At 44.9% G+C, this 139,074-nt stretch overlaps 1 protein-coding gene across 1 annotated transcript; it reads left to right on the top strand.

Annotated features, from left to right (window-relative positions):
- Positions 1–17,462: 17,462 nt before the first annotated feature.
- On the top strand, positions 17,463–134,282 carry LOC147670590 (serine protease 27-like; the record flags this gene model as incomplete). The annotated part of the gene is made up of 4 exons (XM_086948145.1): positions 17,463–17,709; positions 99,697–99,862; positions 123,387–123,658; positions 134,185–134,282. Coding segments are annotated over 4 exons (783 nt in total), but the record flags the coding sequence as incomplete, so codon positions are not given.
- Positions 134,283–139,074: the final 4,792 nt, after the last annotated feature.

Raw genomic sequence — 139,074 nt, 5'->3', positions numbered from 1 at the left:
TCTTTTGGTGTCTTGCAAGTCCCCAATGTCACAACTGCACACAATGCTCAACAACACACCCTAAACAACACACTGGAGAACTTACAATATACTGAACAGAGCTTTGCCCCATTCCACCAAGAGCCATTTGCTGGTGCATTGCATGTCGATGAAGATCACGTTTTTCAGCAGTTGCCGACTGCTGATAAATGTAATCATCATCAAAATGCAACTGCCTGTTGAAGCTGGAAGCAACGATGGAGTAAATTACTTCTACCATTTTTCCTCCAATTATGTGTTTTTCTTTTCCATTCAGGTGTATTTGTTTTCTTTGTGAGTCTGCTGCTTTCAGCACTGGGAGGATGCTATGCATATCGAAGGAACGAACATGGCAGAGCCAGCCACATAGACTGAAAGATTGAGAAAGGGAATGCACAGTATAAAGAAGCGGTGACTCCTATGTTATCACTTGTGAACAATATTGAAGTGTAGTTTCGGAAGGGGCCTAGCTACATAGCTAGGCAAATACATGATTTGATTTCCATACACAAAGGAACAAGAACAGTCTAATAATTCAAAACTCGGGTGTAGATAATCAGTTGAAACATTTTTATATACATACACGGGGAAATTGATAAACATTTCCTATCCTTCCAGTCCAAAATCTACGCTTGACAGAATGTGCACTCACGCACACTATGATGCAAGGGTGTCTGTGTTGTTGCTTGACAGCCAAAAGTACAACAATGCAGGGGGAGAGAGAAAGAGAGCCATACCCTTGGAGATAGAGCACTGTTAAAGTGTTTTATTCTTTCCCATTGCCAAAACCAGTAAATGTGCTCCACAGAATGTAATGCAGGTGGCGGAGTGTACTTCATCCAAACAAGAGCGTGAGATGACTGCCGTCCCAGCCAGAAGATATCACGAGTCTTTCAAGAATGACCTTTGTTGAGAAAATATGTCAACTTTATTGGACGGATCCACGGGTCTCATGAGGACAGATGCAGTCAGTCTGTAGTTGAGAATTAGTAGATGGAATTTACCGTAATAAAAAATAACCTAATTTAAGCGCAAAAAAAAAAAAAAATACATATATACACGTGATCAAGGGCTTACGGGCTTGAAACGCGTTGTGTTGGGTCACTTAAAATAAAATCACTGCCCACTTGAAATACCTCGGAGGTCTGTGTCTCTTTCCTCGCCTGCCTGCTGCTGCGGAGTATCAGGAAGTGGTTCAAGTGTTTCCAGATATATATATATATATATATATATATATATATATATATATATATATATATATATATATATATATATATATATATATATATATATATATATATATATATATATATATATATATATATATATATATATATATATATATATATATATATATATATATATATATATATATATATATATATATATTTAGATCAGAGACATTATACATATATTGTATTATTATTACATTTGCTGTTCAAGTGTCATAATGGCAAAAGTTACAAAGTTTACATTTTACAGAAATTTAAACATTCATATGTCATTGTTGTTTTACATCCGGATTATAGTTTCTTTGCGCTTGTACATATTTATCCTAATCCTTGCCTATCATTTCTTTCCATCCATGATAGCAGAGGTTCCCATATATTCATGCCTTTTCTCATAGTTTTAGACCTTTGCATTTATATAGAGAGATTTCCTGACATCCGATATATAATAACCCATATAACCATTGATAATACTTGGGAGGCTCAGTGCTCACTATCCTTCCACGCAGTAGCTACCATCAGGCGTGCTACTGCTAATGTTAAAAACACAAAGTCCCTCGTCACCAGATCTAACTTTACTCGATTGTCATAGCCTAATAGAATCACAGTTGGGGTGATTTTTATCTTTATGTTCAATAATTGAAACCAGAATTTTTCAATACCCTCTTTTACCAAACCCAACTTTTCACTAGAATAGAACATGTTTATGCTCTCTGCCGGACCCAGCTGGCATCTCGGGCGTTCATCCGTCTGTCTCTTCCCCACCCGAACAATTTTGCTGGCGTATAATGAAAGATTATATAGGGTTTTCTATTGTTGGGCTTTAATACTGGCTGACATAAAAACTTTAATCCCGATCTCCAATATCATGTCTATATCCACCTCCCCATCCCCAAGCTTATCAGCCCACTTTGCTTCTATTTTGACAATATCATCTGGTATCATCCTCAGTATCTCTTGATAGAAATCCTTAATTTTACTTTATGAGTTTTTCATAATCTTCGGTATAGGAATCCTCTCCATTCTAATAATACCTTTGGTAAGCCCTTTTATACAGTTCTGTATTTGAACATACTTAAAACATGTGTTCCCAGGTATATCAAACTCTTGAGCTAGTTCTATAAACACCTTTTTTTGTTCATTAGAATATAAACCTGCCAATGATACGATCCCCGCTTGCTCCCATTTCTTGGCCATAGCATCATAAAATACTGATATCAAAAAGTCAGAATGCCAAAGTGATGTATACTTATTGTATCTACTAATTTGACAACATTTGTGGGGTGGGGTAAAAGGACACAAAATGTTTCTCATCTCTGAGTTCTTAATCATCTCTATCATTGTTAAAAGATGGACGGCATGTAAATCTCGGACCTATATCACTGGCAGTAAGTTTGTAAGATTCTGCCTCAATAGATACACTAAATATGAGCGCAGTTAGGATACTCTCCTGGAATGTTAATGGCCTGCGCACCAAACCTAGATCTAATACAATACAACAATATCTTCGAGATTTTGATGCGCAGGTCATTATACTTCAGGAGACTCATTTGGTTGAGGCTGAGGTTCATGATTTGGTTAAGAAAAACAACTGTATAGATTTAGCCGTTACTACAACGCAGACACTTAACATCAGAGGGGTTACTATTCTTTTTAAAAAAACAATAAACACTAGACTTTTAGAGCAGAAAACAGATCCTGCAGGCAGGTGGGCTATTGCAACAGTAGTGATAGGAGGCTCACGCCTTACGATAGTGGGATACTATGGGCCTAATAGAGATGACCCATCTGCCCTAGAATCACTATTTTCTGAACTCCTACACTTTACAGAACCAGTTATAATAGCAGGAGATTTTAATATTGTACTCGATCCTTTACTAGATAAGACCAGTTCTAGTCGACGATATATTTTGTCGAAATCCAGAGACTTTTTACTTAAAACCATGTCACAATATGGCATTATAGACATATGGAGGGTCAGGTCTGGGCAGAAAAAAAGTTTTTCTTTTCGGAATTATAAATATCGTCATAGATCAAGGATAGACTTTTTCCTTATGATTAGAGAGCTACTAAACTCAACAAAGAATGTTAGCTACTTGCCATCTCATCTTTCGGATCACTCGGCGGTACTTTTAGATCTTGAAGTACTTACTCATCCTCCAACCAGGTTATGGTCTATTGATAAGTCTTTTCTTACATCACCTGAAGATCTAGAGTATATAAGGGCAGAATCAAAAGAATTCTTCGTAAGATATATAGGTTCTGCTAGCCCAAGTACTGTATGGGACACCTTTAAATGTTTCCTAAGGGGGATCATTAAAAATAAGACTACGTTCCGTAGGAGGCAATATACCAAGGAAGTAGCATCTATAGAGGCGAATTTATTAATGGCCCAAAATGAGCTAGATACTTCTGAATCGGAATCTGTAACATCAGTAAAACTAGAAGAAGTGTTGAAACTTAATGGGCAATTAGCCTCAACACTCAATCAACGTGTACTACAAAGGTGGGAAGCAAGTAAACTTGCCCACTTTGAATTTGGAGAAGGGGCAAGTAAATTGCTTGCGTGGAAGTCCAGGACCGACCGAACCCGTAATAATATAGGGGAGATAAAAACTAGTTCGGGTATTAAAACATCAGACGTAGAAATAAGGTCTGCCTTCAAAAACTTCTTTCAAAACATATATCAGGAAGATAATAATATCACTTCCGATAGTATAAAGGAGTGGCTGAGTAAGATCTCCTTGCCATCCTTCTCCTTAGAGCAAACGGCCTTTTTAGATCAGCCTATAACGGAAGAAGAAGTAGTGATGGCTATACATAACAGCAAAAATGGCAAGGCGGCCGGGCCAGATGGCTTGCCCGCAGAGATTTATAAACGTATTACGGAAGATATTTCTCCTTTCCTAACAATATTATTTAATCAAATTTTGTTGGAAGGAGATTTACCACCTATATCTTGGAATAATGCAACTATCACACTTATCCTGAAACCAGGCAAGCCCTCCACCGATTGCGGCTCTTATCGCCCCATTTCAATACTTAATACTGATTACAAGGTTTTTACTTCCCTCTTGGCTAAGAGGTTAGGTCAGGTTGCTCCTTCAGTTCTGCATTCAAATCAAAAAGGCTTTGTCAGGGGTCGCCAGCTCTATGAGCTGACATACGATTTGATTGGAGTAATAGATATGGCTTCTAGCTCTTCATTACCCCTGGCAGTTCTCACGTTGGACGCGACCAAGGCCTTCGACAGGGTCAACTGGTTGTACTTGTCGGAGGCCTTGGGAAAGTTTGGAGTGGGTCGGTCCTTTCGCAGAGCAGTAGAGCTGTTATACCATAGGCCATCAGCTTCTGTTATGGTAAATGGTGGTTTATCAGAACCTATTATAATAACTAGGGGAACTAGACAGGGTTGCCCCCTGTCACCCCTCCTTTTCGATCTCTACATTGAGCCGTTTGCTCAAAAAATTCGAGATGAGAGTAGCATTATACCATTTAAATATAGAGATTGGGAAAATAAGGTGTCCCTATATGCGGACGATATCATGATAATTACAAAAGACATCAGCTCTGCATTTCCATCTGCCATAAAACTAGCACTGGAATTTGGTAAGATCTCCGGGTATGAAGTAAATGCCTCCAAGACCGAGGTCATGGAATGGAACAGTATAACAACAGGGCTTCCAGTGCAACTCTGTAGCAGTATGAGGTACTTGGGTATAAGAATTGTTAAAGACATAAACCTAATTGCTTCTACAAATTTTAACTTAGTTGCCAAGGAATGTAGGAAGTTAATGGGCTCTTGGAGTCATCTCCCTTTAACGCTTTTGGGTCGCTCAAATCTAGTAAAATTGACTATTTTACCTAAGTTAACTTTTATTTTTAATAGTATCCCCCTATTTTTTGAAACCTCACTAATAGCGAAGATGCAATCTGATATATCTTCTTTTATATGGAAGAAGAAAAGTGTAAGAATAGCATGGAAGAAATTAAGGCGGCGCAGGGAGAAGGGGGGATTGGCAGGCCCGGACCTTCAGATCTATGCCTGGGCTTTTCAGATGTCGCATGCCCGAATGCTCTTAAACACTCTATCAGATCATGGCATAGGATTAATGTTTAAAGCATTACTACAGTACGAAGGGATAGGGCAGAAGGGGTTTCTTTTTAAGTTTGGAGACCCCAAATTTTTCAAAAAAATCAAATTGAAGGTGTTGTCAGGCCTAGCAAAAACCTGGTATAATCTCAGAGTTGCTACCAAAATAGGATATTACTTAAACCGTTCTCCCATATGGGACCTTCCTGCTTCTCTTGGTTGGGCTAACGATGTATTAACATATCCACTAAAAGATGCTAACATCTCAACCTGGGGTGACCTGTTTGTAGAAGGGGTTATGCTATCCTGGGAACATTTAGTAAGTAAAGTGGGCCCCGATCTTTCTAGACTGAAGTACTTACAAATTTCAAGCTGGGCACAAGCACTATCCTCTCGGACATCTCGCCGCGTCCATTTGCCCATAGGTGGCAGCAGTTATTTGGAATCTTCTCTGTTAGATAAGACATCAGGACCAAAGGAGGTTTCTTTCTTCTATAATTTAATCTTGGAGGAAATAGACGGTGAATTCCATCTCCCGGATCAACTTTGGGGTTCCCTGTTGCCATCTGTTAATTTACATGAACTATGGATAACATCTTGCAATGTTCTCTGGGACTTAGTGAAACCGGCTTGGCTTCGTAGAAATCATCTTTTCACTATGCATAGGGCATATTATTCCCCACAAAGATTGTCTAAATTTACAAGAGCGGAGCCGGTTGCGTGTGCTCGATGTGGCCTAGTGGGGGCTTCAGACACACATATGTTCTATGAATGCCCACAGTTAACATCATATTGGCAATCAATAGGTAACAAATTAACATCTCTTACAGGCTCCACCGTTGTAATAGATCTCCGGTTGGTAATATTTGGAGTTATGGAGCAGAAACGCAGCCCTAATAATAACCTATTGTTTTATTCCATGTTGTTGGCCCGACGAGAAATATGCAAGCGGTGGAAAGAGGCTTCTCCCCCGACTTTCTACGACTGGTGCTCCTCAATGTTGCAAACATCAAAGATGGACATGTCCAGGTCTGGAATAACAAATAAAAGAGCATTTTGGCAGATATTAGTCCTATGAGTTTGAGCTGGGGGTTTTTTTTTTTTTCCCCAGTTCCAATGATTACGAAGCCATGATACACTTCTTCTGCTAACACATCTTCGCTCTTTATTTAGCGATCAGGTGGCAAAAGCAATGGTGGTAACTGGCTATTGGTAAATATCTGTCTAACGCAAACATAATGGGGTTTTAAGGTGAATAGTTCAAATGACATTGCTGAGGGGTGCAGACGGAATTGCACATCGAACATGGCCCCTTCCAGCCTTTGGCTGAGGCAGCGTGTCAGTCATACTATGAGCCAGATTACCCTGTCCGAATATCTTGACAGATTAGTACCATGGTGGAGATGAGGAACAAAGAAAAAAAAAAAAAAAAAAAACATTTGTGGACCTTTTTCCAGATCTTCAGTGCACTCTCGAGACATTTATATGGAGGTTTTTTATAATATTTTGGAACGCTTTGTCATTGAAATAATCCCTCAGCAGCATTCCCAATAGCCAGCTGATAGATAGTAGGTATTCTCGGCCGTCCCACCTCTCCATTTTCACAAAAGTAAAAGATTCCAGATTGTTGTAGGGCAGTAGCCCAGTAATATAGCGATATATTGGGGGCTCCCCAACCACCCCGTTCCTTTGGTAGAGTCAGATATTTATAGACACGCCGTACCTTTCGGTAGCCCCATATGAGTCTAGAGAGCATACCCTTAATTTTATGTATTTTACTGACAGTTAATTCCAGCAGTATCGCTCGGAGTAGATATACAATTTTGGGAAATATCTTAATTTTAATTACATTGATTCTGCCAATTAGTGTAAGATGCAGATTGTCTTTACGTCTGAGCTCATTATTTATTATTTCCATCACTGGATCAATATTAGTCGCCCAAAGACTACTTATTTCTGCTGTTATTTTGACTCCTAAATACGTGGCTATCTCGGTTACCTAAGAGTCTTGTAGCTGACATTGGGAGAAGCATACAATTTGTGTTTTACCTTTATTTAAAAGATATCCGGATTCCTCCCCGAATTTTATTGCCATATTTTCTATCTCCTTGATGGCTTCTCGAGGTTCTGCAGTAACTATCGCAATATCGTCTATGTATGCGAGGTGGGTGGGGTGGTGGTGCTGGGTACCGGTATAGGCCAGGGTCTGAAGGGTGTTGTGGAGCGGGGAGGGTTTGGTGGGAGGGCAAGGTGAGGGGGGTAAAGGGTGGGAGATAAGCAAAAAAAAGGAAATCAGAGATGTACATCTATAACAGAAAACCCAGTAATGAGTTGCCAGATCAGCCATGGCCAGGCAAGAGGAAAATTGCTGGAAAATATATATAAATATAGGCTATGCTCATCTAACGTTGGCGGTCTAAATGATAAAAGAGAGAAAGGATATATGAGATACTTAGAACGCTGAACCCAGATGTGATATGTTTACAAGAAACACATATTCCATGGTGTAATAAAGCTTTTCTTGAGATTAGGGGTTACTGTTTAGTGGTATGCTCCTCTCAAACTACTACGATAAGAGGGGTGGCTCCCTCCCTATATATATATATAGGGAGGGAGCCTAGGGTACACAGGGCAATCAGGGCATACAAAGGTAGCCATGGTTTATGTGATGTTTGGGTAGAAAAACAACGATCAGATCCCAGATTCACATACTTTCCCATCTGCATGGGAAATGTTTGTGCGATTGGATTACTTTTTTGCATCCTGTCTACTGATGGTTAATCTGGATATTATTAAACTACCTCAATTATACTCAGATCATAACCCTCTGATTCTGGAACTACATGGGGTACTGGCTATTAACCAGAGGATTTCTTGGTCATTTGATAGAAAGCTATTGATTGATGAAAAATGTTGCATATATATCAAACAATGGGCTCAGGAATTCTTTGACACCAACAGATATAGTGCCTCTCGTGAGGTGGTTTGGAATACTTTTAAGGCTGCCTTGAGAGGCGAAATATTTGGGTTTGTAGCTCAATCTCGGAAGCATCGAAAGGCACAGGTTGACCAACTAATTAGTAAATTGTCTGAATTAGAGGCAGAACATACTGAAGTAATAAATAAAGGGGGGTCCAACAGCTTATTTAACGTGCAAGGGACCAAACTAGCGTTTAGTAAATCTGAAAGAAACCCGTATTTTCAAGAGAAAGTGGATCAAATGTCTCAAGCTTACCGGCAGAACTATATGAATATCGGGAGGCTACGGGGGGCTTTTGACTTTAACAACCAGGCAGAAAAATGTCAGGAATAACATTTTAAAAATTAAGGATAAAAATAACCGCTTAGTAACCGGCCCACAAAAAATTACAGAGGTATTTGAAGAATTTTATAGTAGGCTGTATCAACTGGATGAACCCCTGGGAGAACATGTAGAGCTAGAAGATGAGAGCCTTATGTTACCAAGGTTGGGCAATGAAACAGCCTTGGAACTAGAACAGGAAATAACCATAGAAGAAGTTCAGGAAGCACTAGGGTCTCTTTCTTCGGGGAAAGCTACAGGTCCGGATAAAATCCCGTTAGAACTTTATAAGATGCTATCATCTCAAATACTCCCTATTATGCAAGATTTATTCTTGGGCATACAATATAGAGGGATTCCTCCTGTGTCGTGGCAGGGTACGGATGTGGTTGTCTTTCTTAAGAAAGATAAACTGTCAGAAATGCCGTCTTCGTACCTGTAATGGCTGGATTTTCTGAGTAGGTGGGATCAGCCCCCAGGGGCCCCTCCAACCCAGCCAGAACGTACTCACCTTCCCTCCTCAGGACCACCTATCCAGGCACCTGGTACCTACCTGAGGATGGGGAACTCGCAATATACAAGCTCATATTATCAAAAACACCACTAAATCTATAGGGATACTAAGAATACTCACTGATTACTAGGGATATCCATACCCTACACCACACTTATTCACATCAGTTGGTCTCGCGGCCACCCTGACCCAGACCGTTCTACCCTAGGGCAGATATGACACACAATCCGGTGCGTCTACACACGGGCCTGCAGAACCCAATGCTCTCTTCTCCAAAGTGTTTGCAATCCTGCAAAACTACACACTAGTTCGACTACCTAGTGCTCTCATTTACTCAAGCCACAATCCAGTGGGTATACACACTGGTAATCCTCCCCAGTGCTCTCATTAACGCCGCATATCAACGACGACCACATTCCTATGAACACCTATACATATATATATATATATTGGGAAGTCTCTTCACTAAGGGTCTGCTACTACAATAATATTATGGGATGGTGTACTAACTTAGTCCCTTGGTTGCAAGTCTCCTCTCTCCCTCACTATTACTTACCTGATCAGGGGTAGCATCTGTTCAAACAGTAATACCTACCAGGAGTGATTACCCTCACTGTATGGGGATAAAGATATACACACTATGTGACTGAGTTATTTCTTGATTTAAGCGCTCCTACTCCCTTTTTTGATCCATCAGTGGCTCAACAGCAACTGGCGTGAAGCCAGGATAACTTTATCATAAAAGAACTCATGCACACTAATTCACTAATTAATGGGGTCATTTATTATTAGTACAATATAAACCTTTACACAGAACTGACAAAGACTATAGGTAGAACACACCGCTGAAAGAGAAGGATTAAACATAACAGGAACACTCCGCTGAAAGGGAAAAGATTAGACATAAAGTGTAAGTGTAACTAATTCAGACTACCTCACCTATTAGAAGGAAGATTTCTCTCTCTGCCTCTGGTGGGATTAGGGCTCTCTCTCTGCCTCTGGTGGGATTAGGGCTCTCTCTGTCTCTCCCTCCTTCACCACATCACCACGCCTCTGGTTCAGTTGCTCCAGCTGACAGCCTTCTTTGATGCTCTCTGCACTGCTTTCTCTCTCCTCATCTTCAGCAATCGTCTGCCTTCTTTCTCCATTCAAGAACTGCACTCTATTCTGCAGCTCCAGCAGACATCCTCTCTCTCTCTGCAAGCTGTTCTGAGCTCCAAGCTGTTCTGAGCTCCCAGCAGTTCTGTGCTCCAAGCTGTTCTGAGCACCACACTGAACTGCACACCACGCTGGACTGACCTCCAAACTGAACTGAACACTCCTCCTCTCCTGTAGCTCACTAATATGGAAGCTTGTCCTTTCATGGAAAGTTACGGCCAGTAACCTGCCGCCCACCAAATTCTTGTACCTCCCCGTACCAAGGACACGTTCCCAGCTGGCCAGCCTGAAGTTGTGTCTTCGGAGTGGAGAAAAATACATTCCTTCGATAAGGGCCAGCCTGAACTGGTTCTCTCCAAGCGAACAACAGCCTTAACTATAAACTTTGCCTTTGCCCTGAAAAGCCTCTCAGCTTCATCAAGATGGAGTCCCTCTAGCTCTAGGCCTGTAGGCCTGAAAGGGGTGAAATGCTCCTTAGCTCTGTCAGAATACCTACATAAACCATACCAATGTGTCTAATATGTCAAAGCCAATAGGCAATAGACAGGTGAAAGTCAAGAATAAAGGCATATTAAGCAGCTATCCTCTTCTAGATCTGGAAAAAAGGGCTTAAAAGGGCCAACACAGGCTATGAATACCTATACTAGATGCGAGAAAGATTAATGATCTATATCACTGCTAAATAAAGCCAAAAACTCTGCCATTACATTGCACCCCTAGATCCTTATCTTGCGAGCATCAGTAAACAACAACAACCATCTAAACAAACATCAACATAATCTATCCAACATAGGCTAAGAATACCTATCCTAGATGTGAGCAAGATTAAGATCTATATCACTGCTAAATATCTCTGCCATCCACCCTTAGATCCTTATCTTGCGAACATCTTATAAACAATAACATCTAGATAAACAAACATCAACACAATCTATCAATAAATCAAAACCTAAAAAACTCCCTAAAAACAATGACAACTCAAGGAAATTCCACCTGAAACTCAATTGTAGGGAATACAAACCTAAAAACAAATCAAAGCACCCTTGACTTGAATGCTGAAACATATCTGATAACAACAGAAACTAACCAAAGCATCCTCAAACTAAATGTGCCTCAACTTCTAATGATAACTGGTGAAATCTAGTGATATAGGGACTTATGTGTTGAATGAAAACAGCAAGGGGCCTAAATGGGGCCTACTTCGGACAACTTAAGGCTAAATGAGGCCTACCTACTATTGTCAACTTAAGAACTAAATGTGTTTCAACTCCTAATGAGAAAACAACAAAGGGCCTAAATGAGCCCTACGTACTATAGGCAACTTAAGCTAATGATGACTCATGAAACTATTGGTGTAGGGGCTTGTTTGTGGGATGAAAATACATTTGTCAATTTAAAGTGAAATCTGAGAAGTACTGTTTCAAGGTCTGGGCAAACATTAATACATAATCATAACAATCCAAAATTTAAGGTAACCACCCTTTGATCAATCAAGGTGAAAATGTAAGAACAGTAAAAAAAAAAACCAACCCCATTTCTACAAGATAGCTGGTGTAACATCAAGCTTTTAAATCACACTGTGGAACACATGTGGGCACCACCATTCAAAAAGAAAAGTCCTTCATTGGCAAAAACTGTTTTGAAGAAAACAGAAAAACTATAATAGGTGACATGTTTTTTGCTTTAAAAGTGGGGCCTGCTTGTCCAAGGGATTATGAAACGAAATCCATTTAGAATTCTGTCACAAATAAAACATGTTTGTGGGTTTTTTTTTTTTTTTTTTAAGGTGGGGCCTGCTCGTAGTGATGTCAACAAAAAAATGCAGGCCAAGGAATTATATAACCCAGTCCAAATTCTTCAGTGTAGGCCACCACCCTGCATCCTCGGTATCCGGACACTTCCTCCAATGCGGCCATCCATCACCCTTCCGGTCCGGTCTGGTCTGGTCTGGTCTGATCTGATTCCATCATCCAAAAATAATAAACTAAAATAAAAACATGAAAGTAAAAAGCTAAAACAAGAAAAGAAGTGGAAGGGGGAGGGACCCACGCGCAACCACAACTTCAGCAATCCTAGAAACAAGAGAACAAGTATCATTAATCTTGCAAAATAAAATTTTCCATTTAAAAAGCACCCCGGGTGCCTTTCATTATTGAAAAGAAAATATCCTAATTAATTAAAAACATTCAAAATTTAACTTTTAATAATAATTAGCAGGGCCTAACATACCCTAATCCTCACTAAGCCAGCCCCTCCCTTCAGAGCAGGAGCCACGCTACAGTATGAGGCTACTTGAAACACTGCCATATGATGAGCCTCTCTAAGCCAGCCCCTCCCTTAAATAAACAAGCCATCCGCGGAAGAAAATTGGATTGTAGCCAATCATAACGAACTGGGACGTGATCGAAACTTGCAGAGCAAAGGAAAAAAAAACTCGTCTGCACAAACCAGCTGGTCTGCCAAGGTCGACAAACAAATACCTTTGCCTGTTCTCATGCCTGATTTGTGCTAACCAACGAAAGCTAGCATTTTAAAAAAAAAACAATTCTGTTACTTTTGTCCAACTAATTCAGCTAAAGGCAAGACATTTAAAATATGGGCACTTATTTAGAAAGGGGCAACTAACTTATGCACACAAGATTATACATTCTGCATTTGGGGAAAAAAAAACGAATTAACATGGTCCATTGTCAGCTGCTGAAAAGAGAAATAATTTGTAAAACAACATAAAATGCAGATACATTTCAACATTGTATTTAATTTAAGGTTTTGCTGACACATTTATAAAAGCATACATTTTAATTTACATTTGGGAAAATAATAATGTTACATTTTAACATTTTTTCTTTCAAAGGCACATGGTTGCCTTCCACTAATTAAAAGCACATGTTACCATGCACTGTCGGGCAAGATTGATTATTCTGAACCTATGATCATTGCAACCAGCACATTCCTGTCTAGATGGAAACCCTCAAAGAAATAATTAATGAAAACAGCTCCGTAGCGTGCACTCTAACGGGCCATCTTTTTAACATTTCACTCATTTTTTAAAAAAAAACACAGCTCTCTCCGTAATCCGACTGGTTGATTTATAACCACATCAGTTCCAAGGCAAACCCACACAAATTCGTAGACGCATTTCAAAAAGAATGTGAAATGAACAAAACCCTTTGCAAAGCACAAGATGGTACCTTTCCGTCAAGAAACTGACAAAACACATAGGCAGACCAAGGAATCAAAAAAAAAGTCAAAATCAAACCATCAAATAATCCTTAAAATAATCCACTGACTTTTATAGTCAGGTCAGATAACCATGCATGTTGACAGCATGTAAAAAAAAAAGACTGCCATCTCAACTCAAGATATTAACCCTTTGGCAGCTCAAGCACAATCATTCCCCAATGTCCATGGATACATGGGAAAATCATGAGCACATTTCTTCACGTTTACAGATGACACGTACACATATTTTCAAAAACGTTATCCCCAAGCACCCGAGAGAGATCCAGCTCTCTTCTGCCAAACGTAATGATAACATGCCCTGTCCAAGCCATGACCACATGGCGCTATTCACAAGCCATATTTACAAGACAAGCTTTTCACAAACAACATTTCCAAGGCGCAATGCACAAGGAACACAGCAGATCAACATGAGAACATGCACCTCACAAGCCACATTAATACGGCGCTATTCACAAGTCATATTTACAAGGAGCTATATTCAAAGAACTCCACAAATCATATTACAATGAACACATTTCACATTGCACAGCATAAGCAAATGCAGCAAGCAATTGAATGGGCAATTTAAAAGCATTTTTTACACACATTTATACAATTGGACCATCACATAGATGTAACTGGCTTCCTCATGTAATGCCATCCTTCAACTCTGACAGTTTAAACACCAAGATGAAAACCATTCCTTCCACCCTGAATAAACCAAATGCCATGATGTAATGCAATCTCCTCACGCTACCCCATAGGTCTCACAGGCTACATAAACTGCAACATTACGCCAGATGGAACCAGCGTTCAGGGCACTCCCTCAGAACACATGGGAAACTCTCTAAGCACATGGCCAGATCACACAGGCTTCGTAAAATGACGACTACGCCAGATGTAATGTCTGGCGCTCAGGGCACTCCCTCACAACACATGGGAAACTATCCAAGCACATGGCCAGGTCACACAGGATTCGTAAGCAGCCGACTACGCCAGATGTAATGTCTGGATTTTCTGAGTAGGTGGGATCAGCCCCCAGGGGCCCCTCCAACCCAGCCAGAACGTACTCACCTTCCCTCCTCAGGACCACCTATCCAGGCACCTGGTACCTACCTGAGGATGGGGAACTCGCAATATACAAGCTCATATTATCAAAAACACCACTAAATCTATAGGGATACTAAGAATACTCACTGATTACTAGGGATATCCATACCCTACACCACACTTATTCACATCAGTTGGTCTCGCGGCCACCCTGACCCAGACCGTTCTACCCTAGGGCAGATATGACACACAATCCGGTGCGTCTACACACGGGCCTGCAGAACCCAATGCTCTCTTCTCCAAAGTGTTTGCAATCCTGCAAAACTACACACTAGTTCGACTACCTAGTGCTCTCATTTACTCAAGCCACAATCCAGTGGGTATACACACTGGTAATCCTCCCCAGTGCTCTCATTAACGCCGCATATCAACGACGACCACATTCCTATGAACACCTATACATATATATATATATATTGGGAAGTCTCTTCACTAAGGGTCTGCTACTACAATAATATTATGGGATGGTGTACTAACTTAGTCCCTTGGTTGCAAGTCTCCTCCCTCCCTCACTATTACTTACCTGATCAGGGGTAGCATCTGCTCAAACAGTAATACCTACCAGGAGTGATTACCCTCACTGTATGGGGATAAAGATATACACACTATGTGACTGAGTTATTTCTTGATTTAAGCGCTCCTACTCCCTTTTTTGATCCATCAGTGGCTCAACAGCAACTGGCGTGAAGCCAGGATAACTTTATCATAAAAGAACTCATGCACACTAATTCACTAATTAATGGGGTCATTTATTATTAGTACAATATAAACCTTTACACAGAACTGACAAAGACTATAGGTAGAACACACCGCTGAAAGAGAAGGATTAAACATAACAGGAACACTCCGCTGAAAGGGAAAAGATTAGACATAAAGTGTAAGTGTAACTAATTCAGACTACCTCACCTATTAGAAGGAAGATTTCTCTCTCTGCCTCTGGTGGGATTAGGGCTCTCTCTCTGCCTCTGGTGGGATTAGGGCTCTCTCTGTCTCTCCCTCCTTCACCACATCACCACGCCTCTGGTTCAGTTGCTCCAGCTGACAGCCTTCTTTGATGCTCTCTGCACTGCTTTCTCTCTCCTCATCTTCAGCAATCGTCTGCCTTCTTTCTCCATTCAAGAACTGCACTCTATTCTGCAGCTCCAGCAGACATCCTCTCTCTCTCTGCAAGCTGTTCTGAGCTCCAAGCTGTTCTGAGCTCCCAGCAGTTCTGTGCTCCAAGCTGTTCTGAGCACCACGCTGAACTGCACACCACGCTGGACTGACCTCCAAACTGAACTGAACACTCCTCCTCTCCTGTAGCTCACTAATATGGAAGCTTGTCCTTTCATGGAAAGTTACGGCCAGTAACCTGCCGCCCACCAAATTCTTGTACCTCCCCGTACCAAGGACACGTTCCCAGCTGGCCAGCCTGAAGTTGTGTCTTCGGAGTGGAGAAAAATACATTCCTTCGATAAGGGCCAGCCTGAACTGGTTCTCTCCAAGGGAACAACAGCCTTAACTATAAACTTTGCCTTTGCCCTGAAAAGCCTCTCAGCTTCATCAAGATGGAGTCCCTCTAGCTCTAGGCTTGTAGGCCTGAAAGGGGTGAAATGCTCCTTAGCTCTGTCAGAATACCTACATAAACCATACCAATGTGTCTAATATGTCAAAGCCAATAGGCAATAGACAGGTGAAAGTCAAGAATAAAGGCATATTAAGCAGCTATCCTCTTCTAGATCTGGAAAAAAGGGCTTAAAAGGGCCAACACAGGCTATGAATACCTATACTAGATGCGAGCAAGATTAATGATCTATATCACTGCTAAATAAAGCCAAAAACTCTGCCATTACAGTACCGCCCAATATCACTTATGAATGCGAATGCGAAAGTCTATTCTAAAATAATGGCCACTCGATTGCAAAAGACCATTGTTGCACTTATTTCACCTCGGCAACACGGCTTTGTTCCTGGCAAGGGGACCACAGACCATACTAGATGCGTTATTTCAATATTGGACATCTCAGAGGTGGAAGACAGGAAGGGGGCTGTGGTCCTCCTGGACACAGAAAAGGCTTTTTACCGGTTGCCCTGTCAATATCTATGGGGGAACTTGATAGAGAATTTCGTCCCGGAATACTGAGGGCTCTTCAGGCTATGTACTACAGACATTATGCACAGAAACAAATAATGGGACACACTTCCAGGAGGGTGGAGATCGCCAGAGGCACATGCCAGGGCTGTCCCTGCTCTCCCATTTTGTTCACATTTTATTTGGATCCCTTTATTACCCGAGTTCTGCATAACCAACTAATTAAACCAGTTGTAACACATGGCTATGAGACGAAAATACTCGCGTACTCAAAAAGATATTTCTAATGAAGCAGCCTTCTTACACTCCGAGTTTACAGGTCTCCTCATGAATCTCTGTTTTATTTTTATTTTTATGTATGTCTTCACCTCTGTCAATTAACTCTGACCTTCTCTCTTGTCCTACTTGTTTCCTCAACTCCATGGTCTCTGTTCAACTCTGTCTGCCTAATTCCTTTCTTTGTCTCCATGTCTGTTCACTGAGTTCCTTGAGGCGATTTTTTGAGCTGGATTTTTAATAGCGGACCTTACATTTCATCTGATATTTTAGGGAAAAGTGATGTTGTCCTGTCTGACCTTCAAGGAGGAATAGCTTTTCTGGAAAAGCAGGCTTTGAAACCTTGGATAATCTGTTTTCTGTTTCTCTGTAATCCTTAGAATAAAGGCATGTACTATATATGCGAGGAAATGCCACGTTCCATCCAGTTTTCTATTTTTACAAAATACTTTGTGTATTCTTTCATGTAGGGAGACTCCGGAGGACCCATGGTGTGTGCATCAGTTGGCGGCTCCTGGTTCCTGGCCGGCATCGTGAGCTGGGGAGAGGGATGTGCGAAGGCCAATCGCCCCGGAGTCTACACCCTGGTCACCGCCTACACCGAATGGATTCAGCGATATGTGACAACTGTGACATTCCATCAGGCATTTTTCAACTACGCTCCCACCACCAGCTACATCAGCACTACTGACCCCAACGTGAACACACATGAAAGAGGTACCAGCACTAGCATTGACTACGGCATTCTTGTAATAACAAAACAACTAATATACTTTAAAGGGAAAAAACGTCTCCCTTTCATAAAAATTTAAAAAATATGATGACGATAAGGAAAACTCTGTGGCCATATTATGATGGGCAATGCTGGCTCTGTGCGGAGCATAGGGTCGGGGTTTCTGCAGCTGCTGTGTGTTAGGTGAATTCATTTAACCCAATTTTCTTCTGAGTTACTACTTTATTTTAGACAGTACTGCTCTGTTGAGCTGTGTTGTTTAAAACTAATTCACTTTCCTTGCTGCAGGTGCATAAAAGCAGATACTCATCTCAATTGGCAAAGTCCATAATGGCATTGGCGAAGTGGGTTAAACTGGGCATCCTAATAAAGTTAATGAGATTGCCAAAATTCCTGCCATAAAAATAGATGCTTATAATAAAAAGCTTGTTTTTCTCATTTGACAGCCGAGCATGTTTAACAGAAACATAGGGCCTTGTTTGCTAATCTTTTGAGCCAAGGAAGAGTCACACTAAGGGACACAAATCAAAGGTATTTACTTTCAAGTACAAAAAGTGTTTTGCTTTTTTGTTTTAAACAATCTTTATTGCAGATTTTTGTTAACTATACATTTGGCCGAACCCCCCACCCACCGCCCCCAGGAGACCATGTGGTAATTATACAATCAAACATAAGTAGATACAAATTACAGCTCAATAATTTGTTGAGGATATATGTACAGATGTAGAAACAAAAAGAAAAAAGAAAAGAGAGGAGTACATAAACAGGAGAGGAGAGTAGAAAACAATTTTATATAATATCAACATATTCCGTTTCTAATGTCTCTGATTATTCCCCCTAATCATTCTCTTCTATCCAGTCAAGTAGGGGACCCCAAATCTTCATTCCTCTTCTACGAGTATTATACCCTTTGTTTCTATAGATAGCAACTTCAATGCTACATGTTGCCAGCAGTCTGGCCCTCCACTGTATATATGACGGTGGTATTGGATCAAGCCAGGCTGACGCAACACACAGACGAAGCACCCCCATCGCGACAAAAATTAAACCCTGAATCTGTTTTGGCCTTTCATTGTTTGACACCCCCAGCATGATTTCTGATGTTGTGATGTTTACCTCATAATGCGCTATCTCTGTGAGAAAGCTTGATATTTCAGCTATTAGATTAGTTGGCGAGTCACAGGAGGCAAACATGTGAATGGCATCTGCCGCTGGGAATGAGCAGCGTGGACAAGTTGTGCCTTTCCCAGTTCCCCACTTAGCTATTTTAGATGGGGTATAATACAATGAAAAATAGGTCTTATAATATTGTGCTTGAAGCCTTATAGACATAAGGCATGAAAGTGACATTTCATATGAATATGCCAAACTTTGGTTAGATAATTCAAGTTTGGTCTGCCATGCTATTATATGTTTGTTCATGTCATCTGGTAACAATATATTCATAGCCCCATAGATTTCACCAATTTTTGAGGATGTTTCCCTATATAAGTTACCTATGAAAGAATACAGTTGAAATTTGATCCGGCCACCCTCTTTCTTCAATAAAAAATCTCTCACTTGAAGAAATTTAAAAAAATCCCTATTAGGAATATTGAATTCTAACTTTAATTCGGCAAATGATTTAAATCCATTAGTCGAGAAAGAACAGCCAAGATGGGTAATCCCCAGATCATTCCATTTCTTTATATAATTGTCGTGGAAGATCTCAGGAAGATCTGAGTTCTGATTTACGGGAGTGTAATAGGAATAGCGACCTATTCCTAATAGTTTTTTAACATTCCCCCAGACTTTGCTTACATTTGACTTTTTTGAAATACCCGTCATTAACATGTCGCCATAGGCATCCAGTGGCCCCTTCTCCCAAAATAAGTTCTTGTGGTGTTAATATATTGCCGCTGCCTCGGTTACCAGTTATAAGACTCAAGCTATACCTTAATACTGTGGCCCAGTAGTATAACTTGTAGTTGGGGAGAGCCCAACCTCCACGTTCTCTTGAATTAGTGAGCCACCGCAATGCCCTGCACGGTCGATTATATCCCCAGACAAATCTAGAAAACAATGTATCTATATTTTTAAATACCTGTGGGGGAAATTCTAAACAAATAGCCTGAAAAATAATACAGAAACTTAGGTAAAAACAACATCTTAATTACGTTAGTTCGACCACCAATAGTTAGATGGAGATTATTCAGTCTGGTCAGTTCTTTCTTGGTGCGTTGTATAAGTGGATCTATATTGATGCTGACAATGCACTCTATAGCAGCACAGATGCTGACCCCCAGATATGTCGCCTTTTCAGTTACTCTAAAGTCATTCATCATAATCGTGTTATTCAACACAATCTGTGTCTTACTAGCATTCAGTTTATACCCAGAGGCTTCACCAAAGAGTAGTGCTTCTGTTTCTATCACACTTATAGCATTTATAGGGTCCCCTGTAACAATGGCGATGTCATCAGCATATCCTAAGCATTTTGTGTCCATATCTCATACTAGGATAGGAGGAATTAGTGCATTATTTTCGAACCTCCGGATAAATGTATCTATATAGATAGCGAATAGGAGGGGTGAGCAAGGGCACCCTTGTCTAGTCCCCCTAGTAATAGTGAAATTTTCTGACAGGATCCCGTTGATCAAGACACTGGCTCTAGGGTTTACATACAACTGTTTAATAGCAGTTATAATTTTTTCACCAATACCACAGTTTGCCATTGCCGCCCACAGGAACTTCCAGGAGACCCTATCAAACGCCTTTTCTGCATCTAGCAGGATGAGTGCCATAGGGTCTCCTGTAGTTCCCGTGTAGTCAAAGAGAGAAATAACTCTTTGTACATGGTCGATAGTAGACCTTCCTGGTGTAAACCTGTGTTGCCTCTCAGAGACTATTTTATGAATCAGAGGTGCCAGTCGTGATGCTAATAATTTAGAATAAATTTTGGAGTCCCCGTTTATCAGGGTAATTGGTCGATAAGATCCCATTTCCTGTTGGTTTTTATTTTTTCTAGGAAAAACTACTATTTTCGCTGATGACCATGACCTCGGTGGGTTCCCCCCTTGCCCAATGGATTGAAAAAGTTCTAAAACAATCCCCCTGATTTGTGGCGCAAATTTTACATAAAATTCTGTGGGTATTCCATCCAAACCCGTTGCCTTACCATTAGGCATGGAATTCACTGATAATAGAATTTCCTCCCACTGTATGGGACCATCTAGTATATCTCGATCATCTGTATCCAACTGATCTTTGGTAGTTAGACCCAAATATAAATCGGGTTTGCGTCCCACATTATCGGTTTCATGATATAAGTTCTGGTAGAACTTCTGGAAAGCAGTTCTTATATCAGAAGGTTCTACTATCAGGCCTGCTACCGGATCGATGATTTCTTTTATTAAAGTAGTTGACGATTCTTCCCGGGTTCGGACAGCTAATTGGTGGCCTACCGTTTCGCTTAACTCATATGTTTTCTCTTTCTTAGAGTTAGCACTTGCAATCGCCTTTTCGATTAAAATTTCCGAGATGTAGTTCTTTGCGATTGCTACCCTACTTACAGCAGAGTCTACTTCCCTGCCTTCATGTACTGCTTTGATCAGATCCTCCTCAGCATTACATAGATTCTGATCAAGAGCTGTCATTTTTCTCCTCCTTTCTCAATTAAACCGAAGAGAAAAACGCATGGTTTCGCCCCTAATACAAGCCTTCAGGGTATCCCACACTACATCCACTGTTGCAGACCCTATGCTTTCAGACAGGAAAACCGGGATCCATGTTCTCATATATTGACAATATCCTTCATTATATAAAAGAGCCTTTTCAAACGTCCATGTATTTAGTGAAGGTTTATCTATGCCACACGTAAGGCTGAGTACTAGTGGATTATGATCCGAGAGGATTCTTGGCAGTTTTTCAATTTGGCACCCTGATTTCAAAACATTAGACATAAACATATAATCTAACCTTTCGTGTCTTGAATGTGGGTGAGAAAAATAGGTATACCCAGGATCCCCTGGATGTTTTGCTATCCATCCATCTACTAAACCATGTAACCCACACATATCTTTTAATGCTTGAAAAACTTTATGCTTCCTCCCACGAAATTTAAACTCTGGATCCATAGACCAATCGCTAGGTAAGTGAATATTTAGATCCCCGCACACTATCAACGGGAGGGGCCAATGCACAAGTTCATCCGAAACATTGATCAGCACGTCTGGATCGTCAGTAACGTTTCCATAAACGGTGCAAAGTGTTAATTTATTCTTCCCGTTATCATATCCACACTCTACTATAACATATCATCCCGATTTATCCGCAACTGATCTTGAAAACTGCAGCCCTGCCCCTTTTGCTAAAATCGCCACCCCCTTAGTACGTGATCCTTGTGTAGTGGCGGAGATGAGTCGGTATCTAAGTATTTGTAGTAGATGTTTTTGTGCCCCTTCGATATGTGTTTCTTGTAGACAAATAATATTGGCAGATGAAAGCTTGAGTCCCTCTGCCACTTTCTGTCTTTTCTTTACATCGTTGAGGCCACATATATTCATTGAAAGTATTTTTAATTTAGCCATACCAGTTGTTTATTATTACCAAATATTTGTTTTCTAAGTTGCGTTCTACAAAGGAGCTTCCCCCCAGTAATTTCTTTCCTTATGTTTCTCTGCGTGTATCTCACACCTCCGATAAATCCCTTTGAACCTGGTCTCCCCCCCCCACACCCCCCCCTTTACCTCCCCTTGAGGCATCCTGGGTCCAGTAGGATCCAGGTGTGGGCGTCTGTTTGGTCAGGGCGCCTTCGTGCACTCCCACCCCCTGCCCCGCATGGGAGTTATAGTTACTTAGAAAAGAAAAAGTCTATGAAGGCGAGAGCTTTACACCAATTGTTGATAGTCATATATTAAATCCTATTTAGTTAGTGATTAATATTTTTCTCCTCATATTGATCACAACAACATACTTTTTGTAGTTCTTATGGCCCGTTCTGCATCATAAGAAAAAAAAAAAGAAAAAGAAAATTCCATGCATATGTGGATACATCTTTTTTTTTGTTTTTTGTTTTTTTTCCCTTTCTTTCTCTCCTTTCTTCTCCTCTCTTCTTCCCATTTTTCTTCCCTTTTCTCCCTTCCTTCCCCCCTTGAACATTACTGATATCACTTTTTTGTGGTCTTGGAGATTTTTTTAAGGTAATTTTCAGCCTGTATTTCGCTGGTGAAGCTGCGGGTTGATCCCCTGAATACTATTTTCAGTCGGGCAGGGTTCTGTAAAAATACTTTTGCACCTATCTGCTCGAAGGGAGTAAATAGCTGCCTCAACCTCCACCTCCTCTCAACGGTTGCATGGGCAAAGTCAGGTCTTACAAAAAATGCGGTACCATTAAATTCTCTCTTGCTTATAGTGTCTCGAAGTAAAAAATTTCCAAAAAACACCAGCATTGCCCTTGGATATTTAGATTGGTTCTGCGATTGCTTAGGTTGGGTAAGGGGGAAGCGATGGGCTCGTTGAACCTCTCTCTCTAGATCCCAGTTTTGCAGTTCAGGGAGGGCTGATTTGAGAAGTTTAATTACGTACCCCCTAGGGTCATTGCCTTCGACGCCTTCCGGGAGCCCCAGGAAGCGGAGGTTGTTTCTCCTTGATCTATTCTCCTGGTCCTCGATCCTTGTCAACAGGTCCTGTATAATTCCTTCTTGTGTTTTTTCCTGTTTTTGAAGATAAGTAACATCCTTCTCAAGATGATCAGTTCGTGTTTCAACTGAAACCATCCTTTCTGAGATCGCTAAACAGGTGCTTCCCACCTTGTTAACTGCCCCTTGCAGCTTTTGAATGGCTAATTGATGCTTTTGAGTGTCTGTTTTAACATCTTTATGAAGTTTCTTTATGGAGCTTAATATATCTTTCAGAGATGGCTCGGTTGCTTCACCCATTCCCTCGTGTTTTGCACTGGAACGGTGCCCTTTTCTCAGTGTAAATGTCAATCAAATCAACTTTATTTGGTTTCACAATGAATACAGATGAAAACTTCCTCAAATAAAAACTTCCCCCCTAAAATAGTGACTGAGACGATGTATAAAAGACAATTTGGACAGTTAATAAGCAATCAGAATGTGCCAACCTTTACAAAGTGCAGCGTTCCAAAGAAATAGTGTGAAAACGCACAGATTAATCACAGCTAGATCAAAGCCTTACTTCAAATTTTAAAAAGCTAAGCACTTGGAAAGCTGAAAGCATTAATAAAAATATATATGCTGGACGCACTTGCCTATTTTTTTTTTTTTTTACAAGATCGGGATGATAAAAGACTTCCTTGGTAAGTCATAAAAGCTTCAGAACATAACGAAATGAAGCATGTTCTGTGGACACTTACCGTCGCATCCACAGGGCAACTGTCTCTGTCCCTTACGCAGCCCTCTTGGGTTGTCGACACGATGAAAAAGTTCACATCGGAGCCTAGTCAAATAAAAGCGATCATAGGAGTTCACAAACCCCAGTAGATAAGGTTCGATTGTCTAGGTAGTTATTAGCAAAATGAAACGACGTATACTAGGTTTCAAAAGATCCTTAACTTCACTGTCTGCTGTCTACAAAAGGCTTCCTTACTACCGACCAGATCCTCTTGTTACTCGATTCTGGGTTAAAGAAAAGACCTGCTCTCCCCAGGGTCACTAAACACTCCCTGATGTATTTGAGCCTCGGAATGTGGGAGGAGTGTTCAGTGGCCATACAGTCCTATAAAATTGATTTATTTAATGACGTCTCATTACTGGTTCTAATGTTTAACCATAATGAGAGGGGCCAACAAGTCAGTAAGATAGTCCATACCCAGGTCTTCATGAACAAAAAAAGTGGTGGTGCCCTGAGGTACAGCTAAAAGCTGTCTCAAAAAGATATTTTCGGTGATTTGAAGGTCATCAAGGGTAATGTAGCCCTAGATTTTACTGCCATACTTTTGTGATGGACTTCGCCCTATAGAGCTGCAGTACTGCCCCAACTGGTCTTTACCTAATCTGGAGGCAAATTTAAAAATAGCTGCATTCTCCCTAGAGAAACCACTTTTCTTACAAATTGTTAAGGGCCCCCAATTCATCGTGACATCGTGACATCCTACAGGACCCCCAGATAAGACAAAACACAACTCTTGAGTACCAGCAAGGACCCAAACTTAAAATTGTTAAGCCTACTCGATTGAGCACCTACTTGCATTACATAGGATGATGAATTATTGACCAACAAGTCCTGCTCTTCCAAAAAGTAGACAAACAAATTAAGTAACATTTGCAAACCCCTCTCCGTTCTGGCCATCAAGATAGCAGCATCTGCATACAAGAGAACAGGAAGACCACACCGTCCCAGCTGCGGATAATACCCCTGAGTCTCCACCAGTACCCTCTCTAAATTCTTTATATATAGATAAACTAAAAAGGGGCCAACATACAACCCTGTCAGACCCCTCTCTGTATGGAAAACTGCTATGTTACTTTCAAATCTTTGGAGTATCTAATTTCCGCCTTAATTTTTCAATGAAGATCTTGTAGGAAGGAGACAATATCCCTGTCCACCCCCATAGATATCAAAATCTGCCACAACTTGCATCTATATACATGATTGTATGCTGAGGACAGGTCTATAAATTCCGGATAGATGGTACCAGAAAAAGGCATCAGTGTACCTGTTAAGGATCATGAACAGGTTAAGACATTGGTCCATGGCCTATCTTGCAGAACAAAAACCGTACTGAACATCTGATAAGATATCATTTTTGTCCGCCCAGCAAGATAACCTATTCAATAAAATACGCCCCACTACTTTCACCACTGAAACCAACAGAGAAATTGGCCTCTAACAGTGGGTCATGTCTCTGTCCCCTTTTGTAAAAGGGATGATGGTTGGGATGGCCCAGGAAACCGGGAGGCCAACTCTGGCAGCTGCATTGATAACTGAGGTAAGAACAGGGGCCCTCAACTCTAAATAGGAAATATAAGGTCAGGAGGAATCCCATCTGTTCCCGGGACCTTGTTATGAGACAACCTCATTATTCCAGACCTAACTTCCCTCTCTGAGACAGACAAGGTGGATTCCCCCACACCCACTACACAGGAGGCACTCTGGTCAGGTGGGCACCAGAAAATATCCTCAAAATTGATAGAGCGTGCAGGTCACACAACTATATTTTCCCCAACATTCACCTGGGCCCATAATTCAATTACACATGTCTTTAATTAGGTAACCCACACTCTACTACCAGTTTATTTTATTTTCACTAATTCCTACACCATTGGTTTACCAATCCTTGTCACTTGGTACCTGTGACCACATGGATCAGGGAGTTAGATGTAAATAAGGCAGTCAACATACCATAACATTTGCACTCATATAATAACCACAGACTCTGGGAAGGTTTAAACTCTTTATCTAATCATCATCAAAAGTCATAAGCCACAGATTAAAAGCAATAAGACTGTCAATAACCAAGATTAGAAACAGTGTATAACTATGCAAAAGATATAGTATGCCAACCATTTAGCAAACACAAAGTAAAGGGAAGGTAAGAACAAGGAACATGCTATTTCGAAAAACAGACTTTCGCAACTTGACTAAAGGAGGGTAAAGAAATGGAACATACTAAACCAAGAGCTTTCGCAATTATTAACAGTTTGGAAAAAGAGAACACAATATGCAATCTTGAAACTCAATTTTAGCACATAACTATAGGAAAGGTAAAAATTGGAACATACTAATAAATTCAGATAATCAAGCTTAACTCTTTAAAGGAGCGTAAAGAAAGGGAACAATTATGCAATCACGCAAAAACATTTAGAATTTGACTAAAAGGTGGGTAAGAAAATGGAACATGCTAATAAACAGCAAAACATGAATTTATCATTTACTAAGGGAAGGGTAAGAAAAAGGAACATATGCAATCAAAGCTTCAGCAATTTAGGGAGGGTGGAGAAAAGGACACAAATTATATTGACAATTACCCACACAGATTTATATTTACCTAGAATGGTGTGAAGACCAACCCTGGCCATGGGTCAGTTGGAAAGGACAGAAGAACCCAAAGATTTCAGTGTCAGTAGGCCAGCAGGTGCAGATCAGAAAATCAGGACAGGATAACCCCAGAATTTTGCATCAGGACCCGACCACCAAAGGTTAAGACCAGCACCCGCAGTTTCGGTTGCAACGCCTGCGCTACTCCCTCTCTGCAAGGAATCAGCCAAAACCTCGATTGGGTTACAGCTTTCACCAGCAAAGTGCTTCGCCAGCACTTCAACTTTCCAGAACCCCGAATGGGTCAGCGAACCTCCCGACAGAGTGCGCCGCAGCTCTCTGCTCTTTATCACATATTGAGTGCGTTGGGTCAGTGACAGGTCAGCTATTCGGACAAGTCGGACAATTTCTCTAGCTAAACCTACGCTAGTTATACTGCTTTCCAAGTCAGTGTACCAACCCCCAAATGTTGCAAGTGTAAGGATCCCCGATTTCGATTGGACAAAGTAGGAGGACAGGTCATCACACCATCTAATATTTTGAATTTTGCCGTCTCCTATTCAAATGTATGTTCACGCCCACCAATTTCAGGTTCACATGAAGTCTTCATCTCATATAACAATGGATGTTCTATTGACAAATACACTGTAAACTTTTGAGTTCATCAGGGCAGATTCCCAGGAGCATCTTCTCAGTCAGTCAGCTCCTTGGCTATAGTCCAAAGGTCACTTGTTCCTGAGACTGGAGAATCTCGCGCAGCCTCAGTTTCAACAAAGATGGAGTTAAGTATGGGCGAATTTTGCGAATCTCGCGTTCGCGAATTTTGCGGATTTGCGAATTCGCAATCCGCAAAATCCGCGAATTCTCGCGAATTTGCGGATTTTATTTTGTGTTTGCAAGTGTTTCTACCAGTTCGCGAGGATTTGGTACTAGTTCGCAATTGCGAACTTACTTGTCGGCTCGCAACGGTCGCGACTATGTTGTTTTTACGTCTGGTTCATGATCACAGCCTCCCAGCACCCTCTGTTTCACCACTGGCACCCTCTCTTTGACCCATGCCACCCTCTGTTACATCAATGCCACCCTCTGGTTCATCATCACTGTAGAAGATGGGGGGGAAAAGCAAGCCCACCTGCCCTGCTTGAACTGACATGAATTAATTTGGGGTTAGTTTATTAACAACACCTGCCCTGCCCCAACTGACAATAATGAATTAGGGGCTAATTAATGTGTCACTGAAAGAATTTCAAGTTCCAGCCTGGCACCTGCTTGTCTGCTCCTTTAGCTGTAAATCAGGACCTTTGTGGCATACAGTTATGGTCAGAGCAGGGTCACACAATAGTTGCAAGCAGGCAACCGAATTCTGGAGGGCCCCCTCAGGAAGCACTACAGAGAATCGTTACAAATCATGAGGTTGACCTTTTGCACCTGCTCATTGCTTTTGCTTTTGCTAAAATCGTTTTTCTTTTTTTTGCGCTATGCGCGGGGCGCGGCGTCGTGCGAAACCGACCGCGGAAGCCGCCAATTCGTGCGAATGAGCATTTTATTTTTTTGTGGCTTGTTGTTTCGCGAGTTTTTTTGCAGTATTCGCGAGCCGCTTGCAGCGCAACACGCAAATTTACCCCAAGGTAGAGTACGGGCGCGGCCATTTTGTTTGCGTGACGTATTTCCGTTTCCGCCCGCTATGTATAATCTCGCGCAGTAAGCGCATTGCGAGTAGAGGTTCGCACAAGATCGCGCGGGAAATCTAGAGGTTCGCACGAGATTGCGAGGAAAATCTCGCGCGAACTTACTTTCGCGCTCGTGAACGGGCGCTGGCCATCTTGTTTTTCATTCATTTCCTGTGTCTGGGCATGGTGTTTAATCCTCTTGGTATCTTTGCCATCCTTTGCTTGTTTTCAGTTTTTTTTTTACGATTTTGCTTCTTATCTATCCCTCTCTTTTCCTAGCTGTATATTTTTGTCTTTTCTGCTATTTTTCTTTACTTTTAAACTACTTTTTTAAACTCTTTTCTTTTCTTCTTCCCTATCCTATTCTTTCTTAATTTTCTACTTCTTCCTACCTTACCTGCCCAGACCATGGTCAAGCCAGGCACCGTGAAGCTGCCCAGGCACTTGAGGGCCGCAGCGGCGGCGGGGAGTAGTGCTGGACCCAGTGCCAGGACAGCATGTGGGAGATTGAGGGGGGAGCAGGTGACGCGACGGGAGATATTCAGCCCGGAGGAAGTGGGCGCGCTGGTCTACTTCGCCAGCGCCGCCTGCCCAGGACCATCGCGGGAGGCGGCAGGATCGCGGCCGGCGGCTACAACATGCGGGAGCACCGGAAGCGGTGGGAGAAGGTGTGCTGGGCCATATCCCACCTCTACGGGGTCCAGCGCACCTACAGCCAGGTCACCCATCGCTAGACGGACCTCCTGGACCGCGAGCACGACCTGCTGGACCAGCTCGGCTTGGAGATCCCCGGGCTTGGTGAGTAGTAGTAGCCATTTAATCACTCACTACTATGATGTTTTCTCCTGCTCTGTGTTGTTGTAATGCAAATATTTGTTTTTTACATGGAGCAAGCCAATAATGCCGCTGATGACGATTACATTGTAGTTAAATGATATTTCAAAATCTTCTGTGCATTTCAGGTGCACTGCTCTCCTTCTCAGTGAATGAATGAATGAATGAGGGGATTCTTGTAACGCGCACACTTAGCCCGATGGGCGTCAAGGCGCCTAGATCAAATACAGCAACTTACATCCTACCTAGTTCTAATTTTGTCATAAGTAGGCCTTCTTAAAGAAATATGTTTTTAGAGCCTTTTTGAAAGACTCGATGGAGGGGAGAGTTTTTATTTCCGTGGGGATGAAGTTCCACAGCTGTGGAGCGACGACGGAAAAGGCTCTGGGTCCCCATCTGACAAATTTAACACGGGGGACAACTAGTTGACAGAGTCCCGCAGAGCGCAGGTTTCTTGTGGGGACGTAGCGCGAAAGAAGGGAACCAATGGCACTAGCCGGACCATCCATCAATGCTCTGTGGGTGAGACAGAGGATTTTGAAGGCGATTCTGTGCTGTACCGGAAGCCAATGAAGCTCCTTCCTGGCTGAGGTGGCAGAGGAGGCTTTAGGAAGATCCAAAACAAAACGCGCTGCAGAGTTCTGAAGAGTCTGCAAACGATGGATCAGCCCTTTGTTCGCTTCCATATACAGGGAGTTGCAGTAATCCAGTCTCGAGCCTACCAGGGCGACTGCAACCTGTTTACGCGCCTGAGGGGAGAGGTACCCACGGATTTTATTGAGTACCCGGATCACACCACAGCAGGTGGCCACGGTCCTGTTGACTTGCAGGGACATAGAGAGCGAGGTGTCAAATACCACTCCCAGATTTCTGGCAGATAGGGAGGGAGTGGGGCAGGTGCCAAGGGAAGTGGGCCACCACTCGCTCGACCACAGATTCTGGTTCTTTCCAAAGATCAACACCTCGGTTTTTTCACCATTTAGTTTCAGGGAGTTTATAGTGGCGTTGCTACTATGCTTATTTGTTTTCTATTTCGTGGTCTCATTGGCCTGAGTAACTATTATGTATGAGTGTACTTTACAGAACTGCGTAATGCTAGACACTAGGGGGCAGATTACATGTACAAGCCCCTTGCGCCACGTTTACGTTGCCTTGCATGACGCAACAGCGGCGTAAACGTGCCGCATCCCTGCGAGTCATTTACAGCATGACGCATCTAGGGAGATGCGTCACGTTATAAAGCCATGTGCCTGCACCACAATGGGTGCGTTCCTAGTACGCAGGGTGGGCGGTCCGGCGGCTGTGCGCCTCACAAAATTGCCTGCGTGAAATCTACAAGATTTAACGCAGGCACTTCTGCGACGCTGCTACGTCAATTCAATTCCTTATGTCTGCTCGAAGCAGGCGAAAGGACTGACACAGCATGTTAAGTATTGGGTGGCCCTGAGCATTACTGGAGTTGCATTGTGTTGGCGACGTGACTCCAGCGATGCGCCGCTCTTACGTAGATGCGTCACGCAAGTGCCTACCCTTGCGCCAGGGCGCGCCGCATTGTAAATGAGGCGCATCTGCCGTGTCGCAAGGGTAGTTTTGCGTGACGCATTTGATCTGGCGCATCTCTGGAGATGCGCCAGAACGCGCAAGTAAGTATGCCCCTAAGGGGCAGAATTGCAATTACCGTCGCATCCCTGCAAAGTAGCAGGGATGCGCCATTAATTGTGCGGCCCGCTACCACCATCAAACATGGTGCGCCGTATTTGCAATGCGGCGCACCATGGGCCCAAAACGTCACCGAAGCTTTACTGCTGGAGTTGCGTCGCAACGATGGCGCAGCTTCAGCAATGCTCTGGGGTACCCTATCTCCCCAATGCTGGGTCAAGCCGTACGTCTGCTTCAAGCAGGTGCAGGGTTTGTGTGACGCATCATTGTCCTAAAGGTGACTGATTGAAATTTTGTAGATTTCCCTCAGCCACTTTTAGGATGTGTTCCAGCGCAGGAATGCCCTCCCTTGCGCCGGAACGCCCCCTGATGGCGCAGGGCTTTATAACGGGATGCATCTCCCAAATGTGTCACGTTGTTATAATATTATACGCCGCACCATGGCGCCCTTTTTTGTTTAGCTGCTGCGTCACAAAAGTCACGCAAGAACGGCGCAAAAGAGCCGCAAGGGGCTTAAATCTGCCCCTTCCTTTGTACCCCTGACAATAAGAAAAATAGTGGCGGTGGATTGATAGTTTGACTATTTAAATGACTGGTAATGTAGCAGGCAACTGTTACTGTTGTCACTGATCTGACTGAAATCACAATGGAGTTTGTCTGTCACTTTGCGTCTTGCCTGCGGACTGCTGCCTGCCAGTCCTAGGTGAACGTTTCAGTACTTTGTTTAGTGAGTTACGTGACTTTCGAAGTCACAGGTCCGCAATTAAATGAAAACTAACCCTAATCAATATAATTTCGCAGAAATATTTTGTTATTGTTCTTTTGAAATGTTTGATTTGGTTGACATTGACAAGCAACAATCATCCATGTTTTCTGTTCTTTCTTTCATGTTGTACGTCAGCTCCCCCAGGGGCGAGAGGAGGACACAGGAGCAGCAGGCGGCGGATGCTGTTCAACAGGGCAAGGATCGGGCAGGCGAGGGCTCCTCTGCTGGCCCCAGTAAGTTTTCATTTTAGACTAGTACCTATTTTTCCTAGCGTTCCTCATTTGACTTTTTTCAAAATTGTCTTTGCTCTTCTTGTAGACTGTATCTAAATTCTTATCCTGCCTTGTAATGGCTGGATTTTCTGTTTAGATGGGATCAGCCCCCAGGGGCCCCTGTGACCCAGCCAAAACGTACTCACCTTCCCTCCTCAGATCGTATTCACAATGAGTAGATATACAGATAAATATACAAGTCGCACCTAAGGATGGGGAATAACAATATATGTATGTACGGATTTTCTACAATATCTTATTCACATCAGTTGGTCTCGCGGCCACCCCGACCCAGACCGTTCTACCCTAGGGCAGATCTGACACACAATCCGGTGTGTCTACACATGGGCCTGCAGAACCCAATGCTCCCTTTTCCAAACTGTTCGCAATCCTGCGAAACTACACACTAGTTCGACCACCTAGTGCTCTCATTTACTCAAGCCACAATCCAGTGGGTATTCACACTGGTCTCCCACCCAGTGTTTTCACTAACGCCGCATATCAACGACGACCACATTCCTATGAACCATTATTGGGATAATATCTCAGTGGTCTACTCGGAATAAAACTACAATAATAACTTTGAATAGGGTTCCAGATTGTATAGTGTACTCCCTGCTCTTGACATCGAAGGTCCACTCACTCCCTCTTTATTCAATCACCATTTACCTTATCGGGATTTCTCATCCGTTCACCTAAACAGCTCTTGACTAGAAGTGCGGTTTACCAGGATTGAACATAAGCACCAGGTACACGATAATTCTATATGAATTAGGGTATTTATTAACAATAGATACAAATCACATTACTATGCAGCATAACTTTTGCAAGAAAAAGGTAAAGATTAGAGTGCACATCCTAAATAAGTTAGGCAGGTATCACCTTGTTAGTGGGAAGTCTGGACTCGGCAGTCATCTAGGTTCCCTTCTCGTCTCTGTATCCTGGCTCGCCTTGCAGTCACCCTCAGCCGTCACAAGTACACGTCTGCACCGCTAGGCTCAACCTCGTCTGCTTCCCCTCAGGACACCGGAACCTTGCTGATTATTAGCTACCGTCTCTCTCTCTCTCTGTATCAGTGCGCTCCGCGCCACTTCTCGTTCAGTCTTTCTCAGAGAGTTTCGGTCTTAAATCTTTCTCCGACTTCAAAGATGGCGACTTTTCCACCATGAAAATGAATAATGGCAGAGATGCTAACGGCTAGATGCCGCCTACGGACTAACTGACAAACTGACTAACACCTTCGCTAATATCAAAGCCCGTTCCTTCATGGAAATTCACGGCCAGTAACCTGCCGCCCACCAAATTCTTGTACCTCCCCGTACCAAGGACACTTTCCCAGCCGGCCGGCCTGAAGTTGTGTCTTCGGAGTGGAGAAAAATACATTCCTTCGATAAGGGTCAGCCTGAACCGGTTCTCTCCAAGCGAACAACAGCTTGAAACTAAAACATTACACTTCACCTAGAAAGCCTTCTCGAGCTACCGGGCAGAAAGCAAAATGGAGTCTGTCTCGTTTAAGGCCTACGGAGCCCATAATATGCATAGCTCCATGAAAAACAGCCCAGCATGTTAGCAAATGAGCGAATCATGACTAATACTTATATATCTATCCCCTAACTTGAATTCATAAGCCTTACTCTAAGGAAAATAATACGAAAATGCCCTTATATATGTAAGACAGGGTCCCTGTCTATCGGCCTAATCCCTATGCTATGGGGGTGATAGGCTGGAGTCACTCTCCATCATTCTCCTTCTTCAAAGAGCTAGCAAAAAGACAGCCATAACATTACACCCCTTGACTCCAGTCTATTAACCAGTAACTAAATGGAACTAACGTCAGTAGACGAATAATATGAAACAAAATTAACTGATCTACGACCCTTAGTAAGCCTAAAAAATTGTAGCAGGGAAGGGATACACTGAATAAAGCAACAAATAGCTATTAGGATACAGATAGCAACAATAACCCCCCCTAAAATTTGTCGTATGAAATGCATGTCAGGGAGCCAATTAAAAAGCCAGTCAAAGAAACCCTGATCTATATGTTCTCTAATTTCTGCAGTCAAGTCGTGGAGTTTGTTAATGTGGGACTGGATAGCTTTAGAATGGTCAGACAAATTAAAACAGCATAGACCTTCAAAATCAGAACATTCATGTCCATGTTTCAACAATAAGTAATCGATAGCGGCACGATTCTGTAAAATAGCTCTACGTTCACCTTGGGAGTCTAATAATAAATCAGATAAAACAGTAGAGGTTTGGTTAATGGACTTGACCATCCAGCAGGCCATTTTGCCTATTGTTTTGGCATTATAAACGGCCAATGCTGGCACTCCAATAATAGAAAAAGCTAAACCAAGATATTCTGATTTGGAAAAAAGATGAACAGAGGAATCACAGTCTTCATGTAATGACATTGAATCACGTACAATACGGGAATGTGAAGAAGGATGTGAGGAAAACATTAGCAAACTTAATCTAGTGATGGCACATGGGCCACCAGAAATATTCGCAGGAATATAGGGCCAAGATGAATTCCCACAAGAAAAGAGCCATCCAGCTGGCAATAGCATTGAACGATAATGGCTAGTGGCTACTACTAAACGTTTACAAGTCATGTTATTCGTAACTGAAAGACATGAATTAGGAAGTCTCTTTAAACACAACAAACGTTGATGAGATGAAAAAGTAGTAGCGGCTTGGAGCTTCAGCCGCAAGCACTCGGTAATAGCTTTAGGGTTGCAGGTCATAATAAAGCAAAGATCTCCAGGGGTAATATTAAAAGTAGTAATTCTGGAATTAATAGGGACATCAAGATCTGGAATAAGAGTACATGAGGGACAAAATTCGTGCGCCGCAAAATCACCCAGAATAACATTAGGTCGGGCATTAGATACATTGAAAATATGGTGAAGTGTCTCAGTGGATGCAGGGACAGCTACCAAACAGGTCGCTAAAATGTCAGTAACGCTCTTCATGGGGGTAAGGCAAAAATGCGGAGAGTTCGTCACCCGCTTTGCGAGTGTGATCCAGAAATTTGACGATGTTTGCCACGCAGACCGCGGGGCTCTTATTATCACATCAACCGGCGTCGGTGGATCCTCTCCTCTCCCGGCGTAGCAAGCCAAAAGGAGTCCAACGCCGACACATCCTGCAGCAGCAATCCAAAGAATGATCTGAAAAAATACAAATACAGGCCTTAATCATTCTCTTAAGTAACATTTATCAGCTGGGACAGCTTCCCAGCCATCTTTCCCTGGCTTCATCACCAAAACGGTGTTGTCATGACCGGTCGCAATAATATCAGCCTGTTCAGGAGGATTTTTAGGCGATTGCACCCATATTTTAGCTCCAGGAAGATCAGACGATCCGAAGCCTTTTTGTCCTCGCACAGTTAGCAACGTTGGAGCAGAGCCTTTTTTGATCTCACCACTGAAGACAGGCATAATCAGTAACTGAGCAACACGGTCAGACTTTTTGATGAACAAATCCATCTCACTGCTATTAAGCAGGAGAACCTTAATCTCTCCCTGATAATCACTGTCAATCACTCCTCCGAGTACTTGTACACCTTTCAGGGCCAGGCCAGATCTAGGGGCAATTAATCCAAAACTACCGGCAGGTATAGAGACACCAATGCCAGTTTCAACAATGATTCAATCTTTTCCTGGAAATTGTGCATCATTTAACGCATGCAGGTCGAGGCCTGCGGAACCTAGGGTTGCTCTACATGGAGCCAAAGCACCGGGGGTAATTTCCCAATACATGACAGTGTGTGATATAGAATTAGGTTTTGCATCAACATGTGGAGGAAACAAACGCATCAAAGGAGATTCAGCATGTAACAAAGGACGATTATTCAAAATTAACAAAGCTTGAAGTAGGACATCTCTCCACTGGCTGTAACGGTCATCAGTCAACTTGCGCAACTGTTCTTTAAACAAGCCATTCATTCTCTCAATCAGTCCTGAAGCTTGTGGATAATATGGAATATGAAACACCCAATCAATATTATTTTCCGTACAGAATTCCTGCACCAATCTTCCACGAAAGTGGGATGCATTGTCTGATTGAATCTGGAATGGGACACCATAATACAAAATAATGAGCTCCAGGGTTTTAATTGTATTCACTTGGGTAGCGTTCTTGCAAGGGAAAGCGACCAAAAGGCCACTATAAGTATCAACCACTGTGCAAATGTATTGACAATTTCTGCTCATAGGGAGCGGACCAATATAATCAATCTGCCAAATTTGGGCGGGCAATTTACCTCGATGTAAGTGGCCTCGAACAATTTGAGGCACCTCTTTCTTCCTAGAATGCTGGCAAATGGAACAATGTAGAATGACATCTTTAATTAAAGAAAAGGGAATATGAATTCCTCTATCGGCAGCCCACCTGCTAGTGGCTTTCTCTCCAAAATGTCCTGCTTTCTGATGGGCCCACTTCGCCAATCCCGCCAAATCAGAATCCTGCATGTCAACCACTGCCTCAGAAATTTTAGACTGTTCATCTGCAATATTATGAAAAAATTTGTCAAGGGAGTCAATTGGAGTATGAGCATCCACGTGAAAGATTGTTACAGTACTCTGCGGGAGCAATTCCCAAATTTCTTGCCACAACTCTTTACCCCACAACTCCTTGGAGTGCAATTCCCAATTATGAGAATGCCATGTTGGTAACCACACCGCTAGCCCATTTGCAGTGGACCAGGAATCAGTGAAAATATGACATGTACCAGGTAACTCCTGTTTCAAAACTTGGTAAACCGCATAGAGTTCAGCATATTGACTACTCTTACCATCTCCAGTTGTGCTTAACAATTTCTTTGTAATTGGATTAAAAGAGACAGCTTTCCAATGTCTTTTGTCACCAATGAACTTTGCAGAACCATCCGTAAACCACACATGTTTTCTATCCTCCGCGGACAGATCATCAAATGATTTACCCCACTTCACGGGAGACTCCTGCACTACGGGAACCGAACACTCACTTTCAGCCTCATTGGAGGGCGCCTGCGCCACTCGCTCATGTAAAACCGCCATTCCTTTCGGACCCACACGTGCCCTGTCCTGAATGTACCATTTCCATTTAATCACACTGGCCTCCTGAGCATGTCCAATTCGATGGGACTTCGGTGAACTCAAAACCCACTGCATAATGGGAATTTCAGGCCTCAAAATCACAGCATGGCCTAGGGTCAATTGCTCGGTATCCACCAGAGCCCAATAACAAGCAAGCAACTGTTTTTCAAAAGGTGAGTAACGCTCACCAGCCTCTGGTAACTTTTTGGTCCAAAAACCTAATGGCACTTTTTGTCTGCCCTGCTTTTGCCACAAACTCCAATTGGCATACAGGCCTTCCACGGACACATTCAAATCCACATCACCATCACTCACGGGCCACAAATCCAAAGCATACTGAATAGCTTCTTTAGCCAAATTAAAAGCAGTCTGTTGAGGTTCACCCCATTCAAACGCATTCTTTTTACGAGTTACTCGATACAATGGAGCCAAGATTTGACTCAAATGGGGAATATGCTGACGCCAAAATCCAAACAATCCAATAAAGCATTGCGCTTCTTTCCTGTTCCTGGGAACAGCAAAATCAAGTATTTTTCGTTTAACCTGTGGAATCACCTCTCTGTGACCCTCATGCCAATTAATTCCCAAAAATTTTACAGCTTGGGATGGAGTTTGTAATTTGTCAGGATTAATTTCCCAGCCTTTCGCTCGCAAACAATCAATGATCTGATCTAAATGGGACTGTACCTGGTCTTGCGTTTCACCTTGAATCAAAATGTCATCAATATAATGACAAATCTGAACTTGTGGATTCGTGGGCACTTCAGATAAATGTTCCGCCACCAGCCGGTGACAGATCGTAGGACTATGTACATAGCCTTGAGGAAGACTCCGGAACGTCATTTGACGTCCATTCCATGTAAAACTGAATTGTTCCTGACATTCGGGGGCAATCGGAATTGAAAAGAACGCATTAGCAATATCAATGGAAGCATACCACGTACCTGGATGCTTTTGAATTCTCTGAATCAGTGTGACAATGTCAGGCACTGCAACAGTCAATTTAGGTGTATTTTTGTTCAATTCTCGATAATCAACAGTCATGCGCCAAGAGTTGTCACTTTTGCGCACGGGCCAAACGGGATTATTCCAAGCAGATGTGACCGGAGTAATGACTCCCGCGTCAACCAAATCCTGAATCGTAGCGGTAATTTCTTCATGACCACCTGGAATGCGATATTGCTTTTGAGAAATCACTTTTGTTGCTAAAGGGATCTTAATAGGTGGCATGCGTAAACGACCAACCCGTACGGGTCTGGTCGAAATATACTGTCGTGTACCAAATTGATAGTATCCATCATCCAAATGCAAAGTCATACCTTTCAAAATGTCAATTCCAATAATATATTCCAAAAGTGGCACAACCAACACAGAGTATTCTCTACGAGGAATTCTACCAATTTTAATTTCGAGTGCAGTTTGAACCGCGGGTGTCTCTTTACCACCCAGACCGGTAATTGTAAAAGACTGTCCATTAAATTTTCTCGACTTACCATGAATTAAAGTGGCCTCCGCCCCAGTATCAACCAACGCTCGGGCCCTTTGGATATTACGATGTTTCCAAAAAATCTCAATATCTACATAGGGTCTGTAATCTCTGTGGGCCCACTTGCGTACCGGAGCTTGACCTATTTCCTAGTCATTTTTCCTGCGTTCTGTCAACCAGGACAAATCAGGGTAAATGTTCTCGGTTTTCTTTGGTATTAGAATGTCTTGTTCATATCCGTCCCCAGTACGAAACGGATTAGTATCAGGTTCAAAAAGTTGTGAGTTACGGTCAGGGAGTCTGTTACGATCCTCCCTTTTTCTTACGTCAGGGGAATAACTCCTTGCATCTCGTCGTCTGCTAGAAACACGATCATCTCTTCCCCTTTCACGATCATCCTCTCTCCCCCTCCCATCATTACGACGAGGGGATCCATCACGTTCATAGCGCCGATCATCACGGCGATCAGAATTCACACGTCGTCTCTCATCACCACTGTCATCCGAACCACGATCATACTCATTCTTTCGCACACGACGGGCACCCTCCTTTCGATCCAAACCACGCTTACGAAACATGTCCCATAAGCGATTATTAGGCTCGCCATCAATGTCTTCCCTTTTGACACCATCAGCAATGAGAACAAGAAACATGTCACGTCTAGAGAACTTATAGTCCCCACCAGTACGACCCTCAGGTCGAGATTGTCTTTCAGGTTTAAACCATTCACCCAGCTCACCAAGCTGACGAACAGACTCAAGCACAATAGACAAAGGATTGCCAGTTTGGTTAATCAATAATGTCATCATGACCTGCTTGTAAGCAACAGGAGAAGAACGGATAATGCGGTTACGCACAGAAGATGTTAAAAGACCATCCAATAACTTGTCAGCAGTACTAAGGAAGATACACGTTTTCATGACTTCCTCCTTTAAACGTTGCGACGCATCGCGCAGAGTGTACCACGGTTTTTCATCAGTAGGCCAATCAGATTCAGTTGGATATTTATGATTACAGCCATCAGACGCAAGCTGGAGCAAAGAAATTTGACCAGCACCATTATAATTCCGAAAATGATCCTGAATCGTAGAATCAGAACTCAAAGAGCAAAATCGTAAGCAATCAACAGCATCGAGCATAATACCGGCAGCGCCAAGCTCATAAAGACGCACCATCCAGGTAAGCAAGGCCTCACCAGGCCGTTGTCTAAATCGTTGCAGAATGTCACTAACCTCCTGCTGAGTAAAATCTTCAATACAATCAAGAGCTATACCACCCGGATTACCAGGGGCCTGTTGTAATTTTCGTCGAAAAATCGGGTGAGCAGAAACTGCGGGAAGAGCTTCCGAGGAAGCCCGCATCTTAGATTTAACAGCACAATCAGGGCAAGCTACGTCATCCACACGGGAAGAACGAGCACGGTCACAATCGGGAGTTGAATCAATGCATGAAGCAGATTTACAATCACGTCCGGAGCGAGAAGACTCGCGCTTATCACCCTCCTCTGCCGAGGAGTCAGAAGTATGAGAATCCCAGATATTACCATCCCACTCATCGGGGTTCCAATCCATTCCAGCTTTTGCTACAATCATACGCACTTTGCGGGAAGACACACGTCCACGACGATGTTTATATTTATATCGTGCAATACGGACCGCAGCTCTTTCGGCAATGGTCTGATATGTTTCAAGTTTGTCGGCAAGCAATTTATTTTGACAACGCAACAAAGTATGCGCATTTTGCAACTCAACACACTGTCCTTCCGAATCTTTAAACTGCTTCTGTAGTTGAACAAACCTCTCATGCAATATTCTGTATGCGTTAAGAACAATCCACCCTCTGCGTCCTAAAATAGGAAGCTCATCACCCTTCACTACTGGCGCTTTCTGTAGGCACGACACCACATCGGCAGGCTCCGCCTGCTCCAAGCATGAAGACCAATTTTCACTCAAACCAGTAGAATCAGCCCACTCACGGGCCAAGGCCTCGTAAGGCGTAGACTCCCAGCCGGGAATCTGAATCGGTAATTTGAAAACCGACGATGATTTTTTCGCAAACATAATGACACGCAAAAAAAAAATTATATACACAATTATAAACAAAATTTTATACGTACAAGCCGAGCCCAAACCAACGAGATTAAAACAACACAATGCACACAGGCTTCGTAAACAGTTCGTGACGCCAGATGTAATGGCTGGATTTTCTGTTTAGATGGGATCAGCCCCCAGGGGCCCCTGTGACCCAGCCAAAACGTACTCACCTTCCCTCCCCAGATCGTATTCACAATGAGTAGATATACAGATAAATATACAAGTCGCACCTAAGGATGGGGAATAACAATATATGTATGTACGGATTTTCTACAATATCTTATTCACATCAGTTGGTCTCGCGGCCACCCCGACCCAGACCGTTCTACCCTAGGGCAGATCTGACACACAATCCGGTGTGTCTACACATGGGCCTGCAGAACCCAATGCTCCCTTTTCCAAACTGTTCGCAATCCTGCGAAACTACACACTAGTTCGACCACCTAGTGCTCTCATTTACTCAAGCCACAATCCAGTGGGTATTCACACTGGTCTCCCACCCAGTGTTTTCACTAACGCCGCATATCAACGACGACCACATTCCTATGAACCATTATTGGGATAATATCTCAGTGGTCTACTCGGAATAAAACTACAATAATAACTTTGAATAGGGTTCCAGATTGTATAGTGTACTCCCTGCTCTTGACATCGAAGGTCCACTCACTCCCTCTTTATTCAATCACCATTTACCTGATCGGGATTTCTCATCCGTTCACCTAAACAGCTCTTGACTAGAAGTGCGGTTTACCAGGATTGAACATAAGCACCAGGTACACGATAATTCTATATGAATTAGGGTATTTATTAACAATAGATACAAATCACATTACTATGCAGCATAACTTTTGCAAGAAAAAGGTAAAGATTAGAGTGCACATCCTAAATAAGTTAGGCAGGTATCACCTTGTTAGTGGGAAGTCTGGACTCGGCAGTCATCTAGGTTCCCTTCTCGTCTCTGTATCCTGGCTCGCCTTGCAGTCACCCTCAGCCGTCACAAGTACACGTCTGCACCGCTAGGCTCAACCTCGTCTGCTTCCCCTCAGGACACCGGAACCTTGCTGATTATTAGCTACCGTCTCTCTCTCTCTCTGTATCAGTGCGCTCCGCGCCACTTCTCGTTCAGTCTTTCTCAGAGAGTTTCGGTCTTAAATCTTTCTCCGACTTCAAAGATGGCGACTTGTCCACCATGAAAATGAATAATGGCAGAGATGCTAATGGCTAGATGCCGCCTACGGACTAACTGACAAACTGACTAACACCTTCGCTAATATCAAAGCCCGTTCCTTCATGGAAATTCACGGCCAGTAACCTGCCGCCCACCAAATTCTTGTACCTCCCCGTACCAAGGACACTTTCCCAGCCGGCAGGCCTGAAGTTGTGTCTTCGGAGTGGAGAAAAATACATTCCTTCGATAAGGGTCAGCCTGAACCGGTTCTCTCCAAGCGAACAACAGCTTGAAACTAAAACATTACACTTCACCTAGAAAGCCTTCTCGAGCTACCGGGCAGAAAGCAAAATGGAGTCTGTCTCGTTTAAGGCCTACGGAGCCCATAATATGCATAGCTCCATGAAAAACAGCCCAGCATGTTAGCAAATGAGCGAATCATGACTAATACTTATATATCTATCCCCTAACTTGAATTCATAAGCCTTACTCTAAGGAAAATAATACGAAAATTCCCTTATATATGTAAGACAGGGTCCCTGTCTATCGGCCTAATCCCTATGCTATGGGGGTGATAGGCTGGAGTCACTCTCCATCATTCTCCTTCTTCAAAGAGCTAGCAAAAAGACAGCCATAACATGCCTCTACTATGACTCCCTGTGGTATTACTAGATTATTCTTATTAGTCTGTCTGTGTGGCTAACTAAGATTGCACGGTTGGCGAAACTCCCATGATTCTAGTCAGCAATAGCTCTATCAACTTAGTGCAGTCCTCTGGGATTGTCCATAATGTCTTTTGAAGTGTTCTATCTGGACTCATGCTTGCAAAAATTGCAAAACCTTTCGCTCAGTCACTCTAGTCTGGACCAAAAAACACAGATTGTATTTAAGTTTAAAAGCTTTATTAAAAGTAAACACATTTATTAAAATGAAGTCATAATAAAACTAAACGTTTAACTGATAATGGAAAAGTGGTTAGTGCTGACGATTAATTGAAGACATTTCTTGTGGTCGAGCCGAGCTCTCACCTGGTTTCAACTTGATCTTGTTGTTAGAAGTCCATCTTCTGTCTGTGTGGAGAAAAATGGTGCGTGTTAAAAAAACAGCCTTCATCAGTTGTGCCAAAAAGTGCAGCAAGACAACCTTCCCTGGAAAAAGGGACATTTTTTTTAACTTTAACGTAGACAGTTACAAATTACATTGTTTTCACATGTCTTCATTCCTAGACCAAAGACTAGTGAGTGCTTTATTCTAACATTCTTAAATGTACTTTGTAGGTGGAACATCTGGTGGCGGGGCCAGTGTGGAGGTGGTGGTGCTCGACACGGAGGCGGAGGGCGATTCTTCAGGGGAGGAGGCGGCGGCTGTGAGAGTTGAGACGGTGGTGGTGGCGGCCAGAGGTAAGCTCTTATATATTCCTTACTTATTGAGATTGAAGACTAGCTGGGAAGGCAAGAATATGAGATGCATGGCTGGGTGAATGATGAAGCAATGATGGGTGGAAGGACAACAGCCTGGGTGGGTGACACAGAAACTGTATGTGTCCATATACCTGGATCATGCTACTATCTGACTCTTAGATAGCATATGTGTATCTAGAGCAGGGGTACTCATAGTACGGCCCGCGGGCCGGTGGTGGCCCGGCAAGCCTTCCTTGGCGGTGCGCAGACCTTGCAGACAATCACTGCTCCCCCGGCCCCCACAGAGCAGAGGCTTTTTCGTATTTCACCTGTTAGCGCCCCTGCATCTCCACTCTGACAATCACTGCTCCCCCGGCGCCCACAGAGCAGAGTGGAGATGCAAGGGCACAAAGAGGTGAAATAGAACAAAGCCTCTGCTCTGTGGGGCCGGGCAAGCAGTGATTGTCAGGGTGGAGAAGCAGGGGCGCTACAACAAACAAAGCCTCAATAATATGTTAATGGTCTTTTAAAGACCTGTTAAGTACTTTGGTGTTGTTGTCTGTGTGTGCGCGTTGAGGAAGCGGTCTCAACCCGGGCTGAAGGCTGACACAGATAGACACACACACAGTGAGATGACAGAGGGGGAGGGAGAGGGAGGGCAGGAGGGAGAGAGAGATGGAGAGGGAGGGCAGGAGGGAGAGCAGGAGGGAGAGAGATGTATGTAAATGCTGGGTCTGGTGGCTCAGTGGATGAGGGCATCTGCTGCAGGGACCTGTGTGCAACCTCATGGTCACAAGTTATCGTTTTGCTTTAGCCCCGCCCCCTCTGACTCCGCCCCCACCAGTGCGGCCCTCGGCCCCAAACTACACTGTAAATGTAGCCCCTGAGAGAAAGTTTGTGAGTACCCATGATCTAGAGAGAGTAGACGGTCAGTGGATGAACTAAGTGTAACTTTGAAGAGCATGTAACACTGCACCCGCACGTCCGTTCCAGTGTAGGAAAGGCAAGGAAAAGAAGTTTTAATTTTGTCCAAATACTACCATCAATAGTAGCAGTAGTTTGTATTGCAAGCACTGCATAGATCCGGTTATTACGGTGGCCACTCCCTACCTCTCTTAATAAGTTTAGTAGTACTCAGTCATTCATGTGTGGATGTATCACTGGTCACTCAATAAAAAGCAAAGCACCTAAAGTCATCCCATATATAAGCAAAAACATCCCATGTGAAGTGATAGATGATCAGATTATTTATCTTCTTCAATTTTCCATTTCTAGTACTCATTTCCACTGTAGGGTGAAAGTTAAATTAATTAAGCAGTAGCCCTTGAGTTGTAACAGAGTATTCTCAGTGCCACCCGTAATAGAAAAGTAAGAGCTTCACCACCTGCATGTACTGGACGGGTACAGTAACGCAACGCAAGTCTAGGTCACTCCTCATGGCGTGCGTCTCTTTTTCTCGGGTGCAAGTTTACTGCGCTGGCATTATGCCGGCTTGCAGAAGATAACGTACCAATTTTCCAAAACAAGAGACAAGAAGAAGAATAAGACTGGTGTACTTTCATAGTCGACTCCAATGGAAGTCCATAGTGCTCGTAGAATTTGTTCCTTAAACTCCCACTAATGTTAGAGCAAGGATGAAGAAGTGTGAGGTTAGATAGATACTGGCCTCAATAGTTATGTAATGCGTTTGCAAGTTGCTAGTTGTAGTGCAACACAAATTTCTGCTGAATGATTGAGTTAATCTTAAAGAGCATTGGTTACAGACTATGTCTTTCTTTCTTCATATAGGTTCTCCTTCCAAACGAACAAGGAGGAAGGAGCTGGCTAGAGCGGCCCGGCAACTGAGGATCGATGCCACTGTGGCCGAATATCGGCGGCTGGTGGCCCTGGAGGACGAAGAAAGTGTGCAGTCGACCACAACAACTACGTCGTCTGCATCGGCCTCCGTTCCCCCACGGGCTGCCAGTGCCACCCAGCACAGTGGTCCACCCAGACTGAGCCGGGCTGCCAAAGCCAAACACCACCGCCGAGTAGCAAGGACAACAGCTACAGCTTCCTCCCACAGCCGTTGCACCTACAAGGCATTGAAGGCACGCCTGCGCCGCAGTACCCTGATGGTGTCCCGCCTCCAGCAGGAGCTCCACCACTTTTCAAAAGAGTTGGAGGGGCTCCGCGTAGAGCACGCCTTGCTCCGCCAGGAGCATGATGCCCTGGCCCAAAAAGTTGACAGCATCCACCCATAGTGTCCCTTGCCCCTTTTTTAGAGACTTTTGGGGGGTGGGAATTGGGAGTTGGGTTTTTGGGGACTTTTGAAGGACAATCGTTGGGGTTAGGGAGGGTCTTGCGGGAGATTATTTTGTTAGGGATATAAATATACTTTTTCAAACTTTATCTGAGCATACCCGTTTCTTACTGCTTGCCTGGCGGGTGGGGGTTTAACAGTGACTTTGTTTTCCTGAAAGTTTAGTTCCATTTTCTTCCTTTAAGTGTAAATGCCCAAATGTTTTCAACACTAAGTGCCTCTCACAGACTAAGTGAAGTGAATCCAAGAGTCCTAGGACTTTAGTAGTACTACCTTCAGTCTCTCGTCTCTCCTACTAATACTCCATTATACCCCCAAACCACCAAACGCTTATCTTACCTGTAATTTGTGTTTGAAAGTAGGGCTAGACCCAGGGCTGGCTCCACGGGAAACAGCGAATAAGGTTGGCAATCTTGGTCCGATAAAATATCCTCATAGCGGTGGTACTAGTGGTGTGACACAGTGGCAGTTGCATGCCTATGAAAAAAAAGAAAATGAAATCTGGTTTGTCCTCCTGACCAATTCAACGGTACAACTGAGAATATAGCAGGTGACAGAAGTACAGTAGAACAGTGCCACATTGTAGCCTAACAAATGGTAAAGTATAACTACTAATTCGGTTGAAGTTCTTTCACATTAGCAATGGTTCTTTGTCAAGCAGAGTAAGAATATATCCTCGGATTTCTTCACCAGCCTGTTGCTATCACCTTATCCTCCCCAGCAAGTGTGTGGATTTATTGCTGTAATTTAGTCACACATCAATCAAAACCACACAGCCCGGGGGTAGAGGGTTAGGGTTTGAAAAATGGATGGGTACGGGGGTTTTTGGGAAAGGTTTTGGGAGACAAGAAAAAATAGCACAGCATAGACAAACAATTGTGAACATAAACAAATCTTTGGGTACAAACCTATCCATCAATCTTTGAAAGTGCATGCACTACTGCATGCATGTCAGTGAAAAGTAAGTAGTACTTTCGACAACTGTGGAAGAAAAAATGCAACAGTACAGGGCCTGTGTGGAATTATTGATAACGATATTCAACATAAGGTCTCTGTAGCCAGATACCCGAGAGCCTTGCTGGTCACTATAAATCCATTCACAACAACACTCAATGGGGTTGGTCTGGAAGGTATAGTAGATAGAAAAGGAGAAATTGCTTTTTTCTAGGTGTCCCCTCACTCACCAGGGTTGCCCCTTGGTGACATGCTTCATCATTGGGGCCATCCCAGTCCTCTACGGCCTGGGGCGTGCTGCGACTTGCGAATTACGTAGGATCACTTACAAATGACTATGTGTGGTGCAGATGTGATAGTGGAGTGAACTAAGTGTTAAGGGATCAATTTAGAAGCAGAGAGAGATCCAAGAAATGCAGTCACAGTCAGAGAAAAAGGCAAGGGATACTGTATCTATGTGGTTGTAGTGGTCCTGTTGGAAGTGGTAATTAAGTTGCCTGCAGAAAAAAAATCCTCTTATTAGCGGCACTCCTCCATTGCAGCTGACGCTTCGTCCATCGCTGTTGGTCACCAGAAGACACCCTGTCCACTGCCTGCCTGATGCTGAATTGTGGCTCGCTACTGTGAAGCCTCACTCTATCCTTTTTTCCCCATTGCAGAGACTGAAACCCGGCCTGTAATTATTCAACGAAAAACAGGAAGTGATATAATATTACAACACCACTGATAAATAAATATAAGGTATGTAGGCTGTGGAGTGCAAAAAGTCACAATTTGATTTTCCTAGTAGACAGTACAATATTTTTGAAAGTGCGTACTCTGTCTGAGTCACCTTTTGAAGGATAAATAAGTATGGGCAAATTAATGTAGCGGATCTTTCCCCTCAAGCTAGGTGTACTGTAAACTGTGTTTTAGAACAAAATTAGATCTTCCTAGCAGTGCTCCCACCCAGACCCTTACTAAAGCCAGTCGCAAAAATGTAGAAGACCCCCAATCAAATCTCAAAAAACGAGGCCTAGCAGAAAACTGGTGACAAAACTTACTTTGAAAGTAAAAGTAGGCCGAAGTACCCCCTTCCTAATTACCCCTTACCCACCGTGGATTGCATTCAAACCACTTGCAAGCAACCAAGCAAAATTAGCCATAGCCAGCATTGCTCCAAGACTCGAAATCCCCCCCACTCAAACACATGCAATAGAAATACTGCTAACCCTAACGAACCCTAAGTTAAGAATAGTGGCAAAGGCTTTCTTTAACTATGCCAAATCCCCCCTTTCCCACCATGGATTTTCTTCAAATGACTTGCAACCAAAATTACACATTCTCACGAGTGCTCTAAGAGAGAACACCCCGAAACACATGCAATCCTGCTGCAAGGCCTAACCCTAACGAACCCTAAGTTACAAAAAGTGCCAAAAGGCTTTTCCGCGAGGATTTTGTCCCAACCACTTCTACCCGGTATTAGACCTTCCCAGGAATGCCCCAAGACCCGCCAACCCAACCCACCCGCCAAGAAGCATAACACCCCCAAACAGGTCACAAGCAAAATCTCATACTTGCAATATTTCTCGGCCTTCGGTCCAAACGCGCTGCGTAGCTAGGCCATAAGTCGGGGTTGCCACGACGGATTTCCTGAAAAGCAAATGCAATCAAGATTAGAGTGTCCCAGCAGTGCTCCCAGACCACGAAACTCACCCACAAACAGACGGAACCCCCCCTAAGAGCACCTCAAAGGCAAGCAAGTCATCAAAAACACAAAAAAAATTCCGACTGGGATTTGGTCCAAAACACTTTTATCCGGTATTAGAGCTTCCCAGCAATGGCCCCAGAGCCGTCAACCCAGGAGAAAACGAGTAGAAGACCCCCAAACAGCCAAAGAGCAAAAGTACAAAAATGGGGACTTAGTCAATTTTTCACAAATTTCCCAAATCACTCCTCGCGCGCTCTGCAGCTAGGCCCTAACTCCCCTCTGCCACCATGGATTTGCTTCAAACCTCTTGCAAAGTAAAGTATATATAGCCAGCAGTGCGCCCAGACCCCGAAACCCACCCACAAACACCAGGAAGCCCCCCAAACAGGCCCCCGAAAACGCTACATTGAGCAAAATGTCAGAAATAGCCAAAAAAATTGGCCTGGATTTTGTCCCAACCACTTCTACCCGGTATTAGACCTTCCCAGGAATGCCCCAAGACACGCCAACCCACCCGCCAAGAAGCAGAACACCCCCAAACAGGCCAAAAGCAAAATCTCATACTTGCAATATTTCTCGGCCTTGGGTCCAAACGCGCTGCGTAGCTAGGCCATAAGTCGGGGTTGCCACCACGGATTTCCTGAAAAGCAAATGCAATCAAGATTAGAGTATCCCAGCAGTGCTCCCAGACCACGAAACTCACCCACAAACACCAGGAAGCCCCCCAAACAGGCCCCCGAAAACGCTACATTGAGCAAAATGTCTGAAATAGCCAAAAAAAAATCGGCCTGGATTTTGTCCCAACCACTTCTACCCGGTATTAGACCTTCCCAGGAATGCCCCAAGACATGCCAACCCACCCGCCAAGAAGCATAACACCCCCAAACAGGCCAAAAGCAAAATCTCATACTTGCAATATTTCTCGGCCTTCGGTCCAAACGCGCTGCGTAGCTAGGCCATAAGTCGGGGTTGCCACAACGGATTTCCTGAAAAGCAAATGCAATCACGATTAGAGTGTCCCAGCAGTGCTCCCAGACCACGAAACTCACCCACAAACAGACGGAACCCCCCCTAAGAGCACCTCAAAGGCAAGCAAGTCATCAAAAACACAAAAAAAATTCCGACTGGGATTTGGTCCAAAACACTTTTATCCGGTATTAGAGCTTCCCAGCAATGGCCCCTGAGCCGTCAACCCAGGAGAAAACGAGTAGAAGACCCCCAAACAGCCAAAGAGCAAAAGTACAAAAATGGGGACTTAGTCAATTTTTCACAAATTTCCCAAATCACTCCGCGCGCGCTCTGCAGCTAGGCCCTAACTCCCCTCTGCCACCATGGATTTGCTTAAAACCTCTTGCAAAGTAAAGTATATATAGCCAGCAGTGCGCCCAGACCCCGAAACCCACCCACAAACACCAGGAAGCCCCCCAAACGGGCCCCCGAAAACGCTACATTGAGCAAAATGTCAGAAATAGCCCAAAAAAAATCGGCCTGGATTTTGTCCCAACCACTTCTACCCGGTATTAGACCTTCCCAGGAATGCCCCAAGACACGCCAACCCACCCGCCAAGAAGCATAACACCCCCAAACAGGCCAAAAGCAAAATCTCATACTTGCAATATTTCTCGGCCTTCGGTCCAAACGCGCTGCGTAGCTAGGCCATAAGTCGGGGTTGCCACGACGGATTTCCTGAAAAGCAAATGCAATCAAGATTAGAGTGTCCCAGCAGTGCTCCCAGACCACGAAACTCACCCACAAACACCAGGAAGCCCCCCAAACAGGCCCCCGAAAACGCTACATTGAGCAAAATGTCAGAAATAGCCAAAAAAAAATCGGCCTGGATTTTGTCCCAACCACTTCTACCCGGTATTAGACCATCCCAGGAATGCCCCAAGACACGCCAACCCACCCGCCAAGAAGCATAACACCCCCAAACAGGCCAAAAGCAAAATCTCATACTTGCAATATTTCTCGGCCTTCGGTCCAAACGCGCTGCGTAGCTAGGCCATAAGTCGGGGTTGCCACGACGGATTTCCTGAAAAGCAAATGCAATCAAGATTAGAGTGTCCCAGCAGTGCTCCCAGACCACGAAACTCACCCACAAACAGACGGAACCCCCCCCTAAGAGCACCTCAAAGGCAAGCAAGTCATCAAAAATACAAAAAAAATTCCGCCTGGGATTTGGTCCAAAACACTTTTATCCGGTATTAGAGCTTCCCAGCAATGGCCCCAGAGCCGTCAACCCAGGAGAAAACGAGTAGAAGACCCCCAAACAGCCAAAGAGCAAAAGTACAAAAATGGGGACTTAGTCAATTTTTCACAAATTTCCCAAATCACTCCGCGCGCGCTCTGCAGCTAGGCCCTAACTCCCCTCTGCCACCATGGATTTGCTTCAAACCTCTTGCAAAGTAAAGTATATATAGCCAGCAGTGCGCCCAGACCACGAAACCCACCCACAAACACCAGGAAGCCCCCCAAACAGGCCCCCGAAAACGCTACATTGAGCAAAATGTCAGAAATAGCAAAAAAAAATCGGCCTGGATTTTGTCCCAACCACTTCTACCCGGTATTAGACCTTCCCAGGAATGCCCCAAGACACGCCAACCCACCCGCCAAGAAGCATAACACCCCCAAACAGGCCAAAAGCAAAATCTCATACTTGCAATATTTCTCGGCCTTCGGTCCAAACGCGCTGCGTAGCTAGGCCATAAGTCGGGGTTGCCACCACGGATTTCCTGAAAAGCAAATGCAATCAAGATTAGAGTGTCCCAGCAGTGCTCCCAGACCACGAAACTCACCCACAAACACCAGGAAGTCCCCCAAACAGGCCCCCGAAAACGCTACATTGAGCAAAATGTCAGAAATAGCCAAAAAAAATCGACCTGGATTTTGTCCCAACCACTTCTACCCGGTATTAGACCTTCCCAGGAATGCCCCAAGACACGCCAACCCACCCGCCAAGAAGCATAACACCCCCAAACAGGCCAAAAGCAAAATCTCATACTTGCAATATTTCTCGGCCTTCGGTCCAAACGCGCTGCGTAGCTAGGCCATAAGTCGGGGTTGCCACGACGGATTTCCTGAAAAGCAAATGCAATCAAGATTAGAGTGTCCCAGCAGTGCTCCCAGACCACGAAACTCACCCACAAACAGACGGAACCCCCCCTAAGAGCACCTCAAAGGCAAGCAAGTCATCAAAAACACAAAAAAATTTCCGCCTGGGATTTGGTCCAAAACACTTTTATCCGGTATTAGAGCTTCCCAGAAATGGCCCCAGAGCCGTCAACCCAGGAGAAAACGAGTAGAAGACCTCCAAACAGCCAAAGAGCAAAAGTACAAAAATGGGGACTTAGTCAATTTTTCACAAATTTCCCAAATCACTCCGCGCGCGCTCTGCAGCTAGGCCCTAACTCCCCTCTGCCACCATGGATTTGCTTCAAACCTCTTGCAAAGTAAAGTATATATAGCCAGCAGTGCGCCCAGACCCCGAAACCCACCCACAAACACCAGGAAGCCCCCCAAACAGGCCCCCGAAAACGCTACATTGAGCAAAATGTCAGAAATAGCCAAAAAAAATCGGCCTGGATTTTGTCCCAACCACTTCTACCCGGTATTAGACCTTCCCAGGAATGCCCCAAGACACGCCAACCCACCCGCCAAGAAGCATAACACCCCCAAACAGGCCAAAAGCAAAATCTCATACTTTCAATATTTCTCGGCCTTCGGTCCAAACGCGCTGCGTAGCTAGGCCATAAGTTGGGGTTGCCACCACGGATTTCCTGAAAAGCAAATGCAATCAAGATTAGAGTGTCCCAGCTGTGCTCCCAGACCCCGAAACTCACCCACAAACACCAGGAAGCCCCCCAAACAGGCCCCCGAAAACGCTACATTGAGCAAAATGTCAGAAATAGCTAAAAAAAAATCGGCCTGGATTTTGTCCCAACCACTTCTACCCGTTATTAGACCTTCCCAGGAATGCCCCAAGACCCGCCAACCCACCCACCAAGAAGCATAACACCCCCAAACAGGCCAAAAGCAAAATCTCATACTTGCAATATTTCTCGGCCTTCGGTCCAAACGCGCTGCGTAGCTAGGCCATAAGTCGGGGTTGCCACAACGGATTTCCTGAAAAGCAAATGCAATCAAGATTAGAGTGTCCCAGCAATACTCCCAGACCACGAAACTCACCCACAAACAGACGGAATCTTCCCTAAGAGCACCTAAAAGGCAAGTAAGTCATCAAAAACACAAAAAAATTTCTTCCTGGGATTTGGTCCAAACCACTTTTATCCGGTATTAGAGCTTCCCAACAGTGGTCCCAGAGCCGTCAACTCACCTGCAAAGAGGTACAACAACACCCCCACAAGTGCTGAGTCTTTCTTCATTGGGCGTAAACCAGCCCTCTGGTTTGATGGAAATAGGAGTCTGGAGGAGGAGGATAGAGAAGCATGTTCTTCTGAACTTGTGAACCTGAGGAATGCAGACTGCGGCAACTTCAAATCAATTAGCAAACCAGTGAAGACAGTTCTGCTGATGGGCTTGATTTTGTGATTATCTGATTAAAGTTTGAAATTTATTAACTGTGCACAACAAAGAAAGACAGACACACAGGAATAAAAGTGAATAGGGACGAAAAAGAAAGTTATTGATTCGTTGTCTCTTTTTCAGGGCTCGGTATCACGGTCCAGGAATAAGAATAAGGCTTCGTCATCATACTCTGCGAATTCAGGCAGGGTGAGCTCAGTGTCACTTGACAGAGTAGAAATTCCCTCATCTATGTTGCTGGCCACCTCCTCTTCATCCGGCACGCTCTCTCGTACTCTGAAATCTGGTGGTATGAGGTGCTGATTCATCTTGATCATTGTTAACCTCTCCACATTTTTGGGCGAGAGGCGGCTCCGTTTGGGAGTTACAATGCCACCAGCAGCACTGAAAACCCGTTCAGAAGACACACTTGCGAGTGGGCAAGACAAGTAGTTTAAAGCCAGGTTGGTGAGCTGTGGCCACAATTCTTTTTTCCCATGCCAATACGCCAATGGGTCAGAATTAACATAGACCTCTGTTGAGTCATTCAGATAGTCCTTCACCATCGACTCAAGGTCCTCATCCAAGGTTCCTCCACTTTGCTTAGCTCTTGCTGTGCCTCTGACCTTTTGCGAACCAAACCCACGCAGAGCTAGCCAATCCTCTTCAGCCTCCAATGTTTCTGTTGTGTTTCGTGCAGATGATCCGGTTGCCGGTGTCTTTAACGGCTGAGAGGTCACTTGTGCCACAGCCACAGGTGCAGAAGTGGATTGTTTTGACTGGGGATGGCCTGCTGATGTACTGCCATTTCCTTCAATTTCCAGCCGTTCTCTTTCAAACCTCTTGGCTGACAAGGCTAGCCAACGTTTGTACTTTGGAACATGTTCATCATCAAAAGGAAAGAATGCTTGGCCTGCCAGCGCCTTTTTGTAGCGTGGATCCAGAATAGTAGCACAAATGTAATGCTCTACTGAGTGGATCTTTTTAAGACGTTCATCACCTTGTAGGAGCTTTAATAATTTCTCAGCCAGAAGCAAAGAGTCTTGGTTTTTGTCATCGTCTGCAAACACAGAACACACCTCCTTCAGTTGGTCCTCCAGCATGTACAACAATGGGATAGCTTTTCCCAAATTAGAGTCCTCCTTGCTGACTGCACGCGTGAAGAACTCAAAAGGACGAAGCATGCGTGTCAGGCTTTGAACTATGTTCCATTGCGCTGCACCCATCCTCAGCTCCTCTGTACCCTCTGTAAGGAAATATTGATCGAGTTCCTTATACTGCTCATACAGACGCTCAAGCATGTAGAAGGTTGAGTTCCAACGTGTTACCACCTCCTGGATGAGTGCTTTCACTGGCATTTGATGTTGATATAGCAGGCTCCTCAGCTGCTTCCGGGCCTTAAAAGAATGGCTGAAATGCTTGCACATTTTTCGGCAGGTGTCCAATACACTGTACGCTGCACTGCCTTTATTACCCAAGAATTTTTGGACAACCAGGTTTATACAGTGCACCAAACACGGCACTCTGAAATAGTCACCCAGCCTCATGGCCTTAACTATATTGGCGCCATTGTCCGTGGAAACATAACCAATCTGGCGTTTTAGTGGGGACAGCCACTTAAGGACCTTTGTCTTAAAGACATCCAAAATGTTTTCTGCTGTGTGACGTTTCTCCAAACCAAACATGGCTAGTGTTGCATGTTTCCGAGCAGCTTTAAAAACAATGTCCGTGTCAACACCTGTGTTTAGCTTTGCTTTAGCCCCTGAAAAAGAGACCCAGTGTGCAGTGATGCACATGTAATCAGCGCCTGCGCCACTGGTCCACATGTCTGTTGTCAGATGTATAGTGTGAACAGCACTCTTCTGCAAAGCTGCCCCAATCACCTTCAGAACATCTTCATGTAGTGCTGGAACCGCAACTCGGGCAAAATAGAACCGGCTAGGAACCTTCCATTTAGGGCAGAGCGCTGCCACTAATTCTAGAAAACCAACCCCTTCTACAAAAGAAAAAGGGAGAAGGTCCAGAGCAAGCATTTTAGCCAGCTTAGTGTTATACAGATGCGTCAGTGGGTGGTTGCGTTCATATTGCGCTTCTGTAAACAACATCTTTTTAATGTTGCCCTGGACCAAGGATTTACGGGATGATGATGATATCTTCGACCCAGTTACGCTCGCTGTTGAACTTTTCCGCATTGATGTCTCACTCTCTCCCACACTCTTAGTGTGCCTCACATGGGGTGTGCTGCTGACAGGGGTACTGGTTGTAAGTGAAGTGTTTGAATCGTCTTCTTCATCCTCGTCATCATCAGATGAAAAATCAACGTTTTCATTACGTGCAATTCTGGCTTGCTTAGACGCCTCTAGGTGCGGATACCATTGGACAGCGTGCGCTCTCTCAAGATGACCTCTCTGGCCTCCGGTACCATAGTTAGAACCAAGCTTACCACGACCAACTCGAACCTTACAAATGCTACAAATGGCTATGTTTTCCATTTTTGGGCAAACACTAAAGAAGTCCCAAACTGGAGACTTGAAATGTCTTTGGGGGCCGGAGGAGGCGGCGACACTGGTGGTGGTGGCCCTGCTGCTAATGCCAGATGAAGTGGAGGATGTGGATTGCCGAACTTCAGTACGTTTTGCACTTTCACCACCACGAATTGAGGTCGAGGACGAGGTGGGTACCTTCTTGCGAGGAAGAAATATAGAAGCGGTAGGTTTTGGTGTACTACTTAACTCCAAATCTAATGATTCCATTTCCATTGCCTCCTCGCCGACATCATCATCACGCTCAGCAGCTTCTCAGGATAGGGTCAAAATGTCTCTTTGCTGCATGCCCGGTGGGGCTGCAATGACCTTTGTGATGACTGGCTCGTCGTCATCGTGAGAGGCTTCATCACCAGCAGTATCTGTCACTTCTTGTTGAGCCTCATCACACTCCATAGGTATGAGTTTTTCGACGACCTTCCTTTTACGCTTAGGTACCTGTGTCAGATCATGGTGTGCCTCACTGTCAGACCGCAGTTGTGGTTCCCAAGACAGATCACTTGCATCAGAACGAGGTGGGCTTGAAGAAGATGTAGACACCCCCCTTGATCTTTTCCTTGCTAGGGATGTGGAAGACAATGAATGATCATCAGGAGGAGTGGCTTCCAATGATACCTCGGTTTCATTGTCAATTTCCTGATGTGCCCCTACTTCGGGAGGAACAACTATTGTGGGCACTTGTGAACCTCCATGCACCTTTGCTTGCGCATCTCCTTTTGCTGCCTCTCCTTCCACATGTACTTGGGCGTGTACTTGCACATGGTGTTGTTGTAGCGGCTGTGGTTGTTCAACACTTGTCAGATGAGTTACAACAACCTGTGTTGATTCAGGGACATTGCTGCTACTTTCTTGCGATGAGCCAACATCACTGGTCGATGGTGATTGGAGAAGTACACTAACTGCCTCTGAAGCACTCAAGGGCTTTGACTTAAGTTGGCGTGGTGGTGGAGGCACTGAACCCAATGGAGCAGGGGTGCTGCTCCCAGCTTGGTCCCCAGCAGATCCTGCTGCTGCAGGCGTACATTTTTTTTTTCTCCCAAAAAACGTGGCGGGTAGCACACCAGCCTCCTTGGTAACTTGCTTCTTCTGCTCCTTACTAGCAACTTTCTTGCTAGAGGAGCTACGGAGACCTTTTTTTGGGGCCATCTTCTTCAGAGCAGGTCAGACAGCAGGCCGCAGTTGCACGAATTGTAGAGTTGTCTGAGGCCAGACGTGACGTCGCGTGACGTTATGCTGCACACACACACCGCTGCAGGACTTCTTCCTGGCACTGGTGGTTCTCTTGAGTCTTGTGCACCTAAAAACAATGGAAGACAGAGGAACATCAGTTCAGTTATACAGCACAAAAAAATCGAAAAACACTGCAAAATCAGCACAATCCCAATCCATCCATGCCCTCCATAATGTTTAAATTCAAGACAACCCACAGAAAGACTAGGCCCATGCAAGACTCACTACCCCTGGGCATAAATAAAGGTTGAAAAGTAGGCAAAATGGTTGCAGGCCTAACAACAAAGCCTGCATTCAAAATGTCCACTTGCCTGCCAGCACATGGCCAGTGCCTGTAGCTGCACTCAAAATGGCCACCAGCCACATGGCCTGTCCCTCCCCATGAACACCCCCAAAAATCGAAAAACACTGCAAAATCAGCACAATCCCATTCCATCCATGCCCTCCATGATGTTTAAGTTCAAGACAGCCCACAGAAAGACTAGGCCCATACTAGACTCAAATACCCCTGGTGAAAAGGCCACAAGTACAGGCCCAAAAAACGAAAATCACTGAAAAATCAGCAGAATCCCATTCCATCCATGGCCTCCATGATGTTTAAATTCAAGACAACCCACAGAAAGACTAGGCCCATGCAAGACTCACTACCCCTGGGCATAAATAAAGGTTGAAAAGTAGGCAAAATGGTTGCAGGCCTAACAACAAAGCCTGCATTCAAAATGGCCACTTGCCTGCCAGCACATGGCCAGTGCCTGTAGCTGCACTCAAAATGGCCACCAGCCACATGGCCTGTCCCTCCCCATGAACACCCCCAAAAATCGAAAAACACTGCAAAATCAGCACAATCCCATTCCATCCATGCCCTCCATGATGTTTAAGTTCAAGACAGCCCACAGAAAGACTAGGCCCATACTAGACTCAAATACCCCTGGTGAAAAGGCCACAAGTACAGGCCCAAAAAACGAAAATCACTGAAAAATCAGCAGAATCCCATTCCATCCATGGCCTCCATGATGTTTAAATTCAAGACAACCCACAGAAAGACTAGGCCCATGCAAGACTCACTACCCCTGGGCATAAATAAAGGTTGAAAAGTAGGCAAAATGGTTGCAGGCCTAACAACAAAGCCTGCATTCAAAATGGCCACTTGCCTGCCAGGACATGGCCAGTGCCTGTAGCTGCACTCAAAATGGCCACCAGCCACATGGCCTGTCCCTCCCCATGAACACCCCCAAAAATCGAAAAACACTACAAAATCAGCACAATCCCATTCCATCCATGCCCTCCATGATGTTTAAGTTCAAGACAGCCCACAGAAAGACTAGGCCCATGCTAGACTCAAATACCCCTGGTGAAAAGGCCACAAGTACAGGCCCAAAAAACGAAAATCGCTGAAAAATCAGCTCAATCCCATTCCATCCATGGCCTCCATGATGTTTAAATTCAAGACAACCCACAGAAAGACTAGGCCCATGCAAGACTCACTACCCCTGGGCATAAATAAAGGTTGAAAAGTAGGCAAAATGGTTGCAGGCCTAACAACAAAGCCTGCATTCAAAATGGCCACTTGCCTGCCAGCACATGGCCAGTGCCTGTAGCTGCACTCAAAATGGCCACCAGCCACATGGCCTGTCCCTCCCCATGAACAACCCCAAAAATCGAAAAACACTGCAAAATCAGACCAATCCCATTCCATCCATGCCCTCCATGATGTTTAAGTTCAAGACAGCCCACAGAAAGACTAGGCCCATGCTAGACTCAAATACCCCTGGTGAAAAGGCCACAAGTACAGGCCCAAAAAACGAAAATCACTGAAAAATCTGCACAATCCCATTCCTTCCATGGCCTCCATGATGTTTAAATTCAAGACAACCCACAGAAAGACTAGGCCCATGCAAGACTCACTACCCCTGGGCATAAATAAAGGTTGAAAAGTAGGCAAAATGGTTGCAGGCCTAACAACAAAGCCTGCATTCAAAATGGCCACTTGCCTGCCAGCACATGGCCAGTGCCTGTAGCTGCACTCAAAATGGCCACCAGCCACATGGCCTGTCCCTCCCCATGAATGAACACCCCCAAAAATCGAAAAACACTGCAAAATCAGCACAATCCCATTCCATCCATGCCCTCCATGATGTTTAAGTTCAAGACAGCCCACAGAAAGACTAGGCCCATGCTAGACTCAAATACCCCTGGTGAAAAGGCCACAAGTACAGGCCCAAAAAACGAAAATCACTGAAAAATCAGCACAATCCCATTCCATCCATGGCCTCCACGATGTTTAAATTCAAGACAACCCACAGAAAGACTAGGCCCATGCAAGACTCACTACCCCTGGGCATAAATAAAGGTTGAAAAGTAGGCAAAATGGTTGCAGGCCTAACAACAAAGCCTGCATTCAAAATGGCCACTTGCCTGCCAGCACATGGCCAGTGCCTGTAGCTGCACTCAAAATGGCCACCAGCCACATGGCCTGTCCCTCCCCATGAACACCCCCAAAAATCGAAAAACACTGCAAAATCAGCACAATCCCATTCCATCCATGCCCTCCATGATGTTTAAGTTCAAGACAGCCCACAGAAAGACTAGGCCCATGCTAGACTCAAATACCCCTGGTGAAAAGGCCACAAGTACAGGCCCAAAAAACGAAAATCGCTGAAAAATCAGCTCAATCCCATTCCATACATGGCCTCCATGATGTTTAAATTCAAGACAACCCACAGAAAGACTAGGCCCATGCAAGACTCACTACCCCTGGGCATAAATAAAGGTTGAAAAGTAGGCAAAATGGTTGCAGGCCTGACAACAAAGCCTGCATTCAAAATGGCCACTTGCCTGCCAGCACATGCCACCAGCCACATGGCCTGTCCCTCCCCATGAACACCCCCAAAAATCGAAAAACACTGCAAAATCAGCACAATCCCATTCCATCCATGCCCTCCATGATGTTTAAGTTCAAGACAGCCCACAGAAAGACTAGGCCCATGCTAGACTCAAATACCCCTGGTGAAAAGGCCACAAGTACAGGACCAAAAAACGAAAATCACTGAAAAATCTGCACAATCCCATTCCATCCATGGCCTCCATGATGTTTAAATTCAAGACAACCCACAGAAAGACTAGGCCCATGCAAGACTCACTACCCCTGGGCATAAATAAAGGTTGAAAAGTAGGCAAAATGGTTGCAGGCCTAACAACAAAGCCTGCATTCAAAATGGCCACTTGCCTGCAAGCACATGGCCAGTGCCTGTAGCTGCACTCAAAATGGCCACCAGCCACATGGCCTGTCCCTCCCCATGAATGAACACCCCCAAAAATCGAAAAACACTGCAAAATCAGCACAATCCCATTCCATCCATGCCCTCCATGATGTTTAAGTTCAAGACAGCCCACAGAAAGACTAGGCCCATGCTAGACTCAAATACCCCTGGTGAAAAGGCCACAAGTACAGGCCCAAAAAACGAAAATCACTGAAAAATCAGCACAATCCCATTCCATCCATGGCCTCCATGATGTTTAAATTCAAGACAACCCACAGAAGGACTAGGCCCATGCAAGACTCACTACCCCTGGGCATAAATAAAGGTTGAAAAGTAGGCAAAAAGGTTGCAGGCCTAACAACAAAGCCTGCATTCAAAATGGCCACTTGCCTGCCAGCACATGGCCAGTGCCTGTAGCTGCACTCAAAATGGCCACCAGCCACATGGCCTGTCCCTCCCCATGAACATCCCCAAAAATCGAAAAACACTGCAAAATCAGCACAATCCCATTCCATCCATGCCCTCCATGATGTTTAAGTTCAAGACAGCCCACAGAAAGACTAGGCCCATGCTAGACTCAAATACCCCTGGTGAAAAGGCCACAAGTACAGGCCCAAAAAACGAAAATCGCTGAAAAATCAGCTCAATCCCATTCCATCCATGGCCTCCATGATGTTTAAATTCAAGACAACCCACAGAAAGACTAGGCCCATGCAAGACTCACTACCCCTGGGCATAAATAAAGGTTGAAAAGTAGGCAAAATGGTTGCAGGCCTAACAACAAAGCCTGCATTCAAAATGGCCACTTGCCTGCCAGCACATGGCCAGTGCCTGTAGCTGCACTCAAAATGGCCACCAGCCACATGGCCTGTCCCTCCCCATGAATGAACACCCCCAAAAATCGAAAAACACTGCAAAATCAGCACAATCCCATTCCATCCATGCCCTCCATGATGTTTAAGTTCAAGACAGCCCACAGAAAGACTAGGCCCATGCTAGACTCAAATACCCCTGGTGAAAAGGCCACAAGTACAGGCCCAAAAAACGAAAATCACTGAAAAATCAGCACAATCCCATTCCATCCATGGCCTCCATGATGTTTAAATTCAAGACAACCCACAGAAAGACTAGGCCCATGCAAGACTCACTACCCCTGGGCATAAATAAAGGTTGAAAAGTAGGCAAAATAGTTGCAGGCCTAACAACAAAGGCTGCATTCAAAATGGCCACTTGCCTGCCAGCACATGGCCAGTGCCTGTAGCTGCACTCAAAATGGCCACCAGCCACATGGCCTGTCCCTCCCCATGAATGAACACCCCCAAAAATCGAAAAACACTGCAAAATCAGCACAATCCCATTCCATCCATGCCCTCCATGATGTTTAAGTTCAAGACAGCCCACAGAAAGACTAGGCCCATGCTAGACTCAAATACCCCTGGTGAAAAGGCCACAAGTACAGGCCCAAAAAACGAAAATCACTGAAAAATCAGCACAATCCCATTCCATCCATGGCCTCCATGATGTCTAAATTCAAGACAACCCACAGAAAGACTAGGCCCATGCAACACTCACTACCCCTGGGCATAAATAAAGGTTGAAAAGTAGGCAAAATGGTTGCAGGCCTAACAACAAAGCCTGCATTCAAAATGGCCACTTGCCTGCCAGCACATGGCCAGTGCCTGTAGCTGCACTCAAAATGGCCACCAGCCACATGGCCTGTCCCTCCCCATGAACACCCCCAAAAATCGAAAAACACTGCAAAATCAGCACAATCCCATTCCATCCATGCCCTCCATGATGTTTAAGTTCAAGACAGCCCACAGAAAGACTAGGCCCATGCTAGACTCAAATACCCCTGGTGAAAAGGCCACAAGTACAGGCCCAAAAAACGAAAATCGCTGAAAAATCAGCAGAATCCCATTCCATCCATGGCCTCCATGATGTTTAAATTCAAGACAACCCACAGAAAGACTAGGCCCATGCAAGACTCACTACCCCTGGGCATAAATAAAGGTTGAAAAGTAGGCAAAATGGTTGCAGGCCTAACAACAAAGCCTGCATTCAAAATGGCCACTTGCCTGCCAGCACATGGCCAGTGCCTGTAGCTGCACTCAAAATGGCCACCAGCCACATGGCCTGTCCCTCCCCATGAACACCCCCAAAAATCGAAAAACACTGCAAAATCAGCACAATCCCATTCCATCCATGCCCTCCATGATGTTTAAGTTCAAGACAGCCCACAGAAAGACTAGGCCCATGCTAGACTCAAATACCCCTGGTGAAAAGGCCACAAGTACAGGCCCAAAAAACGAAAATCGCTGAAAAATCAGCTCAATCCCATTCCATCCATGGCCTCCATGATGTTTAAATTCAAGACAACCCACAGAAAGACTAGGCCCATGCAAGACTCACTACCCCTGGGCATAAATAAAGGTTGAAAAGTAGGCAAAATGGTTGCAGGCCTAACAACAAAGCCTGCATTCAAAATGGCCACTTGCCTGCCAGCACATGGCCAGTGCCTGTAGCTGCACTCAAAATGGCCACCAGCCACATGGCCTGTCCCTCCCCATGAACACCCCCAAAAATCGAAAAACACTACAAAATCAGCACAATCCCATTCCATCCATGCCCTCCATGATGTTTAAGTTCAAGACAGCCCACAGAAAGACTAGGCCCATGCTAGACTCAAATACCCCTGGTGAAAAGGCCACAAGTACAGGCCCAAAAAACGAAAATCGCTGAAAAATCAGCTCAATCCCATTCCATCCATGGCCTCCACGATGTTTAAATTCAAGACAACCCATAGAAAGACTAGGCCCATGCAAGACTCACTACCCCTGGGCATAAATAAAGGTTGAAAAGTAGGCAAAATGGTTGCAGGCCTAACAACAAAGCCTGCATTCAAAATGGCCACTTGCCTGCCAGCACATGGCCAGTGCCTGTAGCTGCACTCAAAATGGCCACCAGCCACATGGCCTCTCCCTCCCCATGAACAACCCCAAAAATCGAAAAACACTGCAAAATCAGACCAATCCCATTCCATCCATGCCCTCCATGATGTTTAAGTTCAAGACAGCCCACAGAAAGACTAGGCCCATGCTAGACTCAAATACCCCTGGTGAAAAGGCCACAAGTACAGGCCCAAAAAACGAAAATCACTGAAAAATCTGCACAATCCCATTCCATCCATGGCCTCCATGATGTTTAAATTCAAGACAACCCACAGAAAGACTAGGCCCATGCAAGACTCACTACCCCTGGGCATAAATAAAGGTTGAAAAGTAGGCAAAATGGTTGCAGGCCTAACAACAAAGCCTGCATTCAAAATGGCCACTTGCCTGCCAGCACATGGCCAGTGCCTGTAGCTGCACTCAAAATGGCCACCAGCCACATGGCCTGTCCCTCCCCATGAATGAACAGCCCCAAAAATCGAAAAACACTGCAAAATCAGCACAATCCCATTCCATCCATGCCCTCCATGATGTTTAAGTTCAAGACAGCCCACAGAAAGACTAGGCCCATGCTAGACTCAAATACCCCTGGTGAAAAGGCCACAAGTACAGGCCCAAAAAACGAAAATCACTGAAAAATCAGCACAATCCCATTCCATCCATGGCCTCCACGATGTTTAAATTCAAGACAACCCACAGAAAGACTAGGCCCATGCAAGACTCACTACCCCTGGGCATAAATAAAGGTTGAAAAGTAGGCAAAATGGTTGCAGGCCTAACAACAAAGCCTGCATTCAAAATGGCCACTTGCCTGCCAGCACATGGCCAGTGCCTGTAGCTGCACTCAAAATGGCCACCAGCCACATGGCCTGTCCCTCCCCATGAACACCCCCAAAAATCGAAAAACACTGCAAAATCAGCACAATCCCATTCCATCCATGCCCTCCATGATGTTTAAGTTCAAGACAGCCCACAGAAAGACTAGGCCCATGCTAGACTCAAATACCCCTGGTGAAAAGGCCACAAGTACAGGCCCAAAAAACGAAAATCGCTGAAAAATCAGCTCAATCCCATTCCATACATGGCCTCCATGATGTTTAAATTCAAGACAACCCACAGAAAGACTAGGCCCATGCAAGACTCACTACCCCTGGGCATAAATAAAGGTTGAAAAGTAGGCAAAATGGTTGCAGGCCTGACAACAAAGCCTGCATTCAAAATGGCCACTTGCCTGCCAGCACATGCCACCAGCCACATGGCCTGTCCCTCCCCATGAACACCCCCAAAAATCGAAAAACACTGCAAAATCAGCACAATCCCATTCCATCCATGCCCTCCATGATGTTTAAGTTCAAGACAGCCCACAGAAAGACTAGGCCCATGCTAGACTCAAATACCCCTGGTGAAAAGGCCACAAGTACAGGACCAAAAAACGAAAATCACTGAAAAATCAGCACAATCCCATTCCATCCATGGCCTCCATGATGTTTAAATTCAAGACAACCCACAGAAAGACTAGGCCCATGCAAGACTCACTACCCCTGGGCATAAATAAAGGTTGAAAAGTAGGCAAAATGGTTGCAGGCCTAACAACAAAGCCTGCATTCAAAATGGCCACTTGCCTGCCAGCACATGGCCAGTGCCTGTAGCTGCACTCAAAATGGCCACCAGCCACATGGCCTGTCCCTCCCCATGAATGAACACCCCCAAAAATCGAAAAACACTGCAAAATCAGCACAATCCCATTCCATCCATGCCCTCCATGATGTTTAAGTTCAAGACAGCCCACAGAAAGACTAGGCCCATGCTAGACTCAAATACCCCTGGTGAAAAGGCCACAAGTACAGGCCCAAAAAACGAATATCACTGAAAAATCAGCACAATCCCATTCCATCCATGGCCTCCATGATGTTTAAATTCAAGACAACCCACAGAAGGACTAGGCCCATGCAAGACTCACTACCCCTGGGCATAAATAAAGGTTGAAAAGTAGGCAAAATGGTTGCAGGCCTAACAACAAAGCCTGCATTCAAAATGGCCACTTGCCTGCCAGCACATGGCCAGTGCCTGTAGCTGCACTCAAAATGGCCACCAGCCACATGGCCTGTCCCTCCCCATGAACATCCCCAAAAATCGAAAAACACTGCAAAATCAGCACAATCCCATTCCATCCATGCCCTCCATGATGTTTAAGTTCAAGACAGCCCACAGAAAGACTAGGCCCATGCTAGACTCAAATACCCCTGGTGAAAAGGCCACAAGTACAGGCCCAAAAAACGAAAATCGCTGAAAAATCAGCTCAATCCCATTCCATCCATGGCCTCCATGATGTTTAAATTCAAGACAACCCACAGAAAGACTAGGCCCATGCAAGACTCACTACCCCTGGGCATAAATAAAGGTTGAAAAGTAGGCAAAATGGTTGCAGGCCTAACAACAAAGCCTGCATTCAAAATGGCCACTTGCCTGCCAGCACATGGCCAGTGCCTGTAGCTGCACTCAAAATGGCCACCAGCCACATGGCCTGTCCCTCCCCATGAATGAACACCCCCAAAAATCGAAAAACACTGCAAAATCAGCACAATCCCATTCCATCCATGCCCTCCATGATGTTTAAGTTCAAGACAGCCCACAGAAAGACTAGGCCCATGCTAGACTCAAATACCCCTGGTGAAAAGGCCACAAGTACAGGCCCAAAAAACGAAAATCACTGAAAAATCAGCACAATCCCATTCCATCCATGGCCTCCATGATGTTTAAATTCAAGACAACCCACAGAAAGACTAGGCCCATGCAAGACTCACTACCCCTGGGCATAAATAAAGGTTGAAAAGTAGGCAAAATAGTTGCAGGCCTAACAACAAAGCCTGCATTCAAAATGGCCACTTGCCTGCCAGCACATGGCCAGTGCCTGTAGCTGCACTCAAAATGGCCACCAGCCACATGGCCTGTCCCTCCCCATGAATGAACACCCCCAAAAATCGAAAAACACTGCAAAATCAGCACAATCCCATTCCATCCATGCCCTCCATGATGTTTAAGTTCAAGACAGCCCACAGAAAGACTAGGCCCATGCTAGACTCAAATACCCCTGGTGAAAAGGCCACAAGTACAGGCCCAAAAAACGAAAATCACTGAAAAATCAGCACAATCCCATTCCATCCATGGCCTCCATGATGTCTAAATTCAAGACAACCCACAGAAAGACTAGGCCCATGCAACACTCACTACCCCTGGGCATAAATAAAGGTTGAAAAGTAGGCAAAATGGTTGCAGGCCTAACAACAAAGCCTGCATTCAAAATGGCCACTTGCCTGCCAGCACATGGCCAGTGCCTGTAGCTGCACTCAAAATGGCCACCAGCCACATGGCCTGTCCCTCCCCATGAACACCCCCAAAAATCGAAAAACACTGCAAAATCAGCACAATCCCATTCCATCCATGCCCTCCATGATGTTTAAGTTCAAGACAGCCCACAGAAAGACTAGGCCCATGCTAGACTCAAATACCCCTGGTGAAAAGGCCACAAGTACAGGCCCAAAAAACGAAAATCGCTGAAAAATCAGCTCAATCCCATTCCATCCATGGCCTCCATGATGTTTAAATTCAAGACAACCCACAGAAAGACTAGGCCCATGCAAGACTCACTACCCCTGGGCATAAATAAAGGTTGAAAAGTAGGCAAAATGGTTGCAGGCCTAACAACAAAGCCTGCATTCAAAATGGCCACTTGCCTGCCAGCACATGGCCAGTGCCTGTAGCTGCACTCAAAATGGCCACCAGCCACATGGCCTGTCCCTCCCCATGAACAACCCCAAAAATCGAAAAACACTGCAAAATCAGACCAATCCCATTCCATCCATGCCCTCCATGATGTTTAAGTTCAAGACAGCCCACAGAAAGACTAGGCCCATGCTAGACTCAAATACCCTTGGTGAAAAGGCCACAAGTACAGGCCCAAAAAACGAAAATCACTGAAAAATCTGCACAATCCCATTCCATCCATGGCCTCCATGATGTTTAAATTCAAGACAACCCACAGAAAGACTAGGCCCATGCAAGACTCACTACCCCTGGGCATAAATAAAGGTTGAAAAGTAGGCAAAATGGTTGCAGGCCTAACAACAAAGCCTGCATTCAAAATGGCCACTTGCCTGCCAGCACATGGCCAGTGCCTGTAGCTGCACTCAAAATGGCCACCAGCCACATGGCCTGTCCCTCCCCATGAATGAACACCCCCAAAAATCGAAAAACACTGCAAAATCAGCACAATCCCATTCCATCCATGCCCTCCATGATGTTTAAGTTCAAGACAGCCCACAGAAAGACTAGGCCCATGCTAGACTCAAATACCCCTGGTGAAAAGGCCACAAGTACAGGCCCAAAAAACGAAAATCACTGAAAAATCAGCACAATCCCATTCCATCCATGGCCTCCACGATGTTTAAATTCAAGACAACCCACAGAAAGACTAGGCCCATGCAAGACTCACTACCCCTGGGCATAAATAAAGGTTGAAAAGTAGGCAAAATGGTTGCAGGCCTAACAACAAAGCCTGCATTCAAAATGGCCACTTGCCTGCCAGCACATGGCCAGTGCCTGTAGCTGCACTCAAAATGGCCACCAGCCACATGGCCTGTCCCTCCCCATGAACACCCCCAAAAATCGAAAAACACTGCAAAATCAGCACAATCCCATTCCATCCATGCCCTCCATGATGTTTAAGTTCAAGACAGCCCACAGAAAGACTAGGCCCATGCTAGACTCAAATACCCCTCGTGAAAAGGCCACAAGTACAGGCCCAAAAAACGAAAATCGCTGAAAAATCAGCTCAATCCCATTCCATACATGGCCTCCATGATGTTTAAATTCAAGACAACCCACAGAAAGACTAGGCCCATGCAAGACTCACTACCCCTGGGCATAAATAAAGGTTGAAAAGTAGGCAAAATGGTTGCAGGCCTGACAACAAAGCCTGCATTCAAAATGGCCACTTGCCTGCCAGCACATGCCACCAGCCACATGGCCTGTCCCTCCCCATGAACACCCCCAAAAATCGAAAAACACTGCAAAATCAGCACAATCCCATTCCATCCATGCCCTCCATGATGTTTAAGTTCAAGACAGCCCACAGAAAGACTAGGCCCATGCTAGACTCAAATACCCCTGGTGAAAAGGCCACAAGTACAGGACTAAAAAACGAAAATCACTGAAAAATCTGCACAATCCCATTCCATCCATGGCCTCCATGATGTTTAAATTCAAGACAACCCACAGAAAGACTAGGCCCATGCAAGACTCACTACCCCTGGGCATAAATAAAGGTTGAAAAGTAGGCAAAATGGTTGCAGGCCTAACAACAAAGCCTGCATTCAAAATGGCCACTTGCCTGCCAGCACATGGCCAGTGCCTGTAGCTGCACTCAAAATGGCCACCAGCCACATGGCCTGTCCCTCCCCATGAATGAACACCCCCAAAAATCGAAAAACACTGCAAAATCAGCACAATCCCATTCCATCCATGCCCTCCATGATGTTTAAGTTCAAGACAGCCCACAGAAAGACTAGGCCCATGCTAGACTCAAATACCCCTGGTGAAAAGGCCACAAGTACAGGCCCAAAAAACGAAAATCACTGAAAAATCAGCACAATCCCATTCCATCCATGGCCTCCATGATGTTTAAATTCAAGACAACCCACAGAAGGACTAGGCCCATGCAAGACTCACTACCCCTGGGCATAAATAAAGGTTGAAAAGTAGGCAAAATGGTTGCAGGCCTAACAACAAAGCCTGCATTCAAAATGGCCACTTGCCTGCCAGCACATGGCCAGTGCCTGTAGCTGCACTCAAAATGGCCACCAGCCACATGGCCTGTCCCTCCCCATGAACATCCCCAAAAATCGAAAAACACTGCAAAATCAGCACAATCCCATTCCATCCATGCCCTCCATGATGTTTAAGTTCAAGACAGCCCACAGAAAGACTAGGCCCATGCTAGACTCAAATACCCCTGGTGAAAAGGCCACAAGTACAGGCCCAAAAAACGAAAATCGCTGAAAAATCAGCTCAATCCCATTCCATCCATGGCCTCCATGATGTTTAAATTCAAGACAACCCACAGAAAGACTAGGCCCATGCAAGACTCACTACCCCTGGGCATAAATAAAGGTTGAAAAGTAGGCAAAATGGTTGCAGACCTAACAACAAAGCCTGCATTCAAAATGGCCACTTGCCTGCCAGCACATGGCCAGTGCCTGTAGCTGCACTCAAAATGGCCACCAGCCACATGGCCTGTCCCTCCCCATGAATGAACACCCCCAAAAATCGAAAAACACTGCAAAATCAGCACAATCCCATTCCATCCATGCCCTCCATGATGTTTAAGTTCAAGACAGCCCACAGAAAGACTAGGCCCATGCTAGACTCAAATACCCCTGGTGAAAAGGCCACAAGTACAGGCCCAAAAAACGAAAATCACTGAAAAATCAGCACAATCCCATTCCATCCATGGCCTCCATGATGTTTAAATTCAAGACAACCCACAGAAAGACTAGGCCCATGCAAGACTCACTACCCCTGGGCATAAATAAAGGTTGAAAAGTAGGCAAAATAGTTGCAGGCCTAACAACAAAGCCTGCATTCAAAATGGCCACTTGCCTGCCAGCACATGGCCAGTGCCTGTAGCTGCACTCAAAATGGCCACCAGCCACATGGCCTGTCCCTCCCCATGAATGAACACCCCCAAAAATCGAAAAACACTGCAAAATCAGCACAATCCCATTCCATCCATGCCCTCCATGATGTTTAAGTTCAAGACAGCCCACAGAAAGACTAGGCCCATGCTAGACTCAAATACCCCTGGTGAAAAGGCCACAAGTACAGGCCCAAAAAACGAAAATCACTGAAAAATCAGCACAATCCCATTCCATCCATGGCCTCCATGATGTCTAAATTCAAGACAACCCACAGAAAGACTAGGCCCATGCAACACTCACTACCCCTGGGCATAAATAAAGGTTGAAAAGTAGGCAAAATGGTTGCAGGCCTAACAACAAAGCCTGCATTCAAAATGGCCACTTGCCTGCCAGCACATGGCCAGTGCCTGTAGCTGCACTCAAAATGGCCACCAGCCACATGGCCTGTCCCTCCCCATGAACACCCCCAAAAATCGAAAAACACTGCAAAATCAGCACAATCCCATTCCATCCATGCCCTCCATGATGTTTAAGTTCAAGACAGCCCACAGAAAGACTAGGCCCATGCTAGACTCAAATACCCCTGGTGAAAAGGCCACAAGTACAGGCCCAAAAAACGAAAATCGCTGAAAAATCAGCTCAATCCCATTCCATCCATGGCCTCCATGATGTTTAAATTCAACATAACCCACAGAAAGACTAGGCCCATGCAAGACTCACTACCCCTGGGCATAAATAAAGGTTGAAAAGTAGGCAAAATGGTTGCAGGCCTAACAACAAAGCCTGCATTCAAAATGGCCACTTGCCTGCCAGCACATGGCCAGTGCCTGTAGCTGCACTCAAAATGGCCACCAGCCACATGGCCTGTCCCTCCCCATGAACACCCCCAAAAATCGAAAAACACTGCAAAATCAGCACAATCCCATTCCATCCATGCCCTCCATGATGTTTAAGTTCAAGACAGCCCACAGAAAGACTAGGCCCATGCTAGACTCAAATACCCCTGGTGAAAAGGCCACAAGTACAGGACCAAAAAACGAAAATCACTGAAAAATCTGCACAATCCCATTCCATCCATGGCCTCCATGATGTTTAAATTCAAGACAACCCACAGAAAGACTAGGCCCATGCAAGACTCACTACCCCTGGGCATAAATAAAGGTTGAAAAGTAGGCAAAATGGTTGCAGGCCTAACAACAAAGCCTGCATTCAAAATGGCCACTTGCCTGCCAGCACATGGCCAGTGCCTGTAGCTGCACTCAAAATGGCCACCAGCCACATGGCCTGTCCCTCCCCATGAACACCCCCAAAAATCGAAAAACACTGCAAAATCAGCACAATCCCATTCCATCCATGCCCTCCATGATGTTTAAGTTCAAGACAGCCCACAGAAAGACTAGGCCCATGCTAGACTCAAATACCCCTGGTGAAAAGGCCACAAGTACAGGCCCAAAAAACGAAAATCACTGAAAAATCAGCACAATCCCATTCCATCCATGGCCTCCATGATGTTTAAATTCAAGACAACCCACAGAAAGACTAGGCCCATGCAAGACTCACTACCCCTGGGCATAAATAAAGGTTGAAAAGTAGGCAAAATGGTTGCAGGCCTAACAACAAAGCCTGCATTCAAAATGGCCACTTGCCTGCCAGCACATGGCCAGTGCCTGTAGCTGCACTCAAAATGGCCACCAGCCACATGGCCTGTCCCTCCCCATGAATGAACACCCCCAAAAATCGAAAAACACTGCAAAATCAGCACAATCCCATTCCATCCATGCCCTCCATGATGTTTAAGTTCAAGACAGCCCACAGAAAGACTAGGCCCATGCTAGACTCAAATACCCCTGGTGAAAAGGCCACAAGTACAGGCCCAAAAAACGAAAATCACTGAAAAATCAGCACAATCCCATTCCATCCATGGCCTCCATGATGTCTAAATTCAAGACAACCCACAAAAAGACTAGGCCCATGCAAGACTCACTACCCCTGGGCATAAATAAAGGTTGAAAAGTAGGCAAAATGGTTGCAGGCCTAACAACAAAGCCTGCATTCAAAATGGCCACTTGCCTGCCAGCACATGGCCAGTGCCTGTAGCTGCACTCAAAATGGCCACCAGCCACATGGCCTGTCCCTCCCCATGAACACCCCCAAAAATCGAAAAACACTGCAAAATCAGCACAATCCCATTCCATCCATGCCCTCCATGATGTTTAAGTTCAAGACAGCCCACAGAAAGACTAGGCCCATGCTAGACTCAAATACCCTTGGTGAAAAGGCCACAAGTACAGGCCCAAAAAACGAAAATCGCTGAAAAATCAGCTCAATCCCATTCCATCCATGGCCTCCATGATGTTTAAATTCAAGACAACCCACAGAAAGACTAGGCCCATGCAAGACTCACTACCCCTGGGCATAAATAAAGGTTGAAAAGTAGGCAAAATGGTTGCAGGCCTAACAACAAAGCCTGCATTCAAAATGGCCACTTGCCTGCCAGCACATGGCCAGTGCCTGTAGCTGCACTCAAAATGGCCACCAGCCACTTGGCCTGTCCCTCCCCATGAACACCCCCAAAAATCGAAAAACACTTCAAAATCAGCACAATCCCATTCCATCCATGCCCTCCATGATGTTTAAGTTCAAGACAGCCCACAGAAAGACTAGGCCCATGCTAGACTCAAATACCCCTGGTGAAAAGGCCACAAGTACAGGCCCAAAAAACGAAAATCACTGAAAAATCAGCACAATCCCATTCCATCCATGGCCTCCATGATGTTTAAGTTCAAGACAGCCCACAGAAAGACTAGGCCCATGCTAGACTCAAATACCCCTGGTGAAAAGGCCACAAGTACAGCCCCAAAAAACGAAAATCACTGAAAAATCAGCACAATCCCAATCCATCCATGCCCTCCATGATGTTTAAGTTCAAGACAACCCACAGAAAGACTCAGTCCACCCACCACTGAGTACCCCTGGGCAAAAGGCCCCAAAACAGCCCAAAAATCGAAAATGCCAAAATTTTAGTTGCAGCAACTGTAATGCCCCAAAAAAACTTACTTGTAAAATTTCTAATCCAACAGTGATCCAAAGAAAGTCAAAAAGGCCTCAAATCCAAAGATCCAGCAGCATCAACAAAAAGTAATCCTTCCAGCTCCAGATCCAAATGAAAAGTGACCAGGAGATGGACAAAGCACTGGGAGGAGCCTGCTGAACAGGAACAGGAAGTTGAAGACTGTGGGGCACTTCCTTCCTCCCACCCCCTTCCCCCCCTCCCCAAAATGGACTCCTCGCTAAAAAAGTGCAGGCAAATGTCAACCTAAGGAGTTATTCAGATAAAAATCATCATTTCAAGAAGGTTTATGCTGCTTGCTGGTGGATTTCTTGTGCAGAATTGCAAATTTTATATTTTCGCTTGTGCGAGATTCTTGCTGCTCGCCGCATCTCAAATCTCGCAATTGCGAAGTACCGCGAGACGTGATCTCGCCGTACTCGCGTTGACAAACTATCGCTGGCAAGCCGCGATGACGTAATCGCGCTCGCCAATTCCCGCGGGATCACACAGCAAGATCCAAAATGGCGCAGCACTCGCAAACTATCGAGAAAAACAACTCGGCAAACGATGATAAACGCCGCGCGCCGCAAAAATTTGTATCACCAACGCCGCGCGCCGCAAAAAAAATCCGCTGTGTGCGAATTTGCGGATTTTGTGGGAAATTCGCAAATCTCGCGGATTGCGAATTTCCCAAAAATCCGCAAAATCCGCGAGCGAAACGGATTTTCCGCCCATGCTTAGATGGAGTACAGCGTTACCAGACAGGCCAAGTTTTAAAGTGTAACATGAAATGGAAAAGAAACAGTTTTAGAACACAGAATAAATGAATGCACTGTATACCATGAATTTCTACACTATACCCATTATTTTATAATAGACTATAGCATTAGGATTAGGCAGAACGAACAGCTTAGCAAAAGCAGCAGTTCAAGCCTCTTGCATGTGAGAACACAGATCAGCCATATTAACACTAATGCGCAGATGCGACAGATTTCCCTCCAAAGCTGCGAGTACATCATGTCACGTGGGTATGACAGAAGCATGCGCAGTAGAAATTCCTGCGTAGCAGCGGCCATTTTAAAGACAAGGGTATTAGGATTAGAAAACACATAAGCAAGCTTCACTCAGACACCCAATAATGATGAAAAAGGGGCAAATTAGTAAGACAAGCATGTTGATTACATAGTTAGGGTTATTCGAGGTTCATGAATTCAAGCAAGTCGCTTCTCGTGCGAATCCTTGCTCCATCAATCCCCTCTTTGATGATATTTTATATCATCACCAATTAATGAAACAGATCCAACTTCTCACATTTCACCCATTTCAATCTCTTCAAACTTTCTATTTTGCTTTTTCTCATTATTATTATGAGAATTTTTCATTTTCTTATAGAGCTTGCTATTCAATTCTTCTAATTCGAGTTCTACAATATTTCTTTTTACTTCTCGTCTATTCATGGAATATTTCTATTTATGTTTTCGACATTTGCAACACATTATTATTCCTAAAACTAATAAACCTATTCCCGCCATTGGCATCAGTATTTTACTCACAAGACTTTTACCTAGATTAGAAAACCAATTACCCACCGAGGAGGGACCATCATAAGCCTTTTCCATGCACTACAAACCTCCAGTGGTTTAAGCTCCCTCTCCAAATTAGTAATATTTGTCACATACTTCTTAATTTCAACGCTTTTGTCTGGTATGTAAGTGCAACAATGTTGCACTTTCAACATTCTACAGACTCCGCCCTCTTTTGCCAATAACGTGTCAAGAGCAAGTCGATTTTATAAAACCATAGATCTGATCGCAACCAATTCGGTATTAACCATCAAGAAACCTCCAGCCGTGTCAGTTGATAACCGATCTACTACTGTTGACAATTTGCAGATGTGTATTCAGGGCCACTCCCACTGTAGGTATCAATGCACTAAATACATCACCTACTATTTCCCCAGCCCATGTTTTCACGCCGATTCTGAGTCAGCGAGTGCCCGAGGAGGACGAGGAGGACGCGAGAGAGACGCCGGCTGCTCCTGTCTCGGCCCACCGGCATCCGATTTTTAGCCCCCAGCTCCCAGCTTCCTATCCCCCGCAATTTCCACACAGCGGGGAGGGGTTAATGCTTCACCTGGAGCAGCTAAGCCGAGGTACCGCCGCCACCGAGGGGCCACGGAGCAAACAGCTCGCCGGGAGCCTGTGCCTCCCCCTGTCAAGCGAGCCGTGAACACCGAGAGACAGGGCGGGAAGAAGGCAGAAGCGGACTACTCCCCCACTGGCAGCACAGCACAGCCCCAGGCCCAGGCGCCGGCCCCAGCTTGGCCTCCGTCCCATCCGCAGAGTAAAGCGCAGAGCTGCCCATCGGAACACGAGATCATAAAGATCACAAAAGATCATAAAGAACTTAGAGGTGTGGAGCATTGAAGGCGCAAGGCAGGCACAAGGTGGAGGAGGAGTGGCATTCCCTGCACGTGGAGTACAGAGAGCAGAGAGCCGCTGCGAGCCGCTGTGAGCCACAGCAGACACGTGGGTTCAGGCAGCTGAGCTGAGGTGAGCTGAGGCGAGGTGAGCCACTCCATCAGACCACCCTTCTACCACCCGACATTACGCTGCCGTCCAACCCCTCCCCGGCGCTCCATCACTCATTCTGCTACCCGTTTCCCGCCCTCCAGCAGCCCGGCAGCCCAAAAGGAGCAAAGGTCCAAGCCTAATCACCCACTGGATAAACCAGCAGGACGAACCGGAAGGGAAAGATCTGATGTTAAGAGGAGCCGCCACACCGCCACCAAGCCGCCACCAAGCCGCTACCAAGTCGCCAAGTAGCCAAGCCCGAAGGGGGTTGAGGGGGGCCACCAGTTAACAGGTGAGAAGCCCCGCCCTGGTCCCTGTTCTCTGGCTCTCTTCCTCTTCCTGGCTCTCTTCCTCCACCTTTGTGCACTCACCACTCCTGACAGGTTAGGAGGAGTGAAGCCCCCCCTTGCTAAACCGGCGATTACCACCTCAGGGGCCCGCCATGGAAAACTCCAAGCAACTCAGAAGACTCCCACGGAGGAAGGGTACTACCCTCCGCTCCGCCTCCCCCAGCGGGGTTCAGCTGGAGTCGCCACCACCCCAAGACAAAATCTCAAACACAGGCGGCCTATTGTCGCAATCGCAATGGCAACCTCGGATTAGCGACTTTTTTGTTAAAACCCCTGTCCAAAAGGGCTTCCCCTCTACCCAATGATCTCAGCAGGATACAGACTTAAAAGCTGATGTTAGATTCCAACCGGCCCAAGCACTGCAGGAACGTAGCATGCACCAGTCCCCTTCCCCTGCCCACTGGACACCCACAGGATAAACTCTATGGGTGCACCTATGGACCTGAAAAGAGGGTGGTAATGTTGAGGAGACACCAAGTCTTCCACCCTTGTAGGTAACAGGACACAGCTCCCTCTGTCTTTACGCTTCTGCACCTATGTACAATGGGGAAAAACAACACCTTTCATATGCACTGTACACTAATGTAACCCAACCCCCAATGACCATGCCTTATCAAACATACAACCCTTCTCACCTGTGGCACATGCAGGCTCTGCCTCGTAAAGATGTGGAGTACTGCAACAGCAAAAACGGTGTACTCCGGTATCTGCGCTAATGACTTTAGCAGATTTAGGGAAGGAGCTGTTATCGAAATGTCCTCGTACCAAAAATATAATATGAGGGGAAAAAGGTCGGATTTGGCTTGCAGCCAATACCAAAAAACCCCGTTATCAACAGAAAAGAACTCGAAGGGACAGGGAGCTGGGAAACCCTCCGTTGCGCTATACCAACAGCGCGATTAGAAACGAAGCCGCCGCGGAGTGACCCAAAACGTCACTTCCGCACACAACGAGGCGGAGCGTAGTCCAGCAGAGACGCGCTGAGCTAGCAGCAAGCCTCAGTAACTCAGCGTTTAGTAATCTATCACGCTGGAGTGAACGGGAGCCCCCGAATCACCCAAGGCAAAATAATCGGAATCACTGGGGCATGAAAAGGAAAGTGGAAAAAAGGGAAGGGATACCAGGATACCGCTAGCTAAACTAAAAAGGAATGGTAAAACGGGGAGGGGACCAAAATGAAGCAGGAAGGATCACAAACCCTCTTCACGAGCCCGTGAGAGGGGACAGGACAGCAACAAAGGAGTAAGGCAGCAGATGAGGAGGCTCAGCTCTGCAGACTTCAGCAACCAACAACCAGGAAGGGAATCCAAACACTGGCAATATCGAGCAATGAGCCAAAGGTAGGACTGGTTTTTATCTACCTATCCATGGTCATGTGATGTTAAGGCATGGTCATAAAGATAGGACTAGCTCGATTCCTAACAGCTGATGACCAGACTGACAACTACTGCTCCCCCGGACTTGCCTACGTTAAAAACTCAACCCCAGAGAAACCTCTCTACCCTCACCCGAATCTCCCATCACATACGAGACATTCCATGAGTCATTTCATAAGACACATCAGCTGCTCATCCTCTCCCAGGAGGTTGCCGTCACGACTCATGACAGCTCTCTTCTCTCACTGAGCGCCTTCTCTGCAGCTCCAGGAAATTCATCCTTACCAGTCTTCAGCCCAGACTCTACAAATATCACGATTCTAAACAACGCGACTAAGCTAGAAGTCCAAGCCCAAGTCCATGGCAGTGTTCCGTTCTCACCATCTGAATACACTGACAACTGCTACATTGCAGACTTAACATCGAAGGCTCTATTACAACTCAGCCCAAGTGCATGCTCAGGGGCCCTTTCAACTAGCCGGAACAACCCCCTACCTTCAAACAAGAGCTTAAAAAATGAAGGCCCCCCCATTATCCCACAAACTATCCAACCGATTCCTGGCCTCCTTAGAAAGTCGAATTGAAGAATCACTCGCCCACTCACCGGGCTTAAGTCCTTCCTCAAACTTCTTCAGAAACCCTCCAGAGGACCAGGAACCATCTGTGTTCAACCTGTCGGACCCCATAAATTCTATTTCAGGCTCAATGACATCCCTCCATGCAAAACAAGACGCGATTGCCAAGGCCACGCTATGGCAGTCGGAGAAAATGGAGCTGCAGATCGATCTAATGCAAACTCTGGCATCATCACTGTCGGATCTGGGCTCCAGGATATGCACCCTGGAAGGCTTGGCGGGGACAATGGGCAATCGGATTTCTTGCTCCTGCAGCCGAATAATCAACAAACTCTCGTCCCTCCCCGAAATCATGGGAGCAATCCTGAACAGCGTAGAGTGCCACATCATCAGACAAGGAACATCTCAGCCCACGCCCATGCAAGAGTTTCAAAATCCATCTATTCTCGAAGACCCTTCACGCTCCGCCTCACTAACCGGCCCATGCCCTGTGAGAAAAAAGACACCACATCGTGCCGACCAAGCTACTAAAAGTTCTGCCAGCCTTCCACCAGGGACTAGCCCCGGCTTGCTCACAGCGGGCTTGGAACTTACTGAAACCGCATCGACGCAAGTATCAACCACGCGATCCGATCGCTCCGACAGCACCCACACAGGCCTGACTCACAGCGTTTCTAAGCCTCCAACGAAAACCTCACTGTCAAGGAGGGAAAGAAAAAAACTTTAAAAACAATCTAAAAAACAACGCCTATTGAAAAGAAGATCGGGGCTTGAAGGGTTAGCGGCACCCAGTCTACCAGTCAATAAACCAAGGGGTCTCCCCTACTTCCCCATTTTCAACCCACCTGTAAAACCCAAAATAAAAAACATCGAGAAAAGTACGTCCCCCGCTGGCTTAATGGTCACCAGCGAACAGCCCGGGTCATCAACCCTGGGCAGTCCCGGGATCACAAAAGCCTCAGAAGCGCACACCACAACCACAGCAAACATATTACTGCCAAACAAATCTACAGGAATAAGCACCAATGACCACAGCGCTGGGAACCAGAATAACCCTGTACAGATCACTGAAGCAATAATGGAAGACCCGAATAGTCCACCTCAACTCCAGGGAATGGCAGTAATCACGAACACGGATCTTCACAGCTCAACAGTGGGCAACGCCACAGACCGCGGCGCACCCCATCAATTAGAAGACCCAACTAAAGCCTGTTGAGACTTTCATCCGCAGCCGCAGAGGCACTTTTTGCCTCAAGTGCCACATGTCTCGGGAATGACAAGTCAATCGGGGGGGACTATTTATCCACTTGAAGCACACTTCCAACTCCTGTTGGCGACAGCTACTTTACCTGGAACAGCCAGGAGTCAGGATCACCAGAGCCCGGAAAAGAGAGCTGAACTAGTCTTTTATCCACACTACGAGCATAAGGGCCCACATGATACCCTTAACAGATGCAACCTCCTCCGCCTATTCAACTGCATTCCAACACTGGTTGGGGTCACCTCCTCAGACCTTACATCAGTCAAGTTCTCCACAATACCAGGGAGAGGGGGCTCAGAGGCCACCATTACAACGTGGTCCCAGGAATCCATTAGGAATGCAATCCTCAAGGAAGCCAACCAACTTGAAAACTGGGGCATTGAAATGTGGGTTCCCACTCAACAAAAATACCCCCACGTCCTTCTCCCACAGGCCCCTGCGAAACAGCTCACCAGCGTATTGAAGGGGTCCCGGGGCGCAACCCATGCCTGGCTTCCAGAAGCGTCGAAAGCTGACAATCTCCTAAACATTGCATGCTATAAAAATCAACGTATGATAAGCTGCAAATTTAATTGCCCTCTCCCCCATGTCAACGACATGCGCTACGGAGACTTAGTCCCAGAGCCGTCAATCAACTTCGCCCAACAACAGCGTTCTTCCTAACAAGAACACCAACTGGCCCGATTCCAAACTAACTATCACATCTTGGAACACGAGCAGGCTAAAGTCAACCCTTGCTTCAAAATCAGCCATTGAATTCCTGAACAAAAGCGACATAATTTGTTTTCAGGAGACCTAGTCTCTATCCGTATCGCCCCTGCTTGGCTACTACAATCTTTTTCAACCGGCCGCTAAGGTCAATTCTTACGGAAGACCCTCAGGGGGCCTCTCCATTTTCATCAGTTATAGGTGCAAGATAACGGCCACACCTATCCTTCGGAACCTGACGGCAGGGAAGACGGTTCTGATTACCGGTCTGTCTTTTTCAGACAGGGCACGCTCTATCCTCCTAATTAACATTTATCATAATTCAGCAAAAACCGCAAAATCAACTGCAACGGATCTAATGATAAAACAACTGGTAGACCTTCTAGAGGAATTTGCATCCACGGAGGTACTGCTATTAGGAGACTTTAAAATCAAAGACCTCGCAACCAACGGCATCTTAGCAAGGAAAAACAAAGAGCAAGAAGCGATGATCACTTTTCTAACAACCCATGACTTCCACTCGGCTCAGCAAATCTCGCTGGAACTGCACCCGGACGCTCATTTCTTGCCAACATTCAGGAGAATCTCAACTATGCAAGTGCAAGTCGCCCTCGAAACGACAGATGTGGGGCATTCAACGAGAGCTGAATTGCACACCATGGTTAGAAGAATCAAATGGGACTCACGGGGATCCGCCAAGGTGGGAACCTGGCTCAAGTGCGAAACACTTAACTTCAGACACAGTGCCCCGACAGAATCACACCACCGGTGGGATAACTCCATTGCTAAGCTACAGGATCTCCTGGCAGGGCCCGTGCTCCATCATAGACCACACGGGCCACTTCCGAAGCAAACCCACGACCCATTGTCAGCCTCCCAAAGAAGGACCCTCAGGAAGGCTGTCCGCCAGCACAAACTGATTGGAACCGTGCACACCGCTAAAAAGGTGGCATTGCTGCAGACGACCTACAAGAAATCCTTATGGGAGATCAAGAGACTCAAAGAACAGTCTGAGTGGGTAGAAATGTTCGCCCTTCTCAAGGGCAAAAGTCAGTCCCTGTTTTGGAATTATATGAACAAACTCCGCTCCACCAACAAGAAGAGAGGAAATGCAGTCTGTGAAGAAGCCCGGGCCCTGCATGTGTCCGATCTTTATTGCAGTGACTCTGGGGACCCCGTGGTGATAGAACTAAGAGATCGTGCTGCTTCCATTCAAATAGAAACTTTCGAACTGACCACTGCAGTCGAGATCACCAAGTATCTGCGAATCATGAAAAAAGACGGAGCTCCAGGGCCCAACGGACTCCCTGCCGGGTTATTTAAATGCGCCCCGGAAGAGTGGGCGGCCCTTCTGACTCCCCTATTTAACAACATGTTCACGACAAGCCAGCTCCCAGACTCTTGGTTAGGTTCGATTCTATGCCCCATATTCAAGAAAGGTGACCCTGCATCACCGGCTAGCTACCGCCTTATTGCCCTATTAGACCTGGAGGCAAAGGCATATGCTCAATGTCTTCTTCGGTTGCTTGAAAAATGGGTCAAAGAAAATAACATAATACCATACTACCAAACTGGGTTCCCATCAACGGCCTCCACAATAGACAACATCATTACTCCAGCCGGTCTGAGTCAAAAAGCAGTACAAAAAAACCATCTTCCACTCTACTGCTGCTTTATAGACTACAGCGCGGCTTTTGACAAAGTGTCTCGGAACATCTTGTGGAGGAAGCTGAACAAATGGGGGATTCCACATGACCTACTAGGTGCACTAATTTCCCTGCATAAGAACACATGGGTGCGAATTAAAACCAGCCCAAAGACACTCTCTTCAAGAATTGCCGTCGAAGATGGGCTAAAGCAAGGCTGTGTTCTTGCCCCGCTGTTGTTCAATCTCTACACAGCCGACCTCGGCATATTCTTGAAGAATAGTAATCTTCTCCCGCCAAAACTGGGACCCGCTAAAAAGCCTCTTCACATATTACAATATGCAGATGATATTGTAATAATGGACCAAGCAAAATCGGGTCTCCAACGGTCATTAAGTACGCTTCATATATATAACTCCGCCAATGCCCTGAAAATCAACCAGGCAAAGACGAAGGTACTGGTATTTGGCTGATGCAAGAACAAGAAAAGGCTGGCATGGAACATCTGGCCCGTCAGGATTAACACAACAGTAAAATATAATTACCTGGGAGTCTGGTTCAACGAGACGTCCAGGCCTACAGCTCACCTAGCTGCTTTGCAAAAGAGAGCAGGCGTAATTACATACTCCCTGACCCGGCTGAACCAAACTTTGAACAGTCCCTCTGCAGAAGCCATCTTGAAGGTGACTAAAGCTATTCTACTTCCTGCATTAATCTACGGACACCAGGCATTTCCTAGTGCGTGCTCCTCCAGTCTTGAGCTCGCCCAAATTTCCACCTACAAAAAACTTTTCCATCTGTCAAGTTTTATTCAGCGGGCAAGACTACGATTGGAGCTGGGCCTACAAAGACAATCTCTTCACTGCGAGCCCGACATCCTGAAATATTTCATTAGGACCCTAAAAGCAGGTGATAACACTCTTAAATTCCAGCTAAAAGGAATCCTGTCTAGCCCTGGCAATCCCAGGAATACCGAGATTACAAAGGCCATAAGAGTGTTAGAGATTGACAAGTCATCTCTCCTCTCAGTCACTATTCCATACTCGGCCTGGAAAAGCACCATCAATAAGCAAGTTAAACTTATTTCTCAGTCCATGGATCTGCAGGCTCTAAAGGCATCAACCATTCTGCTCCCCTTGAACTCTTCGTATCTTCTTGGGTGTCCACAAGCATACTGCCAGGGAAACTTAAGCAAAGTGGCTCGGAAGAACATAATATTTATGCGACTTCTAGGCCTGCGCTCGACGGCCTTCAACAAATGGGTCCCAACAAGCGAGGGGGGGGTGGCAGGCTGTGCAAATACCACTCCGAATCATGGCTGCATCTTCTGTGCTTCTTCCCGGCACTAGCAGTCCCCAGAAGGTCCCTTTTAACATCCCTGTTCTTAAAATGGGGCGCTAGGACGTGCTGGGAGGCCTCGGCCTTGTGTTTTACCTCCACGGACATTCAAGTGCTCGCAAGGTTTGGAAAATTTGTGAGACTTTTGGACAATCTTCTATTACCTCCCTTGGTTGCCAAATTTCCTCCCCCTCCCCCTCAAAGACTCATTGCAGACTTTTTCCGTCCTTTGGCCCAGTACTCTCTGTCTTAATTATTTTATCTGGCCAAGCACAGCAAAACGTTCACACAGGCAAACATAACGCTACTCCTCAATAACCGTATCGGTCTCTAAGCCTTGAAAATTGTTCTTTAGCCTTGTTTTATTTGATAAATGTGTTAAAAGCTAAATGTTATACCCGTGCTAAAGTAGATTTTGTACAGCAATGGTTTTAAGTAACTGTGCTAAACTAATAAAAACTTGAAACTTCAAACTATTTCCCCAACACTAGCTCTTTTGCTACGTACTAATCCATTAGTTTCTTCATTGCTGTCAGTGATTTTACCCACATGGTATATCTTTGGGAAGACAATACCACAATAACAACTCCCATACCAATGGTCTGGTAATTTGAAATAAGCCTTGCTCCCACATATATAATAAATTCCAGGAAACACAGGTTCTGACCCATCTTTAAAACCCAAACCCCCAATTACCTTGTAATTATGTTCGCATTCACTGGAACCAATGAATACATTGTTATAATATCTAGTCTTTTCTCTGTGAAGACAGAGTTTCCCCTTCTTTTCGAAATCCAGCAACATAGCAGCATTAGCTCCACCATTCGAGGTGCTCCCTATACTTTCAGCCCATCTAGGGATTTTCTGATTCTTGTCATTCGCTTTTCTTTGGAAACTCTCTCTTCTTTTCTCTACTATATTCGAAAATATTTTCTCTTTTTCGTGTAATAAACATGTTAAGTTATTCTTGTGTGCATCATCTATATCTATTTTTCCTACTGTTAGAAAATATTCACTCATATAGCGTGCTGCATCTCTAGTAGTATGGACAGGGTTTAGGTTTCTACGTACATGAAGTTCAGAAAATATCACATCTAAGTTAGAATAATAATACTGTAAAGGTCCTTTCTCGTACAATAAGCTAGCTAAAACACTACAGGAAATTCCATATGTTAGTGGCAAGTGGTGGTACGTCCAACCCTCAGCTACCGAAGTAGGCAGCTTCATACAGACATAGCAGTCTTCTATTTCCATTGCTTCTACATAGTGTACTAACAGGTTTGCAAATACATTTAAATGAGTTCTGTTTTTGATTCTATTATAATGCAGTCCTTCCTCATCTGGTGCTTCTAAGTCTACTTTAATTTGTCTAAGGCTAAGTGCTCTTTCTTGTGTATCTATTCTTTGTGGTGTATCTCTGGTTTGTAGCTCTTCTGTGTCCTTTGGCAATTGCTTAGTAGGGTACAGGTTTGTGTCTTTACTCATCATGTAAGGAATAGCTATTGTTAGTCCTATCCAAAGTATAAGTACTATTGCTATACTACATAAACATACTCTGCAGCATGTTTTTAAACAACTTCTTTTCGGTCTTCCATTAACAGTATGATCAGCCATTTCTGACTAAAGGAGACTCAACCCCTCTTTGTAACTTTTACACAGTCTTTACCCTGTGTGAATTTCAGGTGGGTCTCACTTCTTCGTCAGTTTGATCAGTAATCAATTCTTCATCACTTTCGTCACTTCTGTCCGGATTTTCAAAATCTTCCAAAACGATGTAGGTCCACTCAGGGCCCTTGTATTTGTTATTCAGTCTCTTTAGTCATGGACTTCTTCTTCTTGGTTGTATTACAGGTTGATCAGTTTGACTTGTTATTCCATCTACCTGTTCAGGTTCTTCATTAATTCTCTTTATTCTCCGTTTTTTTACATACCTAGGCCATTTGTCTCCTTTTCTGAGTCTTTTAACTGGCACTGTGCTCGGGTTTTCTTCAAATTCTCTTTTATTTTCCTTCAGTTGTGGCACATTAATTTCAATTTTGTCTTCTGTTTCCCTCTCTATCTGACTAGATCCAGGTCTTATTTTGGTTTCTTCTGCCTGGTCACTAAGCTGGCCTTGTTCAGGAATCTGTTGTATTTGACTTTTGTTTGCTTCACTTTCTTCGTCCTGAACACATTTGTCTATTCCTGTCTGGTCCTGCTCAAGCTCTTCGAACCCTTGATTTTCTTCTGCTTGAGTTTTCGCCCCAAATTTCTATCTGTCCCTCTTCAGGCTCAGGAGTTCTTGGTGGAGTGTCGATTACTTGATCTTTCCCTATCTGATCCTCCTCAGAATCACTTTTGACTTGGATTTCTATGATCTGAGTATCTTTTTCTACACCTTTCTCATCCTCACAATCACTCTGTCTGTCTAGATAGGTTTGACTTCTTGTCCGCACATATTCTGCAGGTATGTCGATTACTGGAATCCAATCATCTTGACTGGTGCTCGGCTGTCCCTCTTCAGCTACTTCAGGATCGATCTTTTGGGACCCTTCAGCTGCACAACCTTCAGCCTCCGTTTCATCAGATTCTGTCACCTTCTTCGTATGACTGGCATGGATCCAGTGTGGAACTCCAGCACACTTTACAGCTGTGGTGGTAACCAAAATCACTTCACGTGGTTTACCCCACCTGGGTGCAAGAAAAGATTTTTGAGTATGTTTCTTTATCACTATCCAATCACCTGGGTTCAGGTCATGTGCTGGTGTTGCTGGTCTGGCGACAGCGTCTTCCCCAACCTGGCGAGAGATAGAACGCAGTATCAGCCAGTTCTTTGCAGTATTCCAGTACTAAATCCTCAGATATGCTTAGCAGTTTATGTCCTGGCACCCATGCTTGCCGCATTGCTCTTCCCATCACTATTTCATTGGGACTTAAAGCTGTGTTCTGGTCTGGAATACTTCTAAGTCCCATCAGAACAAGTGGCAAAGCATCTGGCCACTCCAATCGAGTAGACTCATATATCTTTCCCAATCTTGACTTGATAGTGCCATTCAATTGATCTACCACTCCAGAAGCCTCAGCGATATGCACAGAGCAGTTTTTGCTTAATTTTATTTCACTGTTAAAATGTTTTCCTCTGTCTGATTCAATTGTTAATGGAAAACCGAAACGTGGGATAAGCTCTCTAAGTAAAAGCTTAGCTACAGTGATGCTATCGTTTCTGCGTGCAGGGTAAGCTTCCACCCATTTTGAAAACAGGCAGTCAATGACAAGTACATATTTTAGTCCTTGACAAGGGGGTAACTGAATGAAATCAATCTGCAATCGAATAAAAGGACCTTCTGCCTTTCCAATTTTTCCTGGTAATACCACTGTTTTCTTCCCTGGGTTCATTTGTTGGCAAATTAAACACCTTTGGCAGAGTGCCTCTGCTATGTTCGCATTAAACCATGTTCGTCTGAACAGACGTATCATAGCATCTCTTCCCAAATGTGAATCTTCATGAATCAACCTAGCCATAGAAGCAAGCAGACAGTTGGCTAACACTACTTTTTCATCAAGATAAACAATGACACCATCTTCAGCCCTTCTCTAACACTCTAATTTCCTCCTTTGTTCCTTTTCCTTGGGTTCTGCTGCATTCTGCAAGTCTCTCACTTCTTCCCATGTATTCACACCATCCAGCAACATAAGTTGGCAGCTGTTTCCGCCCACCTCAACATTTTTGTTTACAGCCATTTTATATTTTGCACAATGTTGGGCTAATTGGTCAGCTTATCGATTACCAGCTGTCACTTTGTCATTGCCAGATTTGTGAGCAGCACACTTGACCACAGCAACTTCTTTCGGCAACTGGATTGCTTCCAGTAAACCTTTCACATAATGACCATTTCTGATTGGAGTACCCGAAGAAGTCAGAAACTCCCTTTGCATCCATAATTGGCCATAGTCATGCACAACCCCATAACCATATTGGCTGTCAGTGTATATGGTTACTTTCCAATTTTTCCCAAATTTACAGGCCTTTGTCAGGGCAACCAATTCCGCTACATGTGCAGACTTGACTCAAGGTAAATGGGATGCTTCCACTGGATTTCCCAATGTACATACTGCGTAAGCAGCACTCAGACCTCCTTCCTCATGTCTCGTGCATGAGCCATCTACAAACAGCTCATAGTCTGAATCAATTAAGGGCTCTTCTCTTATATATGGTCGTGGTTTAGTGCTGTGTTCCGTCAGGTCAATGCAGTCATGTTCAACTTCTTCCTTCAGTTCTGCTATATGTGAATTGGGCAACAGGGTTGCTAGGTTCAGAATATTACACCTAGCAATAGTTACATTTCCTGCACCAACAAGTATTCTCTCATACTTAGTCAGCTGACTAGGTGTGAGATACTGAGTCTTAGTCCTGGTTAGCAAGATTACAACTGCATGTGGAACATACACAGTTACAGGATGTCCCATAATAATGGATTCACTCTGCTCAAGACTCGTGCAAGTTGCAGCTACTGCTTTCAGACATCCCGGCAATGCAGCTGCCACTGGGTCTAATGTGGACGAAAAATATGCCACAGGACGTCACACTAGTCCATGAATCTGAATCAAGACTGAAAGTGCACAATTATCTTGTGTGTCACAAAAAAGTGCAAAATCTTTTGAATAGTCAGGCATTCCCAATGCGGAGCTGTACACAAGCAGTCTCGTAATTTTACAAAAGCAGTCATACTTTCGCCATCCCACTCTACTGGGTCTTTGGCTCTTTTCTTTGTCATTTGTATCAGGGGCTTAGCAAGAACTGAAAATCCCACAATCCATTACCTGCAATATCCTACAACTCCAAGGAACATTCTGATCTCTTTTTGTGTATGGGGCAGATTCATATTTTTAATTATCCTGTTTCTTTCTGATGTAACTTTTCTGACACCTCTCTCTATCTGATGCCCCAGATATTTCACTGAGGTAGCACAAAATTGCAATTTCTCTGAGGACACTTTATGTCCTCCTTCACCCAGATGATTCAATAGAGCAATGGTATCAACAACACAGTCTTTTCGTGTTTTAATGCCACCAAAAGCTCGTCTATATACTGAAACAAGACTGACTGTCCAGGTAGTACTACTGACACAAGGCACTTTTTCAAAACCTGATTAAAAATCCATGGGCTTTCTGTGTACCCCTGAGGGACACGATTCCAAACATAGACATCACTGGCGAATTCAAATGAGAAAATACATTTGCTATCTGGGTGCAATGGAATCTAGAATAATGCAGGACATAGGTCAATGACAGTAAACCATCCAGCTTCCCAAAGTATCTGATACAGAATCACTGCAGGATTTGGCACGACTGGACAGCAGGGAACAACAATCTTATTAACCTTTCGAAGGTCCGGTACAACCCTGTACTTACCACTCGGTTTCTTTATACCAATTATGGGAGAGTTACTTGGGCTGCTTATTACTTCTTGCAAAATGCCTGCTTCCACCAAACGCTTTATTTCTACTGCAACACCTGCCTTTATTTCTGCACTCATTTTGTACTGAGTATTTGGGTAAACTGCATCTTCTTTTATGGTTACTTTTATTGGGTCAACATTTGCTATTAGTCCTACATCCTTTCAAGTAAAGTCCCATGCCTCTGGTTTTACCGTCTGTTGCAGTTCTTCTGGTAGGTTTTTAATATCATTCATTTAATTTCTGTATCTGGTCTCGCTAACATTAATTTGTAAATTCCGTCTTCGTCTGGGGTTTGAATTTCAACACCATTTGGAGTGCAAAAGAGGGTGCAATTCATTTTGGACAACAAATCTCGTCCTAGTAGGTTTACAGGACTTGAGTCACAGACATCAAAACTATGCATTTCTTTAAAGTCCCCTATTCACTCCGTACCTGTCACTACGCAAGATTTATTCCCGCCCATACCGATCACAGCTGGATCGCCGCCCCTACCCTGCCCGACGGGACACAAATCCAATTCCCGAAGAGACGAACAGGACCGGACTAATGGTCCCCTACCCCACGGGCCCCCAGCCTCAAGATTCAATCCCCGCATGCTGGACATGCCCGATGAATGCCCATCTACCAATCTGAAGACCCCTTATGGATCTGTACCTATCAAGGACTCTTCACCCTACCATACACTATCAGCACTGTTCACTAACCAGTGATGCTATTTAAGACAATTTTTGTATGCACTGCAGAACACAATGGACCCAATACCGGTATCCTCCTTCAAAGAAATAGAGGCCCTCCAGAGGAAGCTTCTCTTCGACGGTAGACCCTGCATAGCATTCCCTAAACTCACTCTCCCTTGGTACGATGGAGGGATTGGACTGCCATATCTACGGAAATATTATTGGGCTTCTCAGCTGATGGCGCTAAATCATGTCATATACGGACCCCCAGGAGATCCGGGGTATGCAATGGACCGCTGGCAGGTACCGGGTAGTGATTTTACGAGGGCTCTTTATGCCAGACCTCGCCGGTTTCCCCTAGCTGGCCCAACGGCGCAGGCCGTACATGTGTGGCACGAGGTAAATAAGCATCTTATATGGGAGTGGAAGCTTACACTATTCACCCCGTTATGGAGTTCGGAGAAGCTGGGGAGTATGTGGAAGTCCAAGGGATTCGACAAATGGGATTTTATAGGGATTACGCAGATTAAAGATGTGTGGGGGAGGGGTGCTATGCATACATTTGACTCTCTCAAGCAACAATACAGCCTTCACAATAGTGAGCCCTGCTGTTACCTCCAGATTAGACATGCTCTACTCACACATATTCCTAGAGACACTACACTTCTTGATGCTTCCCCTCTTGAAGATCGAGTGTTAGACGGATACCTCCCGGAGAAGACTATCTCTTTAATATACAAAAAGCTTATAAATAATATGGAGGACCCATTGGGACTCATTAGAACACAATGGAGTGCAGATGGGATGGAGCTGGACGAGGAGGACTAGCGAGAGGTGGTCTCCTCCCCGAAAGTGGTAGCAATTCAGATGAGACTTAGGCTAGTGCAACTAAAGATCTTAAATAGGTTATATGTTACGGGGCCTCGTCTGGTTCGTATGGGTCAAGTGGAGAGTGGGGAGTGTCAGAAGGGGTGTGGAGAGCTTGGCACCTTTATGCATATTTTGTGGCACTGTACTGCGGTACAGGGCTACAGGGTGAAGATTCATGATGATGTGCGAGATGTCATGGGGGTGGAAATACGTCCAGAGGCCCGCAGGTGCATACTAAATGTTTGGGAACCCACGGATTTGAGTGTCTATGGTAAACAATGGGTAACATTGGCATGTATGATAGCAAAACGAAACATAGCTAAGCTATGGGGAGCCAGTATGCCGTCCCGGGTTTCAAAATGGGTGGAAGACTTGGACTGGTGCATTTTCAGGGAGAAGTCTGTCTATGTGGCCAGGGGATGTCCTGAGAAATGGGGGAAGGTCTGGGGATTCATCACGAGGGAGGGAAGAGGAATTCAAGTCCATTCAGTTCCCCTGAATATGTTCTATGGTAATCAAAAGTGGGATGGACACTGGTATCTACATTAACCATTGGTTATGTTTGAGAACCCTCATAGACGCTCTGATTTTGACGTTGCAGTGTATCTTTTTATCCGCCCCTTATCTAGCGTCATGGCATAGTCATCGGGCCTCACCCGAGGCAAACTCTGGTAAGTGTAGAAGTGTCCAGAAATTATAGGGACAGCTACAGAGGAATGGTGTGTAAAGCAGTCAAAAGATTTATTAAAAAGCAGTGCACACCAAAAAAACAAAATTTATTATAAAGAGGTGGGCACTGTCAGTTAAAAACATGAATATTGGTACATTAGATAATCGAGTTACTGGATTACCATATGTCTCTATAGATAGGTCGACATGTTTCAGCTCTCCTGGGCCCAAAAGGTTCTGCAGAGCTTCCGTCAGGACAATACAAAAATGGTGGAGTGATACTCACACAACTTGTGTAGTGTTCAATTATTGTATGAGACTCTCATACTGAAATTCCTTCGTTATTAGTCAATTTCTCCACATCAGGTTGCAAAAGAGTTGCATTTAAAGTGGTCCTTGCCACGTGTAGGAGAGCCTTCGCTCCTAGTGCTGACTCTGCCCCTGGTAAGGGGGATGGTTCTGGGGAGCCTGGAATAGATACCGTGGAGAGATCAGTATGCCCCCGGCGCGGCCGGTAGAGGTAGAGGCGCATAAATCCCTGTGACCCATTGTTTTTATATTGTATTTATTATTTTGTACATATGGGAAAGTAGCATTGATCAGTGAGAGTACTGCGAAAGTCACCTGATGTTTTTCTTTGTTATTTTGTTAAATAAAAAGATTTTTTGTAAAAAAAATCAATAAAGTGAATATAAAGAATCAACATATATGAAATGAAATACATTTGTAAAGTGCAACAATGCCCAAGGGCGTCAATGCACTTAAGCTAATCCTAAGAGTATACCTGCCCATTGCCCTGAGAAAAGACAGGTTTTTAAGGTCTTCCTAAAAGGAGCGTGCAATTTCACACTGGTTAACTGAAGGGGGAAGGAATTCCAGATTTTGGCAGCTGCAAACGAAAAAGGTCTGCCTCCTCATTTCTTCCTTCGAACTTTGGGAATGACAACTAGATTGTGGGGGGCCAATAAGCGAAGTCTGAAAGGGGAGTACAATTAGAACATGTATTTGATTCCCCCTGGGCTATCACTGGACAGTGTTTTATGAAAAATATACATTTCTTTAAAGGTGACCCGCGTCAGTATAGCAACCAGTGAAATTTACACAATCCTTTTGAAACTGACATATAGTTTGGAATATCTAATGTAATTCTTGCCACCACATTTTACACAGTGTTGCAGCATGGCTAGAGTTGGCTTCTTAGTGTCCAAATAGTATGCATTGCAAAAATCAACAAAGTATGAGAATAGTGCTAAGGGCACCTGTTTCTGTGCAGGGGAAGGATTAATGGGAAGGTACTCTGAAGGGTTCTGATAATCCAGAAACAGGTCACACCATGCGATTATCAAAAGGTAGGTCACTGTAAAAAGAGAAGTCATTGTCCATAATGACTCCTAGGTTTTTTGTCAAAGTTGTACGGGTTGTGTTGTGTGTCTTCAGCATACAACACAGTTTGAAGCCTCAAGGAGAGAAGAAGTCTGGTAAAAAAAAAAGTGACAGGTAAAAGGAAAAGAAGAGGGGGCAGTCCACAAAGTAAAAGAGTTAAAAGGTCTAAACCAACAAAAAAGGGGAATAAACCATTGGGTGAGGGGATCTGTATAGAGCCTGATAACATAGTATATCCTATTTCCTCTCCACAACTTCCTCCAGATGTGCATGGTGACGGGCCTCTGGTGGGGCAGGTGGAACACCTGCTTTGTTCTTTTCTACTTCCTATCATTGAGAGGCTGAGACTAGTTACTGCTAGTCTGGGCAAACTGGAAATTGCAGTCAAAGATAACTCGCAAATGTTACACTCCCTGATTGACGAAAAAAGTAAGGGCAAAACTCCTTCTGCTAATCCAGAACAGGTGGTCGCCAGAAGTGCCCAAGTACCCACTGTATGTAAATCCCCCCTGCTGAATGGAAATAAAATAGTGGTACATAGGGATGTAAGTCTAGTCAAGTTAGGTGATAAAAATATATGCCCTGAGTCATCCAAGGCCCTGAAGGGGGCACCACAATCTCACCAGGAAGCTCCCCTAGAACCTGATAGACTTGCTTCAGGGTATTTGGCTCCTAACAATTCTGATTTAGTTACAGGTAATCAATTCACACTAGACTTACCCCCCACAAAGTACACCCTTAGTGGTGGTCATGACTAATGTTCCCCCTCTTCGAGCTGGTTTAACTGAGGGCTTTTATCAACTGAAAACAAAGGTCACCCACTGGTTCTCAAAGTAACTAGAAGAGGGTCATGAAGTAGGACGTGACATACTCATGGTTTGTAGAGTAGGATGGGTGGGTCACTCAAGGAAGACAAGAGAGGGTGACTGCATAGTCATAAACTTTAACAACTCGAATGCAGTTGCCAGAATACTATGGGAGGTAGAACAGCATCCATTAGCGAGGGGGCAGGGTATCAAAGTCGTGCCACTCAGGTTCTTCTACAGACCGGGCACGCAGGGTAAACCCACCCATAGAATTCCCACATGGAGGAATTTCACAAATCAAACATACCCTATGGGAGGACATGGAATGCGACCTAGACCTTACTAGATACCATCTGGTTGTTGGCATGGGGGAGACTTAAGGTACAGAGGCGGAGTAGAAATAACTAATAGATTCAACATCCTCTTGGGGCTTAATGAATGCGACTGACTTACCTCCAATCAAGTAGGTATCAACTTGGTGCATGTCGCTAATCCCCTTCATGATCACCATTCTAAGGGGGTGGTTCCAACTAAGGGGAATTCTAATCTAGTAGAGTGTATTGACAATACTACCGACCCTGATATACCCCCGCTAGGCACTCCTAGGGAATCGGTAATAAATGATATGGAGGGTGAAGGAAGTTTGGTTTCCTGGAACATAGCTGGTATCCGCCCCAAACTGGAGTCTCAGGAATGGGTAGATTTTGTAAATTGCTTCGATGTGTGTATGTTCCAGGAGACATGGATGTGTGAGCCCTGTTTTCTCCAAGGGTATCTGAACTATTCGATCCCGGCAACTAAAGGTCAAAAGGGTCGTCCAAAGGGTGGCCTGATTATATGGGTACGTCAATGTCTGCCCTTCTCTATAAAAGTGGTTGAAACTGGTAGTAATGATATCCAACTCATAAAAGTGGGTATGGGCTTATCCGGGTGTCTGGATATATACAATGTATAAGCCAGGGGTTCCAGTGGGGGGAAATCAGTAGTTCTTGCGGCACTGGTCTCCCTACTCGAAACACACTCCATGGACAATAACATCAATATTGCTGGAGATTTTAACCGCACATTTGAACCCCTGGACATTTGTGACGATCTAGTTGGGATGGAGGAGGATATGCAATGGGGAGTTCCCAAATTAAATTTAGACCCAATTAAACGTTCGTCTGAGGATATTATATGTTTGTATGCCATTTGTTTGGAAAGGGGCCTTAGGGCACTAAATGGGCGAACAATGAGTGACAAGGGGGGGGCATGTACTTTTGATAACGGTCGAAATAGGAGTAGGATAGACTACGTTCTGTGTAGCCTCCAACTATGGAAGGGAGTCCACGACATGGAAGTAAAGCACAGGCTAGAAAGTGACCACGACCCTCTGTGCGTAGTACATAAATGGTGGCTACCCTCAACAGGGAAACCCGCTAAAGAGTGGGAGGGTGTACCTCTGCCTGTTCCCACCAATGACATGCGACGGCTAAAATGGCCCAGTGATTTGGCTAATCGACAGTGATGGTTAGTATAGAGAAGGAGGTGGACAAGGCGATAATTGCCCTAGAGCAGGCAAACACAGTTGTACCAGGGTCTCACAAAACTACTGCTATACATGATAATCTTTTTTGTGTTATTAGATCCCATTTCCAGAAACCGGGTAGGAAAACCAGTAAGGCTCCTCCCAGTTCTGCGAGGTGGTATAATGCTCAGTGCAGGAAAGCCAGGCTGGCTTTGGGAATAGCTATTAAGAGTAGAGATCAAGTGGCTATCCGCAGTGCAAGAAGGATCTACAAGGACAGTATTGAGCTGGTTGAGATCTTACCTAGCGGGTCGTCGACAAGTGGTCTGGGCCCCGCCGTACTCCGCAGAGGTGCCGCCTATGGATGTTGGAGTCCCACAAGGGTCGGTGCTTAGCCCGACCCTTTTTAACATCTTCATGACTCCACTGGCGGTACTTGCGGAGTCCATGGGTGCCCAGATCATATCATACGCTGACGACACCCAGCTTCTCTTCACCTGAAAGAAGGGCATGGAGTTTGACGGGGAGAGCATCCGTGGTTGCCTGGGGGCTGTCTTCGACTGGTTTCAGCGAAGCAGCCTCAAATGCAACCCTGATAAATCTGAGGTGCTTTTCTTCGGCTGTCAAGCAGATCCACCGTGGCAGGAATGGTGGCCGGTGTGTATGTCACCCCCTTCCTCCTCCTCTGTGGTTGCAAAAAACTTGGGGATCAAAATCGACAACACCCTTTCGCTGAAAACACAGATCACAGGTCTCTCCAACACCTGTTTTGGTCTGTTAAAAATGCTGCGAAAATTTCTTCCTCTGCTCCCTTTGGTCCACAGGAAGCTGACGGTACAGGCTTTGATTTGCTCCAGGATTGATTACTCAAATGTCCTCTACCTGGGTTTACCGGACTACCTCCTGCACCAACTTCAGGTAGTTCAAAACTCCACAGCAAGGGCGATCTTTGGCCTACCTCGACAAGCTCGGGCTTCAGAGCTGCTTTCTTCCCTTCATTGGCTCCCAGTTAAGAAGCGGATTACTTTCAAGGCTCTCACTTTAGCCCACAAGGCACTCCATTTGGTTGGGGCCTCGTACATTCAGAAACGGCTTCTTTTCTATAAACCCACCAGATCTCTCTGATCTGAATGTCTTGGCCTGGCAATGGTTCCTCCCATTAGAAGGGTCAGGATAGGTGGTCGTTCCTTTACACATCTTGCCCCAAAACTATGGAACTCCTTGCCTGTGGATCTGCGCCGTACTTCTAATCTGCTTGCCTTCAGAAAGGCCCTGAAAACCTGGCTTTACAAGCAGTAACTTGTTATGTTTGTGTTTTCTTCCATCTTCTTTCTCAGTTTGGGGTCAGAAAGCGCCGGGACACTCCCTGGAGTAGCTGTGCGCTATATAAGCAACCCCAATAACATAACATAACATAACAGTATAGCCTCTGCAAAAAAACATGGGATGAGAGGCATTGGAATGAACTAAGGGAGGCAAGTAGGACTAAAGATTCTAGGCTCTTCTGGAGCATTGTCAAATGGGATAGTGGTGGTCTACCCAATTGCCCCGATAATAATGTTGGTGAGGAGGACTGGGTCAATTATTTTAAGCCACAATATGCCGATAGACACCCTGGCTCGGAGATGGATGGTTTCATGGCTGTATATCCCAAAGATAACTTTTTTTAGTCAGGGTAAGGTGTTGTTGGCCTTAAGAGCAGTATCAAGAGGAAGAGCTCCTGGTTTGGATGGGATCACGGCGGATCTTTTTATTAATGATAGGGAACGCTGGGGTAAATATATCCTTTTTTTGATTAACGCTGTGAGCAATGGTTCCGTCATCCTGGAAGGGTGGAATCATTATCCCCGTTTATAAGAAAGGTGATAGGGGTTTGCCGGGTAATTACAGACCCATAAGCTTGATAGCTACCATTCAAAAGGTGGTGGGGAGGATGGTGGTGAACAGGCTTATGGCTTGGGTTGACCAGAATAATGCATTATCCCCTTACCAGGCTGGGTTCCGGAAGGCCACTAGTACGGTGGACCAGGTGTTCCGCTTTTCCTTGCTACGGTGGCGAACTGTGGTGCTGGGCGGGGGCAGCCTGTATGCCGCTTTTGTGGATTTGTGGGCTGCCTTCGACCTGGTTCCCAGGACTAAGCTGTGGTCAGTGTTGTGGAACCTGGGCCTACCGGAGAATTTACTGACCCTACTTATGAGGTTGCATGAGGCGAATTTTGCCAGGATACAGTGGGGCAGTCAAGGTGAGGTCACTGCGGACTTCCCGGTCGAGCGGGGAGTTTGGCAGGGGTGTGCAATGGCTCCCCTGCTTTTTTCCTTGTTTATCAATGGAGTAGTAGCTAGAATGCTGTCTGTTAATCTAGACGCCCCCTCGTTGGCAGACATTAAGGTCCCAATATTAATGTTCGCCGATGATACTCTTATTCTACCAAAGACCCCGAGTGGCCTGCAGTGTGCCCTCAACATCTTTGAGGAATTTTGTGGGGAGCATGGTCTTGAAGTCAACGTGGCCAAAACCAAGTTAATGATTTTTAACCCCCACCGTAGTTTTCGATACAGGCTGTCTATGAACCAGCGCCCATTAGAGGTAGTCAAAGCTTTTACCTACCTTGGTATTCATGTAACCAACGATCTCAAATGGTCCAGCATATTGATCTTACGACATTAAGGCATAGACAATTAGCTGGAGCCCTCAGGGCAGAACACAGAAAATCAAAATCTAAACCAATCATGCCAGCCCTACAGGTTTATGAGGCAAAAGCCCTTGGCTCAGCACTATATGGGGCTGAGTTGTGGGGTTTTGGGAAGCTCGATTCATTACAGAAGTCCGAAAACAAGTTCTTTAGGACTATTACTGGTCTTCCCAAAAGTACTCCCCTTCTCCCCCTTAGATACGAGCTGGGCAGAAAGGCGGTGGTTGATTTGGCAAAACTTCACCCTATTTTGTATTGGAGACGACTCTGGACCACTCCAGAACTCATGCACTATGCTGAAGGCTTTTTAGCCTTGATCAAATTGGATGTATTCCATAGGATCAAATGGCTTAAAGATCTTAGATCCTTGTTATGCTTGTTGGGTCTCCAAACCCTTTGGGGCAACCCGCCAGGCACACTTTTTCCTAGTAAAAATACTGTAAAGGAGTTGTATTGGGACTATGTGGCTGAGCGGGATTGGAGAAACACTGACTCTAGATCTATGACAGGATGCTATCTGGAATCTAAAATCTCTCCTGACCATGAACTTTATTGGGACAATATAACAAAGCCATGGGACAGGAAGCTTCTATGTCAATTGAGGATAGGTGCTCTCCCGCTCAGGTCCCTAACTGGCAGGTGGAGGGGTTCATCTAATACTTCCTGTCCCGTGTGTGGAGCCGCAAAGGAGACCATTGGGCACTTTCTATTCTCCTGTCAAGCCTATGCCGTCCCTAGGCAAATTTGGTTAAAACCTGTATGTAAAAACTTAGCTACCAGCAGTAGCATCGTAGCCCTGAGAATCATTTGCACTAGTTCTTGTTTGCCACTGGCCATAGCAGTAGCTAAATTTATGGAGTAGGCTTGGTCCATTAGTCATAAATTGTTAGCCGAGTAACTGTTTACATTGGGATGCTTTTATTGATTCTACTTGATGTAGTTTGTATTTTATAGTATCTGTATATTTATGCTTTTTATGTAAAGTACTTGTTTTTATTTGATCGAGGCAACCATTTAATACCGTTTTTACATTTTTGTATGTAATGTGCTTTTATGAGAAATACTCGAATAAAGCCTCTTTGATTGACAATGATCGGTGTGTCTTCAGCATACAACACAGTCTGAAGCCTCAAGGAGAGACGTAGTCTGGTCAAATGAGAGATGATTATGTTGAGTAGTGGAGGGCTCAAGGAGGATCCCTGAGGGACCCCGCATGGGAAAGGCAAGGGGTCAGATTTAATTTAATTTATGATCACAATCTGGGATCTATTCATAAGGAATGAAGTGAGCAATTTCAATGCCATATTCATATACCCATGGCCTGCAAACATTCAGTAAGTAAGGTTAGGGAGATGGTGTTGAAGGCTGTGGACCGAACCAAAAGGATCAGGGCTGTGGCCTGCTCTGCATCAACTAGACACCTGATGCTGTCTGTTGCGGATATAAAGGCAGGTTCTGCACCATGATGGCTTCTGAATCCAAACTGTGAGATGTTCAACAGTCTATGTTGCACCAATTGTGATATCAAATGATAATTAAGATGCGTGTCCAAGATCCTAGCCAGAATAGGGAGCAAGAAGATAGGGTGATAGTTCTTCAGGTCATTATGGTCAAGATTGGATTTCTTAAGACATGCCTGACCGCTGCCTCTTTCCATGACCGTGGATATCACCCAGAATTAATTGCCCTGTTCATAATGGTAGTTATAGGTGGAACTATTGTCCCCACTGCCAGTTGTAGAATCTTCGGAGGATAAGGTTTTGAGGGGGATCCCCATTCTAGGTTCATTAGGAGAGTCTCCGTTTGATCTCGAGCCAGAGAGGGGAACCAGGACAAAGATACTGGACATAGTCCTTTCAACTCAGTGGTGTGTGTGACTCAGCTGCTCTGGGGCAGTAAGGCAGGAGTCTGAAAGCTCCTCTTGATTACCTAGTACAAATTCTTTGTAAATATTAGTAACCTTAGAGTGCAAGAATCCTGCCAACTTGATACAGAGCTGTGTTGAGCCCTCAATTTCTGCCGGAACTGTAGGCGAAGCAAGCTGGTGGATAACTTTAAATAATTCTTTAGAGGAGCTTGCAAATAAAAAATGTTTAGTGCAGAAGAGAGACAGATGTTTCTCCCTGGAACTGGTACAGGTCCTCCCTGGACCAGAATCAAGCATCCACTCCCCATGCAACAGTAGTCAAGTGACTGGGAGTGAATGTTTGCATTGTTCAACATTCCGTCCATCAATTGTTTCTTTTGCATTTGTCACCCTAAGTGGGAAGGGTATGCTCAGACATGGGTCCCATGCTCACTGTGCTTCTGGATTCAAGCTTGCCTGGCTGATGAGGGGTGATGCCCTGGAACCAGTCCCAGGATGCTTGTTTCTAGTACAGGTAGGACTTGACTTGGCAGACTGATTTGCATATGGCTGTGTCCGAACTGGGGTTGCGTGGTGAGCAAAAGAATGATGAATAAACCCCAGATCCTTGTGACTGGGGGTGAATGTTTGCAATGTTCAGCATTTCGTCTATGAATTGTTTCCTTCGCATTTGTCACCATGAGTGGGAAGGGTATGCCAAGACATGGTTCCCGTGCTCACTGTACCACTGGATTCAACCTAGCCTGGCTGATGAGGGGTAATGCCCCGAAACCGGTCCCAGGATGCTTGTTTCCGGTTCAGGGAAGACCTGGCTTGGTAGTTCGGGCTGGACTGTTACCATAAGGAACAGGGTTAAGACTGATTAGAATGCCGCTGGGTCCACACTGGGGTGGCGTGTTGAGCAAAAGAATGATTGATTAAACCCAGATCCTTGTGACTGGGGGTGAATGTTTGATGTGTTCAGCAATCCTCCATCATTTGTTTATTTTTTTCAGTTATCACCCTAAGTAGGAAGGGTATGCCCAGGCATGGTTCCCATGCTCATGGCACTATTGGATTCAAGCTAGCCTGGCTAATGAGGGGTGATGCCCCAAAACCGGTCCCAGGATGCTTGTTTCGGGTCCAAGTGGGTCCTGGCTTGCAGTTCGGGCTGGACTGTTCCCATAAAAAGCAGGGTTAAGACTGATTTGCATATGGTTGGGTCCAAACTGGGGTGGCATTGTGAGCATAAGAATGATTGATTAAACCTAGATCATTATGACTGGGGGTGAATGTTTACATTGTTAAGCATTCCGTCCATCATTTGTTTCTTTTGCATGATATTTGTGTCACTTTTTCTCCATAACCACTTGCAACCTGCATGTATACTACTTAAGGACTAGGTAGCGATATAATTTAACACAATGACATATTATATTTTACATATCTGGCAGACCACTGGTGTGAGGATTATGAAACTCAATCAGGTAGATTATGTTCAATAGACCATCCAAATTAAGATACCTGGAAATCCACTTTACGTCCAGTGTGATTCCACCCACTTGGTCTGAGTGTGAACCCTGTTCTGTTGAACCATTTCATCACAAACATTAAGTCACTTTTATTCATTGTTTTGTTTTATTTAGTATGCGGAAGGCCAGTGGTTTCTCATCGGATAGTGGATGGACAGGATGCAACAGATGGGGCGTGGCCATGGCAAGCCAGTGTGCAGGTGTATGGAGAGCATATTTGTGGAGGAACTTTAATCACCAACCGCTGGGTGGTGTCAGCAGCGCACTGCTACTATGGGCTGTAAGTAAAACCCCTCTCTTGATCACCTACTTGAGTGTTCTAACCACACCATTCTGGGGGGTGGACAGCAGTGGGCGCAGGGAGGATGTGATCACAACAAGACACCAGTCAATGTGAAGTGTTTAATCAATGTCAAAACTCCGTGTGCCTAGGCATCTTAACCCATGCACCCTTTAATATCAAAACCCTTGGATGATGTAAGAGTCCATCTTGACTTCAATAGGTTTGATTGAAAGTTAGGGGAACGTAACAGCAGCATGGAATCATATGTGTATGTAGGTAACATTGATTTGTCAAATCAAGGTTTCTCGCCATATGATTCCTTTTTTTCCCTGCATATTATGGCTAGGATTGTCATTCTGAATTAATAAGATCCCTGGTCAGCTCAATCATTGCATATTCTTATAAACTCCCTTTAAATTCAGAGTGCTCCTAATTGATTGAACTCATCCATTACACATTGAAAACCCTCATACATGACCCTTTACTTTCATGGACACTAATTTCGCTGAGCCATGAAGTAGTATTTCCCCATCCATGTGAATTCAATTACATGTACTTTTATCCTGTATTGTTCAAATATATTTATTTTTACCTGATGAGTGATGAATCAGTCCTGCAAACCCCTCATGCCTAATGTGGCTGTCCCAGGCAGGAAAAATGTGAATTGATTTGCGCTCCTTGGGGTGCATGGTGCTCTGGGACGTAGGTTCCAAGTGGTTGAATCAACTGAGGATGTGCCACTGGATTTATAGCAGTTCCTCTACCTGTAAATGCAGTGGGTAACTGCAGGCCTGGTGGAGGCAGAAGCAATAGTGATTTAGAACTGGGATCCCACTCCATACCATAAATCACCCCTTATGTCTCCTACCCTTACATATAATTATTGTTCTGCTTCATGCTATTTGAGTTCTGAAACAACCAATGGTCTTTTCAGACTGCATGGAGTCTCAAACTGACCCAAGTCAGATGTAATGAGTACCTGACCTTGACTTTGTATATCTCTTCATCAAGTCAGTTCTGAAATACTTGGCTAAAATATCTACAGCTCAACATATTTTCTAATATGCTGTTGTAAGAAATTGGCTTATTGGATGAAGGGGTTGAAACTCTTCTCAAGAAACAACCACAATTCTTGTCAGGGTGAACAACAAAAGTCATTACATTAACCTGTGCTTAACCCTCTGGTAGCTTGGCACGAGTGTAGACAGGCTTAACTTAGAGGCTACGAACAAATAAGTTAAGCAGCACCAGCAATAAGGTGGAAACACCACACAAGAAAAATCTCAAAACAATAAAAAACAAAACAGGATCACTTTTAATTTATAAAATGACACCAAATTGAATGAAATGCAATCAACAGAACCAGATATATGCAGGTTAAAAGTTTCAAGCAAAAATAGTATGTAGAAGTGCAAACAACAGCCAGGGTTATCAAATCACGCTGATAGGGACAAAGTCACAAGCTCAGGCCCACTGTTATGGAGGGTGGGCTGGGTATGGACTAAGTACAGGTAGCTGAAGATAATACATTCTGTCGCTGAGATACAAATGTGAGGTTCTGTCAACCTACATTGCTGCCATTGAAGACATCGAATAGTAGCTGTGATGTGCGGTCCTTCATCGAGATGCATGGCAAATAAAGCCACTGATAAGCTGCTGCAATGGGAAGTCAGTATTGAGCTATGTTGCGCTGCACCAGTTCCAAAGAACCTTCAATTGGGTTAGGAGGAGTACACAGTGATACCAGCCTAGTGTCCAAGACCTGGGGCGGCACCTCTTGGGAAACAGATTCTCATTCTATCAGAGGCCAGCAGAGCTCAGGGGGTTCCAGTTGTAGATCAGCTCAACAGTTGCAGGGAGGACTCTGAAGTTTGTGTCCCTGTAGCTCAGACAGAACGTCAGCCAACTGACATTTGGAGTCACTCATGTATCCTGGGATGGAAGAAGCATGTTCAGTCTTCATTCTTAGAGAGAAAAGGGCAGGCCTCACGGAGCAGGACAGTCCCCTGGAAAACAAGTCAGGCCTGAAGCAAAAGGGCAGTCCTCTGGGGAACAAGGCAGTCCTCTGAAACACAAATGAGGCCTCAAGCAGCAGGGCAGTCCATTGAGGAATAAGACAGTGGCCTCGAACACCACAGGCAGAGGAGACGTGGGGTCAACGGCGGTGACTCAACAGCGGAGCTGAAGAGGGAGAGAGCGGGTCCCTGGCTGGGAGGTGAGGTGTCCAGCTCACTCTTCCTCAAATCGGCTGTCATTAAATAGGGGAGGGGGGGGAGGAAGCGCAGCTGAGAGGCAGGAGTGGGAGAAATGGCAGGGGAGAGGGGCGGCAGGGGCATCAGCGGCCAGTGGTAAAACCGGGCACACAACCGGGAACAGGGAGAGAGGCACAAAAAGTGGGAGACAATATGTCAGACCTTATTGGTCTTTACACCCTGAATGGGTAGCAAGTTATGTGGGGGGAGGGCCAGCAGGGGAAGAAGGAGTATTGATTTGGGGGGTGGTTGGGTTTGGATGGCTTAGGCTGTTTAGGGCACTTGGGTTTGATAGTAGGATTTATAGATGTATTATGCAGAATTTAAGCAATTTCAAGCAGAATGAGAAGGGTTGCCTAGGTATAAGTGCAGCAGGGTATTTGGCAGAATGATAACTGATTTGTTTAGATCAAATTGACGTATGGCTTACTTTGTCATTAGCTTTTTTGCAAATTCTCCAAAAAAAGGCGAGGGGACTTTCCGTGTAGTCCAAGACATAACTGCCATGAACCAGTATAAAGAAATTACATCAATTTAGACTACATTTTTATTTTGCACATTCATTTTCAGACCTTGAAATGCAGATATCAGGGAACTTGTAGCCGACTAATGTCGCCTTAGGTGTTAGCAAAGTCATTTTTGTATGATTTGATAATTTTACGAGTTCCACAAAAAATTCTGATATGCTCCATATGGTCCAAAGGCAGACAGAAAATGTGTTCATGTTGGAGTATGGCTTTTGGATCTTTTCAACAAAGGGAAGATAACTTTTTGTACCTTGTGCAGCTCAGTTGAACATGCATTGGAAAGAGGCCCTGACTGGAATAAGGAGTCCGACTACCAGAATATGTTACCTGTTAATCATAACAGCACACCAGGTCTATTACTGCACATCACTACGCCTAGCCTGAACCATCTCTGATGAATTCCATGGATCCCTTATATCTTCCCCAACATACTACACTGCCTTGCAAAACCTGCACTGCCATAGCAGGCTTGCCACACCACCAACCCTAGAGGTGCCTCACCACATCCTACAGCCAACACTACTCCCAAGCCTGCTCCATCACACTTGCTCTGCTTCACCACCTCTTGGTCTGTCCCGCACTGCAAGTGCTTCAACTTGCTGAAAATGCTTGGGTACAGCAGGTTTCTTGAGCAGCAAACTGGAGCAAACTATTTAACTGGGCAGGAAGAACACAGTGCAGCACACATAACCTCTGGCTTAAGCTTATAACAGAATAGAAGACAGGAGCTCAGGGAGAAGGCTTGAAGGTAATGTGACAGCTTGGTGAGCACTGAGTACACTGCTACTAACCTCAGCAACTTGGAGGCAAGAAAGCGACATTGACCTTTGTTTAAACCCTCACATTCAAACAAAGCAGTCACAAGCCGAGGGCCTGTATCTCATCCCTGTGTTTACATATTTGTATGGTTTTTGAATGCAGATGACAATGCATTCTTCTGAAGCAGTTGCAGCTTCCTCTCATTTCCTGTGCAACTCAATGTCGCTCTGTAGAGTAATGGTAAGCTCAGACGTCATGCTCATCTAATGATCAGCGGTTCAGTAGATTTCAACTTGAGGAGAGGACATGATATACAAAAATGCAATGAGAGTGAAAAGGCTTTAGCGTGGAGGAAAGATAGGGCAGACTGTGAGTCATGCAAAGGTAAGGAGTAACTTGGCTTAAAACTGCCTTGAACATAAGGCAACCTTTCACGCTATGTTTAGCATGAAAGGGGCGTGCAGTGGGTATTGCGGTGGGCGTTCCACCGCAACACCCATTGTATTGGATGCTGCCCCTTATGTACAAGGGTGGCATACATAGGAGGCAGCCCCAGAATTAAGACCAGGAAAAACCTGGTCGTAGGTTGGAGAAACGAAATGCAATATTTCTCCTTGTTTTTGCTTTTTACATGTGTGCTGCCTTGTGCAGGATTGTTTATGTGCATGAAGGGACACCTTCCTACACATAAAGAAACCTCTCCTGCACACAGACACCCTTGCACTCTGGTGGGAGGGTGCCTGCGATGCCGCTAAGTTGTTAAACTCAGCAACATCACAGGGGGAAAACGCAAGGTTACACCACATTCTTGTAAATATGGTGAAGCCTTGCGCTCCGTAGTGGGGGAGCGTGCCCTTAACCGCATCGCTGCGGCCACTATTCTGCCGCAGCGCTAAGGGGGCAGGGGGGCCGTGCGGGGTGCCCATGATGGTGACGGAACCGCTCCGTCACCAGCCGCGGTTGAGCTGTGCTCATGACGGAGCGGTTCCGTCATGGCCCCGCCCGCTTAATAGAATGCGCGTGCAGGTGCGAAATCAGCGCCGCGCAGGCACGTCGGGCGGGCCATGACAGAACCGCTCCGTCATCAGCACAGCGCAACCACGGCTGATGACGGAGCGGTTCCGTCATCAGCACGGAAAGGGTTAAGCCAAGGAGGCTAACAACACACTCCCCCTGTGACTTTAGATCCAACTTTATCATTAAAGAGGATTTTAAATTACAATCAATTTGAGTTCAAGCTTGACCTTTTTATCTGTTCTCAATCAAAATGTAGCCCCTATTAAATGTATTAAGTTAACCCAATGTTATCCTATGCGAGAGAAAGATCTTGCAGTAGTGAAAAATTACTGTAGGAGGTTTTCACTAGCAGGCCATGTAAAACTTCAAAACACTTGTCCTGCTTTTCAAATGCAGTGTACCCAGCCCTATTAGCTTTTTAGGGCCTACCTAAAGGGTGATTTTATGCTGGCAAAGAAAGTTCATTTAGGCAGGTTGAATTGGTACTTTAAAACTACACTACCAGCTGCAGTATCAGACTTGAGGTATGTTGGAAAAGGCTACTTTAGTTGGTGGCACAATGAGTACTGCGGTCCCACTAGAAGCATTTGATAAAGAGGCGCTGGGTGCATGTGGTATACTAGGGGTTTAAATAAATTAAATGTGCCAATTAGGTATAAGCCAATTTTGGCAGGTTTTAGGGAGTGATCACAAGCACTGTAGTACTGTTCAGCAATGACAAAGTACACAGAGTCCTAAGGCCAATAAAAACAAATAAAACGATTTTAAAAAAACTGGCGGAGTAAAGGTAAAATGTTTGAAGGTGACACTACAGAGATGGCCAAGTCTAGCAACCATTGAAATCTTGTATCAGTCATATAGAAATGTTATATGCCTGCATACACTATTGCCAAAGAGAAGTTATGAATAGAAAAGTCTGCTTCAGTACTCTAGTCAGGAAACTGAAACAGACACATTAGAGAAAGGGACACCTCATTTTAAAAAGAGAGGGCCATATGTATCAACAAATTACCTCATAGACACAGAATGGGCAAAACCCTTTGATACATCTGGCCCAGAATGCCATATATAAGGAGTGGACTTACAGTACAGCAATATTAGGAAATTATTTAGACCCCCCGTCTCCTCTGCCTGTGGTGTTCGAGGCCACTCTCTGCCTCACTGCTCGTGCCCGTTTTTGTGTGCAGGACCTGCCCGTGTCCTGGTATTGCGCCGTCATTGTCTGGTATTGTGCATTCATTCTGTAATTGTCCATTGAGCATTTCATTTCTGTGAGCGTCCCTGTACTGTGCCTTCATTTTGAATGTATTATTGCTCCTGTTATTGTGCCTTCAACTTTTTGTGCCTTTCTCCCAGTTCCCGGTTGCGTGCCGGGGTCTCCATCCCGCTGCTGCTGCCCCCGCAGCCACTACTCCCCTGCCACTTCTAACACTCTGGCCTCCCAGCTGCTCTTCCCTCCCTCCTCCCTCCCCTATCTAATGGCAGCCGCTGCGAGGAAGCGCAATCAGGACACCTGGCATCCCAGCCAAGGACCCTCTCTCTCCCTCAGCAGCTCCGCAGTTGAGTCACCCCCGCCAACCCGCATCTCCTCTGCCTGTGGTGTTCTAGACCACTGTCTGCCTCACTACTTGTGCTTGTTTTGTATGCAAAACCTGCCTGTGTCCTGGTATTGCACCGTCATTGTCCTGGTATTGTGCATTCATTCTGTAATTGTCCATTGTGGATTTCATTTCTTTGACTGTCCAAGTACTGTGCCTTCATTTTGATTTTTTTATTGCCCCTGTCATTGTCCCTCCAATGCTTTGTGCCTCTCTCCCCGGTTTTCCCACCCGCTGCTGATGCCTTGAAGTGCCCTCCCCTGCCAGTTCTCCCACTCCCGTCTCCCAGCTGCGCTTACCTCCCTCACCCCCTCCCCTATTTAATGGTGGCCACTGCGAGGAAGTGCAAGGAAGACACCTGACCTCCCAAACAGGGATCCGCTTGCCCCTTCAGCAGTTATTCAGTTGGTCACCGCTGCTGACCCTGCCTCTCCTCTGCCTGTGGTGTTTGAGGCCACTGTCTGCCTCACTGCTCGTGCCCCTTTTTGTGTGCAAGACCTGCCCATGTCCTGGTATTGCGTCGTCATTGCCCTAGTATTGTGCATTCATTCTCTATTTGCCCATTGTGCATCTAATTTCTGCGACTGTCCCTGTACTGTGCCTTCATTTTGATATTACTATTGCCCCTGTTATTGTGCCTCCAAATTTTTGTACCTCTCCCCCTATTCCCATTTTCATGCCCTGTTTTCCCGCCCGCAGCTGCTGGCTCCGCGGCCACTCACCCCCGCCAGTTCTCCTGCTCCTGCCTCCAAGCTGCACTTTCCTCCTTCCTCCCTTTCCTATTTCATGGCGGCTGCACCGCGAATGCTCGCAGCGGGCGCCTCTGGCATGCCAAAGGCAAGTCCGTCTGTGCTCGTCTGCGACTTGCCCTCGACCAGCGGCAGAAACCCTGGATCTCTACCTATCCACCGCTGCGACTCACGATCCTCCTCGCACTCAACCCGGGGAGAAACAACAACTGCCATCTATCTAAGCCGAGCACCAACCACGGACAGTTCACCTGCCGTCACTGCCACCAGACCTTCAACATTGTCAGCATCCCAAAGGACACCACCCCCCCACTGAATGTCAACAACCCGAAACCCCTGAGGTGCATCCTCCTCAATGTGCACTCCCTACACGGACATGCCATTGAGATCTGGGACCTCCTGGACACACTCTCACCAGACGTCTCCTTCCTTACAGAAACCTGGACCAACGCCTCCTACACCCTTGACATCACACCCGCCATCCCGGACAGATACAAGATTCAGAGGAAAGACGGCCCCAACGTGCACAAGAGCTCCCTCCAACTCTTCACCTCCACCGCAAACGACCCCCTCTCCACCACAGAACACCTGCACTTCCAGATCCAGACCATCCCTAAAACCACACTTCACTGTCACCCCCTCTTACAGACCTCCAGGACCCAGCGCCTCGTTCACCACAACCATCGACGACCTCATCACACCCCACGCCATCCCCTCCATGGACTACATACTCATCAGAGATTTGAACTTCCACATCGAAAATCTCAGCAACCCCAACTCCACCACCCTCCTGGACAACCTCGCCAATATTGTCCTGAAAGAGCTCGTCACCACACCCACCCATATGGCAAGATACACCCTCAACCCCATCTTCACAGGAGGTAACAGCATCCATTTCAACTACACCACACAACTCCCCTGGACAGACCACCACTGCGTTAATTTCAATGTCGACAAGCCCACTGCGCCAAACCCGCACCACGCTCTTCAAGAAGAAACTGGAGCAAAATCACTGAGGAGCAGCTCAACTCTGCCCTTAACCGCGGCACCCCCACAACATCAACTGACGCCAACCTGGCAGCCAAAGAACTCCACGGATGGATCTCCAACTGCGCAGAAGATCTCGCGCCTCTGCGCTACTCCAACAGACAGCGCTCCAGGAAGGTCACCTGGTTTACCACCGACCTCCAAGAATCCAGGCGCACCTGCAGATGTCTTGAGAAGAACTTGAGAAACAGCAAAAAACCAGAAGATCGCACCACTTACAAAAACTCCATGACGGAATACAACCAACGCATCAGATCCACAAAGAGGACCTTAATCTGAAACAAGATACTCGCCAACGCCAGCAACTCCAAGGAACTCTTCAGTATCATCCAGGAACTCACCAAACCCCCCAGAAAAAACACGGACATCACCCCTCCCTGGACCCCTAGTTCCACCTGAAAATCAAGGGCCTCTATGACCACTTCAACAACCAGATACCGCCTCCCTCTCCAGCAATGCCAGCCTGCCTGCCTTCTCCTCCTGGACCCCAGTCACAACCGAAGACACCACTTTGACCATTAAGGGCATTCACTCAATGGGCCCATGGACCCCCATGGACCCCTGCATGCATGCATGCATGCATATCTACCGCAGAGCCGTCATCTCTCCTGAACTATGATGTGCCATCAACACCACCTTCACGAACGGCACCTTTCCCGATGACTGAAAATGTGCCAAAGTCAGGCCCCTGCTCAAGATGACCTCATCAAAACCCACTGACCTCAAGAACTATGACCCATCTCTCATCTCCCCTTCCTGGCCAAAGACACTGAGAAGATTGTCAATGCACAGCTAACAAAATTCATTGAAGAAAACGCCATTCTTATCCTCCCTATCCGAACTCCTCAACAACCACAGCACCGAGACCGCTCCACTCGCCGCCACAAAAGAAATCTGCACCCTTCTCGACCAAGGACACACAGCAGCCCTGATCCTACTAGACCTCTCTGCAGCGTTTGACACCGTCTCCCACAGCACACTCATCGCCAGACTCCACTATGCCGGCATACAGGTAACCGCCCTCAACTGGACCCGCTCCTTCCTAACAGGCAGAATCCAAAGGATCAGACTACCACCCTTCCTCTTCAAACCTACGGAAATCAACTGCGGTGCGAAGTACCCCAAGTATCAACGCTCAGCCCCACACACTTCAACATCTACATGGCCTCCCTCGCTGCCATCATCAGACAGCGCAACTCATCATAATATCCTATGCTGATGACACCCAGCTCATCCTCTCCCTCATCAAGGACCACGTCACCACCAGACTCAACTTCCAGGAAGGAATGGAGGACGTCGCAACCTGGAGTAGCCGCAGCTGCCTGAAGCTCAACTCAGAGAAGACAGAGGCCCTAGTCCTCGTACCCTCCCCTCTGCATGGGAGAACACCTGGTGGCCCATCGCTCTTGGCAGCCCTCCCTCCCCCATGGACCATACTCGGCTCCTCCCTCTTCATTACCCGACAGGTCAACGCTGATGCCTCTAGCTGCTTCAACATCCTCTGCATCCTCCAAACGACCTTCAGAGGATCCCCCCGAATGAAGGAAGACCATCAACCATGCACTCATAACCAGTAGACCGGACTACGTAAATGCCCGCAATGCCGGAATCTATAAATTCGTTCTCCACAAACACCAGACCATCTAGAACACTGTGACCAGACTTGTCTTCTGAATCACGTGACAGGAACACATCAACTAGCACCTGTGCAACCTCCACTGGCTCCTCCACGAGAAGAGAGTCACCTTCAACATACTCACCCACACCAACAAATGCTTCCACAACACTGGACCCCAATACCTCAACAAGAGAATCTCCTTCCACATATCAAAGAGAAACCTCCGATCTGACGACCTCGCCCTCACCCTCACCCTCACCTAAAAGCTGCTCATCTGCAGACCCAGAAAAGGTGAAAGAGCCTTCTCATATATCGCAGCAAAGACCTGGAACGAGCTCCTGATCAACATCAGACGCGCCCCGTCCTTGAACATCTTCAGGAGGACGCTCAAGACCTGGCTCTTTGACTGAACGGAGCTGCTTACCCTACCCCCAGTGCTTGGGACCCTTACGGGTGAGTAGCATGCTTTCAAATCCCCTGACCGATTGATTGATATTGGTGTGCAAATTCTGACACCCTATTGTTTATTTCATTGAAGATGTTACATATCACCTCATATACTCTCCTGATCTACCCCAAGCCACTTGTGCCAGAATATCCCATTCATTTAGCCGAGGCTCAGTGTTGCCAGAAATTCCTTAGCACTAGCTTCTGCTGTAAAAGAAATGACATTTATCTCTTACTACAATTTTCATCTTGGCAGGATTTACCAAAAGGCTTGGACCATTTTAGCCTGAAACAATGGGGTCAGCTGGAGCAAAGATCATCTTTTTTCTGCAGTAGCTTGACAGTAATCTGGTCACACAAAAAAATCATGATCTTTTGCTGAGCGTTTAAAATCCGGTCGAGCAAGATCATACAGAGCCTTTCGCAGCAAAAAAAGGCCTAGGAAAATCATTATGACCCTTGGATTTGGGTCTCCCTACCAGGCCCCTGGTTTAAGCTTAAACAGGAATGTATAAGCCCTCTGTACTTCAGAGTCCCACTTCCACTGAGAAAGTTCCGGAAAGGCTACCTTACACAACTCAACCACCAAATCATGGGTATCAGCTCCTTCTGCCCTCTGAGGATACCCAAGACTCTTAAATTATTCCTCCTTAATCTATTTTAAAGATCTTCAAACTTCCATTGGTTATCCTCTGTTTGAGTTTTCAGCACAACCATTCTTTCCTTTTGAGCCAAGACATCATCTTTGAGTGTAGGAATTCTATTGTCTGCCTCTCCCATTCTGTCAGCAAATTCAGGACATGATTTAGAAACTTGGCAAATAGTCAGCTGAAATTTACAGCAATCAGTTTGCAACCTTCGACTCTCTATTTTCATCTTTTCCCGATGGGCAGTTGCTTTCAGGCATGGGATAGTAGAATGTTCCCGAAGTGGGTTTGTCTTCCCTGCTTTTTGGCCATCCATTTTGACTACTTCCTTGTTTTCTTTCTCAAAATTCCCGGAGCTTTCCCAGATGTTTGCGAAATTCAGGGGGGAATCTGTTTCCCCCCCAGGCTGGTCCCTCGGCTTGTTGCACTTCCTGAGGAATCTTTCCTAGAAGAGTGGGCCCTAATATCGTATTTCTCTTCTCCAGACCTACTTGAATAGTCCAAGAAGGAAACCAAACTATCACCTGATTCTATCTCTGTTCCACCCCCCGCAATCTTATGTCCCCCAGTTACTTGAATCTGTAAAGCAATACATGTTGCTCTGTCTCATCTGAAGGATTAGCAGCCATTTTAAAGGTTGAGTCTGTCAAAGATGGCACATTTTGAGCTAAAGAAGGACAGACTTATTAATGGCAGATAGTAGAAATCAAAGGACTTCTGATGAATTACACATTACCTCAATAAATATTTGTGGCTTCAATGATAAGAATAAAAGAGCTAGAGTCAAACTCGCCTTGAGAGCTATGTGGTCTGATATAGTTTGTATTCAGGAGATCCATATCCCTTGGTAGAAGAGAGAGCTTTAGAAGGATTGTAGCTTAATGGTATTAGCGTGTACCCAATGAGGCATAAATCTCGAAAACATGCAGTTCTTGTAAAGAACCATACTTGTATTATGGCCAAATGACTAGTAGATAATTTATGACAATGGGCAATTATAGAATTTAGGACTGTATCTATTTGCTTTATATCATGTACAATCTATGGGGCAAATATCGATGAGGCAACCTTTTACAGAACTGGCCTTATTTCTTTCTCTGGTGCTGTGTGTGGATCTAAATATTCATACAGATGTGAAATATAGACATTTTATCAAACAGGTGTATTGGGGACGAAAATCCTGGGTTTACAAGGCCTTGGAGCACCTTGTGGGAGATAATAACCAGATAGAAATATGGGATAAACAATGCTCTTGACCTTGGTTGTACTTAATAATAGTATCCACACAATAACATAGCCCGGTTAGAATATTTTTTCATGTTTTCTTGTTGGGCCTCTGAGGTGGCTGTAGAGATCTCCCCTCGAGTAATATCAGATCATAATCCTTTGACAATTGTAGTACCTTTTGAGGGCATTACTAGACCATGGAGGACTTGTACTGTTGATAGGAAATTATTGTTAGAGCCATTATCTGTAGACCATATGAAACTTTGGCTACAATAGATTTTAGCAGTTTACAGGGACATGGCCTAGACAGGGGTGGTGTAGGATGCCCTAAAGCAGGGGTTGGAGGGGAAACCCTTAGTTGTATCTTCTAAAGATAAGAAGGTAGGAGATTCAAACTTTGTATAGAAGCTTATCAAGAGAGGAGGAGGAATTGACCCGTAAAGTCAGAGATTGTCAGGATGGCAGAGAAATGCAACAGGAAATGGCTCAAAGAAAAGCTAAAATCAATCAGTATTTTAGCAAAGAGATAGGCCTGAAATACCATACTCATAAATCAAAGTGTTATGAGTATAGTGAAACTAACAGTAGACTGTTGGGCAAGTGTATTGGGCTGAAGGAGAGCTTTTTGAGCACACAGGTTTATTATGCAGTAAAATTAATGTAATATGTGATATAGGAAAATTATATTGAATATGTAAATGTATTGTTGAAATCACCAGTGCAATGTTAAATACAAAAGGCAATAAAATATGTTTTTAAAAAAAGGTTGAAGGAGGGAAGAAGAGGAATTAAAGCCATTGAGGATGCAGAAGGTAGAACTCTAGAAGTCCCTTCAGAGATCATTAAGGTCTATGAACAATTTTATACAAAATTATACCCTGAGGATTCTGAATTTTCAGGGAATGGATATGGGGGTGTCTACTATGATCTAGATAGCTACAGGCTGAGTGAGGAGGATTGAGCTGCCTTGGATCTCTCAATATCTATGGAAGAAATTTTGGATGCTATATCTTCTCTGGCGATAGGAAAGGCTGCGGGTCCTGATACTCTTTCGTTGGAATCCGTTAAAATGTTATTTTATGTATTGTGAGAAGATATATTGTTAATCTCTTTAGAGGCACAACAGGGCTATATTCACTCCTCGTGGGAGTCTGCAAATATACAATCTTTGTGAAAAAAGAGAAGTCCCCTTTATTACCCGGGTCTTATAGGCCAATATCATTACTGAACTGTGATGGTAAGGTTTATGCTAAGGTGCTAGCATATTGATTAGGTAGGGTTATATCTTCTTTGATTTCACTTAGACAACATGGCTTTTTCACTGGGAGGGGGCGGTAGGTTATATTCGGAGGGCGGTTACACTCTTTGATCTGGCAGTGGCTCAAAAGGTGCCTCTGAGACTGATTTTATTGTACACTGAGAAAGTGTTTGACTGCGTGTCTTGGGAAATTTTATGGTCAGTCATAAAATAAAAAGGCTTTGGTAATGGCTTTATTAGAGCCATCAACGGCCTATATAAAACCCTGACTGTTAGGCTGTCAATAGATGGCCTTAAATCGAAAAAGATATTTATATTAAGGAGAACAAGACAGGGCTGCCCTTGCTCTCCATTATTATTTGCACTCTACATAGATCAATTTTTGACTAAACTGGAGAGAAGCATGATTATTAAACCAGTAGTTCAGAATCAGGTCAAATATAATGTGTTCACTTATGAGGACGATGTAGCAGTGGTGACTCAAGCTCTAACCACTGCTCTTCCGGAAATAGAAGAACTGGTCAAGCAGTTTGAATCATGCTCAGGCTATAAGTTAAAAGTGCTAAAATGCAGATTGTTTGCACAGAGCAGGCTATATCATATATTAACAGGTTGTCACAGACATATGTTATCTGGGGGTAAAAATTACAGCTGCATTAGATCAATGAGACTTATCTGGTTCAAGTGCTCGATAAGAATTGATCTGAGCTCGACAGGATCAATCATTTGAATCTCTCATTATTAGGGAGATGTAATGTATTGAAGATGGATATACTCCCCAAGATGTTATATTTCCTTCCATTCCATTGGTGATTGGTAAGTTATTACAACAACAAAAAAATGAAAAGTGCTAAACACAGCATATAAGGTATCGGCTAAGCATGGGCGGAAAATCCGTTGCGCTCGCAGATTTTGCGGATTTTCGGTAAATTCGCAATCCGCGAGATCCGCGAATCTCCCGCAAAATCCGCAAATCCGCGAGCAGCGGATTTTATGGCTTGCTCGCACTGTTCGCGTGAGTTCGCGGCTTGCCAGTACAACTTCGCACCCCGCGAGTAAGTGCTAAATTGCAGAAATACGATCTTAGCAAAACTGAAACTACTTACCAGGTTCAAAAGTTCAGGCTCATCATTAGTAGCCATTTCCTGTAGCGCTTCCTGAGGGGCCCCTCCAGAGTTCAGTTGCCAGTTGCAACTATTATGTGACCCTGCTCTGAACCTCAGAATAGTTACACATATGCCACAAAGGTCCTGAATTACAGCTAAGGGAGACAAGCAGGAGCCAGGCTGGAAGTTAAAATCCATTAATCAGCCCCTAATTCATTATTGTCAGTTGGGGCAGGGCAGGTGTTGTAACTAATTTTGCAACAATGAAAGCACTTAGCAAGTGCAAAAGATCACTAATCAGGAAGCACTAAGGAAGCAGGTGCCAGCTAAAAAAATATTCTGTGACACATTAATCAGCCCCAAATTAATTCAGGTCACTTGAGGCAGGGAAGGTGTGCTTTGCTTTGCCGAAAATAATGTACACTGGACAACCAGAGGGTGTGGTGATGAAACAGAGGGTGGCATGGGTGGGCCAGAGGGTGGCATGAGTAGTCAGAGAGTGGCAGTGGTGACAGAGAGTGGCAGTGATGAAGAAGAGTGTCCCAAACAGGCTGGACACGTAGAAACAACAAGTTCGCAAAACTTGCGACCCGACAGGTAAGTTCGCAAATTGCGAAATTGTAAAAACCCTCGCGAACTGGCAGAAACACGCGCGAACACAAAAAAAAAAAAATCCGCAAATTCGCGGGAATTCGCGGATTTTGCGGATTGCGAGTTCGCAAATCCGCAAAATTCACGAACGCGAGATTCGCAAAATTCGCCCATGCTTAGTATCGGCTCAGGTTAAGCTGCACCTAGAGCTTGGTAAGATTAACCTTTATACACCTATGTCGGCCTCAGCTTTGCTACCTTCTATTTTTCAAGGGGCAGCGATGAAGAATGGAGACAGAAAGGTAATACTATAATGGGTAATTTTCATGATGATGTCCAGATTTATTCTTTTACTGAAATTCTGGAATCTTTTGATCTGCGGAGGGAAGATTTTTTCAAGTATCTACAGGTTTGATACTTTCTATTTAAAAAGATAAGAGATGTAGAACTCATGATCAAGATTCCTTTAATTGAGGCTATTAGGTAAAGAGAAAGAATTGGTACTATATTAGGCCTGGGTGGAGTTCTGCAAGTGGTAGAGTGTGCTATCTTGTGCCGTTCATGCTGAGTTTTAGTGCCGGGTGTTTATTCAGTGCTGTAAAATCAAAAATAATAGCTTCACGTGCAGCGCAAGAGGACACTACTTCTTTCTGCTGCTCGAGCAGAAGTTTCACTCGAGCTGCAGCTTCCTGAACGCGAACGGAAGGTTTCTCCACGCAAGCAGTAGTGATCCTCTGCGGGCGCCAACGTTGAGAAATCTTGCTGGGAAGTTGTTTACCGTTGAATTTTCTCGCTCGCTCACACTCACCAACTTACTGTGGGGGGCGCAAATGAGTAAAAAGCTCTGGTCCCCATTTTGGAACTCCAAGTGCTCCGCAGACTGCAGAGTACGAAAAACTCTACAAGCTCTACGAGCAGAGCGGAGTTCACCGGCCAGGCCAATTCCATATATGAATTATTGATTCAGACACAGCAGGATGATTTAGAGGCGCAGAATGATAGATGAAACCTTACTTTGGGACTTGAAGGGTCATACCTCCAAGAATCTCTAGCTTTGTTTGATGAGATTTTTTCAGCAAGTTTGAAGACCCAGCATTCTAAGACTGTTTTTAACCTTTTTTATACCCCAGAATTTTTTTTAAATTGGTTGGGTTGGTCTGATGGTAAATGCAAACATATGGCACAGAACAGGCTGATATTATACATACAGTAACCAAAGGAAAGGGTTTTTAGGAATGAGGGGAAATACTGGGCGCTCAGCTAACTGTTTCCTGCAAAGAAAGGGTCAGAGAAAGTAGTTGAGTGGAGGTGCAAAGAGGGCGAGGGGATAAGCCCTATAACCCCTCAAAATGTGTGTTGCACAACCAACGCACAAATTTACATAAAGGACATGCCCTATGCACACTGCAATGAGAATCAAACATGGGATTGTATCCTGTTAAGTCAAAACATATTCGCAACACAGCTGCCAAGAAAAACACAGTTCCTTTAGATTGATGAACTCTTCGTTTAACAGTTCTTGCTCGCCAGCCGACACGTGTTTCGTCGCAATTGGAATGTAATTTCCTCGACTCCTCAGGGCTTTAGGAAAGGAAAGGTGTAGATGAAGGTCACTGAGCCGGTTATAATTCCGACCCAGCTTCGCTCAAGACCAGGTGTGTTATGTAGAAGGTCCACGTCAAGGACCTGTGAGTTCGGGTATCAAGAGCTCGTGTGTGAGATCTTGGTCGTCAACTTTATTCAGAGGTACGAAAGTGGGGCTTGTTAGGTCCTCCACGGAGGTCCGAAATACTGTAATGGTGTTTCAGAAAGTCTCTTATCGCAGGCTGGTAGACTACCAGGAACACGATCGACCCACCCTACGAACCAGCAGCGCAAAGGAACAAGCAAGACTGGCAACCCGGGTCCTTGAACACACGGGAACTGATACGTTCGCCGTATGTAACGGACCACCAGCCTGCGATAAGAGTTTTTCTGAAACACCACTATGGTATTTCGGAACTCCGTGGAGGACCTAACAAGCCCCACTTTCGTACCTCTGAATAAAGGTTTCATCTAATTTTGTCAACTACTTGCTACTTGGATGTACTGAACATTCATTCCACGATTAAATTCTACATTTTCACCAGACGAATCGTGTGTATCTTTTCGTTAACACTGCTCAAATTTAAGTCTCCACCTGGACACAACTCGAATCTTTCGTGTGCACAGGATTTTGTTCATGTTATTCGGTACAGGAGTGGCATCTCCTTACCATTGCAGGGGCTGGTTTTCCATTGGGTTTGTTCCCCTGACCTGCTTGCACCGGACTTTGCACTGTCATAGCAACTACCGAAACCAAAGGAACACGCAGAGTGCCATCACTTCCTTGCACATATCCAAACCCATTCTCCCTTGCTCCAAGAACACTACAACCAGTTTAGAAACATTTATAATTATTATTGCTATCAGCAACTTGACTAGGCCCCTGATCCCCTTGGAGGACTGTTAGTAACCCAGAAAGCAGAGGCACAACTCTAGCAAGTATTTTGAGTGGGGTTAAACAACATGGACTTTGACACCCAAGCACTGAGAGGAAAAAAACTGTGTTTATTTAGACCATAGTCTTTAAACACTGAGATCTTATAAACTACAACACTGTACATACTTGTTGGTAACAAAAGAATACACAAAAAACGTTTTAAAAGCACACAGCTACTTTCCAGGCCGCTCTGCTTAGTACATCTATAATAAAAAAGTGGCTGCCGTCGCCCCTTGCAATCTCTAAATTTCTAATTTTTATAAAATCAATTAAAAAGATAAAAAAAACTCATAAAACCTTGATAAAACATAAATAACAAATCTATGGTAAAAAAATATTTTTATTTATCGATCTTCATTAGCAGCAATAGATTAGACAATTTGGAGTACAATTTCTTTGGTCTTAAGCCTTTAGCTACTGAGTGGAGGGCGTTAATAATTAAATTCACCAAGCACTGGTGCACTGAACTCATTTTTAGTATCTCTGAGCAGAAAATTGAAACCTTTGAGAAGTAGGCCAGAGTCCTAGTTCAAGCAACACCTTTGTTTGCCATCCACGAGGTAAATGCATTTCTGCTAGTAATATCTGTGCACAACAGTCAGGTAACATACTCCAATACTGGCGACCCGGTCTTTATTTTATATGTTCAGGAGCAGTATTAAAATGATATTCTTTTTTTCTCATATGGGCAGCCTTGGCATTCAGCATCTTCGCTAATTCACAGGAAAAGTGGGGGTTTCTAAGAAAACGTGGGCACTGCATTATGTTTTTGGACATTTAGCATTGACAAAGAATGACATTGCAGAGTCTGAAACGCAAATGAAATGGAGAAATGAAGTGATATGCAACAGGAGTTATAAGGAAAAGAAAAAAAGAGAGAGAATGGAAGGAGAACGTTTGAAGATAATGGAGAGATAGGAGGATGAGAAATAAGAAGGGTGGCATGAAGTGAGTGGGTTAGAGAAATAAGAGCCAGAGCCATAAAAGAAAGCATGAAAAGACAATAGATGGTAGGAGGGAGAAAAAGGGAACAAAGGCTGGAGGAAGGGAGAAATGCAAGAGATGGTGAGATAGGCAGGACAGGAAAATGGGAGGAAAATAGAAGAAATGGTGAAAAAAGAAGAAAGAGATATGCACATTTTGAAGGAGATAGGCAGTAGGAGTAAAGGCATCCAAAACAGGAGTGGGGGTAGGGAAACAGAAGGGCGGAGGAAAGGGAAGGAGAGGGAGATTTAGAAGGATAGAATGGAGTGGGAAATTAGCTAAAGGTTGCAGAACGGAAACAGGAAATTCAAGTACAATGGAAGAGGGGTGAGAGTATAGAAGCAAGTTGGAGAAGGGGATGGGAATAGGAGGGAGAAAGAGATGAAAATATGGAAATGGATAAGAAAGTCAGTAGGGGTATAAAGAAGAGGAGATGAAGGAAGTGACAAACCAGTGGTGACGAAGAAAAGAAGGAAACAGGTCTAGAGTGGAGTAAGAAACCTAAAGTAATGCCAATTAGACACTGATCATGCATATGGGAACCCAGAATATCTTTGTGTATAAGTACAACACATGACAACTGCAAGGCATAAATCATACATGCCCATATGCAGAGTGTAATATATTATTGTGTACTGTTGTTTGAGTGTGGACTTGACATTACCCGGGAGAAATGCCATTCCTCTCATATACGGTTTTATATCATGGAAGGTTTCCATGTGTATGCATTAAAAAGATATTTAACCATATCTAGGATGCACAAGGTTATATTTCTTCACCGAGGGGAAGTTACATGGAATAGGTCTTGTGACTAATATCCGGATTTTTCCCCTATATTAATTTGTTGTAACATGCAATCTATGAGGCTGTAAACTGTATTTGGTGCGCGGAAATACTGTTGTACTCAGGTAATTGCAAGTATGAGAAATTAGCATAAATGAATCAAATGCCAGGATAATGATATACTAACAGAAACACATACGTGTTATGTTGTAGAAGTAATTGCTGACAGAATATTGTATCTCAGTGAATGCTGGGTGTCGAAGACACTTTTATAAGTAAGTAGGTTGTGCTCTTGTGCTCTGGTGGAATGAAACATATACGTAAATAAAAACATCCCGCCTGTGGTGCTAAATCGATTTTCACTTGGAGCCTGACTGTGTAAGATGGAGCATTCTGGGGCAGTATTCCGTGGTGCAAAAACACCGGGCCCAGTTTCACCCGCTAGACATTCTGGATGGTAAAATCCCATGATGCACAAAGTCTTGTTCCTCAAGCCCTGACAAGCTTTTTCTTTGACAAAAGCAGTGCTTGAAAGGGGCAGATACTGTCCAGCACGTCTTTATTGTGAAAGGGAAATTGCCTGTACTTCTCAGCACTGCTGTAATATATTTAATGGGAAACTACTGGCAATTTTCAGGAGCAAATATTGACTCTAAATAGTGAGTACTTGCACTACTATACTTCCATTTGAAGCATGGTCAAGGAGGTAGCAGTCAGTGATCCCCCTGTCACAATTATTCTTTCCGTTTCCCTCCTATACTCTGCCAGCCCCATTCCCTCCACCCCTACTCTGCTGGGAAGCCATTGATCCTGTTTAGCATCTGCTCAGAACAGGTGGGAAATGAGAGCATTAAGGGTCAGATGTACAACCGTTAAAAATAGCGACGTGCAATTTGTGAGAAATAGCGTCTTGCAAATTATGAGTTGCTAAATCTCATGTACACACAGTTCTGGCCCTCAATTTGTGGCTCACAATTGAGTCGCATCACAATTACTAGGCTTGCATTTAGCGAGTCTGTACGTGTCCACAAATTGCAAAAGGGCTGAAAATTGCAAGGCGGTTGAAATTTGCAAGCACAGCTTTAAAAGTGCCCAATCACTTCCTGGAACGGAAGAAGGACCCCAAACCAGGAAGTGATGTCCATTGTTATTCCCGCATAGCAGTAGGAGCACACTGTGGAGCCAGATGCAAACTCAAGGCTGCATCAAGGCACCAAGCAAATCCTGCAATGGCCAGCCAGCAGAGCAAGCAATAAAATGTTCTAAAAGCGAATTGGAAAGTTTCACAGATGGTTGTTGCAACAACCACAAACAGCTGTTTGGCTGGGCCTCTAAGACATTTCCTGAATCTGAAAAACTCTAGATCTGTGGGGAAATGCAGCAATAGATTAATGCCCTGGGAGTTGCAGATAGGTCCATTGATGACCTCAAAAAAGGGTGGTATGACCTGCGCTCTCATGCAAAGACAAGGATTGAAACACGTCTAGGACAGTCCCAAGGGTCCAAAGCAGGACCATCTAATGCTCCGCCCCCCCCCCCTCATCTGTTCAGCCACAACAAAATCCTGGCCAGATACAGTGGCAGCATGTGCCTCAGGGACTGTTCACACCTCTGCACCCACCTCAGGTAAGTGCAAAATTACTATTATTGCAACATGTTGCCAGAAACTAGCAGTCCCCAGGCTTGCAAAATAGATACCCCTAGACACTCCATAACAGGCACCAAAACCTATCCCTCCAATTGGCAGACAACCAGGCCTAGCTGAATGCCAAGTTATATGCGCTGACTGGGGTGATGGAACAACTTGGCTTTGAGCTGGGGGAGGTGAGATGGCAACAAAGGTACAATGAGAGGGGCAAGGCAAGCATGATGGGGTATTTGCCCGGGTGGTTGGCAGCTTGGCCCAGGCAACCACCCTTCACTCAAGACGCACAGTGGCCATGCAGGTGGGAATGGACCTCTTTGGTGGAGATGTGGCCAAAGGTCTGCAGAATATGACTTCTGCTCTTGAGGCCATACAGACCTCTCTAGTCTTGTCACGGGGGTAATGAGGGATTCTCACGACAGTGAAGTATACAGCCGCACCAGCATCTCCACTGCAGAGATACATACGCTACATAGGAGCAGCAGCAGGCAGCCCACATTCCCATTGGGTAAAACCCAGCAAGCAACCCAAAGAGGCAGTAAGGGACTGCACATTGCATGTGTACCATGCTATTGCCCCCATTGACCATTGTTGCCAGTGGAATAACCGACCTTTGTCAAACAGATTTTGATCATGTTGCCCGTGGAGGACATGTTGTCCTGCAGTTCATTACTGAATACCCCGATAATAAAGGGTCTCCTAGTTTGTGAAATCTACTACTAGTCTTGTTATTTGTAGAGGGTGTAATGTAAATGGATGCATTTTACCATAAAACAATTGTCTGGCTATGTTGTCCCTGCTTTGTCATCTCTCTGCTGCTCTACTTTGCTTGGGTGGGGGTCGGGCAGGTGGGCCTTAGTCATCGTCCTTTGAGTTGGAATCAGACACCGCCATAGGTAAGCCCCTCTTGCAGGCAATGTTGTGTAGAATTGCACATGTCACAACTTTTCAGCATGCCGTTACAGGCTCATGCTACAAGGCCCCTCTGCTTTTATGAAGGCACTGGAAGCACGAATTAAGGAGTCCGAAGGTGCACTCTATCACACTCCTGGTGTGTTTGTGAACACTGTTGTACTGTCTTTCGGGTGGGTTGTTGGGAGACAGGTAGGGTGTCAGGATCCAAAGCCGCAGGGCATACTTGCTGTCATCTAGTGAGAGATATGAGGGTGAGACAACATAGAGGGAGTAATGTTTGCACTGATATATTTCACTTTGTATATCACATTGCATTACCTAGTAGGTATCCTTTGTCAAAGTTCCCTCTTTCTAGTAGCTGGTGAATGCCACTGTGATGAAAGATGAAGGAGTCATGGGTGCTCCCTGGAAATGTTGCTACAATGTCTGTGATGATGTTCTGTGCATTGCAGACTACCTGAATGTTTAGTGAATGTGTGCTCTTGCGGTTCCATAATATGTATTCCAGGTTAGAATGCGGACATATGGGCACATGGGTCCCATCTATTCAACAAATTACCTGTGGAAATCTTGATATCTTGTAAAATTGGGTTTTTGTATTCTGAATTTCTATGGCATTCCTGGGCAGGTAGATGGGTTTGTGTATGAGGTGGATCATGGTTCAAGGCATTTGCAAAAGAAACTCAAAAGTGCACTCTGCGATACCCCTCCAGCCACTGCATTGACATCTTGGTAACTACCAGTGGCCAATAGGTAGAGGGAGGACAACAGTTGGACATGGTTGGAGATTGCATTGCAGCTCTGGCCTCCGCTTTCTAGTTGTGGCTTCAAGATGGCTATTAACGCTAGAATAACATTGCTACTCGGCCTTTACTGGTCATATAGCTCTTCCTCTGTCTTGTCAAACATGGTTAGCCCGACTCTGAAAATCCTTTCCTGTCTTCTGCTGGGCAGCCAAAATCCGAATCCTCCTCGGTATCACGAACTGGACAGCCATTGTAGTAAGATTTGTGTTGCATTCTGTGCCTGTTTTTATAGGTTGGGCCGTGTTACCACCTGGTTTTGATTCATGGTAAATTGCATGTACAAATGGGTAATTTTGTGCTTACTTACAAATTGCAACTCGTCTGTTCATGAAGTCGAGTCTCTAATTGAGACACGCAAACTGCACTCGGTAATCTGTCACATCGCAATGTCTGATTTTTGAATGCCTGTCGTACATCATACAGCTCATTTTGCATGTGCAAATCATTTTGCGAGACGTAGACAAGTCGTATATCTGCCACTAAATCCCCTAGAACAGGGAATACCATGCAGAATCCTGCATGGTAACTCTGTGTGCCTCTGACACAGAGTTCTTTATTCCGAGGGGTCTAGCTTGTAATAAGCGGAATCCCATGCGGATATACCATGTAGTAACAGTAGTTCTGTCCACTGGGAATCTCCTTGTGGAATTACTAGTAATTGGGGCATTAATGTCCTGCTTCCATCCAACTGACCGGAACTTGTTAACGATAATGATAAATAAATTAACTATTTTTTCAATGTCTACCTGTGTCCCCTTCGACAATTTTTAATGTCTATTAGTGCTTCTTCAGGCATTTTTAGCCAGTAAAGTGCCTTATGCCATAGACTAATTGTTTAATACTTTCTTAAACTAACATTTCTTTTAGGACCTTTTTGCCTTTTATTAACTATTTTTATTTTCTCAATAACTGATCCAAACTGACCCCTCTTATTTGTAAAGAGAAACACAATTCAGACTAATGAGAGATTGCTTTCGTCTCTCCCTATTGGTTAAATCTCATTTGTTTTTTTTGTTTTCTTCAGGGTCTATCCCCAGTCCTCCTATAGTGTCTGCTTGGGGATGTACCAGCTCTCAATCTCCAACCCCAACTCGGTGTGCTCAGGGGTCAAGACCATCATTGCCAACCCATTATTCACGTCCCCAGGCACGCCCGGGGACATTCTGTTGCTGGAGCTGGAAACCACGGTAACCTTCACCGATTTCATCATGCCTGTCTGCCTGCCGACCTCCTCCCTCGATTTCCCTTCCGGGTTAAACTGCTGGGTCACCGGCTGGGGAAACATTTTCTCATCAGGTGAGTGTGGTTTGCGGGGTTGGAGCCATATGTACTGTTCATGAAAATGTATTACTTGGGTTGGCCACATCGCGGCCTTCTGCATGTCAACTCTGCTTAGAGCAGAGGTTTTCAAACTTTTGGATGCCGAGACCCCCCTGTCAACATTTTGAAGCGTAAGGATCCCCCCTGACAAAAAATTCTAAAGCTGTAGACAGGGCTACTAGAATTATGAGGCAGGTGAGGACCAAATCACGCGACAGGCTTGACTAAATTGTGTGGGAAGAAAAGGTAAGTGATGTTATGTGATGCCGCGTATTTTGGGATACCATTGCTTCATTATTTTGACATTTTTTACACACAGTAACACTGAGAAAAGATTTCACCCATCAGTACCGGTTTATAACCAAAATACATCAATTAACATCAGAAAGATTTCTAGTCAACCTTTGAGAAGTGGTGCTGCCAGATTAGAAGCTCACCTGGCCCTGTCCAGGAGAAGCAGGGGTCCCTTAAAAACCTGGTGGTTTTGTGCAGAGTTAAGCAGTTTACTCATGCAGTTTTCCTCTCACCCCCTCCCTTCCATCCCTCTCTCCTTTCTCCTCACCCCGGATCCCTCTCTCACTTTGCAGGCCATTTTCTTTCACCCCTTTTTACAGCATCTGAACTCTCCCCATTCAACCTCTCACTTCACCTTTAATCACCTCTTGCCATTTTGTCTTTTCACTGCCCTCATCTCGACCAGTCTCTCACATTTATCTCATGGCCTCTCTGGTCCCGTCACCTCCTGTGCCCCTCAGCACTTCTCATTCTCCATTCAAATTTTTGTCTATTTGTATCTTACACCTCTCCAGTCCCCCCATTCAACTTTCACATCTCCCCTTTTTTCTAATACAAGCCCTCACCTTTGCCTCACATTCACTACTTGCGTGTCCACACTTCTCTTTGGCAATTCACATTTCTCCTCATCCCTGACCTCTTCAATCAAATTCTCAAATTCTCTCACTCCTTTGCTGTCTTCTCTCATCCTCTCATCTCTCCTCACCAAGCACATGGGTCGGGCCCGTATGCTCCTCTCGGCCTGTGCCACTCTGCTTATTGTTCCCTAATTTAAGAAAGCATGACTTGTCTGTTACGCTGTTTTGGTGCAGGCCGCGCAGTTATGGAACTTGCACCCTCCTTTGCTTCGCTCCACCAAGAATATATTATCCTTTGGGAAGATATAAAAACCTTTCTCTATGCTCTGTAGGTTACCCCATTTGGCCAGTTCACCTTCTCCTTCTGTGTGTTTCTCATTTGCCTACAGGCAGCAGATGATTATTAGCCCCAGGACATCTTTTGGTAACAGTAGCGCACTACAAATGTAAATAATATTAATAGCCCCAGGACATCTTTTGGTAACAGTAGCGCACTACAAATGTAAATAATATTAATAGCCAAAAGCAGGGGAGTCACTAGACCAGAAATTCGGAGAGGAATAACACTCCCAGCTAGGGCTGGTCCTAACACTGGTCGCACACGGTGCAACAGTGTTTTGTGGTGCCCCACCCCCATTTCCTCCTTCTCCATGAATTTCTTCGCTGCCACTCACCAACAATGCACCTCATCTCTCTATAGCACCTTTCTGACAACATTTCATTTTTTATTGCGCTACTCATAGTTTACTCACACTCAGTTCTGTGATCTGCATGGTACTCGTTCTTTGTAGCAGGCACATTAACCCTCTGCACACTGTGTGGGTGACAAGAGTGCCCATGTGAATGCACGGTGAGTGATGCAACAGTGCAAGAGTAGGGTAAGAAGAGTGACTGCAGGGTGAGTGAGGTGGGGTATGAATTTGGGTGCGGATGGGACGAATAAATGTATGATTACTGATGGGCTTGTTTGAGTGAGTTGCATATTGAGCAGTGAGGGGGTCAGGTGAATGAAGTGTCACATGAGTGCAGGATGAGTAGTGTATTCATGTGACTTCAGGGTGAGGTATAGGGTGAACAGCACAAGTGCATTGTGAGTGCAGAGTGATCACTGTGAGTGCAGGGTGAGCGGGTGAATGGTGTGAGTGCATAGTGATCAGTGTGAGTGCATTGTGATCACTGTGAGTACAGGGTGAATGGTGTGAGTGCATGGTGATCAGTGTGAGTGCAGGGTGAGCATGAAAGTGAAGGGTGAGAATGAGGAGCGAGTTGTCTGAATGCAGGGTGCATTCCCAGACACTTGAAGTAACTCAGAATGTTATTGACGGCGGTGTAGGGTTTAATATCTAAGTTAAACTACTGCGGCACTAATCGGAGATCGAGATTGGAGGAAATAAATAATGTGCTGATCCTGCAACAAACTTACAGTCCTATGGTTAGGGTTGCCAGCAGATTATTTTGATGGCCCACTAGGTACAAAAATAAGCAGTCACCTAAAGCTGTATTTTCAGCACTTATGTGCATACTTCGAACAGCAAATATAAATAGAAAGCACTTTTAATTGTGTTGTAGGGCTGCCTCAATGATCCATGACTGACAAAGAGAAAGACAGAAAAGTCGTATAACTAATGCATACATACTTTTGTATTTAAAAGTCTATTTAGTGTCAAGAGGATGTCTTTGCAAGCTCTTTAAACAAAACAGGCAAGCATTTTTATTTTGGCAACCCTACTTTATATTTCTTTTCATTAAATGCACTCCCACACCACAGCAGTAATTGTAAAATACAAATGTAAGGCTCAGGCACAGTGGGGTCCCAGGGGGTACTGAAACCAGTAAAAAAACAAAGCCTCTGTAACTCGTTTACAAAGGCATGTAAATATGCAAATGGTCTTTAAAGACCTGTATAAAACTTGGGCCTGCCGGAGATGACTTCAGACACTGCCCAGCCAACCCCCCAGCAGATCGAGTTGCACTGCAGCAGCAGCTGGGCTGAGACACGACGAGGGAGGAGGGGGCTGAAGCCCGTGGGCCTGGGAAGAAGTATGACTGTGAAGGCGCGACCCCCTTTGCATCGCTCCACGGCCCCCCTGAGGGTCGCGCCCCACAGTTTGAAGACCCCTGGCTTAGAGTAATCCATGACCCCAAGTTGGATTGACTATGATAAACCAAAAAATCTCGATTTAACGAAAGCATCTGCTTCTAAAGTATGTCTGTAAGCCGCAAGTCAAAGGTTTTCTTTTGCCTGACTTCTGTTAGCGTTCCATCTCTGACGGTGATAAAGGAATTCCATCCATTAATTTAAGTGATAACAGCATCTGTTCATAAAATATTATATTACAAAAACTGAGAAAAATAATTGCTGAGTTCCTCATTAGACATAAGTATAGACCGCGTACAAAGGTTGATTTGTCCCTTCAAATGTGGTTCAGGCGATTTTATAAATAAAATAAAAGACATAAAACCAATTTAATTTGATAAATATACACACGTCGTAGCTCCCTGATGATTGCTTATTAAACAAACCAGCTAAGAAATGTTACCACGTCATCCACCAATATTCAAGCATAGCGAATCAATGAGTAAGATCTTGGCACTTGAATTGAAAGAGCGGGAAACAATGGGCACTGTTGTGTCGTACCCATGACGCAACGCGTGCGCTACGTAGGGTCATGTGACCCAAGTTCAAATAAACAGTGGGGCGCATGCGTAACGCCGGTTTGGCGCACGACCGCGAGAGCCACACAGCAGCACCCAAGCCTCCTGTCTTTTGTTACGGCTCTGACGCCCCATTAGCTGTCCCCCTCAACCGACTAGGTCGCAAGTGAATGCGACCCCATCAACAAAACAGGCACTAAATTAGGAGTTAGCGATTAAATTCAGACCTTGGAGTATTGGTTAAATATTCTGGGATTATTACTCTAAACTAGAGATCTTCAAACTGGGAGGTGGACTCACTTGCAGGACAGGGGGGCTGAACTGATCTCAACAGGCTTCTGGCACTGGTCAAGTATCATGCTAACAAATAGAGCGGCATTTCAGTGACAAAAAAAACAGTGGAAGTGGGATGCTCAGTAATAGTCCACCAGTAACAACTTTTGTCTCTCATGTCCTGGCTGAGAATAGGTGACAAAGGGGGCATGGGACCGAACGTACCCTCAAAGGCCCTCAATCCCCCCATTTCTGATGGTAGATCACTATGTGGATACTTTTACACTTTAATGGACAAGGGCTTCCCAAGCCTGTTGCCAATGATCATATATTGAATTGTATTTTTAAAAGTGATAACTGAACATAACTGAAATGTTTACATTGTTAAATATATAGCTGACAATTTTATCGAATCAATATGGAAAACATAGATTTGTCATTCTGAGGGGCCCCATTAAAAAAGGATGATGTGAAGAGGATTTCCAAATACTAATAGAATGCTCCTCTTTCCTGAGGCTAGAGCCACACTAAATCCACCTATTACTATAGAGGAAGTTACTAATGTGATTACAAATCTTGCTGATGGGAAAGATGAAGGGACAACCTCATACCCCTGTAATTCTGTAAAATATTCCTTAACTATTAACCTAATTTTTCACTGGAATGATCAGTAACTTTGGCAGTGGGCTTGACAACCTTCCTTCATGGAAAGAATCAAAACTTGTATTTGTTCCTAAAAGGTATAAAGACCCGGAGATCTTTGGGTCATATAATCCAATCATGTTAATTAGCTCAGATAGTAAAATCTATTCTAAAATATTGGCTAATAGTATCTCAAACATTAACAGTTATCTGGTGTTGCCTATCTAATATGGCTTTGAACCTCAAAGGGATATGTCGGTTCACAACAATTCGGTAATTCCCAATGTTGATACAGCAGAAGTGTCTGGGGTGATTAGTCAGTCATTGGGCCACATCAATGGTTTACTCTGGCCAAACAAGGATTGAGCATAAGTATGTTACAAAGGGCAACACAACTATAAAGACAACATTATGTTCTTTACCCCTAATCTATTCATCAGTGTCCTGTCCATAGAGACAGATTGTAAGGTATTTTTTTATTTATTTTTTATTTAATTTAATTTTAGAGTTTTACATAGCGCGAATTAGACCCAATGATATTAGGTATCAGAGCGCTTTACATGAGCACAAGTTTCGTTACAGATGGACACTTTCATTTTTTGTCAGGCACGGGGAGATTAAGTGATTTGCCCAGAATCACAGGACGTTGAGCGTTGTCGAGACTCGAACCTGGTTCCTTAGCTTCGAGGCCAACCGCTCTAGCCGTAAGGCTACATCCTTTCCCCTTGTTGAAGAACAACACAACTCAGCATTTGTTCATCTCACATATTACACTTATGATTGATAGATTAATTATTTTGGAATTACTAATATCCTTCAGATTGATCAGATGGTTGATATTAATCATCAACTTCTATTGCAGATGTCTGCTGTCCAGATAAAAAAATCAAATAAACTTTCTATTGGGTATAATGGAGAGATGTAATATTATTAAAATGATGCCTCTTCCCAAGTGCTAATACCTATTCAGACCCGGCTCTATGATTCTTGCTCTGGGATGGCTTTAAATAGGGATGGGTGAGTCACAAACATGAATTGACAGTGGCTAAACACAAAGTATTGCAGAGATCTGATATTTTAGGTACTGACAGCTGGCATCTTGACATTTTACCCCACAATAACTACCACTCGACAGGTACAGCATTTGCTTTCCCTGCTGAGGGGACTTTGCATGCAGATAGACTGCAGCACGTGACTAGTCACGTGCAGGATTTCATGTTTTTTTTTAAACGTTGGCAGCTTTGCGCTTTGCAAAGTACTGACATTTAAAAATCTGGGAGCAGTAAACCCTGTAACTACTTTGCCCACCCCAACCTAATTCCATAATGCAAGCTTTTACCATTATGTATCCTCCCTTTGCACATGTTCACTGAAAACCTGTTAGAAACTGAGTTATGATTTTGACAAATGCAGAGAACCACTGAAGCTTGTTGTAATGATGGAGCACACCGGTTGATGTGATAAATCTTTATTAGCTTAAACCCTCGAACAGCTCAGGATCTACGGACACAGCCGTCTCACTCTCAACCCTCCTTTCTATTCCCCAACCGCAAACCCTCGAATCACGCACACAACTCAATTGTAAACACCCGAGCTGGAATGACAGTAAATAGCACGAGATACAAACAGTAAGTACTCGAGCTGCACTACCCAGGCTCGAGGTAACACAAGCGAGTGCTCGAGTTGTGCAAGCCCAGCTCGAGACACAACACTACTCCCCTTTTATACAATAAAACAAAAAAAACAAAATTAATGGATAGATGTAACATAGTCCTCAAACTTTTTAGGTTTGAAGCAAACACGTTTTGAGAGTAACATAGTTGAATTACCCTCCATAGAAACAATGTTTTTTGATGTTGAACCTTGAGAAACACTAGGAACATCCTGTGTAAACGATGTATCATTCATTACACAAGGGTTCACCAGGGGTTGCACACGGCACATCTGTTTTATTGACCCTATGAGGATTTACAACAGTTTCATCATTATCCTGAATCCAATCATAACTACGAGTAAGTGGTTGAGAATCAATTTTACCTTTAAATAAGGCAATCCTATTTGCGTTCCATACCTTGCCATCACTAAGGAGAGCAGAATTACAATGAATCTTAACTACCTTAAGAGGGTCAGAATATTTACTTTCACCCTTGTGTGCAATTCTCCCCTTCTTTACTTTAACAATATCACCAACTTCAAGATTGACACCTCTAATCAATTTCTTAAGTTTGTCCATCCAATTCTTTAAATTGTCAACTTGAGTTTGTCTGACATTCTTGACAGACCAATTAACTTTCTTTGTACAATCCAGCCAACCCATGTTATCTTTTGTGCGAGGATATCTACCCCTCATCAATGCAAAAGGTGAGAATCCAGAAGAATCATTTTTAGTGAGCCTATATGCGCAAACTGTTTTCCTCAACTCGTCTTCCCAGTCCTTGTCATTACTGTTAGAAAGCTCAATTATGCCTTTTATAACTCTGTTGAAGCACTCCACGCTACCATTTCGTTCAGGATGATAAATGGAGGTCATTCTATGGGTGATTCCTGACTCTTTAATGAATTTTTTGAAGTTATCACTAACAAATTGTCCACCATTGTCTGAAATAATGTCTTTTGGAAGACCTTCACGACAAAAAACATCACCTAAAAATTGTAAAACACTTTCACTGTCTGCTCTTTCAACAATTTGGTATTCAGGCCATTTAGAGAAATAATCCATAATTACAAAAACAAACTTAAAAACACCTTCACAATTTTTGACAGGGCCAAAAATATAAATTCCAATCCTTTCCCATGGCATACCAGGAATCACAATGGGATGTGTCTTGGAAACACAGGTGGTAAGACTTTTGTCAGAATTTATTCATTCCACATACTCACGCACAACTCTTTCAATACCTTTATCAATACCTAAGCCCCCAATATGACTGTTTAATCCTGCCCTTGGTTTTTACAATGCCCAAATGGCCTTTGTGACAAAAACTGATTACTTTGTTACTGTGGGAGACAGGAGGAATACATTTTTCTCCTCTGAGTAATAAATCGTTTTCCAAAGATAATTCATTCCTAACTTCCCAATAGGGAATGAGCGACATGTCAAGATTATTTTTAGTAGGCCATCCTTTCTGAATATGTCCGCAAATCGTTTGTAGAGTTACATCCTGAGAACATTCTCTGACCCACTCATCATGAGACACACTGGGCATCTCAGTATCGAAAATGCTCTCCACAAACCATTCATCCCAGTCATTTCTAATGTTGTCTTTCAATGGCAATGAGCTTCTGCTTAAAAAATCTGCAATCCTATTGCGAACTCCTGATACATAGACTATATCATAAGAATAATCAAGTAATTGTGCTGAAAATCGTGAAATTCTTGGGGAAACGTTGCTAAGACCATGTGAAGTAAGGACCTTAGTAAGTGGTTTGTGATCAGTGCGTAAAGTTACACACGTTCCCCAAATAAATTGTCAAAAGTATTTTAAACCCCAAAGACAACCAAGAGCTTCTCTCACAATAACTGAGTAGTTGCTTTCAATAACAGTTAAGGCTCTGGATGCGAAAGCCACAACACACTCAGATCCATCACACTGTAATTGGGAGAACACAGCCCGAGTCCCCTACCACTAGCATCAGTGGTGATAAAGCTTTTAAGTTTGGGATCAAACCCCTTAAGAGCAGGAGCCGTTCAAATATCTTTTTTAATATTGTCCATGTTGGTTTGGCAGTGGGAAGACCAAAGGAAAATGTTACCCTTTTTTAATAATTGTCTAATAACGTAAGTTTTACCTGCAAAGTTGTTTACGAACTTAGAACAGTATTCAGCGAGTCCTAAAAAGGATCTAACATCATCTTTACTCATAGGAACAGGGGCCTTTAAAATAGCTTCTACGAGCTCTGCTTTGGGACGTATGCCAAATGCGCTAATTTCATGGCCTAAATATGTAACACTTTTCTTACCAATTTACACTTTGAACTCTCAGCAGTCAAACTTTTATTCTCAGGTGACTGTAACACCTTAACTAATTGAGAGTCATGACTGTCCTTGTCTTTACCCATAATAAGTATGTCATCTTGGAAGAACAGTACGTCCTTCATGTCCTTGAATATCTTATACATGATACGCTGAAACATCGCAGAGCAGATGCTAACCGAAATGGTACCCGTTTAAACTGAAAGAGTCTGAAAGGAGTAATAAAAGCCGTCAGATGTTTACTCTCAACATGAAGTGGTACCTGGTGATAAGCGGAGGTTAGGTCCACCCGAAACCAATCCATGTCTTTAGTGGCAGAGAGTACCTCAGTGATTTTGGGCAAAGGAAAAACATTTATAAAGATGTTTTTATTTAGCTCTCTGAGGTCAACACACAAACTGATTTTTCCATTAGCCTTGCGTGCGACCACCAATATTGCGACCCAATCAGAAGATTCTATGCATTCTATAATATCCTTATCAACCAGTTTCTGAATTTCCGCTTGAACCTCATCTTTAACACCTATAGGAATGTTCCTGACCTTATGAATGCGTGGTAAGGCATCTTTTTTAAGAATAATCTTGTGGCAGAAACCCTTAAGTTCTCCCACATTTCCTGAAAAAACTTAGGAAAACGTAATGCCCAATCTTCATTCACTCCATCCTTAAGGGTATCCACACATAGAACGGGATCAGGACTATTTGAATCCAGCTTTATGCCTAATTCGCCCTGGTCCCACCATCCTAAAACACAGGGTCCTGCTTTGGAGACATACAATATACAAAAAACTGATCTATTCTGAAACTCAAATTTAAGTTTTTTAAAACCCACCAAATCTATAGGCTCTCCTATGTAAATTACGGGTTATATGTCAGGTTTCTCAAGGTTTTGACCTAGGGGGAACACCAAATGCTTACCTGCATCTCGCCAACGGGCAAGAGCCGTGAGGGGAACGGCAGCAGCAGCAAGACGCCGGGAGGCAGCCCGGTCGAGCCAGACCACACTCCCCAGCAGCCTCTGGGGCGGCAGCGCGCCCGTGACGCACCAAGAGCGCCCGGAGGCGCCAGTAAAAGGCTGACCCCCCCGGGAACCCAGGGGGGAACACCAAAGGCTTACCTGCATCTCGCCAACGGGCAAGAGCCATGAGGGGAACGGTGGCAGCAGCAAGACGCCGGGAGGCAGCCCGGTCGAGCCGGACCACACTCCCCAGCAGCCTCTGGGGCGGCAGCGCGCCCGTGACGTGCCAAGAGCGCCCGGAGGCGCCAGTAAAAGGCTGACCCCCCGGGAGCCCAGGGGGGAACACCAAAGGCTTACCTGCATCTCGCCAACGGGCAAGAGCCGTGAGGGGAACGGCGGCAGCAGCAAGACGCCGGGAGGCAGCCCGGTAGAGCCGGACCACACTCCCCAGCAGCCTCTGGGGCGGCAGCGCGCCCGTGACGCGCCAAGAGCGCCCGGAGGCGCCAGTAAAAGGCTGACCCCCCGGGAGCCCAGGGGGGAACACCAAAGGCTTACCTGCATCTCGCCAACGGGCAAGAGCCGTGAGGGGAACGGCGGCAGCACCAAGACGCCGGGAGGCAGCCCGGTCGAGCCGGACCACACTTCCCAGCAGCCTCTGGGGCGGCAGCGCGCCCGTGACGCACCAAGAGCGCCCGGAGGCGCCAGTAAAAGGCTGACCCCCCGGGAGCCCAGGGGGGAACACCAAAGGCTTACCTGCATCTCGCCAATGGGCAAGAGCCGTGAGGGGAACGGCGGCAGCAGCAAGACGCCGGGAGGCAGCCCGGTCGAGCCGGACCACACTCCCCAGCAGCCTCTGGGGCGGCAGTGCGCCCGTGACGCGCCAAGAGCGCCCGGAGGCGCCAGTAAAAGGCTGACACCCCCTCTCGCCCCGCGAGTAGCGACCGGGAGAAGCCCGGGACAAGGGCGGGACAGTCTTTGGCAGTCGTTGGCAGGAGAAGGCAGGGCAGGGCCAGAGACTCTGCTCCTCGCAATGGGAAAACGCAAGCTAACAACAAATGGTGGAGAAGGTAAGAAGGCTAAAGTCCCTAAGAAATCAGAGACTATTATATCATATTTGACTTCTGCTGTAGGGGCTTTAAATGATGAAATTGCTAATGCAGAAAAAGAACTGGGCCTTGACCACTCAGACACAGTGGCGAGGAATTTAATAGACATAGTGGTTCCTTAGCACGCATCACACATCCCCCTGGAACCCATTATAGAAGTCACGGCTCCTACTGCATCCTCTGTCCCCAGGGCCATTACCCTTCCACATGCACTGGATAGCGACATTGTACATTTGGATGCCACTGTAAAAACGCGAAATAAGGCCAAAAACACACGAGGCAAGAAACCCCATGGAGTACACAGTGAAAAGGCGGATAAACAGACATTCCAGGGCCTCCAGGACAATTTGGTTGGGGTAGTGGAGGGCTTAATCGAATCCCGTCTGGAACCATTACTGGTGAATCTGGCTAAAGACATTGTGGACACTCTCAAATTATGTGTAGATAACATCATGAAAAAATGTGAAAGGATTGACAAATATCTCATGGAGCCTAACACACATTGCCCACACTGTCAGCCCCACACCAGAAGTAGAGTGGCCCTTGAACATGAGGGGAGGGTCAAAACACCAACTGCGGCCTTATCTAGTTCACTAATGGAAGTGCACAGCTCGCAGCATTTATCCGCACCTATTTCACCTGATAAAAATACTGATTTAGCACGGGGGCTCCGACCAGCAGGGGTTGAGGAGATAGGGAGGGCTATTACGATACCTACCCATAGACCACAGGAGTACCCCGCCGGCGAGTCCAGTAAATGTCTGAGCCGCCCAGTGGATCTCCCCCCGGAGGCAGCAAGCCTAGTTGTTATCCTAACTGGGATTCCGCGCCTTAAACCACAACAGAGGGAATCCGAACTAGACTTGCTAAATAGAACTAGGAGATGGTGTGTGCAGTTCAGCAGTGGAAGCCTGGATGTGGGTAAACATATCATAGCTGCACGAAGGGTAGATTGGGTGGGGAGGAGGCCTAAATGCATTGCTGGAGATTGTGTGATTGTTAACTTTAATACACCCAACATTGCAGATTCCCTAATTTGGGATGGTTCTGACCTAGGGAGCGGAGGTATCAGACCACTCCCATTAGGGTACTTTTATCCTCCCCCCACCTACCTTCAACCCATAACAAACTTTCCTTATGTCCCAGCCTCTTTAGGCAGTGTGGCGGGATTGGGAGTGAAGCCTCATGTATCCTATCAAACCCAGCAGGCATTATTGCGGGCAAGACCAAATAGCGCACTAGTAACAGCATCCCAAGCTGAGCATACTCTCAGTCAGGGGCCAGGGATTACACTCAGCAATAGGTTCTACCCTCTTTTAAACACCTCTATGCTACACACTAATGATTGACAACCACCCATCGGCTCACCATCTCGGGATGTCACTACAGTAGCTAGCGGGTGCCATGTCACTGCAATGAGTTGGAACATTGCTGGGCTAAAGAAGAAAGTCTCTGAGGAAAGATGGTTAAAGCAAATCACACAATATGATATCCTGGGTTTTCAGGAAACTTGGGATTCCAGTGATGAATTTTTCTTAGATGGGTACCGGAGCTTTTCGACTAAAGCTACCCCCGGGGAGGGTGGCAGACATAAGGGGGGTCTGTATATATTTTTCTCCATAAAATTGCGGGTTCCGCGCGGAAAATTGCGCTCTCATCTGAAAATATACTAGGTATTGAGTGGGCAAGACCAAATTCCCCTCCGATCTTGATAATTAACTTTTATAATGCACCCAAAAGAGATAGAAGCTGTTCACATCTGAGTTCCCTATCTTCCTTTTTAATAACTTATAAGTCACAGCAATCTGCTTTATTCGAAACCCTGTTATTGGGAGATTTTAATATTCACCCGTGCAATTGGGGATGTCAGAACAAGGAGTTATTGGGCCCCCCAGGAGCTCTCAGCACTCACTTTGAGCACACTCTAAAGGGGGCGGATTTGGAGAATCTACTAGCAAACCAAAACTTGTACGAGGCACACGGGTCATGGGAGGATGTAAGAACACCGACCTTTGTTGGCAGGGATGCTAGCACGGTCATCAACTACATTTTTATCACACCAGGGTTAATCAATACAGTGGTATTTTACGAAGTGATTTCCTCCCCATTTAGCGATCACAACCCAGTGGTCCTGCTCCTGAACATGGGCCGCAATAGCGTCACCCAGGTTGAGCGTCTGGGGGGACGTGGCGATACCCTTGTTCCAAAGGACCAGGGCCGCAGACTAAAATGGGCAAAGGTGGTGCCGGACTCTTTTATGTATAATCTTGTGCAGAAGTCCCAAGACGATATGTCAATATGCATGGATAGTACATCTGAGGGTATTGCCATTATCAGTTCTTTTACTACTATCTGTTCTAACATTAACAAGGATTTAACTAGCACTAAGAAGCAGGTTGATCTCTCCACCCCAAGATGGTTTGATAAAGAATGTTCAAAGATACACAAAGACCTACTTCAAGCCCTGAAACAACAGCCAAGAAATAAAGACCTTGTGGCAGGGCTTAGGAAAAAATATAGACAGGCAACTGAAAAACGGAAAAAGTCAATCAAAAGCGAGGCTTGGGATAGTCTAATATCGGCCAATGTCTTGAAGGACAGCTCCAAATTTTGGATGGTGATTAACCATCCCTATTTCTCTACATCAACCAATACTGTTATGGATTGTGTAATTTCTGAAGATCAATGGGTTGATCATTTTAGTAAGATCTATAATAATGATATGTTTCCAGCACCCAGTAGATCCCATCAGCCTACGATAGAAGCCCCCCTGTCATTTTTAGTGAACTGGAGGTCAACAAGGCAATAGTTGAGATGACCAAACACAAGGCTCCAGGACCTGACGGTGTCCCGGCAGACTTATATAGCTCAAGTCCACTCTTTTGGGCCAAAATACTTACTAACGTTTTCAATGCAATGGTTACAGCGGGGTTCCCTAAATCTTGGGCCACCTCAACTATTGTCCCAATATATAAGAAGGGGCCAAGAAACGATCCGACCTGCTACAGGCCGATATCGTTAATTGACTCCGCTGTCACTATCCTCGGCAGAGTTATCCTGACTAGACTGAGCAACATCACTAAGGAGAAGGGGGTGCTCTCGGAACTCCAGTACGGCTTCCGTGAGAAACGGGGCACAATTGACCAGTGCCTGAATTTACATATGCTGGTTAGCAAATATACTGTGGCGAAGGAGGGTAACTTATACCTTGCATTTATGGACCTTTCTTCGGCCTTTGACTTGGTCAATAGGACCAAGTTATGGGCAATTTTAGCTGGGATAGGGTTTGATCCTCCTCTTATAGATTTTTTGGCGGCACTTCATGAAGACTTATCAGCATCCATCAGAATAACTCAGGAAGGCAACACCACCAGACCTTTTAAATCCAGAAGAGGAGTGAGGCAAGGCTGCATTTTAGCCCCACTCTTGTTTACCCTTTATATTAACTCTCTGGATAAAGCACTGGAGGGGTCCACACTTGACATCCCGTATGTGGGGGGCTCCGCAGTGCCTGTTCTGCTATACGCAGACGATGCGGTCCTCCTTGCCCGCACGGGAGTGGGGCTACAAAAACTTCTGGACGCTTTTGGTGATTTCATGACGAAGCTCAACCTCCTGATCAATAATAAAAAATCTCATGTCATGGTGGTCGGGAGGCGGCAAAGACCGAAAAAACTAAAAAGTTTTATTTGTTGTGGTGAGGGGGTCTCAAGGGTACAGGTCTTCACCTATTTGGGTGTGATCTTTGAGGAGAAGGGCTCATGGAAACCGCAGGTGTGCGCCAAGTCACTTGCTGTAACCCGTTCAACCTCAGCCTTGCTAAGCTTTGCAAAGCGACTAGGCTCATGTCCAATGGAGGCACTACTGAAAGTGTATAAAACGAAATGCCTATCCATAGCCACCTATGGCGCAGCGCTGTGGGGTTACTATTCAACCGGTGATTTGCAGATTGTGGAAAATCAGTTTCTTAGAACCCTATTAAGTGTCCCACAATCCACTCCAGTTTTTTCCCTACACACAGAGCTAGGCTTGGGCTTTATCACTGATCAGCTCCTCTTGGAACCATTGGTGTGTTGGGCCAAAATCTGGCTGAATAACGAAATTAGGCTTAACCACATTATTCTTAGGGATTGCATGGCGCTGGATAATGTGTTAAAGATCCCGTGGATGGCTTATGTGAAGGGCGCCCTGGAAAGTCTTGGTAGGCCCAACCTTTTTAGCCACCCTAATACAATTTACAAGGGGGACGTGAAATGGATCAAGGATAATTTCCTGAGGAGGGCATCGTTAAAGCGGGAGAGCGAGGAGTTGACCAAACCCAGAGCTAGAGCAAATTTCCTCCTCCTGACCACACCCTCGATTGAACCTTATCTAATAATTGTAAGCCGCCCATACCACCGACATCTCCTTATTAGATTTAGGTTCAACATCATCCAGTACTCTTTAGGAGTCTTTCCTGTATGGGGGGTACCAGATGAGTCAATTCCTTGCAGCTGCGATAACTTTTCAGAGCAGTCCCTTATACATTTTGTAATGTTCTGTGAACACTTCAAGAAGAGTAGAAAACTATACTTGGCCCCTATTCTAAGGGAAGCAGGCTTTATGCAGGCACGCCCAGCATTACTTTATTTACAGTTACTAGGGAGCACCAAGATAATCTTCGGGGTGGCTAGCTTTCTGGTCGCAGTTATGCGCACACAAACCAGGAAGCTATCCCCGAAGGACTTGGAAGGGCGTCCTCACCATATTGCGGACTCTGTTAATATTTCTTAATTAACCATTCTTCTTATGATTACATTGCGAATGTATTGTTTTTGTATTAACATCTAAATTATTTACTGCATCTACATATCACTTCGACTGATTTTTTAATTGTTTTAACTATATGAATTACACGATATGTAAAATAACCTT

This window comes from Lissotriton vulgaris, unplaced genomic scaffold (genome assembly GCF_964263255.1).
Source record: "Lissotriton vulgaris unplaced genomic scaffold, aLisVul1.2 SCAFFOLD_3478, whole genome shotgun sequence".
NCBI classification, from domain to species: Eukaryota; Metazoa; Chordata; class Amphibia; order Caudata; family Salamandridae; genus Lissotriton; species Lissotriton vulgaris.
This window is presented reverse-complemented; position numbering and strand designations above follow the sequence as displayed.